Here is a 144,179-nt window from a genome sequence, read left to right as displayed (position 1 = left end):
GAATAGCAGCCTCCCATAAGATGGTAATAAACATGGCAAAGCACCAAGTGGTGTGTTCATTTTTTGTTTCTGATTTATTGTTCATAGACAGTAGTTATGCATTAACTGGTTTTATTTTTATACTAGAATTCTGTGCCCTTTGTGCAAGATGTAGAAGTTAATTGGCAGCTAACTCACTTTGATGACAACTTTGGTGTGCTTGAGGGACATGTTTTCTTAGATTGCCACATTTTTGATAGATTTTACCATGACTGGTTTACTTATAGATCGTTATTACGCTCCAGCAGGATTCACTGCCTCTGCTCTGTGCAGATGATGGGGTAGAAACTCATGCTCTCTTACTTCTTAGCAACAATGATAATAACTATGTATATGCAGCGTGTGTTTTCACAGCACAGCAAAGAAAGAGGAAACCCAAGAGAGCCCACACAGCCATCGGAGCATTTACTTTGAAACTAGAACAAAGTAGTATAATTTCAAAGACGCTGTTAAAGGCATCTTGCCTTACAGAGAGGCACTGAAGAACACATCAATTAGACATGAACTTTTGTTAGAACTACGAGCAGGCTTCTCTCTAACAGAGGTCAATAATGTTGTTTTCAGGCTGCTTTCTGCCTGAAAGCAGTTACAACAGCTTTGCTAAATCCCAAGGAACTGTATTCCCAGTGGTTGCACGGAGCCTGATTCTGAGAGCACTCAAATAGTTTTCATTTCCAATTCCAATGCTGACTCGAGACTTGAGACTTGGAAGAATACTTATACTTCTCAGGGGCTCTGTTTTCTAAACTTTAAAAAAAAGAACTGTATGATTAGGTGACAGTTGGGCTCCCAATTAAATTCCTCTTTGATAACTGTGAAGTCTCAGGCAGTGTGTGTGATAAGGAGGTGGGTGTTAGAAAAGCATGTTGTTTCAAGGTGTTAATGGTAGAGGGCAGCAATTGGGTCTTTCTCAGACGTGCGTAAAGCACTGACTATGCAGAGCTTACTAACTTGACCAGGGGAGCTGGTAGAGGTGGCAGAAGAGCTCCCTGCTCTAAGCTTCCCAAGTGCAGAAGGGAACCCTGGGCAGGTGGTCTTTTCATTTACAGAAGTTCCTTATTCAACTCACTACCAAGGAATGAACTATCATTATAATAAAAAGCATTTTTACTATTAAAGCTTGCTCTGTAAAGCTTAATTAAGAACAGTTATCTTGGCTGAAAAAATTAACTAAACGTCGAATCACCCATCTATCTACCTGCTTTCTTAAGAAAGGACGAAAGACATGGTTTAATCTTGCTTACTGACTAGGGATCATTATTATGAACATCCACAACTGTGGTGGGTGGTGATGCAGTTGCGTCACTAGTCAGCTTGCCCCTGCACCAGGCATTCCTATTCTAGGATCCATCAGAGCAGAGACCCAAGGATCCCCTACATCCCCTCTCCAATTTGTTCACAAGTTCTAGTGTACATATGCTTATATGCATATGATGAGAAAGGATTCCACATTTCCCTTAGACTTTTCAAGAGGTCTGCATCCAAGTTATTAGGCAGCACTGAACTATGCTAAGTGGGCCAGATAGTGATGTTTATGTGACTAAAAATGTGTTAAACCAATGCCATCACCTTCATCTGCTAGCAAGGTGCTAGGCACAAAATGCAAGGAAAATAGATGGTGTTTTAAAAACATACAGACTTGGAAATATGCTAGAGTTATCTTCCTTAGTGACTTAAAGAAGTTGTCTGATAAACAGACCTGATTTTCATGCTGGTTAATTGATGAGCAAAAATCCACATGTTAACTTTCCATGATCTTATTTCTTTTCTATACCCTCCTGAATTTCCCATGCTGCATATTTGCTTCCTTGGGTCTCATTAGTCACCTTGAAGTTTGCCTTATTATCCATCATTTCAAGCAACCTAAACTGTGTATATACTTCCTTGGGCAGAGGCACAGCATAATATCTGGACCTGACATTTGAGGCTTCATTTTTTAAAAATTCAATTACATTGTAACTGGAAAGAATAACGGCAATTAGCAATGTAAAATGTAAAAGTAATTAATAACCATAAGCATGCGTCAGACCCATGAAAGGCCAGTCCCCACCCCCAGTCACTCTCGCCACTTGCCAGCCCCTCAATCTCAGTTATTACATGCCACTAAAATCCAAAACTACAGCATGGCACTCACCTACAGTACGATTTATTACACCAAACCCAAGCTCTGCTGAGCCCTTATGGTTTATCATTAATAAGGTACTGTGAGGTCACCATCAAGTCTCAACGAGATACAAGGTTCCAGAGTGTCAGCAATGAAACAAACATCTTGGCTGACGGAAAAAATGGAATTCTCTTCCAAAGCTGAGCCCAGTCCATTTGGCAAAATTAAACAAACAAACAAAAAATGTACATTGACAGTTTTGTGTGTCGAGTATCATGTTTTATAATTTAAAAAAATCCAAGTGAAAAATTATGTGGTCATGAATGAAAACCGTTTAGACAATTAGCTACCTGTTTTCCAGTGAATTTCAGAGTTCATTCTCATTATTATGGGGAATGAATGTGATCACAAATTAATGGAATCCTTCTACCTGATATTAGGAGGTCCTGGACAAAATTGGAGACCAGATGTTTACCAGGAGGTAAGGGAGGACCCATATAGCTGGGAGGATGCCAATTATATCCTTTTTTTTTTTTTTTTTTGCGGTACGCGGGCCTCTCACTGTTGTGGCCTCTCCCGTTGCGGAGCGCAGGCTCCAGACGCGCAGGCTCAGCGGCCATGGCTCACGGGCCCAGCCGCCCCGCGGCATGTGGGATCTTCCCGGACCAGGGCACAAACCCGTGTCCCCTGCATCGGCAGGCGGACTCTCAACCACTGCGCCACCAGGGAAGCCCAATTATATCCATTTTTTGAACAAAGGATTAGTCTTGTGAGGGGTCAATTTAAGTGATGCCCCAATAAGGTACTGCTAAATTTCAAGAAATACATCTAGCTGAAAATTACTCTGAATTTATTTAGCACTTATTATGGGTCCAGTATTGTTTTTAATAACAGAGAAAAATGTTTTATCCATAGATCTTGTTGTCCATACCATCTGGAAAAATTAAACAAACAGAATATTTCGGGAACAGTTAATCACTGGACTGCATCACATGTTAAGTATCTGAGGAGGACAGGTGTGCTCAGCACAGGGTTTCTGGAGGAGATGAGGCTTGAACTCCAGCTGGAGGTTCACCATTAGCGGAGAAGGGAGGCAAGTGGTCCAGTCCAGGGAGCAAAGAACAGGAATAGCCATAAAGAAATTGAGGAAGGGAAGGAGAGAGAACTGTAAAAGCAAAATGCCAGCGATTGAAAGGATGCATTTCTGAGTTATTGAAGTCATGAACTATGATTAATATATGTGTCTGTGACCAACTGCTCATTACAAAGTGAAGCTAAATATACATGATGAATGAATTAAAGAATTAATGATTGAATGAAAAGCGAGCTGAACTTTCTTTCATCTTGATCTGTCTACCACCTCACCCTTTCCTTAGATGACCACTGCTGCATGAGTAAGACTTCAGGATCCATGGCGTGATATCAAGAACCATATCCCAGAGTCCAGCAGATCTGACATAAAATTCTAGTTCTTCTGACTGCCAAGTGGGTGACCTTGGGTAGTTCATTTTAAAACCCTAAGCCTCATTTTTTTCTCATCTGTAAAATAGGATATTATTCATCTTACCATTTTATTGTGGAACCTGAATAAAAAACAATTGGTGGGGCTTCCCTGGTGGTGAAATGGTTCAGAATCCGCCTGCCAATGCAGGGGACACAGGTTCAAGCCCTGGTCCGGGGAGATCCCACATGCCACAGAACAACTAAGCCCGCACACCACAGCTACTAAGGCTGCACTCTAGAGCCTGTGAGCCACAACTACTGAGCCCGCATGTCACAACTACTGAAGCCCGTGCACCGCAATGAAGAGTAGCGCCCACTCACTGCAACTAGAGAAAGCCCGCGCGCAGCAACGAAGACCCAATGCAGCCAAAAATAAATAATAAAATTAAAAATAATTGGTGAAGTACTTACTCTAGGGCTTGAGACATTATAATTTGATATTAAACTCAGACATACTAGGAAAGAGGAACGCTGCTGGGAAAAAATGTCTATCCACAAGTGAGTTTTATTAATAAATGTAAATTATTTTAATGACATAGATCCTTGTTTATGGGAATAATTGATATTGGATTCTGGTGGTCCTCACTGGGATATGCTGGGAGACACATTCTGAATTCTCTCTAAGCTCCTGAGATACCAGTACTTGTGTTAGGTTTTCATCATCATGTCTAAACATATAGAGCCAAGGGGAGCACAATCTAAGCACTGTGTCTTTAATATTCTATCTTCTTCCTACACGTCTTTTTAGCAAACCTGGAATGCAGTGCTGCTTTCCAGAATTGTTGGCTTTATCACCGGAAATAATACACAGCACGGAAGCTATTTGAGTTAGAGTCAAACATCTACTTGCATTAGGGAAGAAGAACTTTGCTGAAAAGTTTGGAATGTTTCACTTGGTGGAAACTAGGAATGGTCTAGATACACAGGCAAACACATGGGCTGTGAGAGTTCCTTAAGACTGTTACTTTCTGCTGGAGTTAATTGTGCACAAGTTCCCATCCTTCACTGGCTTCTTAACTCCCGAAGGTAAGGTTCTATTTCTTACTATCTGAGTGACATTACTTCGTTGAAATATTGGCTTGTATAAAGCAAGGCACTCTTCCTCTCTCCCTCCCTTTCTGCCTTCCAGCTTCCCCACCTTCCTTCCTTCCCTTTCCAATATTTACTGAGTCATACTACATCATATTACTGTTGGTTGTTGAAATGTTTGGGTTTTACTCTCCTTCTTGGATGAAAAGAATGAGGGCTTCTGGGTCTGTACAGCAATCTGCTATGGGATTATTTCTGGATACACTTGTCATTATTCTGTGTGTGATGTTAGGTATTTGGGGAGATAGCAGGAACCCGGTTATAGAGTCTTGATGTCTACGTAAAAAATTCTAGCTTTATAATGAGTTAACGGAGATATCCCTGAGATCGTTATGCAGATGAACAAAGGTCCTTTGTCAGGGCAGAGCAGAACCAACGAAGAAGCAGAGGAAGGAGAGAGCCTTCTGAAAGCTGAGAAACGTGCCTGTCCCCTCATGCCCACTGTCCTCTTCTTCAAAATACGCAGACCAGTCCTCAGACAGAGCTTCTTGGGTGCTGTGTTAGTCAGGGCTCCTGAGAAACAGAACCAACAGGAGAGAGAGAGAGAAGATGGATGGTAGGTAGATAGATAGATGATAGTTAATAGATACGTAGATGGATAAATAAATAGATGATAGGTAGATAATATTTCGTAGAAGAAAGTGGCTTACATGATTATGGAGGCTGATAAGTTCTAAGACCTGCAGTCAGCTTGCTGGAAACCTGGAAAGAGCCGATGTTTCAGTTTGAGTCCAAAGGCAGGAAAGAACTGATGTCCCATTCAAGGCAGTAGTCAGGAGCGTTTCCTCTCACTCGTGGGAGGGTCAGCTTTTCTGTTCTATTCGGGGCTTGTTTCAACTGACGTGATGAGACCCACCCACATTAGAGAGGGCAATCTGCTCTACCTACTCTTCAGATTCACATATTTATCTCATCTAGAAACCCCCTCACAGCCGTACCCAGGACGACGCTTAACCAGATGTCTGGACACCCCATGGTCTAGTCAGGTTGACACAAAAAGTGAACTCTCACAGGTATAAAGAGGTGTGGACATCAGACAGTAGCGGATGATGTAAGTACTCTGAGTGGGGGAGAAGAAATTCTACTCCTTCAGTGCCTGCTTTGTGTCAATACCTCCAGAGGTGTTTGCCTTAGGTCAACCATGTGTTCCGAGAAAAGCCCAGGGAGGAACTGATGTTTGTGAAATATGTCTCTGCTACAAGCCAACAATACGCTTTTTATTTCCACCTATTCCTGCACATAAGCCTGACTATGGGACTTTAGCTAAACACTCAATAGTCTCATTTTGTATCTTATTAATCTTTTGCCGACCACTACAGGCCTATTGTGAGTCTCAGGTGGAAATGTAAAACCTGTCTCAGCAGTGGCTCATTAAAGCCCAGAGAGAAATGTCCAGAAAATGCTTTTTAATGTCTGGTTTGGGGTTGTCATCTCTCAGGGTCCGCATGTTACCCTGCTGAAGGGTTTTCTTCTTCCGCTACGTGGACCTGGCTCATGTCGGAGCCAGAGGTGATAAAAGAAGGCTGTACATCTACATCTGAGCATACTGGTACCATCTCGATTTCTTTGCCAAGTGCTTTTATTCACTATTGGCGAAATAAGAGATGAAAAAAATAGCTTTCTGAAACCATTCAAATCTTTCCCATTGACAGAAACACAGGAGGCAGAAACACAGATGGTAGGAAGGCAAAATGTGGTTGAACAAGCCAGAGATTTGATCCTCATCTTGCTGCATAGTAGATTCAACTGATTTTTGAATTTGCCAAATTAACCTTGTGAGTGATACAGATACTACATTCTTCCAGTGTGAAGTCCTTTCTCCTCAAAAGGTGTGTTTTCTTAAAGATGTTCCTTTGCTTCATCTATCACTAGACCTCGTTTGACACTGAGATGTGATGCTAGGGCGGCACAGGTATGGGCCCTCCTACAAACACTTGGCATGGCTGGGCAACCAAAGGTTCATGCCAAGAATGGGTGGGGAGGTACCCATACGTAAGAGGGCTTTTATCCCAACTTAGCTTAATGAAATGAAATAGGATGTCAATACTTTGAAACCTAGATTGACACATGGATGTGAAAACAAAACACAACCCTTGAAGTAGCACCCAATCTGGGTGATCTTAGGGAAGAGTTTCTCAAAGTCGAAGATGATCACATTGTTCTACACAAGCTTGGCTGTACAGATGAGCTGTGCTGAGGTCCACAGACCATACCTACGGAGATGAAAAGACTGGAAGCACAGAGGTGTGAAAACACTGTTCAGGCAGAATGAAACAGCGAAGACAAAATGATTTTAGCTACCCCTACCTAGCCCTAGAGCCTTTAAAAAAAAATCTGTGTATTAACTAGTGGGAAGCAGCCACATAGCATAGGGAGATCAGCTCGGTGCTTTGTGACCACCTAGAGGGGTGGGATAGGGAGGGTGGGAGGGAGACGCCAGAGGGAGGGGATATGGGGATATATGTATACGTATAGTTGATTCACTGTGTGATACAGCAGAAACCAACACACCATTGTAAAGCAATTATACTCCAATAAAGATGTTAAAAAAAAAAAAACTATTTTTTTAAAATTGTGTATTGCCTGTTTCCATGCTATTCACTCCTTCCCCACTCTCTGAAATGAAAGTCCCACAGGTGCAGGAACACTGTCTCTCTTATTCATATTTATATTTTCAGAATCTAGAATAGTACACAGAATGAGGTAGGTTTCTGGGAAACATATTTGGATTAATTCACCAAAAACATACAAAAACTGAGAAATATTCATTAGCCCCTGAAATCAGGAATAAACAAAGTGCAAGGTTTCAGATTGAGAAAGAAAACGGTCAATTAAGGGAACTGCCTGGTGGTCCAGCAGTTAGGACTCCGTGCTGTCACTGCTGAGAGGGCATGGGTTCAATCCCTGGTGGGGGAACTGAGATCCCCACAAGCCACGCAGCACAGCCAAAAAAAAAGAAAGAAAGAAAAGGGTCAACTGAGATAAATGAATAGGGTTACTTAGTGTTATGTCATCTGTACCCGCAGGCTCCAAGTGGCAGGGTTGGAAGTCAAGATCTAGCTGTGACGCAGTGACAGCGAAATGAATGGATAACTTATGGAAATTAATCAGATGCTTATAAATGTAGCGGCATGTGGTGGTCCTCACTCACAGGGAATTTTTAACGTTCATGCCATGTGAATTGAAGAGTGATGCTTTTTTCTGCGTTGGTATCCAACAGTACTGGGAGCAGAGGAAAAATGGAAAAAAGTCTCTTCAACTGAGGAAAACAGCTCACTGCTTCCTCCCTGCATAAGGTAAAATGTGAATCTAGCAAAGCAACCCTCCCTGGTGCCGCTAGGCTTGATTTTAGAATGTGGTCTCAAATAATATAAGCTAAAGTGAGTAAAATGGAGATAAGAAATTGAAATTCTGAGAGAACATGAGTGAGTGAGGGGAAAGTATGGGGATCTGGGGTTACAGGTAAAAGTGGATAGGATTTTCTCCTAAAGGAGACAGGACATCTTGTCTCTGACCCCTGGGGGCAAGAGGTAAAGACAGTTATAAATAAATAACACTTTTTATCTTGGTGGGAGAGAGGAAGAATTTAGAGACATTATTCATGGCCTCTCCAATATTCTTCAAGAACTAAAAGGTAGGGGCTTCCTTGGTGGCGCAGTGGTTGAGAATCTGCCTGCCAATGCAGGGGATATGGGTTCGAACCCCGGTCTGGGAAGATCCCACATGCCGCGGAGCAACTGGGCCTGTGAGCCACAACTACTGAGCCTGCGCGTCTGGAGCCTGTGCTCCGCAACAAGAGAGGCCACGATAATGAGAGGCCCGCGCACCGCGATGAAGAGTGGCCCCCGCTTGCCTCAACTAGACAAAGCCCTCGCACAGAAACGAAGACCCAACACAGCCAAAAATAAATAAATTTACAAAAAAAAAAAAAAAAGAACTAAAAGGCAAACTTGTCTGCTGAGGATAAAAGTATGTACTTGGGGGCTTCCCTGGTGGCGCAGTGGTTGAGAGTCCGCCTGCCGATAAAGGGGACACGGGTTCGTGCCCTGGTCCGGGAGGATCCCACATGCCGCAGAGCGGCTGGGCCCGTGAGCCATGGCCGCTGAGCCTGCGCATCCGGAGCCTGTGCTCCGCAACGGGAGAGGCCACAACAGTGAGAGGCCCGCGTACCACAAAAAAAATAAATAAATAAATAAATAAATAAATAAAAGTATGTACTTGGATAACAGGTTTAAGAGACTATCAAAGTTTTAAAATAGTAATTGAGAAGAATCAGAGCAATCCTACCTAGGAAGAAAACCCCAAATGATTGCTGAACGATGCTGAGACTCTTACAACAGTGGATGGACATGTTTTTACTGTGTCACCCACAGGCATGAGGATGGTGTCCTCTTCAAAATCCCCAGTCACCCAGGTATGCAACTGGAGAGATCACAGCGTCCACCCAGGCCTAGTCCACCTAGAGAGGTGGCAGGTAGCAAGGTAACTGACAGTTCTAGTGAGAGAGGAGTTCGGATGCATCACCTCACTCAGCTGGTGGCACCACTAGTCCCCTGGTCACTGTCACTTCACACCTGGAGGGCAGAATCATCTTTCAAATACTTTAGGCACCTTGCCAACAACAGAAGAAAATCCAATCTATTTTCCATGGACACTGTGTGATGTGTCCTTCAGGAAATGGCCCCAACCTGCCTCCTCAGCCTTACACCTTTAATGCCTCTTTGTCAAATCCGTCTCTGTGCTTGGTGGATTCTTTTTCGAATGGGGACCGATTTCTGCCTTATACATTACAATATAGTGACTTCTACCCGAACCTGCTAGAACATTTCAATTCTCTGTGGTTTTGCACAATCTGTTCCTTCTTCTTAAATTCCTTCCCCTCCACCCCCCCACCTGGGGATTCAGAGTCATGGTTCCCAACAATCATCATATATCACTCTGACTGTCAAGCTCTCATTTCATAATTTCAATGAGTTTGATATATGCAAAGTGAATCACTCTTTTCTTTATACAAATTTTATAACCTGTCCACCATATTTCCAAACTTACTTTATTGTAATTATGCATTTAAAAAATGTTTCTCCTACTTGGTTATGATCACATTAATAACAATGACTCCCCGGTACGTTTTTTTTTTACCCTCAGAACTTAGATATTATACGAAGCACAGGAGTTACTCAATAAATACACATGGGCCTGAAGACATGGTGGCTGTAGAGTTAGGTATCAGGGATAATACAGATTTGAATAGGAAAGGGGCACCAAGAAGGCAATTCTCAGAGAAGGAAAGATGCAAAGAGACTTAGGTTTGGAAGATAATGACAGACCTGCCTTCAGAAACTGCTTCAGAGTAAGACATAATATGGTTGCAAAGGTCAGATGAACTAAATTATAGAAAACTTTTAAAACTATATGATGGCGATTAGATGAGATATTGTAGACAATTAGAATTTGAATGATTAAAAGGCCTTCATTCTCTTTTATGAAAAACAGTTTAGGAGATGAAATTACTAAAAAGTATGAATATTATGCTAAGATATTTACCAGTCCATCCTTTTCTACAGCCATATGTAAAAGTAGTTTCTTTATTCACTTAGCTGAGTTGAGGGATTAAATTATTTAAAACATCAAAAAACAAAACTATTCTAAAATGAAAGGTGTCATACTTAAAATTAAATTGCAGATGACAGAAGCCATACACAAAAGAGTACAATTCCCTACAATTCCATTACTTGAAGCACAAAAACATGAAAACACACTGATTTATTTTGTCAGCAATCAGGATAGTGGTTATACTATTGGATGTGGTAGAGACTAGGATGGACCAGGAAGAGAGCTTCTGTGCTGCTGGATTATTCTCTCTCTCTCCCTCTCTCTCCTTTTTTTATTTTTTTTTTACAATTTAAGTGCTAGCTACGCAGATGTGTTCAGATTATGAAAGTGTATCAAACTGTACCTTTTCCTGAATGTATATCACTTTAATAAAAACATTTTAAAAGTGTAAGTGAGGCTGAGAGTACAAAAATATATATAATACACAGAAAAGGTTACTGTGTCTAATGTTAAAAGACCTCCAGCCAATTCATTCAAAAAAGACAAATAACTAAAGAGAAAAATGGGCAAAGAATAATAACAAGAAACTCCTAGAAAGCATACAAATGACTAATAAACATTTTTTAAAGATCTGCATTTAATTATTGATCTGGAAGGTGCAAATTCAAACAACTAGCTACCATTTTTCATCTAGCAGGTTAGCAAACATTAAGAAGATGGATAATACCATTATGGCAGCCTTTACAGAGTACATACCGTGTGATGACACTCTTCTATATGCTTTATTTATTTTTTTCTTATAATCCTCACTTAACTTGTGGTCTCATTTTTAATCTCCATTTTATAGGAAATATTAGTACTTTTCTCACATAGTAAGTGCTGAAGTTAGGCTTCAAAGCAGGCAGTCTGACCTCAAAACCCATTAATTTAACTACCATTTTATGTTGTTTCTCTATTGGAATTCTGCATGTTAGTAATGAACATCTCTCCTCCTTGATATTCTCACTTATTCACAAACTGGACACAACAGTAATGTGGGAAGTTTTAAAATTATATATTAGTTCTCTTATGGTGGTTATTAAAATTGCTATTTTAATACTTTTCCCTGTTAGGGAACTGAGCACAAGTACCCTAAAACAACTTTAAAGACAATTGCTTCCTGGTCCTTTTAAAAAAATTAAGGAGGAGGAGCGCGGGGGCCGGCGGCAGCTGGGTCGGGCGGCCTGGGCAGCGAGCGGGTAGCGCGGGGTCAGCCTATGTGACTGGGCGGCGCCGGCGCGGCCTCCGTCAGGGGAGGATTCAAGATGACCAACAAGGAACCTCTTCCTAAAAAGCTTCGACTGAGTGAAACAGACTTCAAAGTGATGGCACGAGATGAATTAATTCTCAGGTGGAAACAATATGAAGCATATGTACAAGCTTTGGAGGGCAAGTACACAGATCTTAACTCTAATGATGTTAACTGGCTTAAGGGAATCTGAAGAAAAACTAAAGCAACAACAGCAAGAGTCTGCACGCAGGGAAAACATTCTTGTAATGCGACTAGCAACCAAGGAGCAAGAGATGCAGGAGTGGACTACTCAAATCCAGTACCTCAAGCAAGTCCAGCAGCCTAGCGTTGCCCAACTGAGATCAACAATGGTAGACCCAGCGATCAACTTGTTTTTCCTAAAAATGAAAGGTGAACTGGAACAGACTAAAGACAAACTGGAACAAGCCCAAAATGAACTGAGTGCCTGGAAGTTTACGCCTGATAGGTAAACAAATCATACTCCCCAGTCAAGACTTCCCTGACAGTCCCACTACGAGAAAGCTGTGGTGGGACAGCCAAGTACTCGTTTCCACACCAAGACTCAGACTTTTTGAGCCAAAAAGCCACATTCTTATACTATCCAGCTTGTAATGGTTAATGTAAAACTTACCAGATGAACCTTGTGTTTCAGCTTTTTTCTCTTCCCCCTCCCCTTGCTTCAGAGGCCTGATGGCGTCGGACTATTCCGAAGAAGTGGCCACCTCCGAAAAATTCCCCTTCTGGGACATGTAGACACTTGAGAAATGTTTCTGTTTGAAGAAAATAGAGGGAGAAACAGAAGTCTTAAGTCTGTGGCACACTGTGTCTTCAGACAGTTTGGAGGAATGAAAACCTAGAGATTTAAAATCATGGACTGAACATGTAAAATTCCAGTAAATGTAAAGATGGAATATGCATCGCTCTTAACCTTGAGCATAGTGACTTAGAGACACTGTATATCAGTTTTGCCAATAAGACTGTGGACTTCGTGATTGTTGTTGAACTTCTGGGTCAAACTCAAATGAGGTGAATTTTGCCTTTAAAGGGTTTATTTGCTAAGAACCAACTTAATAGTCATGAGAGAATCAAATAATAGATGTCAGTACAAGTAGTTCATATATTTAACCATTCAGTTTGGGGCTCCATATTACTTGATTGAGCCTTAAATCAATGTGGTTTTACTCAATGGTTTGTTCTTTGAATGATTGCTAATACTGTAGATAATCTTATTGAGGACTGTACAAATAATGAAGGTGTGGTATCAAACTTCAGGTCTAAACTGTTTGAAGCATTATAAACATTCATTTCACAACTAGATTGTATAAGGATATTAGCTGTGATGAGACTCACTGCATTATTTTTTTCAGTAGTGAAATTTATTAAATTCCCATTCCATTCAACAGGCACATGGTCAAAGAGCATTGTCGTTGGTGTTAATGGGGGAATGTGTTCCTTCATTGTATTTGGGCCTTTTGTATTGCACTCTTGATATTAAATTAAATGTGCCTTGAAAAAAAAATTAAAATTATGCATTATAATATTTATATAACAATATATTTAAATAAATATGTAAATACAAATATAATATTATATTTGACATATAATGTTGTTTAAATTTAATGTGTGCAAGATGTTGATTTGATACATTTATATATTATAATATGATTGCTATTGTAGTGATAGTTAGCATTGAAGTCATTTAGTTGAACAACTGAGGTGGAACAAATATTGGGCTTATGTTTCAAGAACAGAGTATTTATAAATACTGAGAGAGTAGGAATGCTATAACTAAACAAATATTGGGAAATAGAATAATTTCTTCATCTCTTGTAACCTAAGGTCAATGAAAAATAGGTTGTTAAGAGAACAAGAAACATAAAAACTAAGTATTACAAATTTTTTCATTGCTAAATAGATACTACTTTTCAAAAAACCTAATGGTTAATTACATAAAGTTAAAGTTACCTTTATGAAACCACCAGAAGAAAATACACAACCCTTCAAAATTATCAGAACTCATATGTAAAACATAGCAAGGAAGGTCACCATATAAAGATCTAAAAAGCACAGAAAAATATCATGAAAAATCTAAAGCCAAACCTATCTGTCATATACATGCATGTGTAGATTGGCTAAAACCACCAACTGAAAGAATCAGTATCAGCTGGACCACACATCAAAACCTCATATACTCTATATGAGACACTGGAATATTACTCAGCCATAAAAAGAAATGAAATTGAGTTATTTGTAGTGAGGTGGATGGACCTAGAATCTGTCATACAGAGTGAAGTAAGTCAGAAAGAGAAAAACAAATACCATATGCTAACACATATATATGGAATCTAAAAAAAAAAAAAAAAATGGTTCTGAAGAACCTAGGGGCAGGACAGGAATAAAGATGCAGACGTAGAGAATGGACTTGAGGACACGGAGAAGGGGAAGAGTAAGCTGGGACAAAGTGAGAGAGTGGCGTGGACACATATACACTACCAAATGTAAAATAGATAGCTAGTGGGAAGCAGCCACATAGCACAGGGAGATCAGCTTGGTGCTTTGTGACCACCTAGAGGGGTGGGATAGGGAGGGTGGGAGGGAGATGCAAGAGGGAGGAGATATGAGGATATAGGTATATGTATAGCTGATTGATTCACTCTGTTATAAAGCAGAAACTAACACACCATTGTAAAGCAATTATACTCCAATAAAGATTAAAAAAAATTAAAAAATTAAGATTAAAAGATTTAAAAAAGAAAGACATGCTTAAATCACTCAGAAAGGCTATCAAAGTTTTAAATTATAGTGAGTTGGTAAAATGTCCTTCACCTACACAGGCAGAAACTACAGATAATGATGTGATTTAAGGAAGCAGAGATTAATCATAAGAAGCTGCCTCTTGTTTCTGAACCACATTGAGAACTTAATTCAAGAATACAGATGAAGCAGAATACTGTGGCTATTTTGGTAAAATTACATTGGGGACATGGTTTGGACTCAAGGTTCATTCTTCAATTCCTGAATTGAATTGATTCACTCAAGGAAAACATTTGTAGGAGCCCTGGCCCTGGCCCTGGTCTTGGCTCTCCTGAAACTTGTAGACCTTTTGTAAAAATTCACTATGGCTGTTGAGAATTAGAAAGTGAGCCTGATTTTTTTTCTTTTTCATTTTGAAAGAGTTGTTTTCTTCTGCCTAGATGACTGAAAATGTCTTTATTCATTCATGAAGTTCAATAATTTAATGAGGATATGTTGTGATGGTAGCTGCTCTGTATGAATTCTTCTGTAAAAGGCACATGCTGTATTTGTTAAAATCAAGTTCAGCTGCAATTATCAGCAAACCCCCAAATAACAGTAAGTTAACAAGATAATAGTTTATTCTCCACTCAGATTCAAGATATCTGGAGGAAGCCACTGTGTTACTATTCCAGGCACCATAAGGAGAAATGCTGGGAAATGAGCAAACTGTGTTCCTTTGATAATACTTCTTAAAATTCGAACCTACTTTTCTTGCTTACATCCTGTTGGCCAAAACTTAGTTATATGATCACAACAGAGCAGCAAAGGCAGTGGGGAAATGCTGTTTTTATTCCAAGTAAGCTTTTCCCAAATCCTCTGTTTGCACTGATATGGTTTGATAAGACTTGAATTGTCTTTGAGTCTTTCCCACCTCATGTGAGAGTCATTTGCCTACCTCTCTGGGCTGCCATTTGAGGATGAGATAGTATAGTTACTATCTTTTCTGTATCCTGAGGGCACAGATGGATTTGGGGAAAAGGGGACTGCAGAGAGAACACAACTAGGGAGATGTATAACCTATCTTGGAAGCTGTGGACTTGCAATCTTTTCTGAGATCATTTAGTCTACTCAGGAATTGATCCTATTCCCATTGAGTAATACCCTTGGGTCTCAGTCCAAAGAAGGCCCTTAGTTTCCATCAGAGAGAACCAGTCATGCTATTCATCATTCTTTTCACTCACTGGTAACATTGTAACAGTTGTTTCCACTCTGCCACTAAGAAGTCATAAGAGGCAGAATATACTAGACTGTGGAGAAGACCCATTTTTGATATTTCAAACGAAAATCTAGGGTAACTTCCCCAAGGCTCTCAGGAAATGTGTACAGAAAAACTGAGCAAATTTGCTGAGGACCATGAAAAAGACTTGAATAAAATAAAGATATAGCCCTAAGTTAAATGGCAAGAATTAATATTATAAAATTTGTAAAAAGATCTCTAAGTATTAATTTGCAGATCTAATGCAAACCAATCTTATCCTGGCATAATTTCCTTAAGAAATGAAAACATAAGTCAAATTATATGAATGATTTATACGGAATAATAAATGTCTAAGAATTGCAAATAAGTTTTTAGTTTAAGTAAAGAGTGATGAGAATAGATTTTCTCTATCAGAGAGTAAAATATATTTTAAAGCTGTAATAACTAAAATATGTGGTATCAGGCCAAGAAAAAGCAGATGCATTAGTGCCATATGTTGGAAAATTCAGAGGAAAGATTATCTATAAAATCATAGTATATGATCAAGTAAGTCTTTCAAATCCAAGGAAAAGGGCATTTTAAAAAAAAAGTCTAAACACGTAGAAAAGAGCTAAATAAAATCCCTAAACCGTATATGACACCAAAAAGCATAAAATGCACTGAATATTGAAACTTAGAAAATGTGTTCAAATAGTAAGAATATTTTACTAAATATTCATTAGTGAAAAATATGATTGTGCCTACTTACAAAACACACCAGTAAAAGTAAAACTTAGGAGATCTGAGTAAGATCAGTGAATTGTATTAATGTCAATATCCTGGTCATAATAATATACTAGTTTTGCAAAATGTCACTTTTGGGGGAAACTAGGCAAAAAGTACAAAGGATCTCTCTGTATTCTTTTTTTTTTTTTTTTTTGCGGGGTGCGGGGCTCTCACTGTTGTGGCCTCTCCCGTTGCGGAGCACAGGCTCCGGACGCGCAGGCTCAGCAGCCATGGCTCACGGGCCCAGCCGCTCCGCGGCACGTGGGATCTTCCCGGACCGGGGCACAAACCCGTGTCCCCTGCATCGGCAGGCGGACTCTCAACCACTGCACCACCAGGGAAGCCCTCTCTGTATTCTTTTTTTACACCTGAATGTTAATCTATAATTATCTCAATAAAATTTTCAAATAAAAGCCTATAAATCTGAAACAGACCCTGCAAGTAGGCAATGACATAGAAGAAGTTCAGGCTCCAGACCCAACAAACCCTGGACCCTTCCTTCCAACCTACATTGTTAATGTTTGTATTTGTTCATCACAGACTTTGAGTGTCACAGTAAGGAGTATGCGCAGAATTGGGATTAGAATGGAGCAAAAGCTGTAATATTGATGCCCGTTAAACCATGATCTTGGGTCACTGTATCTTTAGTTCCAATGATGATCTATCCGATGTCATAAGATCAATGCAATTAACTAATGATCTACAAATCAAATAGCATTTTTCTTGTTAAACGGGAATGAATATGAATTTAAATTTCAATCTTTACATGGAAAGTATACTGGTAAATGAGAAAAGCATACTACAAAAGAGTACTAGGAGCAAGACACCATTTGGGGGGAATCACACATTTAGACAAATGTACCTGTATATAAAAGAAAGTGCTCGTGTGACTGTTACGGTCTTTGTGTGAATCTTTTATGCTTTCTCTGAGTGCGTGCATAAGATTCTGCTTCCTGAACACAATGAAGACCTGTAACAGAGAGTGTTCATCACAGAATGTTTTCTGCACCAGCCCTTGCAGCTTGATTTCTCTATCAACTTCACTGACCCTTCAAAGAAATACACTGTGATTGTAATACCTGCCATCTTCAGGCTCCTCAAGGTCACGTTATTCAAAACTTGACCTCTGGCCTCCACTCATTATTTTCTGATTGCAATTTATTTAATAACTATCCCCTATCTGCCCTCATTTAATTTCTGATTGCAATTCGTTTGTAAAAACTCACAACAGGCAAAGGTATGGCCTCAGTAGTGAGGTGGATGGACCTAGAGTCTGTCATACAGAGTGAAGTAAGTCAGAAAGAGAAAGACAAATACCGTATGCTAACACATATATATGGAATCTAAGAAAAAAAAATGTCATGAAGAACCTAGGGGTAAGACGGGAAAAAAGACACAGACCTACTAGAGAATGGACTTGAGGATATGCGGAGGGGGAATGGTAAGCTGGGACAAAGTGAGAAAGTGGCATGTACATATATACACTACCAAACGTAAAATAGCTAGCTAGTAGGAAGCAGCCGCATAGCACAGGGAGATCAGCTTGGTTCTTTGTGACCACCTAGAGGGGTGGGATAGGGAGGGGGGGAGGGAGGGAGATGCAAGAGGGAAGAGATATGGAAACATATGTATATGTATATGTATAACTGATTCACTGTTATAAAGCAGAAACTAACACACCATTGTAAAGCAATTATAATCCAATAAAGATGTTAAAAAAAAAAGGTATGGCCTCAGACGAACAGGTTTCCTTTTAAAGAATTTAAGAACCAAGTCAATGTGATTTTCCTTCCCTTATAACCTGTAACAGGAGAAGGAGGAAGGCCCATTACCCTGCTCAATGAAATGCTGTGGACTCAGCATGTGCTTTAGTTTGTTTTAAATGTTTATAAATGTTTATTATTCCTTCCTTTCCTTCCTTATTACTTATTAGCATCTCCTCTCTTATGGCTTCTGTTTACTCCAAAGGAAATATACCCAACATCTTTGGGGGTGAGTGAAGTGTACCAACTCTATCTTTTAGCATGATGCTGACACATGCTCAGCTAGAAAATTATCCCCATTTCAACTGCTTGTCTTAACAGATCAGTGTGAATGTAAATGAAGGAAATGAGTGAATAGAGATTTATATTTTTACTGAAGGGGAAAAAATGTGCTAAATAAACTGTATCCAGTGTCCTACTTAACCAGTCTCAGATGCTGTGCCTGGGTTTACAGAGAGAAAGCCATGCTCTCTGTCGGAGGAAGACATAAATATATCCCTTCCCACTGTCTCATCTTTATTTTTCATCCCAAACAGATATGTGGGCTTGGAATGTTTTTCTCACCCCATTCAGATATTTGACATTTCTCAAGGCTAAGCCTCCAATACTGGTCCTTTGTTCACAAATACTCCTGCCTGATGACCATTCTGCAATCAACAGCCTGGCTTCCCCAGCCTTACAGACCTGATGATCTCTAGTTGTAGCTTCCTATTGTTATCTCAGTGCAGAGCAGACCACACCTGCAAGTCATCTTTGCAGAAATCACAACCTTGAGCCTCTCAGAGATTTGGTTGCATTGCTAATCAACTAGAAGCCCACTGAAGACATCTGTGTCATCTTAATCATTCTATGTGCCAAAAAGGAACAGAAAAAAATTGTTGATGTGGCCACTTAGAAGTCACAGTCAAATTCAGGAGTCCCAAAATTGCAGAGTCTATGGGTAATGCAAAAACTAGTAATCACATGGTTAACCTGAATTTAATGTTATAAATACTAACTGGCGGGCTTCCCTGGTGGCGCAGTGGTTGAGAGTCCGCCTGCGGATGCAGGAGACACGGGTTTGTGCCCGGGTCCGGGAAGATCCCACATGCCGCGGAGCGGCTGGGCCCGTGAGCCATGGCCGCTGAGCCTGCGCGTCCGGAGCCTGTGCTCCGCAACGGGAGAGGCCACAACAGTGAGAGGCCCGCGTACCGCAAAAAAAAAAAAAAAAAAAACACACTAACTGGCAATAAGTTTGGAAGCAATTACACATACTGAAGAATTAAAATCAATCCGTTTCACTGAATTTACTTTGGATCATATGGCAGACAGCTAAGTGCCTTGTGGCAGATTTATTTTTCCCTGTTAATATAATCAGTGGATCAGTTTCCACCAATCTCAATGCCTGGCACAGTGGCTGACAGGTCCCATGCGTGTGAACACCAGGAAATACATTTCAAGGAGAATGAATGGAAGAAAGTTATAACTATACTCAGTATAGTTATAACGGTAGATTGACAGTAGATTCAATCCATTCTTCAGTTAATAATTCAATGTAATTTACAGACACACTCTCCCCATCTAACTTCATCATGCAATAGTTACTTAGACAATGAGGTACAAGATTTTTTTAAAGTCCAAAATTCTGTGATATTCATAATAGCATTGCTGATTTTTGAGGGGAGAACAGAATCACATCCAGTAATAGCTCTTGTCTCTAGAATAAAATGTTTTTAGCTAGTCTCTTTGGGCCCCTTAAATCCTCAGAACTATAATTTTGTGATACTTTTGTCACTGGCGGTATTAAGGGCAGAATCACTTATGAGATTCATCTGTGACTCAGTGGCCCTTGTGATTGATATCACATATGCAATGAAAGTTTATGGAAATGTCATATAATTACGATGATAGTGAAAAGATGCAGCTGCTTTTTATGGAGTATTTACTCTATGCTAGTTGCATGTAGACATTATTTTAAGTATCATCATCAAGTGAGGAAAATAAAGGGACCCTGGAGATCTAAGGCACTACATTCAGATATGGGCTTCATTAATTGCCCCTAAAGTAAGCTGTGCTTTAAAGCTCATAGTCATAATAGTATCTGCAATTGTGAAAGTGGGCTTCAGAGACAGAACTGAGTTGAAATCAAGACTCCCATTATTTACTAACTTTTCAGTCTTTTCTACACTTCAGTTTCCTTAACTGCAAAACAAGGAAGGCAATGGTGTGTGCCTCACAGAATTGTTGCATAGATGACGTAAGCATCCTGATTCTGACAGTGCCTGATTCAAACAAATGTTAGCTGATACTGTTAACTGTATCATTTGTTATCATTATTATGCGTTCAATCATATATTCATTCTTTAAATGTCTTATTATTGCCTAGGATTTAATGCTCCTGTAATGGACACTAGAAATGGTCAGTTCTACTTTTTCAGGTGGCAATGGTGCCATTTCAGTAATGCCAGGATAATTTAGTCCTCCTCAAAAATACGCCCTTCATTTGAAATACCTGAGAGCTTTAAAGGTCATCATTAACTATTTCTGCACTTCCAATATGGTAGGCACTAGCCACACATGGCTGTTTAAAATTAAGACAATGAAATAAAATAAATGAGATCAAAATAAAAATTAAGTTCCTTGATCATACTAGCCACATTTCATCTGGAACATTTGCATCATCACAGAAAGTTGTATTGGACAGAAACAGATACCTTTAATTGTTTCCTGCTAAAGTTCAGGTAACCAAGCAATCATTCATTATTTATACCTGTGAGTCAAAGTATGCTTAGAACATTTTCTACAACCACGTTTTGATATGGAGAATAGGGGAAGGGAACATGAAGGCACTGGGGAAAAATCTTCAGGACTTTTCCATTTTAAACATATTCAATTTCTGTGCTATGTGCACACCTGTAGCTTATAAAATTGTCTATAGATTTGACACCTCTGAAAGAAGACCCTCAGTATTTCTAGATCCTACCATTTAATTAGCACTCTACTGTTTGGCATTACCCAAGGATACTGGTGTGAGCTAACCTCACTCAAGAGGAAAAGATATCAGCCTGAGAACAAACACTCTTGAGTCAAGATGAGAAATCAATCTCAGAGAGCTTGGTATGAGTGAGATTGTCTGAAATGCTCCTCTGCCCTCCTGTTGATCTCTCCCTCCCATATATCAGCACAGACCTTGGAAGACTCCAGATATTATGCTCTAGTAAGTTTAGAGCCTGCTGTCAAAAAAGGACCCAAATACCACTGCATGTGCATATACACAAAGCTACAAAAACAAACACAAAAATCAAACACTCACACCCAAAGAAGCCAGCAACTCTATTTGAACAGATCTTACTTTCCCAATGAAAGCAAAACTCATCACTTCCCAAGTTAGAACAGCTGAGACCCATCAACCAACGGAAAATAATTTGTTCATAGTAGAAGCTGTCACCGGCTATTACCACGTGCAACGTGAAGCAGACCTCGGCTCCCAGACTGGGGCAGGCCCACTCCCATTTCACTTGACAGCTGTGGACACTGGAATAATATAAAACATAACCTAATCAACAGACTGTGAAAAATCTGAAAGCTAAAGACAGATGTTCAACTGCCGTCACCACCTTTCATATTTAATTATATTTGTGTGGGGAAAACAAGTGATAAGTCCACTCCTCTAAGGAGGCCTACTTTACTATTAACTTAATGACAGGGTGGGTATGGAGTTCTCCATCAAACAATGGTCCTCAAATGGCCTCAATCTAGGCCCTGGTGGCAGATGATCCTCTGTCGAATCAGCCTGAGTTTCATACAACAACCTGCAGCCTTCCCCTTATTTTTCGCTCTCTCCTTCCACTTCATTGTTCTTCCCCAGACTAGCCTGCCAACATCACATCTACACGTAGGAGTGACTGAATGTAGTTAGCATACACCAATCACTGCCAAGCAGGCTAAAGGTAACAACATTTTTTTTCCATCTAACTTGAAAACAACCAAACAGATTTTCCCTTTGCTATTTTGAATGTACAAAGATCTCAAAGAATCGCAGAAAGTAAAAGAAAAGAAAAAGGTGATAGAGCATCTGCTCCAGTGTCTAGTATCAGGAAATGACTTTGTTATAAGTTAATGGCGGGGAGGGGGCACAAACTGACCTGCCTACAGAGAAAAGGCACACAAGTCAACTGAGGCGAAAAGGGGCCAATGTTCGCTTCTCTGTTAAGGGCCCTGCAGGGAATTCAGAGGATTGTGGAAAACTGAAGAATTCCTGCTTAGTCTTTAGTACAGACCCTTCATTCCATTCAGGAATGCGGTCCAAGTATAGATGGATAGATTATTTATGTTTTGTTTGCAAGAAAAGCTGGAAATATTGGGTTTTATTTAACATCTGATGTTTAAATATTGACAATTATTTATATTTTTCAACATTGCATGGGCCTATGGTGTGGAGGTCAAACAAAACTTTTACATTATAGATCTACAACTTTGCAAGCTTTGACTTAAAAGAGTTCAAAGTTACTAAATTTTACAAAACACTGTTCTCATGAGAGGTAATGAAAAACCTGTTTCTAGATGGTAACAACGGTCAGTGAAATGATCATTGGGATAAAATTGGGAAAACTAGTGCTCTGCCCCAGCTCTTTTGTTTATAAGTTGAGTGACTTTGGGCAAATCATATAAAGAGAGACTCAGTTTCCTCCTACTTACATTGAGGTCTCACTTGCCATGTCTATTTCCTATTTTTTGAATATCAAATATGAATATATTTTTAAATTGAGAAGGGTGCTATTACAAGAGAATATTATCTATTGTTAATTTTCCAGTGAGTAATCAACAAATAGTACCACTGCTTATTATTTTTGCTTCTCCCTCTACCCTTCTGGAGGAAGGAGTGGCTTTTGAGTACTAATACATGATATTCAAATCATACTGCAAGATTTGAAGTAAAAATACATGCTCTGACATTAATTTAGGTAATTCCCTTCAATTCTATGGAGATCTGTTTTCCTGTTTGTAAAATATAATGATACTTGCCGTACTTATTTAGAGGTATATTATAAGTCTAAAACAAGTTAAAAGGTATTAAGAATTGAACACAATAAAAGTATAAGGTAGGGGATGAGGGGAAGATGGCGGAAGAGAAGACGCGGAGATCACCTTCCTCCCCACAGATACACCAGAAATACATCTACACGTGGAACAGCTCCTACAGAACACCTACTGAACGCTGGCAGAAGACCTCAGACCTCCCAAAAGGCAGGAAACTCCCCATGTACCTGGGTAGGGCAAAAGAAAAAAGAAAAAAAAAACAGACAAAAGAATAGGGACGGGACCTGCAACAGTGGCAGGGAGCTGTGAAGGAGGAAAGGTTTCTACACACTAGAAGCCCCTTCGCGGGCGGAGACTGCGGGTGGTGGAGGGGGGGAGCTTCGCAGCCGCGGAGGAGAGCACAGCAACAGGGGTGCGGCGGCCAAAGCGGAGAGATTCCCGCACAGAGGATCGGTGCCGACCGGCACTCAACAGCCCGAGAGGCTTGTCTGCTCACCCGCCGCGGCCGGCGGGGCTGGGAGCTGAGGCTCGGGCTTCGGTCGGAGCGCAGGGAGAGGCCCGGGGTTGGCGGCGTGAACACAGCCTGCAGGGGGTTAGTGCGCGACGGCTGGCCGGGAGGGAGTCCGAGGAAAAGTCTGGACCTGCCGAAGAGGCAAGAGACTTTTTCTTACCTCTTTGTTTCCTGGTGCGCGAGGAGAGGGGATTAAGAGCGCTGCTCAAAGGAGCTCCAGAAACGGGCGCGAGCCGCGGCTAACAGCGCGGACCCCAGAGACGGGCATGAGACACTAAGGCTGCTGCTGCCGCCACCAAGAAGCCTGTGTGCGAGCACCCCACTTCTGGGGAGCCTGTGCAGCCCGCCACTGCCAGGTTCTCGGGATTCAGGGACAACTTCCCCGGGAGAACGCACGGCGCTCCTCAGGCTGGTGCAACGTCACGCCGGCCTCTGCCGCCGCAGGCCCGCCCCTCACGCCGTGCCCCTCCCTCCCCCACCCCCACCCCGGCCTGAGTGAGCCAGAGCCCGCGAATCAGCGGCTCCTTTAACCCCGTCCTGTTTGAGCAAAGAACAGACGCCCTCCAGCGACTTACACGCAGAGGCAGGGCCAAATCCAAAGCTGAGACCCTGGGAGCCGTGAGAACAAAGAAGAGAAAGGGAAATCTCTCCCAGCAGCCTCAGAAGCAGCGGATTAAAGCTCCACAATCAACTTGATATTCCCTGCACCTGTGGAATACCTGAATAGACAACGAATCACCCCAAATTGAGGAGGTGGACTTTGACAGCAAGATTTATGATTTTTTTCCCCTTTGCCTCTTTTTGTGAGTGTGTATGTATATGCTTCTGTGTGAGATTTTGTCTGTATAGCTTTGCTTCCACCATTTGTCCTAGGGTTCTATCCGTCCGTTTTTTTTTTTTCTTAATAATTAATTTTAATAACTTTATTTCACTTTATCTTCTTTCTTTCTTCCTTCCTTCCCTCCTTCCTTCCTTCCTTCCTCCCACCATCCGTCCCTCCCTCCCTATCTTTCTTTCCTTTCTTTCTTCCTTCCATCCTTCCCTTCTTTCTTTCTTTCTTTCTTTCTTCCTACTTCTACTAATTCTTTCTCTCTACTTTTTCTCCCTTTTATTCTGAGCCGTGTGGATGAAAGGCTCTTGGTGCTGCAGCCAGGAGTCAGTGCTGTGCCTCTGAGGTGGGAGAGCCAACTTCAGGACACTGGTCCACAAGAGACCTCCCAGCTCCACATAATATCAAACGGCGAAAATCTCTCAGAGATCTCCATCTCAACACCAGCACCCAGCTTCACTCAACGACCACCAAGCTACAGTGCTGGACAACCTATGCAAACAACTAGCAAAACAGGAACACGACCCCACCCATTAGCAGAGAGGCTGCCTAACATCATAATAAGTCCACAGACACCCCAAAACACAACACCAGACATGGACCTGCCCACCAGAAAGACAAGATCCAGCCTCATCCACCAGAACACAGGCACTAGTCCCCACCACCAGGAAGCCTACACAACCCACTGAACCAACCTTAGCCACTGGGGACAGACACCAAAAACAACGGGAACTACGAACCTGCAGCCTGCAAAAAGGAGACCCCAAACACAGTAAGATAAGCAAAATGAGAAGACAGAAAAACACACAGCAGATAAAGGAGCAAGATAAAAACCCATCAGACCTAACAAATGAATAGGAAATAGGTAGTCTACCTGAAAAAGAATTCAGAATAATGATAGTAAAGATGATACAAAATCTTGGAAATAGAATAGACAAAATGCAAGAAACATTTAATAAGGACCTAGAAGAACTAAAGATGAAACAAACAATGATGAACAACACAATAAATGAAATGAAAAATACTCTAGATGGGATCAATAGCAGAATAACTGAGGCAGAAGAACGGATAAGTGACCTGGAAGATAAAATAGTGGAAATAACTACTGCAGAGCAGAATAAAGAAAAAAGAATGAAAAGAACTGAGGACAGTCTCAGAGACCTCTGGGACAACATTAAATGCACCAACATTCGAATTATAGGGGTTCCAGAAGAAGAAGAGAAAAAGAAAGGGACTGAGAAAATATTTGAAGATATTATAGTTGAAAACTTCCCTAATATGGGAAAGGAAATAGTTAAGCAAGTCCAGGAAGCACAGAGTGTCCCATACAGGATAAATCCAAGGAGAAATATGCCAAGAAACATATTAATCAAACTGTCAAAAATTAAATACAAAGAAAGCATATTAAAAGCAGCAAGGGAAAAACACAAATAACACACAAGGGAATCCCCATAAGGTTAACAACTGATCTTCAGCAGAAACTCTGCAAGCCAGAAGGGAGTGGCAGGACATACTGAAAGTGATGAAGGAGAAAAATCTGCAACCAAGATTACTCTACCCAGCAAGGATCTCATTCAGATTTGATGGAGAAATTAAAACCTTTACAGACGAGCAAAAGCTGAGAGAGTTCAGCACCAGCAAACCAGCTTTACAACAAATGCTAAAGGAACTTCTCTAGGCAAGAAACACAAGAGAAGGAAAAGACGTATAATAACGAACCCAAAACAATTTAGAAAATGGGAATAGAAACATACATATCAATAATTACCTTAAATGTAAATGGACTAAATGCTCCCACCAAAAGACACAGATTGGCTGAATGAATACAAAAACAAGACCCATATATATGCTATCTACAAGAGACCCATTTCAGACCTAGAGACACATACAGACTGAAAGTAAGGGGATGGAAAAAGATATTCCATGCAAATGGAAATCAAAAGAAAGCTGGAGTAGCAATTCTCATATCAGACAAAATAGACTTTAAAACAAAGACTATTAAAAGAGACAAAGAAGGACACTACATAATAATCAAGGGATCGATCCAAGAAGAAGATATAACAATTGTAAATATTTATGGACCCAACATAGGAGCACCTCAATACATAAGGCAAATACTAACAGCCATAAAAGGGGAAATCGACAGTAACACATTCATAATAGGGGACTTTAACACCCCACTTTCACCAATGGACAGATCATCCAAAATGAAAATAAATAAGGAAACACAAGCTTTACATGATACATTAAACAAGATGGACTTAATTGATATTTATAGGACACTCCATCCAAAAACTACAGAATACACATTTTTCTCAAGTGCTCATGGAACATTCTCCAGGATAGATCATATATTGGGTCACAAATCAAGCCTTGGTAAATTTAAGAAAATTGAAATTGTATCAAGTATCTTTTCCGACCACAACGCCATGAGACTAGATATCAATTACAGGAAAAGATCTGTAATTTTTTTGGTAAAAAAAAATACATACACATGGAGGCTAAACAATACACTACTTAATAACGAAGTGATCACTGAAGAAATCAAAGAGGAAATAAAAAAATACCTAGAAACAAATGACAATGGAGACATGATTACCCAAAACCTATGGGATGCAGCTAATCCTTGATACCAAAACCAGACAAGGACGTCACAAAGAAATAAAACTACAGGCCAATATCACTGATGAACATAGATGCAAAAATCCTCAACAAAATACTAGCAAACAGAATCCAACAGCACATTAAAAGGATCATACACCATGATCAAGTGGAGTTTATCCCAGGAATGCAAGGATTTTTCAATATACGCAAATCAATCAATGTGATAAACCATATTAACAAATTGAAGGGGGAAAAACCATATGATCATCTCAATAGATGCAGAGAAAGCTTTTGACAAAATTCAACACCCATTTATGATAAAAACCCTGCAGAAACTAGGCATAGAGGGAACTTTCCTCAACATAATAAAGGCCATATATGACAAACCCACAGCCAACATCGTCCTCAATGGTGAAAAACTGAAAGCATTTCCACTAAGATCAGGAACAAGGCAAGGTTGCCCACTCTCACCACTCTTATTCAACATAGTTTTGGAAGTTTTAGCTACAGCAGTCAGAGAAGAAAAGGAAATAAAAGGAATCCAAATCGGAAAAGAAGAAGTAAAGCTGTCACTGTTTGCAGATGACATGATACTATACATAGAGAATCCTAAAGATGCCACCAGAAAACTACTAGAGCTAGTCACTGAATTTGGTAAAGTTGCAGGATACAAAATTAATGCACAGAAATCTCTTGCATTCCTATACACTAAGGATGAAAAATCTGAAAGTGAAATCAAGAAAACACTCACATTTACCATTGCAACAAAAAGAATAAAATATCTAGGAATAAACCTACCTAAGGAGACAAAAGACCTGTATGCAGAAAATTATAAGACACTTATGAAAGAAATTAAAGATTATACAAATAGATGGAGAGATATACCATGTTCTTGGATTGGAAGACTTAACATTGTGAAAATGACTCTACTACCCAAAGCAATCTACAGATTCAATGCAATCCCTATCAAACTACCACTGGCATTTTTCACAGAACTACAACAAAAAATTTCACAGTTTGTATGGAAACACAAAAGACCCTGAATAGCCAAAGCAATCTTGAGAACGAAAAACGGAGCTGGAGGAATCAGGCTCCCTGACTTCAGACTATACTACAAAGCTACAGTAATCAAGAGAGTATGGTACTGGCACAAAAACAGATAGATCAATGGAACAGGATAGAAAGCCCAGAGATAAACCCACGCACATATGGTCACCTTATCTTTGATAAAGGAGGCAGGAATGCACAGTGGAGAAAGGACAGCCTCTTCAATAAGTGGTGCTGGGAAAACTGGACAGGTACATGTAAAAGTATGAGATTAGATCACTCCCTAACACCATAAACAAAAATAAGCTCAAAATGGATTAAAGACCTAAGTGTAAGGCCAGAAACTATCAAACTCTTAGAGGAAAACATAGGCAGAACACTCTATGACATAAATCACAGCAAGATCCTTTTTGACCCACCTCCTAGAGAAATGGAAATAAAAACAAAAATAAACAAATGGGACCTAATGAAACTTCAAAGCTTTTGCACAGCAAAGGAAACCATAAACAAGACCAAAAGACAACACTCAGAATGGGAGAAAATATTTGCAAATGAAGCAACTGACAAAGGATTAATTTCCAAAATTTACAAGCAGCTCATGCAGCTCAATAACAAAAAAGCAAACAACCCAATCCAAAAATGGGCAGAAGACCTAAATAGACATTTCTCCAAAGAAGATATACAGACTGCCAACAAGCACATGAAAGAATGCTCAACATCATTAATCATTAGAGAGATGCAAATCAAAACTACAATGAGATATCATCTCACACCAGTCAGAATGGCCATCATCAAAAAATCTAGAAACAATAAATGCTGGATAGGGTGTGGAGAAAAGGGAACACTCTTGCACTGCTGGTGGGAATGTGAATTGGTACAGCCACTATGGAGAACAGTATGGAGGTTCCTTAAAAAACTACAAATAGAACTACCATATGACCCAGCAATCCCACTACTGGGCATATACCCTGAGAAAACCATAATTCAAAAAGAGTCATGTACCAAAATGTTCATTGCAGCTCTATTTACAATAGCCCGGAGATGGAAACAACCTAAGTGCCCATCATCAGATGAATGGATAAAGAAGATGTGGCACATATATACAATGGAATATTACTCAGCCATAAAAAGAAACGAAATTGAACTATTTGTAATGAGGTGGATAGACCTAGAGTCTGTCATACAGAGTGAAGTAAGTCAGAAAGAGAAAGACAAATACCATATGCTAACACATATATATGGAATTTAAGAAAAAAAAAATGTCATGAAGAACCTAGGGGTAAGACAGGAATAAAGACACAGACCTAATAGAGAACGGACTTGAGGATATGGGGAGGGGGAAGGGTGAGCTGTGACAAAGCAAGAGAGAGGCTTGGACATATATACACTACTAAACGTAAGGTAGATAGCTAGTGGGAAGCAGCTGCATAGCACAGGGAGATCAGCTCGGTGCTTTGTGACCGCCTGGAGGGGTGGGATAGGGAGGGTGGGAGGGAGGGAGACGCAAGAGGGAAGAGATATGGGAACATATGTATATGTATAACTGATTCACTTTGTTATAAAGCAGAAACTAACACACCATTGTAAAGCAATTATACCCCAATAAAGATGTTAAAAAAAAAAGTATAAGGTAGCATTTTTAACTTTGATAATTATTACTACTAATTTTTTCAAAGGTGCTTCTTGTCTATGAAAAAGGAAAATACTATCGTCATGTTATCAATATTAATACCAAAATATTACCCATAATACAATTTATTACATACCTATTACACAGAATTTGCCCTGAATAAAATATCCCTAAAAGCTATGTGAGATAGACACACTTGCTAGCTTTGCTAAAATCTAACCCCCCCTTTTTTTTTAACTAAGAGTGATCTAATTTTATTTGGACAGCAACATTACCAGCCCAAGGCTCAATATTCTCTTTCCCATAGTCCCTTGCAGCATGTAGCCATGTAACAGTTCACACTGTGACAGAGCAGCAAAGTCCATGGATGGTTATAGGAAGCAAAGACTTTGCTTTATCTATGAAAGGAGACAGAGAGACTGAAACTTTCATCTTTCTTATTTCTACCCCAGATACAGGCACCATGCCTGAAGCTCCAGAGGAGGTGACCAGGGCAGGAAAAAGCCAAGGGAATCACAGACTGGTTATCAATGCATTATCAAAGAGGGAAACCAATCCAGGCAGTTGACAAAGTCTGTATTTTCTGTGTGTGTGTGAGTTTGAGATCTATAACCCCCAACTCGGTTACATCTCTGTAAATTGGCTTTCTGGTACTCGCAGCCAAACACATTTGCAATTTATAAAAGAGGTAACTAGCAAACTCAGATGAAAACCAGTCCTTTTGATTCCAAACTTGATGCAGCTAAGCCGTATGCTACAAGGCATGAGAGTCCTTGGTTTTAAAATGAAGTGAGAAGCCATTAATCTTTCTGGAAACCAATTCTTCCATCTATAAAATAGGGATTGTAATAAATACTTCATTCATTTTTGCAAGGGCCAACAGAAAGGGTTATATAAAAGTAGTCTATAAAACCTGAAAAGAGTAACAGAAATTAGGTCTATATTATTATTAATGCAGATTTAAAACTTCACAGATTCTGCTGATCATAAAATATGATTTTAGAACATTGAGTGGCACATTTCATAAATATTCCACCCAGGGAAAGTGACTGATTGCTGATTATATTTCATCGTGCTGTCAAAGAAGCCAGAGATGACTCAACAGCTCTCCATACTGTCGGGTTCTCCTTGGAAGTTTTTCCAATGGAAGCTGCTTTCTTTTGCAAATCCAAAGACCAGTTAAAATATTACAGTATTGCCTCTTTAGCTTTCCTGTGCAGAGAATTTAGGGAGATTTGTGGGTTCTTAAGTTTTACTCACTTATGACAGAAGCTACAGTTTGGCAGCAGAAGATACATGGGCAGCAGACTGAAGAGAGCCACACAATTAGAGGAGAAGCTCTAAGCTGGATGCTAATCCTAAAATCCTTGAGGGAGAAACACCAGTTTAAGCCACACTTTGAGATAATTTGAACAAACTGTTCTTGACATTTTGGTGAACAATTCAGTATTAAGCATACCCTCACTCCCTTGCACCTTCCCCTGACGTAGAGATTGCTATGGGATACGTACAAAAGTTTTGCAGTGCTCTGTTAGAACAGTAATAATCAAAGGGAGTGCTAGGCATGAGAGTGATATGAAACTCACAGATCATAAAGATGCCTCCAAATTATTATTATAATCTACATCTAAAATCATTTCGGTTTCATAGCTCCCTCTGGTAAAAAGACTCATGTTAGGTAGTTTCTGGACGTGGTTGCTGTTGAAAGAAACACAAAACATATTCCCTAAGACCCTCTTATGGGTAAGACTGACATAATCATAAAAAATAAAAATGCTATTAAATAGACTATAAATTTCAAAATGATACAGGAATGCAATAACCAGCCAGAGAGTTGAAGGAAATAATAAAAGCAAATAAAACCTAAATAGAACCCTGCCCCCCTTTTCTCAACAGAGATAATGCCAAAGACAAAATGTACTGATCCACAAGCTTCTGCCTTACTCAATTAAAGATTTAGTGTTTTAGAGAAGGCCGGATAAAATGCTACATGGGCAGCCAAATTACAGTGCCCGTAAATCATTAGAATTTAAATAAAAGCATTCTAAAATAGATATATAATTTGTTTGTATATGAAATAAATATACTTTGTTAGAACTAGAAGAAAATCTATGTTTATAACATATGCAAACTCTTCCCATAAATCTAAATCAGGGATGATTTCTGGCTCTGAAGCTATGTGGTAATGTGCAAAGCATTGCAAAATGAGATTTTGGTGAAACAAGTAATAAAATCAATTAAGAAAGTTTAGTCTTCACTGTAAAACCTAACTAAGCAAATAAAAAAGTTCGTTATAAAACCTTCAAAGATGAGCTGATCATTGCATTTGTGGCATTATTATTAACAGCATTTATTTCACTGTAGGGACTTCTCCATGCCACTTAGAAGTAAATCTTGGCCAGAATTTATGACCAGTTACACAAGCTGAGCTATAATGTAAAGAGTGACACTTGCAATATCTTTTCCAAAAAAACAGGGCAAAATATGCCGCAGTGTTAATCATGTGACATTCACCAGCCATGCCCCCCATTGAATAAAAAGCTCCCAGGGTCAATGGTACCCAAAATACCAGCCATGGTGGTGCTGAGATTCCATGTTCAATTAAATCTTTCTGCGACAGATACTACATACCCAAGGTTCCAGACCCATCCTCTTCTGCCCATGCTCAAGACACATTTACTTTGTTCAGACAACAAGGTACTCAGCTCCAGAGAAGGAATCATGCAATCAAGGTTTCTTTTCTTTCTTTTTTTTTTTTTTGTGGTACGCGGGCCTCTCACTGTTGTGGCCTCTCCCGTTGCAATGCACAGGCTCCAGACGCGCAGGCTCAGCGGCCATGGCTCACGGGCCCAGCCACTCTGCGGCATGTGGGATCTTCCCGGACCGGGGCACGAACCGGTGTCTCCTGCATCGGCAGGCAGACTCTCAACCACTGCGCCACCAGGGAAGCCCTCAAGTTTTCTTTTCACCATTTTTTTTTTTTTTTTTTGCTTTTGGGATTCTCTCACAGTTATGGGTGGCTGCATAGTCTATTTCTAAGCAATGAGACATAAAGTAAAATCTTTGGGGTGAGGGGTGGGGTCTGTTCCTAGGAAAATTTTTCCATACAAATAAGTTTGCTACCACATCTGCCTTTAGCTTAGAGCTGCAAAATAGATCATTCATGGGACAGAAATGATATTTGTAGATAACTGAGCAAAAAGGTGGGAAGCTCCTGAGTCCTTTGTGTCATTTATGAGCTTCTGAACCAACCCTGGAAATGCTACCCCCAGACCACTTAAAAATGAGCTATTAAATGTTGACATTGTTTATGCTTCTATTCTTTTACTTGTCATTAAGTTAATCTTTTTAATTATTAATGCAATGTCTTTCTCTGTCCTCCTCAGAACTGTCATGGGCTTGGGCTGGCGATCAAGCCATCAGACCTGAGCTTGATAAGGAACTTGAGCATTTATTCATGCTCACTCTGCATTATCTCATAGACTCTTCACCAAACCCTAGGAGATAGGTACCACAATTCTGTACCTTAAAGCACAGAAGTGTTGAAATACTTGCCTGAAGTCATCACAAAACTAGAAAATGGGAAGGCTGAGTTTTGAATCTGAGGAAGTGTTCAGAGTTCTGGCTCCAAAGTTTTTCCTCCTTTCCCTCCTAAGTTCCATTGACACTTCTGTTTTTCAGGATCAGTTCTCAGCAATCTGTTGCAAAGGAAAAGGAACTCTGCATAGCAGAATACCTAGAAAAGGGCTTCCAGTGATCAATGAAGTGCAAAATGCTTTTCTTCTGGTATAATTCTGCATGACATTGAAGTTGTTGGGACTCTAGCCCTAAAATCATATTGCTAGCTCTACATACGTTATCACCTCAGAAATAAAATGATCAGGCAAAAGCAGACTTCTATTTGGGCTGGTGAAATATATGAGATTAAAAAATTATTTTAATGAATGGATCAAGAAAATGTGATATTTTATATATATATATATATATATATATATATGTATTATTAAGCCTTGACAAAGGACACTGTCATTTGTGGACTACATGAATGAAACTAGAGGACGTTATGCTAAATGAAATCAAACGGAGAAAGACAAATACTGTATGTATCACTTATATGTGGAATCTTAAACAAAAATTGAACTCATAGAAACGTAGAGTAGAAAAGTGGTTGCCAGGGATTGGGTTGGGGGTGGATGAAATAGAGAGAGGTTGGTAAAAGGGTGCAAACTTTCAGTTGTATGATGAATAAGGTCAGAAGATCTACTGTATAATACGGTGACTATAGCTGATAACACTGTATCGTATAATTGAAATTTGCTAAAAGAGTGTAAATGTCCACACACACACACACACACACACACACACACACACACAGATAAATATGTGAGAAAAACAAAAACCCATCATCCAACCACTCCAACATAAATGCTATTAAATATCTGTGCTGTTTTCACAATGTACTTGCAATAGATCAAATCATTACAATGTATACTTTAAATATTTTACAATTTTATTTGCCAATTTTACTTCAATAAAGCTGAAGAAAATTATTCATGCTGCTCTTTCAGATTTTTTCTATTGTTAAATGTTACATATAAATAAATATATGTATTTTAAACAGAAACATATTCTATTTCATAATCTTTTTCCCTAAAAATATATAATGAACATCATTCTATCATTCTATATTTGAAAAAGCAAAATTAGTATGTTATTCTAAAAGTACAAAAATGTTTTTACTCTTTAAGTCTTATAAATTCAAATCGTTACTGTGCGTTTCTAGTATTGGCTAATTTCAGCTTTTACATATTCAGATTCTGATAACTACAGTTACATTTAATTCATTTCAAGGGAACAAAAATGTACTTTTTCTTTTCTTCCACTGAGTTGCATTACCCTAGATTATTTTTCCAGATTGAATTTAAGATAAACCTGTCTAAGAAAACAACAACCCTCTAGACTCTGTTGACCATTTTTATCATAACCCTCATTGCCACAGAGAACTTATTTAATTTATGGTATGACCCTGGACCCTGAAACTGTTTCTTTATCCATAACTTGGGATAAAAATACCCTCCCTGTTTTCTTTTCACAAGTAATCTACGATTCAGTCTTTTATTGGTCATAAAAAATCTTTAAAATATGCAGTGTTAAAAAATGTCAGGTGTTATTATCCATTGTTAATCAGTTTTTTAAATGCCTTTCATGTGTTCTACTAAATATTGTCATTCATACTTTCTCAATTTTTTTTTCAGTAAAAAAGTACCAGATCTAAATGTAACTGTATTAATTAAAACTTGATTCTTTTGTTTGTTTAGTAGAATTTATCCTTATTATATCTGTCTGGGCTTGTGCCCTGTGTCTGCTCTCTTCCTTCTACTTCATATCCTTTGGGCTTAACAAAAGAAAGGATAGAAATACTGAAAAAGAGGACATGGTATAAATAAACAAAAAACAAAGCTCTTGTATCGACAGGAATAAATTTGAGTCTTTTATCTTTCAGTTCAGGATAGCGCCCCCAGCTGAGGGAACTGTATGTTTGAATGGTACTTTTAAAATCTATTATTTCCTGGCATCAGATCTTTCTGTTACTGAGAGAAAGGGAAACCATTGGTGCCCCAAATTATTATGGCAGCAATAACTACACTAGGTCCTAGAGTCACACATGTTTTAAAACACGTCAGCAGGACTAGGACTTCTACCACCTGACTTTCTAAAACACACAATGGCATTTGTAGGAGGAGGGGGAAAATTGAAGTTCTGGAAGGCTGTAACTGTAGCAGTGGCATGGTAAAAAAGTAAAAAATTACCTGTTCTTACCTCTCCTGTTAAGATTAGAATGCATTAAATATTTCTATTACACTCTCCACCAAAAAGTGGGTAGTGGGAGGTGTACGTCATAAATAACACCACTTCACAAATCCCCTCAGATCTGCATACAGTTTTAGAAGTTCTTGCTGCCCAGGTCTGTACTCCCACCTAGGATAAATCACTACAAAGTGCCATGTCCCCAACAGGGGGTTGTTAATTAGTTTTAAAAGCTCCTGCAGTTCCTCTGGTGCTTCAAGGAAGTACACAAGCCCAGCATTCTACAAAAATACCCTTTTTTTTATGGTCAGCACAGGCTGAGATTTTATGAGCTTCTCATGGCTGTATGAAAGTTGAGCAATATGCAGAGGTGCAAAGGGAAGGCTGTTAAAATTGACTGGGATAAATGCTTTGTTTATCTTGCAGCTGCAATGCAGCAGAACTCTACCTAAATAGAAGGGAAAGGAGGCAAACACAGTGTGCATTCGGCTGCGAGGACTGGGGTAAGATGGCAAAGCTCTGCAACTCCACACTCATTCCACTGTGGACATGGCCTGGCTTTGGTGCTGCCCTTTGTATTTCCAGAGAGGAAAATTTTGTCATAGTTGACTAGGACAGAAAGTCTGAGAATTTTAGCATTGTAGAACTGGCATGAAGCTTAAAGGGTATCCTCTCCTTCCCTACCATATGACACATATGGAAAATGAGATCCACAGAGCCAACCTCAAAAACAGTCATGACTGCACCCCTTGCTGCATAGTAGAGCCAGCAGAGACCCTAGAAGTGATATTTTACCAAGGTCGAAACATATGGGATTTGATTCCCTGTTTAACAAATATTTGTTAATCATCTGTTAGGGACAAGGGACTGTGTCCTGAACACTGGAAGCTCTGACTAGCCTCACCTCTTAAAGAACGTATACATCAACTTTTAATCTTGCTGTGATAAAATGCTGTTCCTTGTGAGGCCATATAATCTTTCTTCCACATCCCAGTAAGACAACACCCAACATTCCCCAGCGAGTAGGACATTAATATTATAATAGTTAATGTACAGTGAGGGTTTTCTCCATGCCCAGTACTGGAGTAAGAACTGTACCAGGGATATCACTGAATCCTCCCCCTACCTGCCCCCCCAAAAAACTTGAAATAGATACAAGGATTACCTCTCCCATTTTACAGAGTGCCCTGAGACATAGAGTTTAATTGCCTGGTCAGGTAGGTGGTACAAGAATATATTGAACCCCTATTTTCTGACCCTACATTAAAACTCCTTGTATTCACACAATACCGTCTCCCATAATAAGTTACTTGTGTATCAACTAAAGAAGTTTCTTGATCTGGAGTCACTAAATCTGTAGCAGTGGCCATGATTTGGTCAGGGAAAACAGTTCTGATATCTGAAAGAATAGTAGAATTCTAGACTCTTTAGATTAAAAAAAAAAAAGAGAGAGATACAAGTAAATATATAGACATTAAACAACTAAAACATACACAGCTAAATGCCAAAACACCAGCTAAGATTCACATTTGAGCCAACATGTGAAATAAAAGACTACTTGATATATACTCCCATCTACTCTTACTTGATTGACAGCCATCCCAACTCCAGCCTTCTTTCTCTTTGGTCAATTCTCTTAAAGACTCCCATTCCTTTTAGGATCATCCGGCCTCCATGAAGCCTCAAAACGAACCTTTTTTTTCATATTTATGGTTATGGAATTTATCTCCTTAGGGGATATCAGACAACTTAGAGAACTCAGTGCTTTCAGATGACATAAAAAAATTATCCCCTGGGCTTCCCTGGTGGCGCAGTGGTTGAGAGTCTGCCTGCTAATGCAGGGGACACGGGTTTGAGCCCTGGTCTGGGAGGATCCCACATGCCGCGGAGCAACTAGGCCAGTGAGCCACAACTACTGAGCCTGCGCGTCTGGAGCCTGTGCTCCGCAACAAGAGAGGTCGCGACAGTGAGAGGGCCGCACACCACGATGAAGAGTGGCCCCCGCTCGCCGCAACTAGAGAAAGCCCGCGCACAAAAACGAAGACCCAACACAGCCAAAATTAATTAATTAATTAATAAACTCCTACCCCCAACATAAAAAAAAACTTATCCCCATTTTTCTCCAATTATTTAAAACAGTTTTCCCTTTGTATCTTCTTCCTATAGAGATGTGGGTAGCCATTTCCCCATCGTAGTTTCCTAATCTGCCTGGATATTACAACTGATTTATCAGTCTTACCTGGCAGTTATGTATTGTCCTTTTAAGATAATAGAACCAAGATGTTCAGAGCAACCAAATGAAATTAAAAAAAAATAAATAAAATAAACGAGGACTTTCATTTTTTTACTTCAAGTACACAATATATTTAAAATCTCTTTTTAAAACTTCAGATGATTATTAGGATGGTTAAGTCACATCAAAGGGAGGGAAGGTGGGGTCTCTTAGGGCCTGGCTAGGGCGATGCTGAGCAGAGTCAGCAGATGGGCCTCAGGTGAGCTGATCCCCAGGAACTGAGGAATAGCCACAAATGAAGAGAAATAAGTTGGATATTTAGTAAAAGTGGCTGGCAAAATGGACTGTTTGCATAATCAAGTAATACCACGTGACACAGATGCATGTCACACAGACACATAAATTCCTGAAATTAAGTGTTATTTTAAACAATAAAAATATAAAATTCTAAAATCATACATAGTTAAACATTTCACTGACCACTGTGGTTACTTGAGGGTGGCAGACCCTTCAAGCTGAAAAAAAAAAAGAATTAAAAACTCAGGAACTCAACTCAGGAATATATTTTAAATATATGATACATAAAGAAATAATGGCATTAATAAGTAATGTGCCCTTGAAAATAAATAAAGCACTAACACAATGACAGACAAATGGACTCTGAACATGAACAAATGTTTTAAAAAGAGGAAATATAAATATAATCTAGCTAATAAACGTGTGAGAGAATGTTTAACTTCTTTAGAAAATAAGAAAGAAATGCGTATTAAAATGAATGGGTACTCTGCTATCAAATTGTTTCAAGGTTGCTGATGGTACAGTGAGGCAGCCTTTTTCAAATACTTCTATTAGGAGAATAAAATAACACAGTGCTTCTTGTAAATAAATTTGATTCTGTGTTTCAAGATCGTTAAACATTTTCTACTGTTTTACCAAATGATTCTATTTCTCAGTATTTATTTTAAAGAAGAAAAACCTTTAAATGTGCAAAAAGATGCTCACGATATTTATAAGAGCAAAAAAGAAAATGGAAACACTCGACATGTCCAATTTAAGAGTGTGGTCACTCTCTTTCAGAATGCTTATATAAAGGAAAGGTAGCAGCTCATGTTCCCAAAGAATGACTAACAATGAGAAATAAAATGTCATTTTAATAGTCAATTATCAAGAAAAAAAGCAGGAAAAAGATTAAAAATATACTACCAATGATTTGTGGTCAAGGAATGAAGACAATTTTTTTTTCTTTTTCTCTTCTTTTCTTTTTAAAGGAGTTAATGCAGTACTTTGGAGATTTTACTTATTATGCTACAAACATTTTTTTAATGCAAAGGAAATACAGCAAATGTACAGACTTGACACATGTAAAGCAATCTGTTCTGTTGAGACAAGTTGCTTATTTGGACTTGACTAAAATGTTGAATCTAGTTATCTATAGACAGTAATACATACCTATAACCTGTAGTAATTAGATTGTGAATTTCCATCCGGGACAAGGACAGTGCACCGTTCAGATAATTGGGAAAAAGAAGGATGTGCAGGAACCAAGGCCAGATGACTGAATCGTGGCCCCTGCCTGAGACTGCGCAGCCAAACCAGGGTCACCACCGGGCCCACAGCTCAAAAGGCAGATTTGCACGCAGGAAAAAATCCACTTGCTCCTCCAGAGTGTCTTTTTTTTTTTTTTATCTGCTGAAAATACCCTCCGGCTAAAACTACCAAAGTGAATGGCGCCCCCTGGAGTTGCAGTGCACAGCCAGCAAAACTACAACACAGTCTTGAGTCCTGTTACAGGACAGAGTGACTACTGTCTAAGATCAGAGGGCACCTGGAGGATGGGTCTAGAGGAGACTGGTGGGGACAGGCAGTGAGGAATGAGAAGAGGAAGCTACACCCCATCCCCTGACCTGCACTTCCCCGCTCCTCTAAGTAATGTGGGGAAATCCACTCTTAAAAGAGCAGGAATAAGGATCACGTCTGACCAGCCTGTGGAGGGACCTGTGGTGAGAGAGGGTGTGATGGGGCGTGAGGGAAACAGGAGGACGCAGCACACAGCTCAGAAATGTGCAATTAGAAGGAAACACCACCTCAGTCTATAAGATTAGGAAGAAAATTCCTCTCTTGTGGGCTTTTGTTAGATCAAATGTTCATGAATTTACATATGTTGGCTTGGCAAGTGATAAATGCTTAAAAATGATAACAATCATATAAATACCAGTTTCATCCCACTAACATTTTAGCAAATCGTAGAGAAACTCTTACTGGCAATTTTAAGTATCTCTGATGTTGTGTCAGAAGGAACCAGGCAGCCGAGACTCCCTCAACATTGAAAACAGGTCTTGTGCCAACAGTGCCAGTTACAGAGGAAATCTCAGACTCTCTGGACCTCTGTTTCCTCACTTGTAAAGTATACTGCCCTTCCCAGTGAGATCAGATCTATAAAGTGACTCTACACGTTGAAAAGGATAGTGTGTATGTGTGCACTCATGGTATATGTGTTGTGTGTGTGTCTGTGTGTGTTCACTTGCTCGTTTGTGTTTTATGTTCCTTCTTAATTCCTCTGTTTCTTTGCTTTCATTAGCAGTAAACACCTCAGAAAAATGTAAAAGGAGCTTACACACTTTGTTTTGAAACAAAAAAGGTACCTGGGAAACTGCTCTGTTCCTCTTTTCGGGAGGAAGAGGAACCCTGGCAACACAGCAGAAGGTGGCAGCTAAGTCCCTGAGTTCTTGGGGGTCAGGGCAAGCAAAGAGGAAGCCGGCTAAAAAATGGTCCACAGTTTGAAATCTGGAGATCCCATTCCTTGAACGGTGTCCAGCTGCCCCGTGGGAGTATTTCCTGGTGGCTCCTGGGGAGCTTTCTCTGAACTTGGTAAATACAGCCTTGGAGCTGATTGAGGACATTTCCAAGTTAAATATTTCAGCTTTAACCAAGAGAGAGAGGAGAATCCATTTCTGAGCTCATGATTGTGCATGATTTCTGTATGAACCCATGAGTTCCCTCCTGCTAGTTAAGACTGTAGCTTTTCTGCCATCTCGCCATATCTAACACCAAGTGAGTGTAAATAGAAGAATTCATCACTCATCTGCCTCTTACTTTAATAAAAATGCCAGAGTTGGGCTTCCCTTGTGGCGCAGTGGTTGAGAGTCCGCCTGCCGATGCAGGGGACACGGGTTCGTGCCCTGGTCCGGGAAGATCCCACATGCCGCAGAGCGGCTGGGCCCGTGAGCCATGGCCGCTGAGCCTGCGCTCTGCAACGGGAGAGGCCCGCGTACCGCAAAAAAAAAAAAAAAAAAAAAATGCCAGAGTTTTAAAATTAGAGCGAAAGCATGCACAGGTGCTAGTTTTATAAATAAAAAGTTAGAAGAAAGTCAATGTTAGCAACTTATTTTCTGGGGGACCTTTGGGGTGTTTGCACTTCTCTCCCGTACTCTATTTCATGGATTCAGAAATCAAAGGGTACCAGATGAGAAAGTTTCTTTGGTCTGGATGTTCACCTGTTAGCACAGATCTCATCTAAAAAAAGTATTTGCACAGATTCTTTCTCTTCTTCCTATGCTTATTTTTGATGTAAATGACTTGCTAACATTGAGCTTCATTCACTCTAAAGTATGTAAGCCTTGTCTTTTTTCTTCTGTTTTCAACAGAAAAAAGTGTTCAAAAAAGTGTTTCGAAAGTTATGAAAAATTATTTCTAATAAGACTAAAGTCACAGCGTGCAGGTGATTTGGGGCACAGGCATTCACACTCCATCGTTCCATAACTAACAATACACATAAAGGCAAATGTTATTGCACATTTTCCATATATATGAAGGAAGCATTTTCCAATTCCAAAATTTGGTATAATAATATCATTCAGGTATGACTTTTCCTTCCTTTTCAGAGTTTTCTTTAACTCTGCTTTTCCGAGATATCCCCAAGAAACATACAGAAGCACCCGTCTCTTAACGGTCGTCACAGGTAGCATTATTTGTCTGTAGCTTGGAGGAAAGACTGTGTCAGCATGGCTCTTGGGTGCCCCCCATGAGTTAAATGGTAGTGCTGTCAGGAAAACTGGGGGAGGCAGTAACTGCAGGCTCTGCAGATGCTAAGACCACCCAAACTGGTCAACACTTGGTCTTCTCCTCTAATTTAGCCCCCATCTCCCACTACGCTCTCCCCACACACATACTGATCCATGTGACCTGCAAAAGTCTCTGATGATGTAGCGCTTTATCTCAACTTTTAGGGACCAGCTCCGGTTCCCTATAGTCCACTCATCAAGCCTGCATTCTTTGGACTAATGTTCAACACCCTTCATGACTTTCCCTCTTCCAGCCTACATCATTTCCAATTACTCTTCAATATGAACCCTCATCATGAGCTATATAGAGTTTCCACTGATTTCAAATGAGAGACAGTCCCCTACTTTAGATTCCAGAAAGCCAGGCACAAAGTAGCCGTTCACCAGAGGAGAAAGATGCCAAGGTGCAGGTACTGAATTAGATTATACATGATCTAAAGAGAGCCTTTAAGTTTTAAAGGCTTTAACACTAACCTAAAATATAATTTCACACTTGATGCACCACAATTGTGAATGCCATGGTGTGGACCTGTGCACGTTTTAGCTAAGTTTGAGGAGCACTGCCACCTTTTGCTTTCAACTGTTGAATGATTGAAACAACAATTTACTAAGTACCTGCAGTGTCTCAGACTCTCAGCTAAATATCTGTTTGTGTTTTTAATACTCACAGTGAGTCAGTGAGGCAAGGCAATAATTACTCTCATTTTAGAGATACGAAAGCAGAATACCAACGAGGCTAAGGACAAACAGCCAGTAAGCGAACAAGGATTCAAACTTAGATTTGTTTGGCTTTTTTGTCGAGGTAGGCTTCCTGGAGGAAGCGGTTTTATTTTCAGTTTAAATGAAGATCTGTGGATCACTTAGACTTCTGAATATTTGGTTAATTTACTACCCTTGTCATCTAAAAATTGCATAAAACTCAGTTAATTTCAATACTCCAGCACAAATTCACCCCCTTTCTCCTTCTTACTGCACTGGTAAACTTCATGAAGTCAGGGAATAAAAGTATGCTGCTAATTATTTTATCTTCCATGTCTAGCACAGTACCTGGCACATGGATGGTGATCAGTGCCTCTTAAATGAATAAATTAAAAGCAGGCTCTAGGCTCAGCTTTGTACCAATGTTTCTGGGAGTCCTAGAGAAGTGCACGAGCCAACTCATCCGGGGACAGTAAGGAAATGATCACTCAAGCGAGACTCTTCTAGATACTGAGGCACCCAGACGAGAACCATGTGCCGAGTCTAGATTAAGATAAGTCTGGAGGAGGCAGATTTAGCTCTCTGTCCTCAAAAAGCTCAAAATCTGATCTGATTCCATCTTCCAATGCATTTCGTATGGGCTACACCAAGCCACCGATGATGTCAATAAAACATACAGTTTTCTTGCAGAAATGTTACTCCACTATCCTTCATGCAATAACGCAGCCCTTTGTAGCCAGCTTTATAATGAGGCTATGAATTAAAGTGATGCATGGCTTTTCTGAGGTACAATATGCATCGCAACAGTCTGTATTAACAATTTAAAACCATATAATGTGCTTTATAAACTAATACAGTAGCTGCCTCTAAATGATTTATCAAATATGAATAATGCATGCAGAAATAACTTACAGGAACAGGGCCAGCCTCCTCCCCTCCTGTGCTAGCTGACTTTCTCCATAGATGATGTTGAGAACACATGGGAGCTGAGCTACTGACTTCTGGCCACAAGTCTCCTGCTCTGTCAGGAAACCTGCCTGAGCTCTCCCCAGAGCCTCCCTGCCTATTCTCCTATTCCCGATGCTGCAGCCACCCTCTCTGCCTCTTCCCACTTCTGCCTCTCTCCCTACCCCTTTAGGTTCCCCTCTAGCCAACCCCTCCGCCCCATTTTGGGCTCTCCCTCATTCCCTCATCTTTCCTACTTCATTCAAGAGAGGTGAGGGGCTATCCTAGAAAGCTTCCATGTAAAAGCAGTGATATATAAAAGATAGAGCGGTCAGTAGATTAAGTAGTCAGAGGGGGAACTCCTAGGGCTCATAGCCCAGAAAGAGAACAGTTACACATGGTTTCCAGGCATCTAGGAAATATTCACATAAGAGTTTAAACTATCCAAACCCCTACATACTAACTAGATTTCACGCCCAGTACTTTGTCTTCTGAACACGGCACTGGTGAAACCTAAATGTCAGTACCTGAAGACTCAAAGCATGTTGGATCTCTGTCTGGGTTTTTTTCTGGGGGGGTGGAGACTTGATTTTAGCAATAAATATACATGTATATAAATCCCAAAGCACACAGGAGAACATTGTTCAAGAGAACATTGCTCCTACCTGACAATGAGAACCAGCTAGCTCTTTAGAAACCCACCAGACAGCCTAAACAAACTAAGGAAACTTTAGTTCACATAGTCACAAACACTTGCTGGGAGAAAAAAAGACTCATGGCTGCTACAATCCCTAGCAGAGAAGTACAAGGTGAACACACTCAGCATGGGCTGGGCTATTGAGGCAAAAGTCGACTTTCTACAAATGTATGTAATGTATGTGGAGGCCAGCAAAATGATTAGGATTCTAGAGAGCCCTAGCCACAGACTGTCCTGAACCTTCACAAAAACTCATTCCCATAACAAATGCAAAGGGGTAATGTGCAGAGGCCACATGCAGGGTAGAAAGCTGAGAAAAATCCTTTTTTTCTGCAAGTACACTGCAGCTTTCCTCTGAAAGTTAGAATGGAGTAGCCAAGAGGAGAGAGATCTCTATAGGCACAGAAAGCAGGGGGCAGTGATGGGAAAGGATAACAAAGAGAATTCCCAGCAACTCTGAAGCCTAGCGGTATAGTCTGTAAATTAGAGAGAGAGATCTCAGCATTTAGAAAGCTGGAAGCTTATCTCTAAAACATAAAGAGATCTCTGGAATATCTGTAGTGTTGTTATTCCAAAGCTTTTTTAACAGAAAAATTCTGATTTGGCCCTCAAATTTTTGAAATTAGGGGTAAATTAAATGAATTAAACATACAATAATGCCCAGACTCAGGTCATCAAAAAATTAAACTTGGTCGGATCCCTTCTCCTATTATTATCATAACAGAAGAAGCAGCATGCCTTTTTTTTTTTTTGTAATTAGACATTGTTTATCTCAGTGTTTACTTTTTTTTTTTTTTTTTTTACATAAAATGTCTGGCATTCAATCAAAAATTTCAAGTCATATGATGGAGCAAGGGAATGTACCTCCTGGTCAAGAGAGAAAACACTCAAGAGATGACTCAGATGGAATTAATAGACAAGGACATTAACATAATTTGGATGGAGTTTCCACTTCTGGCCATGGTGGAGTGACTTTTATACCCCATTAGCTTTCCTGTCATAACAACTGTAAAATTGGATAAAATATAGTACTTAGCTGGTTTTTAGGCAATAGAAAACAGGTAACACAATACTTAAAACCTAAGAGAAGGGGAACTTGTAAGTGAAGCTCCTTGATCACCAGCTTGGGGAAAGTTTCCCTACTTGGGCAAACATTGATGCAACTCTAGTAGAAAAAGACTTCCTATTGAAATTAAGAAGAAATCAGAATCTGAAGCTGCTGAAATGGGTTGAGTCTATGGAATGGACAATTGGGAAAGTGGAAGCTATGAATAGAAGGGGCCCAGAATTCACCAGAGGTGTCCCCATGATTCTGTGGTTGAGAGATAGGTTTTATGTGTTCAGGAAGAGACCAGACAAGACTTACTGGAGAGTAGCTGCAATGAGGTTGGGAGAGATACTAGAGGTTGAACACTACTGGGGGAAAAGTGATGCTGAGGGGCACTGAAGCACTGGCTGGGCCAGGGTAGAGACCTCATTAATAAACTTCTTAATGGACCTAACTGCCAGCTAAAATAATAGAAAGGCCACTCCTTATGAGTAAAGATCACGCCTTAGTGTAAGATCTAACCTATACTCACCTTAAAGAAGACTAAACCAAGCCTTAACAAGAACTCCAGGGGAGATAGAATTTGAAGGTTGTGTCTTACCAGATTTGAGGGACTTGGGAAGTACTGTCAGCATTCCACAGATCTGCATCAGCAAATCAAAAACAAGCCTGCATATTGAAGGTACCCAACCTTTCATGGCACTGCCTGCTGAAAAAGAAATACATATTTTGCAGTCATGTTTCTATATACCAACAATAAACATTCTAAAAAGGAAATTAATAAATTAATTTCATTTATCATATCACCCTATAGAATAAAATACCTAGGAATAAATTTAACCAAGTAGGTGAAACACTTGTATGCTGAAAATTATAAAATATTGAAGAACGAGATTAAGACTGAAAAAACTGAAAGACATCCCATCTTCATAATTGGAGAACTCAATATTGTTAAGATTTCAATACTACCCAAGGTGATCAACAGATTCAATGCAAAAAACATCAAAATTCCAATGGTCCTTTTTTTTTTTTTTGGCAGATTTGAACAATCTAATCCTCAAGATCATATGGAATTAAAAGCAGACTTGAATAGCCAAATCAATATTGAAACAGTAACAGAACTGGCTAGCTCACACTTTCTGATTTTAAAACTTACTAGCAAGCTGCACTAATAAAAAAACAGTGTGGTTTTGACATAAAGATGAAAATAGAGACCAATGGAATAGAATTGACAGTTCGTAAGTAAACCTATATATCTGTTACCAATTGATTTTCAACAAGGGTGCCACGACAAACCAGTCAGGAAGGAATACACTGATTCAACAGATGGTCCTGGGATAACTGAATATCCATATATTGAAAAATGAAGTTGGACCTTAATCTCAAAACATATACACAAATTACTTCTAAATAGATCATAACCCAAATATAAGAACTAAAACCATGAAACTAATAGAAGATAATATAGAGGTGAGTCTTCATGACTTCAGATTTGGCAATGAGTTCTTACATATGACACAAAAAAACACATATAAGAGAAAAAGTAAATAAAAAGACTTCATCAAAATTAAAAACTTTTATGCTTTAAAAGGAATTATCAAAAAAGTGAAAAGGCAACCTACAGAATGAATAACTTACAAAAATATTTGCAAATCGCATATCTGATAAGGGTCTATTATCTAGAATATATAAAGAAATCTTACAAGTCAACAACAAAAAGACAAACAACCTGGTAAAAAATCAGCAGAAGACTTGCATTGACATTTCTCCAAAGAAATATTCAAAGGTCCAGGAAACACATGAAAAGATGCTCAATATCATTAGTAATTAGGAAGATGCAAACCAAAACCACAGTGAGGTACCACTTCACACCCACAAGGAAGGATGGCTATAGCAACAAGGAAAAACAACAACAAAAAAGGGAAAATAACAAATGTTGGCAAGAATGTAGAGAAATTGGAAAACTTGTACTTTGTGGGTGGGAATTCAATGAGAATTAACTGCTGTGGAAAAGAGTTTGGAGGTTCCTCAAGAAGTTAAATATACATGACTCTTTTTGAATTATGGTTTACTCCGGGTATATGTCCAGTAGTGGGATTGCTGGGTCAAATGGTAGTTCTATTTGTAGTTTTTTAAGGAACCTCCATACTGTTCTCCATAGTGGCTGTACCAATTCACATTCCCACCAGCAGTGCAAGAGTGTTCCCTTTTCTCCACACCCTCTCCAGCATTTATTGTTTCTAGATTTTTTGATGATGGCCCTTCTGACCACTGTGAGATGATATCTCATGTACCAAAATGTTCACTGCAGCTCTATTTACAATAGCCCGGATATGGAAACAACCTAAGTGCCCATCATCGGATGAATGGATAAAGACGATGTGGCACATATATACAATGGAATATTACTCAGCCATAAAAAGAAACGAAATTGAACTATTTGTAATGAGGTGGATAGACCTAGAGTCTGTCATACAGAGTGAAGTAAGTCAGAAAGAGAAAGACAAATACCGTATGCTAACACATATATATGGAATTTAAGAAAAAAAAATGTCATGAAGAACCTAGGGGTAAGACAGGAATAAAGACACAGACCTACTGGAGAATGGACTTGAGGATATGGGGAGCAGGAAGGGTAAGCTGTGACAAAGCAAGAGAGAGGCTTGGACATATATACACTACCAAATGTAAGGTAGATAGCTAGTGGGAAGCAGCCGCATAGCACAGGGAGATCAGCTCGGTGCTTTGTGACCGCCTGGAGGGGTGGGATAGGGAGGGTGGGAGGGAGGGAGACGCAAGAGGGAAGAGATATGGGAACATATGTATATGTATAACTGATTCACTTTGTTATAAAGCAGAAACTAACACACCATTGTAAAGCAATTATACTCCAATAAAGATGTAAATAAATAATTTAAAAAAAAAGAAGTTAAATATAGAATTATCATATAATCCCACAATTCTACTCCTAGGTACATATCCAAAAGAATTTAAAACAGATCCTTAAACGAGTTCATGTACACGCATGCTTGTAGCAGCACTATTCACAATAACCAAAAGGTGGAAATAGCCCGAATGACCATCAATGGATTATTGGATAAATAAATGGTGCCATGTGCCTACAATGTAATATTATTCAACCATAAAAGGAATGAAGTACCAATACGCGCTACAGCATGGAGGTACCTCTAAATCGTTATGCTAACTGAAAGAAGCCAAACAAAAGAACCTAAATATTGTATGATTTCATTTATATGAACTATTCAGAATAGACAAATTCAGAGAGACAGAACACAGATTGGTGGTTGCCAGAGGCTGGGAGAGGGAAGGATGGAGAGAAACTGCTTAATGAGTAAGAGATTTTACTTTGGAGTGATGGAAATGTTTTGAAACTAGATAGAAGTGGTGGCTGAACACCACTGTGAATATACTAAATGTCTCTGAATTGCTCACTTTAAAGTGGTCAAATTCTATATTATGTGAATTTCACATCAATATTTAGTAAAACTAAATAAAGCAAAAGTGGATAGAACTAAAGGGAAATATAAATAAATTCTATACTGGAAATATAAGTAAATGTGCAATTTTAATAATTCATAGAAAACTTAGATAAAAAATCTTTAAGGTTAGAGAATATGGGAATAAACAGCAACAACAAATGATTATCAACTAACTCATCTGAATTGACATTTAGTGAACATTGCACTCCCGTACTGAAGAATACACATTAATTTCTAAGGAACATGTCACGTTAATTAAAATAAGCCGTGTGCTCAACCATAGAACATTTTCAATGAATATTATATAATTAAAATACGCAGAACATATTTTCTGACCACAATAATATTCAATTAGAAATCAATAACAATAAGATCATGAAGAAAAATCTCCAAATTGTGGGAAATCAAACAACACAATTTCAAATAATTTATGGGTAAAACATACCTCAAAAGGGAAAATAGAGACTATTTTAAACTAAGTGATAATAAAATGTAAACTATCAAAATGTATGAAATGAAACTATGTAATTATAATTAGTTTTATAGCTTTAAATGACTATATTAGAAAATAAAAAAGTGTAAAATTAGTTATCTAATATTCCAGTGTGTAAAGGTAACAAAAGAAGAATAAAGTATGTCCAAAATAAGATGAAAAATGAATAAAAATAAAAGCAAAAATGAACTGAGTAGAAAATGGACAAGCAATACAGAAATCAGCAAGTCTGAAGTTACTTCTACGAAAAAATTAATAATATTGATAAAACCCCAAGAAGACTAATTAAGAAACACAAGACAAAATCCAAATTATCAGTATTAAAAATACACAGAGGAAACATAACTATAGATCCTACAAACACATGATAATAAGGAGCTCTTATAAATGACTTTATGGCAATAATTTTGATAATGAGTTTCTTCAAAACAAGTGATACATGAAGAAATTAAAAACCTGAATAGCCTTATAGCCATTAATGTAATTAAATCATAATCAGAAATATTTCCATATAGAAATCTCCAGGCCTGGATGACTTCACTGTGAATTTTATTAAACATTTAAAGAATAATATCAATTCTACAGAAGTTCTTTCAGGAAACAGATGAAAAAGGAACAATTCCCAATCAGTCTTATGGGTCAGCGTAATTCTAATACAGAAAATAGATTCTAAAAAATAATTACTGATCAATAATTTATATGATACAGATGCAACATTCCTAACTAAATATTAGCCAAGTAAATCTTGGGGTATTTAATGAGGATGATATATTATAGCCAAGTGGGGATTATGTCAAGAGAGCAAAGCAGATTTAACATAAAAAATAAAGCAATGTGATTCATTATATTTACAGAATAAAGGAAAAAATCATATGTTCATTCTAATAGACAAAATAGACAAAATCCAACACCCATTCATAATTTTTTTAAAAACCCAGCAAAATGAGAATCTACAGAAAAGTGGAAAACTTCCTCAATATTGATATAATACATGTATAAAAAACAGACTTAACACCACATTTAACGATACCAAATTTTTGGACACTTTTAAGTGGAACAATGAGGAAAATTATTCATTATCATAACTTCTATTAAAGGTACTTTAAGTTCTACGCATTAAGACAAGAGAAGGAAGTGAAATGTACACCTGATAAAAATTAAAAGTATTTGATATTAATTATATCAAATATTGTTTGATATCAATATTAATTATCTTCTTCAAAGATGACATGATTTTGTATGTAGAAAACATGAAATCTACAGAAAAGATACTAAGAAATGAATAAGGAAATCTAGTAAGGTCACGGAATACAAGGTTGTGATATCATATAAATATGTTTGGTTTCCGTCCCTGGTTCCTGACACAAAGCTCCTATTTCCCTTGGAATTCCCTGGGTGATAGAAGTGTCTTTTGTTCGAATATGGCTACTCTTGGCAGGTCCCTAGATGGTTTCAGGATGGGGCTGGTCACCAGAGAAATCAAGCTTTCATCAGAAGCCTGGAACTTTTAGTTCCACTCCTCCAACCCTCTGAAAGAAGACAGGGGTTGGGGATTGAGTTAATAATCAGTCATTCCTACATGATGAAGCCTCCATGAAAAACTCTAAATGATGGAGTTTGGAGAGCTTCTGAGTTGGCTAACAGTCTACACGCTGGGAGGGTGACACCCTAACTCCTTGGGGACAGAAGTTCTTGTGCTTAGGATCTTTTCGGACCTCATTCTATGTACCTATTCACCTGGCTATTCATTAATATGCTTTATAATAAACCAGTAGTAGTAAATAAAGTGTTTTCCAGATATTTTGTGAGCTGTTTTAGCAAATTATTGAACCTGAAAGAGGAGAGGGGTTTGGGGAACTCCCTGACCTTCTACCCAAGTTGGACAGAGTGTGGGTAACTTAGGGATCCAATACTTGTGACTGGTATCTGAAGTTAGGGCATCTTGTTGGATTGAGCCTTAAATGCATGGAGTCTGATGCTAACTTTGGGTACCTAATGTCAGAACTGAATTGGATTGTAGGAAACCCAGCTGTTGTCCAGAGAGCCAGAGAATTGGTTGGTATGAGAAAGAAAAGAAAACAAAACAAAACCCTACACATTTGGTATCAAAAGTTCTATGAGTAAAAACAGCTTAGAGGTCAATGCACAAAAACAAGTTATATTTCTATATATTATCAACAAACAATGGAAACATTATATTTAGTCAACTATTTATAAAATTATCAAAAACCATCAAAACTCTAGGGAAAAAAAACTAATGAAAGATGTGCAAGACCACTAAATTGAAAACTATTAAACACTGGTGAGAGAAATTAAAAATGTAAATAAATGGGGAGATATATCTTGTTTATGGATTGGAAGATTAAAGTTGTAAGATGTCAGTTCTCATCAAATGTCTTTACATACAACCCACCAGGCTTTTGTTGTTGTTGAAGAAATTGACAAACTGATTATAAAGTTTACATGCAAATGCATAATATGTAAAATGGGCAAAATTATCTTGGAAAAAAAATTGAAAGACTTATACTACCTTATTTCAAGATTAATATAAATCCCTGGTAATAAAGTGTGGCACTGGTCTACAATCACAAAACAGAGAGTTCACAATCATAAATACTCAGTCAGTTGACTTTTGACCAACACCAAAACAATTAAATAAGAAAAGAAAAGCTTGAAATAAAAAGGAGTGTTGAAAAAACGTGAATTCCATTTGTAAAGAATAAAATTTGACTCCTACTTCCCTCCAAACACAAAAATGCATTCAGGATGACTCGTAGATTGAAACATCTTAAACATAGCTGCTAGAACAATAAAACTTATAAAAGAAAAATCCCAAAGAATGTCTTCATGGCATCGGAATAAGAAAGATTTCTTAAACTGAAAACAAACTCCCAAAGAACAAAGCATAAAAGAAAAAAAAAAAAAAAGATAAATAGAATTTTATTGAAATTAAAATATCTTCTCATCAAAAGACAGTGTTAAAAATGTAGACCCTATATACAGAATATATAGAGAACTCCTATAAATCAACAACAACAAAAAAGATAACCCAATGTAAACAAAAAAAACACAAGAGATTTGAATAGATATTTCACAAATGAAGACATACAAATGGCCAAGAAACACATGAATAGGAAATTCATCATCTGGTAATCAAATTACAACCACAGTAAGACACGATTTCATACCCAGTAGGGTAGCTAAAATAAAACAAGATGGGCAATATCAAATGTTGACAAGCATGTGGAACAGCTGGAGCTATACTACCTTGTTGCTGGGGGTATAAAATGGTACAACCATGCTGAGGACTATTTAGCAGTTTTTTATAAAGTTAAACATACAGTTACCCTAAATCTATGCACTAGTTGGTATTTTCTCAAAATATACTACAGCATATGTACAGCCCTCCCACACACGTATTTCTAATAAAAAGTCTTCATTAGCAGCCTTATTCATAATGGCCCCAAACTGGACATAACGCAATGCCTATCAATAGGTGTATAAACTACTTGTGGTATATTCATAGGATAGACTACTAGTCAGTGATGAAAAGAAATGCAGCAACAACATGACTCATGATTACAGCAACATGAGTAAATTAGAAAATATTGTGTGAGGAAAGGAATCCAGGCACATTCAGTATGATCCAATTTATATAAAGCCTAAGAACAGGCAGGACTGCTATGTGGTAATCAAAATAAAAATTTTCTCAGGGATGTGGGCGTGAAGAGGTTTGACCGGAAGGGAAGCACAAAGGCACTATCTGATTTGATGGAAATGTTTGAAATGTTTTGAGTGGTAGTTACATGCACGTATAAAACTGTCAAAAATAACAGAAATGAACATTTAAGTTCTGTGCATTTGATTACACGTAAATCATACCCTCGATACAGTATTACTTTATCAAAAAAAGGAAAAGAAAGTCACCATAACAATAAAGATGGTAGTCTGTCACCACTTATCTTGAGGGTTCTGGAAAAATTTCCCATAAGGTAGGGATGGGGAGGGTGGAGAATACAGGGCTTTCTTTAACAAAAGTAATATCAGTTAAGATTTCAAATGATTGCTGTGGGCCATACTGTGGTAACAGTAAACAGATTACTACATTGAACATTCACTAAGACCTTATCTACTTCACACAGAAGAAACAGGTGGAAACTTAGACAACTTGGTAATGTCATAAGCTGTAAACAGTGAATCCAGGAATTGAACCTTGGTCTAACTTCAGAGTCCCTGCCTTTAACCACTGCTCTGGTCTTCCCTAAACTTCTTGTTCCTAACACTGGAAAAATAGGCTTAAGCCCAACAGAAAAAATGGGCAAAAGCAAACCACAGGGATGTAAGTTAAAATACCTGAAATTTCTCTAAAGAATCATTCACACTAAGTTGAAATGAGAAAAATGCAAATTCAACAATAATGAGATACCAGGCAACACTCATAAGAACAGCAACACTTGGAAAGGTGCATGATGCCAGCTGTTGCTGCAAATGTGGCGAGACAAGAACTTTGGGTCGTTAACCATATCGATGTCCTCAGACATTCTGGAAATTATTCAGAAGGTACTTCCTGTAAGTAACTAGGCATATAGCTTATGACTGATCATTTCCATTCCCGAGCACCTAGCTCCGAGAAGTTCTATAAGGGGATTTGTACAAAGTGGTTGATTGTAGTGTATGTGTGTGTGTGTGTGTGTGTGTGTGTGTGTGTGTGTATGTTATTGTAAGAAAAAGTTGAGGGACACTCAGTAGGAGAATAGATTAGTAATATATTATGGATCCAATGAAATATATTAGAAGCAATGGACTACACATAATATATAATATAAATAGATTCCAAAATATACTTTTAAAAAATAAAGTAAGAAATAAAATGAGATTAAGGTACAATAACATGTATGAAAGTCAAAGCTATACATGGCAAACAACACTATCCAGTATGCATATTTATGGACATACTCACACACTTTAGAGTGGAAATCTATTAATGAGGAAGAGGGATACAAACAGTGATTAGGAGCAGAATAAAAAGTTTTAAAATAACAATCAGAGCCTTTCTTTCATGAATGATAACAATGCTAGGTAACAAAAATATGATAAACTATGTTCAAGCTCCTTAAATTCAAAAAGAGATCACTTTGAGGTTGAAGAAAAGTTACTGATCTCACTCTGACAAACAATTGTTGGATCCAGTTCTGTGCAAATACACATAAGGCAGCTCTAGAGAGTGAATCACATACCTCAAAACAGTGAGTTCCAAAGTGTGTGTGTATGTGTTTGTGTGTGTGCGCACTCACATGCATGTGCTACAGATGTGCATTTCTAGAGAAATCCATGCTATGAGGCAAAGTGGAGAGGAACCTGGAAATCTTTGTTGCTGAAACAGACCTGCAGCCCACCCAATCCCTGGGGATCATTAGTATCAGGTTACCCACATCTCCACAGAGACAAAGATGTGATTTAGATCACACGTTGCTGAAGTACATCCAGTGATGTACTATGGAAACACCTATGTAGAGAAGGGGGTTAAGTGTGGGTCAAACTCCCTTCCTTACTAAAAATGTTGACGTGTAAAGCTCAGTCTCTACAGCAACACTGTTCTCACTGGCCAAGGACAGACAACGCTAGGAGAAGGAGTTGTTTCTGCCCTCTGACCCTTTTTCCTTGCTGGCTGATGAATTAACTGCAAACAGCATTGCCTTAGTTTTCTACAACAAAATAAGCCAAACCATCTCACGCACAGGGCCCAGAATAACTTCATTCAGTTTAGACATCACACCTCTCTCTGAGCACTGACTGGCCTGAGGGTTGGTTTTATTGGAGATTCCTATGATGATTTGTGCTTTCTAATGGATAACATCTCACATATGAGGCTACTATCAATTTAATGACAAAGTCATTCAAATAAACGAAGGAAGGAAGGAAGGAACAAAAGATTGAACGAAGGACAGAACACAATATTTCATGTCCAATTTTATGACACACATCAGACACAACAGATCTTTTCTACTTACAGGACACCTGAAAATGGCAGAAACCAGAAAGCACAGAACAAAAGCAGCATTAGCAGGTTAGAGCCATCTGCAAAATAGGGTGGTTAAGAACACAGTACCTTAGTCAAGTTTTGAAAGAGGAAAGTGCTAAACCACTGCCTAAAAAAGTCCAAATGGAGGCAATAAGGGCTTCGCATAGTAGGAGTACTAACTGCTTTGAAGTGGCTTTGGAGAGTTTGTCTCTTATATGTTATCATTGTAGTTCATACTGACTCATTCTCTGTAGTTGAATTATCTTTAAAAAAATTATTGTGCATTTTTATGGCAATAGCCAATCATGCATATCATTAGTGTGCATAGCAAGGAGTTTAAGACAAGACTGATAGCTTTTCAATTATTGATGTAAATGAATTGCCAAGCGCAGCTAGTTTAAGAAATGCAATAAAGATCAAAAGTCAAATCTCTGGCTCTGTGCACACACACACACAACCTCACTAAACAACCTCATTATTTCATCTTAGCAATAAGTGAAGAAGGCAATTAAGTTACTTAAGATTTCAGACACCTCTGAAAATTTATCTCACAAAATGAAATTTAAAAAAACCCAGAACATTTTCACTGGCGTTTAAAGGAGGGGTTTAAATGCCAGAATTTCAAATGTATAGGGTGCTTCAGAGGTCATCACATCCAACCTTGTCCTGCCAGTGCCTCGAGGTCAGTGTCACCACCTCAGATCGATATTGGCTCTGTCTAGAGGTTGGTGGCAAGTGTTGCCCACAGAAGGGAAGCCACTTTATGTGGAAAGCAAGCTCACCAAATTAACAAACCAATTATTTGTCCACATATAATGTGGTTTCACCACAGATTTTCTGGGTTTCCCTGAGCAAATTATTCTCTCTAAGCATCATTATTTTTCATCTCTGAAATGGAAATGATAGTAGTATTAGCTTATGGGATTGTATTAGACACTTAAATGATAGCACATAGTGCAAAGTATCAACCAGTTGTGTTTTTTTTAACATTGTTACTGGAGTATAATTGCTTTACAATAGTGCATTAGTTTCTGCTTTATAACAAAGTGAATCAGCTTTACATATACATATATCCCCATATCTCCTCCCTCTTGCGTCTCCCTCCCACCCTCCCTATCCCACCCCTCTAGGGGGTCACAAAGCAGGAGCTGATCTCCCTGTGCTATGCGGCTCAACCAGTTCTTTAGGTTTATGTAGTTGCTGTGCTTCTGCTGGTAAAATTCATCTTTATTTCAGGGCTGTGGGCACAAACTGGGCCCCAACACTAGCATCACCCCAAAGTGCCACAGTGAATCCCTGCTCTCCACACTCAGTGCAGCCCTCTGTACGACTCAGCAACTCTCACTTCGCTTTAATCAATTTTGTTTTCCATCGCTTTCAGTACCATTCCAAAGTTTAAATCCTCAAGCTGCCATCTCGTCCCATCCATTTTACATCCAGTAGATTCTATTAGTTCCTAAATCATGAAGAAACTTAGGAGGTCAGATATCACCTATACCAATTTCTTGTGTACCCATTAACAACAAATACATTTATATCCTTTGCATCTTTGCCCTCTTGCTTCCAGTCTCAGAGGACCCCTTTTCAGGATCAACCAATGATCTTATACATGCTCTTTATGCCACCTCTTCCCCAAATCCAAAATCATCTTGAGCCAATATATTCATTCTGAGCTCTCAACCCAAATAACTAAATATCATTTGGGAATCTCCACCTGGATGTTGCATAGGAAACCCATATTTAGCATGTTTCAAATGGAATACCAATTTCTATCTCCAACCAAAACTCCTATGTTCATGTATGGGAATGTATCTGGTTACTCAAGCCATATACCTCTATGTCATCCTTGAGATCTCCTTTTCCATATAACTGGCATCCAATTGCAAAGCTATTTTAGTTTAAAATTTTAAACTATTTCTTGAATCTATTCACTTATCTCCAACCTAACAGAAAATTATCCTAATTCAATCCATCTCTACCATGAGAACAACTGCAATAAATTAATGGCTGGTCTTCTTGACTCCCATCTTGCTACTTTAAAATCTAATCTCCATGCCACACTAAGTGTTACATTTCTAAAGCACTTATCCAACAGCATTCCAAGGGTAAGCCTTTTATGATCTGGCCCTGCTTACCCCTTAAACTACATTTCTCTGCATTATCCTCTCACGCACTCTGCCGCTGTCAGACTAAGCTTTATGCAGTTCCACTCTGCTGACTTTAGTGGTTTTGCACCATTTGTCTTCTGCTGTCTTTGGCTGGCTCCTATTACTATCCTCAATATATCAGCCTCCTGGAATCTTTCTACCACTCCAGACAGCGTTGGATGCCCCTCTTCTGTGCTTTCATATTACTCTCAATTACAGTTTTCTCTTTTTTCTTTCCCATTGAGGTGTGAGTTTTCTAAGGGTAGGAGGAACCAATGGGAAATTGAAGATGAAGTCATAAATTATTTTTTTTTAGAAAGGGTGGGTCTAAACATCTATCAGTATAAACTGCAGGCATATTTGTGTGTGTTGGACCATGGGTCTGGATACAGTCACCCAGCATATCATAGAAGGGGAAAATGGGCTGTGGACAGGACCCTGGAGAAAGCTACCAAGGTCCCTTATATGTCACCAAGGCCGTGAAAAAGCAGAAAGTGCAGTTTTCAGGTACACATAAGATTTCAGGGTGAAAAGAAAGCCACGGAGAATAATGGAGAAGAGGTGTAAGGCAAAGGGATCTTAACGTGCTGAAGTGAGCTCACATTTGTAGAGCTACAGCTAATCCATAAAGAGAATTATCTGCCTGCAGTTGGTAAGGATGACAAAGTATGAGAAGCAAAATCAAGGGCATTGAAGTTTAGTGTGGTATTTAAACTGTGTAAATACAGAAGCGTCTTATTAGGATGAATCTGTCAGGAGAAAGAAGTGAATGTAAGAAGCAAAACAAACCAAAATTGCCCATCAAGACAAAGAAAATAAGGTGCAATTAATGATTCACAAAATATACAAAGGATTAATTTGGCCCTTTAACAAATCCTTTATATCAGATAAAATTGGACTGAAAAATCACAGTGTATAAAGCATGAGTGTTAAAGGACCTTTTGTTCTGAGCTGCACCTCACACCAGAGCCTTGAGATTCCTTGATTCATTAATACCAATGGGTTTATTTTTACACAGGTTAAATCACCTGTTGTTAGAATGTGGTTCTGGGTCATTACACAGTGAATTTTAATAAATTAAACCTGCTGTCCTTTTCAAAAACAACACATGGGTCAACAACTATGATTAAGTTGTCTATATTAATAAGTGGTTATTTCTAGGATAATTACAGTTTCTTCTAAGTAATTTATATAAATGGGAAATGTCTTTAAATAGTTCTAAGTTATTTATATCCTCACCTTTGATATGTCCTGTGTGATCATACATCTGTGTATGGATACCCAGTGGTTCTAACTTTAATATTTAACTCAATACCCTGTCCCTTTTTTCCAGTAAGGGAGCAGTATGGCATAGTGGTTAAAGGCACAGCCAAACAAACTGCCTGGGTTAGAATCCCAGCTCTGAATCTTGCTCTTTGAACTCAGGCCTGTTGTTAATCTCTGTTGTGACTCAGTTGCTCATTTGTAACTTGGAAATAATAATAGTACTTATCCATTAGAATTATTCTAAACATTAAATAGGTTAATATATTTATAAAGTGTTATACAGGGAAAATACTTTGTAAGTTCTTAGAACAGAGTCTGGTACGGGATAAGCACTTAATAATTTAACTATTACAATTTCAGTCATTCTAGTCTCTGTTTTACATTGAGTAATATTGCTTGCTTGTTCTCTTGTTATGGCTATTTCCTTCATAATAAGAAGGTAATTAGGTAATAAGGGGGAAAGTAAAACAGAAAATACAAGAATAAAATAACAAAGGCAGAAACTATAACATAAATGTAGTTTATATAACATATTATTATAGTACTAGCACTTAACGTCATTTTCTTCAAACTCAGGTAAAACATAGCTTTCAAACTTGGATATGTTCCATTTCAAATTCTGAATTGCCGAAGGAGACAGATTATCCTTTTTACCTGATGGCTTGGTGGGAAGGCAAAACTTTTTTTTTTTTTTTTTTTTTTTTTTGAGGAAAATAGGAAAAGCCAATTTTCCAAGCTCTGAGGAAAAGTGTCTGGTTGCATTGAGATAGGGAGATATTCACTGAGCCTGAGTCATATCCTTTGGGTCTCTGTGAAATATCATGTTTTCTAGAATTCCACCATGTAGAAGCTAGTGATGAGGCTGGATGTGATTCACCTTGTCTCCTTGTGAATCACACCCAGCCTTATCGTTAGCTTCTAGATAGTAGACGTGGAGTTCCTAAGTTGATGCTCGCTTAAGGTGTATTTGAGTGCCTGTAAGTTACCAGAAAGCTGCTAGATGCTGGGAATACAAAGATGAACAACAATGTGAATGTCTTTGACCTCAATTTTTTTTTCCAATTACTGGGGGAAGGTCACAGAGCTGGTTACAGAGCTGGGATGTGTGAAAATATAATTCCAACAGCAGAACCATGGGAGAGGACTGCTGGGTGAAAACGGTTTGTACAAAATGCTTTTAAAGCACATGAAGTGAATGATTAAATTCATCACAGGAGGGGGAATATTGAGAACTGGGTATTTGTATAAGACTTAACCAATTGAATGATGTTTTAAATTGGTCTTTGAAATAATATTCATTTTCCCAGGCTGAGGAGAATGATATTCTAAAATACATCACTCAGAAGCTTCAAAAACCATTAGGGTACATGAGGACATTCAGAAAGTGAAATCTGGAGTCCAGTGGAGACCAGGCTGAAGGTACCCAAGGACCTGGTTGTAAAGGTGAAGAGTTCACGAGACAAAGAGAGTCTACTTTGTCCTGTAATCACAAAGGAGATACATATGATTAAGAATCAGAATCATATGACACATTTTCATTTTAGAAAAACTACCTGAGAGGAAGCGAGGCGATTGATCAGGAAACTCTAAGAGAAAAGAACTTGAACCAGAGCACTGTCAGATGGAATGGGAAAAAGGAGAACTGATTGGAGAGGTGTATACATTGTAAAAGTAAGAGGACTCAGTGGCCAATTAGCTGGAGAAATGTGGTATAAGAAAGAGACTGGGATGACCTCATGATTTCTAGTGGAATGATTACATTATGTCTTTAGAGATCAAAACAGCAGATTTGTGAGAAAAGATGAAGATGTTGGTTTTGACCACAGTGACTGTGAAGGGTCTACAGGACATTGTAGAGCAGACAGATGCTTATGAGTTGTGGAAATAAGATTCTGGAGCACAGGGAGAATTCTGGTTTCATGGTAGAGATTCAGAACATAGGTGTCTAAGTGTTACATACGTGAAGTCAGATGAAAATAAAAAAGCGAGGGAAAAGAATGAGAGCTTATGAATGTAAAATTCAAGGTGTAAAAATGAGATCTAAATAGAAAATAAGATGGAAATGGAGTGGCCGGAGAGAGAGGAGGGGTTGATGACTCACAAGCTAAGTGAGGCATTTTAAGATGACAGAGCCTTGTTGGGGTATCACATTTTCTGGAGAAGTCAGGTAAGAAAGTTTGAAAAGAAGCCGGTAGACTTAACATTTCAGATATCAGTTTCACTGGATGAATGGGTGGTGGGATTGAGGTATAAATTGGAGCTTAAAAAATAAAGACAAGGGGTTTAAATTCAAGATTTGTATAGCACAAGGAAAAAGAGAGGTATTTTATTTAGAACAAAGAGATAAACTCAAATATGTGAAGGTGTGCTATAAATTATAAACACGCTATACAGGGCAACCTTACTGAAGCCAACTCACCCTCTGCTGATTGGAACTGACCAAAGATGCTAAAAAAACATGTCTTCTGTTTAACTTCATGTGTGTCTTTTAGGGCTATGCATAAGGTCTAGGAAAATCAACAGGGTTCTAATTTTCCATGTTTACCTCCATTTCTAATACCTCTGTAAAGGTCTCCTGAGGGATACAAGCTTCTTAATAGCCGGATCATCCAGTCCTGGGGTTTATGACCCCAGCATTGTTCTCTACTGGTTAACACCACCCCCCCACCCCCCCAGCCATGGAAGTCTCTAGCTTCTTTTGTTTCCCACACAGGCTCATACTGAATGAAGTATGCATTTCTTGTTTAAATTCTAAAGTTTGTTTCTTATTGAAAACAAAGAGAACAGAAAACAAGCAATACTAAGTGCTGACAAGTCCCTGGAGGCACGTGGTTCTCTTGTTCTTTAAAAGCTCTCCATAGCCTTTGTGGAATTAACCAAAGTTCATTCCAGAGACAAAGAAAAAACACAGTTCTGCAGTGACAATTCCATTCACCTTTAAAGAAAAAAACCAAGAAAACAAGAATAGCTTAAGAGTCTAAATGTTTGGTTTCAGGCTATATTTTAATTTTTGTTCCCCTCCAATCAATCTAGAAAATCTATTTTAACTTTTAAAATATAAGACTATGCGATATCAGAGAAAGAAACTCTAACCTAAAACACCAGAGTCTAACCATTGAAAAACAGGATGTTTTCGGATGATGGGATTGTTGTGCCTGTGATTTTAAGGAAAAATAAAATCAATTTCATTGAAATTACCTGTTTATAAAACCCTGTTTGGATCCTATACAAACTGATTTCTTATAAAATGACATCCTTTTCCTGTGAAGAAAGGCTGGGAAGTGATTTTATGCCATTTAGAAACAAACATATGTTTTCAACTAAAGTTTATGCAGGCATTCTGTCTCGAAACTGACCAGGGCATTGTCAATACCTCCCTGAGGTTTCTGGAGATTATTTCCACTACTGATTCTCATCCTCTTCAGACAAGCTGAGCACCAGTTTTGTGAAGTACCTGTAACAGTTTTGTGAAGTACCTATAACACTATCCTCAGCATTAAGTCTGCATATGGCTCCAGAGTTTTGTTCACATCTTGCTAGGTTATAACTTTCTCTCTCATTCCCTTTAGTCTGTATGACAGACACACTGAACATGTATGTAAAATATAACATGTTGACCCAGAATTCCTCAACTGCTTATTCTCCCAGAGGAACTTCAGAGTTTAACTGTCGAGTAACAACCACAACAAAAACAGGAAAAAACACATTTGTAATATTCATAGTTCTTGTTCAAAAAAAAGTGAAATACTTGCCTATTTATTCACCACCCCCTTTTCTGTGTGTGTGTGTGTGTGTGTGTGTGTGTGTGTGTGTTTGTAGTTTTCTTCATTTAGGACCCAAATCTTTCTAGGAATGCTTATTTCTAGTTGTTATAATGTTTTGTCCATGCTTGAGCAATGGCATTTCACCTTCTAATTGACTATTGGAGTTACACAGAAAGCTGCTGATTTTTTACATAGAAATTAACACTTTATGATTTACAGAAAAATTGTGAAAATAGGGCAGAGAGTGTCCATATATCCTGCATCCAGTTTCCCCTATTGGAACACCTTAAATTAGTATCGTACATTTTTTACAGAATGAGTATTGATGTTATTATTATCTAAAGTCCTCATTTTTGTGTTCCAGAATCCTACCTAGATGCCATATTACATTTTATTATCATCTCCTTAAGCTCCTCTTGACTATGACTGTTTCTCAAACTTTCCTTGCTTTTGATGACCTTGACAGTTTAGAAAAGCACAGGTCAGCATTTTGTAGAATGTTCTTCAATTGAGATTTCTGTGATGTTTTACTCACGATTAGCCTCAGTTTATACAATCTGAGGAGAAAGATCACAGAGGTAAAGTGCCGTTCTCTTCACATTATACCAGGAGCACATACTGTTAATACGCCTTAACAAAGTTCAGTGATGCTAACCTGACCACCTAGCTGAACTAGTGTTTGTCAGATTTCTCCACTGTAAAGTTGCTCTTTGTCCCTCCTTTCCATACTGTACTCCTTGGAAGGGAGTCACTATGCTGAGTCCACTCTTGAAGAGTGAGGAGTTATAGTCTACCTCCTTAGGGGCAGAACATCTACACAAATAATTTGGAACTGTTCAGTGTAAGTGATGTGTCTCATCTCCCTATTTCTTTATTTACTCAATTACTTATTTATATCAGAATGAACATGAGGATATTTATTTTATACTTTGAATTATCAACCAATACTATCTTTTTTAAGTACCCCATATTTTCCAGGATTGGCCATTAAGAGCTCTTTCTGATGGCTCCTATGTCCCTTTAGTGCACTCCTATCATTGTGCTGTTTTCTGGCACTGGAAGGTGGTAGGGTGATAGACAGATAGACAGATGATAGATAGATAGATAGATAGATAGATGGATAGACAGATAGATGATAGATAGATAGATGATAGATAGATAGATGGATAGATAGATAGTAGACAAAGATAGGAGTATCTATCTGTATCTATCAACCATCTATACCTCTATGTCTATCTATCTATCTATTATCTATTATCTATCTAATCTACTATCTATCATCTGTCTATCTTGTCTCAGTCTTAGAATCAGCCATTTTTCCACGAAGTCCTGATTCTTTGTATTAGAGAATGGCATTAGAAACCAAGATCTGAGCGCTTGTTGTGCTATGGCTACTGGGGTGTAGTTGAGTCTAGATACTCTTAGCTAAGAGAACAGAAACATATACTTGTATATACTAATGTTTGTATATACACAGATCTATAAATACTCCAGTATGTTAACCATCTGCTAAACTAAGTTCATGCTGATGTCTCCAACTCTAATCCATTACCATGTGGATTATTGTAGCCTCTATCCCTTGTTTATTTGTAATCTCCAATTCCAACTCTGAGAAACCTTGGTTCTACCTCGCCATCTATTTACTTAATTGTTCAGATCCAGTACACACGTATAGCAGTATTGGAAGTATTAGCCGGTACCCCTACGGGAAACAACTTTTAACTAAAATGCAGTGCTTATTTGCAGTTCCTTTTGGCTTTAGACTCACCTATTCATATCTGAAGTTACTTAGGCCACTGCTTATTCCCCCTACCCTCTTCAGGGAGGTTCTTTCATAAATGTGTAATATAGATAGATAATTTTGTCACATTCAACTTTCCATTTTAGGATCCTCTGACTGCATAAATATATTTTCTTTTCAATTTGCATGCATTAAGTTTCATTCTTTCTACTGTAAAGTTTTATAGGTTGTGAAATACATAGTAACATATAATTAATGTTATAGTATCACACAGAATAGTGTCATTGCCCTAAAATAATCTCCTGTGCTTCATCGATTCAACCTTCTCTCCTAAACCCTAAAGTCTTAAAATCACTGACATCTACCAGCATTATAGTTTTGCTATTTCCAGAATGTCATACGTAGCCTTTTACGACTTCACTTAGCAATATGCATTTAAGATCCATCCATGTTTTTCGTGGCTCGATAGCTCATTTCTTTTTTATGACAGGATAATATTTCACTGACTAGACATACCTCAGGTGAGGTATGTCTGCAATCACCTCTGCAATCGCTCGTTGCAGAGCACCTTGGTTGCTTCCAGCTTGCAGCAGGTGGAATTTATGAATAAACGGCAATAAACATTTTTATGCAGGTTTTTGTGAGGACATAAGTCTTCAACTCATACGGGTAAATGCCAAATACCAGGATTCTTGGATCACATGTTGAGCTTATGTTTACCTTTGTAAGAATCTGCCAAACTGTCTTCCTAAGAGGCTTTCTTATTCTGTTTACATTCCCACCAGGAACCTATAAGTGTTACTATTGTGCTGCACCCTTGCCAACAATTTCTATCGTCAGGGTTTTTTTGTTGCTTATGTGCGGGTGTTTTCTGTGTGTGTTTGTTCTTTAGTCATTCTAATAAGTATGTAGTGGGATCTCATTGTTATTTCAATTTAAACTCCATAATGAGACATTATATTGGGTATATTTTCATATACTTACTTATATGCTATTTAAATATCTTTTTTTGGTAAAGTATCTGTCTGGATTTTTTTTTTAAGTATTTAATTAATTTATTTATTTAATTTATTTGGCTGCATCAGGTCTTACTTGTGGCACACGGGCTCAGTACTTATGGCGCGCGGGCTTAGTTGCATGTGGGATCTTATTTCCCCAACCAGGGATTGAACCCATGTCCCCTGCATTGGAAGGCAGATTCTTAACCACTGGACCACCAGAGAAGTCCCTGCATGGATGTTTGACTCATTGTTAACTGAGTTGTTTGTTTTCTTGTAGCTTTAAGAATTCTTTGTGTATTTTGGATACAAGTCCTTTATCAGAATGTGTTTTGGAAATATTTTCTCCCAGTTTGTGGCTTGTCTTTCATTTTCTTAGCAGTGTATTTTGTAAAACATAAGTTTTTTTTTAAAATTTAAATAAAGTCAAACATCAATTTTTAAAATGAACTATGCTCTTGATGTCACATCTAAAATCACTGTTAAATCCAAATTTATGTACATTTCTCATTTCTCTTATAAATTTTATAGTTTTGCACTTTACATTTAGGTCTATGATCCATTTTTAATTAAATTCTGAAAAAGGTATGATGTCTGAGAGGTTGTTTGTTTTGTTTTATTGTTCTTTCCATATGGACATCTAATCATTCCAGCACCATTTGTTCAAAAGCCAATACTTTCTTCATGGAATTTCTTTTGATTCTATTTCAAAGATCAGTCACTGTATTTATTTAGGTATATTTCTAAGTTATCTATAGTGTTCCATTGATCTGTGTATCTATTCTTTCCCCAATATCACACTCTCTTGATTATTATTTCTTTACAGTAAGTATTGAAATCTGGTAGTGTGAGTCTTGCAACTTTTTTGTCCCTTTTTAGTACCGTATTGGCTCTTCTGGGTCTTTTAAGTTTAGTTAACTGATACTTACAGAATAGCTTGCTGGAATTTTGATTGTGATTACATTAAATCTATAGATCAGGTTGGGAAGAATTGACATTCTAACAATACTAAGTCTTTGAATCCATGAACATGGAATATCTCTCCATTTATTTAAATTTTATTTAATGTATTTCATCATAGCATTGCAGCATATAATCCTGTATATATTTTGTTAGATTTATACCTAAGCATTTTTTTTCTTCTCTTTTGCTAGTTGCCAGAAGATTTTATCATAAATAAATGGATGTCAGATTTTGTCATCCCCTCCCACCTCCCCAGCCCCTGCATCTATTGATATGATCACGTGATTTTTTTTCTTTAGCTTGTTGATATTATAGATTACATTGATTGACTTTCAACAAAATCAAAAGTTGTTTTGATATATATGATATAAACTCTATATAATGATAAAACTCTAGCCAGGCCAAGCAAGAAAAAAAATGGAAAAGACATAAATTACCAATATCAGAAATGAAAGAAGAGACATCAATACTCATACCATGGACTTTAAAAGGATAATAACAGAATACTTTGAACAACTCGATGCCTACAAATTCAATAACCTAGATGAAATGAGCCAATTCCTTGAATGACGCAAACTATCAAAACTCACACAAGCAAAGATAGATAGTCTAAATAGGCATATACCTATTAAATGAATTGGATCAAATATAAATAACCTTCTTCTCCATTAAAACACCAGGCCCATATAGTTTCACTGGTGAATTCTACAATCACTTAAAGAAGATGTGATACCAGTTCTCCACAATCTTTTCAAGAATATAGTAACAGAGAGAACATTAAAATTCATTCTATAAGGCCAGCATTACCCTAAAACTAAAAGTAGATAAAGACATTACAAGAAAGGAAAACTGTAGACCAATATCTCTCATGAATATACATGCAAATACTCTCAACAAAACATTAGCAAGTCATATCCAAAAGTGTATAGAGAGAATTACACACCATGACCAGGTAGAATTTATTCTAGGTATTCAGGACTGGTTCAACACTTGAAAATAGGATGCCATCTAACTTTTCTTTCTTTTTTTTTTTTAATTATATAAGACATGTCACTCTTTTGCTTTGAGGCACTGAAGATTTTTCCTCTATCATTGAAGGCTAATGATTTTACAAGGATATATAGCATAGCAAAATAGAGCAGTATTTTCAAGAAACTTATAGTAAGAAGGATAAACCTTGGCTACTAGAGCTAAGGATAGGTCACTAAGAGTAATGGGTCCTTAATGTGTGCCATGTTGTTAAGTAAATAGGCCCAGAATAACACCTAGCTTTTCATTTACTTACAAAAGATAAGGTTTTTAATCAGAGAGAGTCAGTATAGGCGGATGTTGAAGAGTTATTATTTTGAGATCAGTGGTGGTATTTTTACTTTCTGGGTTCCATTGGATTGGTTCTCAGATGTTTATTTAGTAAAAAAAAAAAAAAAAAAAAAGATGCTTTGCTGGTTCAGACATGTTTGGTACCCACTTTTACAATAGATAGTTGACTCATCTTAATTTTGAATAATATGGGATATACCTTTAGATAATGTCCTCCCTCCAATGACAGTTGACAACTGAGATAATAAACAGTTGTTTGAAAACATCGGAGCTTTTCTTACTTTGTGAGCAGCTCTATGGTCATTATCAGTCAGTAGATAGAGTTAGTGCTAAATTGTCCAGATCAATGGAACGTAAGAAGTAGTCATCCGTATTTTGGAGCAGAGAATTTGAGTTTGATATAAGATTCTGAAGAAATAGGATAGAATTTCATAAATCATAACTTGAAACATAATTTTCCAGTTAAACTGTTGACTTTTTCTCAAGTGAAAGCAACTAAGTTGTTTGGATATGCTTATCCATAGGGGTCTTAAAGAAAGCCGAACATAAATCTACTATAGTAAAGAATTTGGCTACAGCTTGATCCAAAGTGTATTGTTTAGTTTAGGTATTACTGAGAAGCAAGGTATAACTATTTGTTAATTCCTTTGCATATCTATGACAAATCTATAGCCTTAAAAATTAGTTTTTTTTTTTTATTAGCTTAGCATATTACAAGCACTAGTACAAAGGTACAGAGATATTTTTTCTAGTATCTTTCTCAATTTTTTTTTTTCTGGTTACTGCTGACCGGAGACTTTCCTTGGCTTTAGTTTTAAAATATTGGAAAGCTTAGGTAACAAGTTACAAGTATTAAATTGGACTCTTATGGGCTCTACTCCAAATATTCTGCCTAAGACTTGGAGTTTTTGCTTATAGGGATTCTGAGACCATAGCTAATTCTTTGGTTATTTCTTGAATTATACATAGTATAAGTCTACTGACTTCCAGATCAGCTATAATTCGATTGTATGTTGGAGAATTTTCTGGAACTTCTAAAAATAGTTCTTCTTCAGTACATTTTATCTGGTAGTTCCATTTACAAATACTACTCTACCTATTAAATGTGCAGGTTTTTATCAAACAGAAGAGGAACTGTTCTCCTGTAATAGTTCTAAAGTAAAATTTTCATGTTGAGACATGGAGAAGCACTTAGGATAGCTAGAATTCTCCCTATTTGAGTGAATTTAGTAATCAAAGGGATACGATGTTCTGTTAGTGGGGTTAACGATAGATACAGTGACATGTAAAATAAGAAAACTATTGATATATAGCTGTAACCTAATCAAAACTATCCATACGTCTTTTTTTTTTTTAATGGAACACTTTCATAATTTTGAATAGATACAAGAAGGAAAAACATTCAAGGTTAAAACAAAAGTTACATGGAAGTAAAGAAAGCAAAATAAATAAACACATTATTGCAAGGGTATTGATGTGTAGTGCACCTCCAAATCAATAGGTCTAATTATATTTGATGAAGACCTATATACATATAGGCCTTAGAATAACAAAATAAATTCATAAAGTGAAAAAATTATATATTTATCTTTGTATCAATTGTATTAAATTCATTGTTTTCATTCATTCAGTTTTACTTATGTTTCAAAATATGCTAGTTACAATCTGAAAATTAAACCAAGAAAACAATTCCATTAACAACATCATAAAAATAAAGTATTTAGGAATAAATTTAATAAAGGAAGTATAAGCTTTGGCTACCAAACCATAAAACATTGCTGAGAGAAATTGTCACAGATCTAAATAAACGGAGAGACTTTCCATGTTCATGAATTGAAGAACTTAATATGAAAATAGCAATTCTCTCCAAATTGATGTATAGATTTTATGAAATCCCTATATAAATCTTAGTAAGATTTTCTGCTGTAATTGATAAGCTTATCTTAAGCTTTATATGGAAATGCAAAGGACCCAGAGTAGCCAAAAACTCTTTAAAAAGAAAAATTTGGGGAGACTTATGCTGCCTGATTACCAAGTATATTGTAAAGCCACAGTAATTAAGTAGTGTAGTATTGGCATACGGATGGCCATATCGATCTTCATATCGATTAATGGAGTTGAATTGATAGTCTACAAATAAACTGTTAAATTTACGGTTAATCAATTTTTAACAGAGGCCAAGACAATTCAGTGAGAAAGAATAATCTTTTCAGTAAGCAGTGTTGGGATAATTGGATATCCACATGCAAAACCAAACAAACACACACACAAAAACTTAAATTCCTTATCTCATGCCACATACAATTATCCACTCAAAACAAATAATATATCTAAATGTAAGAACTAAAACTATAAAATTTTAAGAAGAAAGATTTTTCCTCTATCATTGAAGGCTAATGATTTTACAAGGATATATAGCATAGCAATAGTATTGAGGCACTAATCTATTTTAGGTCTTTATAGATTTGCCCATTCTGGACATATTGTATAAATAGAGTCATACAATATGTGATCTTTTGTGACTTGCTTCTTTCATTTAGCATGATATTTCAAGGTTCATCAAAGTCATAGCATGTATCAGTGCTTCACTGCTTTTTATGGGAAATAACATTCCATTTTATGGATATGCCACATTTTATCTTTCAATTGTCAGTTGATACATATTTGAGCTGTTTCCACTCTTTAGCTATTATGAATTATGCTGCTATGAACATTCACGTGCAAGTTTCTGTGTGCACTTACCTTTTCAATTCTCTTGGCTATACACCCAAGAGTGAAATTTCTGGTTTAATTTTGTTTAATTGTTTAATTTTTTGAGGAACTGACAAACTGTTTACCAAAGTGAATACACCAGTTTGCTTTCCCATTAACATTGTTTGAAGATTCTAATATCTCAATATCTTTGCCAACACTTGTTACTGGCCTGTCTCTGATTGTAGCTGTCTTTGTGAGTGTGAAATGTTATCTTACTGTGGTTTTGATTTGCATTTCCCTATGACTAATGATGTTGAGAAACTTTTCATGTGCTTATTAACCACTTGTATATATTATTTGGAGAAATGTCTGTTCAAATGCTTTATCTGATTTTTTGAGTCATTTAAAAAAATTTTTTGAGCTGAAAGAATTTTTTGTTTATTCTAGATACAAGTCTCTTAACAGATATATAGTTTATAAATCTATTTTTCATATTTTGTTGGTTGTCTTTTTTTCTTTTTTTTGCGGTACGCGGCCCTGTTACTGTCATGGCCTCTCCCGTTGCGGAGCACAGGCTCCAGACGCACAGGCTCAGCGGCCACGGGTCACGGGCCCAGCCGCTCTGCGGCATGTGGGGTCCTCCCAGACCGGGGCACGAACCCGTGTCCCCTGCATCGGCAGGCGGACTCTCAACCACTGCGCCACTAGGGAAGCCTGGTTGTCTTTTTCTTGATTGTATCCTTTGAAGCACAAAATTTTTTAGTTTTGAAGCAGCTCAATTTATTTTTTCTTATTATAATTATGATTTTAGTGTTATAGCTAAAGAAACTTTGCCTAACCTAAGGTTATGAAAATTGCACCCATTTTCTTCTAAATGTATTGTTTTATATTTACATTTAGGTCCTTGATTCTTTTTAAGGTAATCGTTGTATATGGTGTAGGATAGGGGTCCAAACCCATTTTTTTGCATGTGAATATCCAGTTGTCTCAGCACTATTTGTTGAAAAGACTGTTCTTTCCCCCATTTAATTATCATGATTCCCTTGTTGAAAAGTCAGTTTTTGATGATATGTGTATGGATTTATTTCTGGACCCTTCAAGTCTACTTCATTTATTTATATATCTATTCCTACTTATTTCAGTATTTTTTAACTTGTTTCATTGCATTTATTTTACTTTCTTAAAATTTATTCTGTTGAATTCTTTTAGTTTTTAAGTATAATGATTAGCTAATTCATTTTCAAATATTCATACAATACTAAAATGCATTTAAGGCTATGAGTTTGCTTCTAATTTCCACTTTGCTGGAATCTGAATAAGTTAAACATTTTTAAAATACAAAAACAATACAAACATCTAACAATTTTTACTTTGGTCTTTGTTTTAACCCATGGACTATTTAGAATACTGCTTTACTGTATTCACACATATTTTATTTATTTGGCTTTCATTTTATTGATTATTGTTTTTCTCTTTTTAATTCCAGTAATAGATATGTTCTATATAATCTTATTCCATGGGAATCTGTTGCAAATATATCCTACTTATAAAAGACTACCCTAGGAATAGTTTTCTGACTGCTGCTTTGAAAGCTTTCTGAGGAACACTTACCCGGAAACAGATTGTAAACCGTCTTTAGTTACTAGAGATTCTGTAGTGTCTTAGGAAAATTATTCACAGTTCCAGCACCAAGGAATATTTTCCTGGGCATGTAACTGATATTCCCTATGGCTTGGGGCCCTGAGGTTCACCTACAGCTTCACTACAAGAAGTAAACATGGATCCAGAGTTCAAGCTTTCTACGGTACATGGATCTGATGTGGATATTCCTTTGGCATTTAATCTCCAGGCCCTAATGGTGATATCAGAACGCCTAGGGCAAAGCAGCCTCATCTCTCACTCACCAGTAAGTGCTTTCTTTCCATTTTTCTCTTTCTTTTATTAAATGCAAATATGGTTTTTAATGTGTATTGTGTGTTTATACATTTTATATAGCATTACTATGCGTTTAAAACAAGAAGTGGAGGGGGCTTCCCTGGTGGTGCAGTGGTTGAGAATCTGCCTGCCAATGCAGGGGACACGGGTTTGAGCCCTGGTCTGGGAAGATCCCACGTGCCACAGAGCAACTGGGCCCGTGAGCCACAACTGCTGAGCCTGCGCGTCTTGAGCCTGTGCTCCGCAGCAAGAGAGGCCACGACAGTGAGTGGCCCGCGCACCGCAATGAAGAAGTGGCCCCCGCTCGCCGCAACTAGAGAAAGCCCTTGCGCAGAAACGAAGACCCAACACAGCCAAAAACAAACAAACAAACACATAAATAAATAAATTAATTAATTAAAAAAAAAAAAAAAAAAAACAAGAAGTGGAGATTTAAGCCTATGCCCAAATTGCCCTTTTAACTCAGAAGCTTAGTGGATTGTTTTTTAAATGCATTTTGCATATTGATCTACTAGGCTTTTATGCCTTCTGCATGAAAATTGGTCTATAGTTTTGTCTTCCTCATAGAGTTTAACAAATTTATTTATTTTTTCCTTAGAGAAAGAATATAATCTGAAATCACTTAACAAATCTCCAGTGTGATAATTAAAGTTGGTATAAATATCCAGGGTAGATGTAGGTTGAACACGCACAGTAGTGCTTGAGGCATTTCCCCAATCACAGCCCAGAACGTACTCAATTTTATCTACCATCACATTAAATAATTATTTCTAATTATGTGAGACTTTAATTTATAACATTATTTCCTTTCTCTTATCACTGCAACTATACACTTCACTACATCTACTGGGGTTAACAAAAATTCTCTTTGCAATCTAATCCTCTTTGTCAGCTAAAAGGAAGAGAAAATAAATGCAGGTATGGTACGTGCTGAAAGTTGGAATCAGAGGAATATACTATTTAAATAATGATTAAATATTTAGTCTAAATATATAGTCTATCTCCACAGATAGATTTTGTATATGATATGTAAACTAGACAATAATTATTGCTTTTAACTGAACAGGAACTAGGTACAAATTGGTTCATAACTGGATCTTAAGGTCACATAGCCTATTTGATCCATATTTGGCATTACTCCATTCATTCCATTATACCTACTGCACTGCCAATACTAATGACTAATTCCTAAACTTCACAGAGCAATTAATCTCTCTCACTAACTGTGACATCACTGAATGTGGGATTTGTTCACCCTTTAATTCAATGAATCTCTCTAGTGACTAGATGTCTGCTCTTCCTTTCACCCCTGGGATCCTGAAGATATCCTGCTTACCAGTCTTATGGTATGTGTGGTATATTAAATTACTGTTCAGCATATATTCTCTATCTTCCTTTGACCTATTTGGGAAGAATATATTTCTGTGCTCCTCTGATATTGTGTGTAGACATGTGGCAAATAGTATGTAAATGGACATAATGTAAACAGAGGCCTGAAATGGTCTTGCACAAATGTGCCTCTTTTCTTCAGCCTCTGCAATTGCCAAGACAAGAATATAGCATACATAGGCCATTAAATCCCGGACCAGGGATCGAACCCATATCCCCTGCACTGGCAGGCGGATTCCTAACCACTGCATCACCAGGGAAGTCCCAGTAGCAATAACTCTTATCAAACTAGGAATAAAAGGGAACTTTAAAATAATTTGGTGAAAAATATGTAAAAAATCCTAAGGCAAACAAGACATGTACTGTTGAAATATGGAACAAATTATTTCTGAGTTTGGGAATAATGCAAAAAATTCTATTTTCATCACTTGTATTCAGCATTGAACTGGATGTCCTAGCTGGTAGGATAAGGAAAAGGAAAATAAACAAAATTAATAATGATTAAAGAAATATAACTGACATTACTTCAGATCTCATTACTATGTATCTGAAAGTGCAAGAGTCTACAAACAAATAATAAAAATTAAGAATTGAATTTAGAAAGATTACTGTGTAGAAGATCAATATAAAAATCAATCATATTTTCATATTCCAACAAAAAATTTAAATTAATAAAAAACATAAAGCATCAAAATCATGCTAGATCTTGGAATACCCCAAAAGCAGATACAAATAAAAGAAATAAGTGCAAAGTTTATAAACTAGAAAATTTAACAATTTAAATATGTCAGTTCTCCTGATATTAATCTATAGATGCAATCTAATTTCAATTAAAATTACAGTGCTTTATTTTCTTGAAAATTGTTAAACTGTTTGGAAAAATTCAGGTTAAGAACAGCCAAAGCATATTATAGGGATAAGAACAAATCTAGAGGATTTAAACCACAGGACATCAATAACAATTATAAAGCTATGGTAACTAAGGAATTTTGAAATTGGCACAAGGACAGACAAACTGCACAAAACAACAGGGTAGAGTCAAGATAAGTATCCACATCTAGAAAGGCAGGTGATTTACAAGAAAATTGACACTGTAATGAGTGGGGAAATGGTGGTCTTTGAATATATGTTGCTGGTTCAAATGTATATCTGTATGGGGAAACAGAACATTTCTATTTGTTTTATTTTCCTACCTTAAACCACATACAAAAATTAAATTTAGTTGTAAAGCTAAAACAAGCAATCTTCTAGAAGAACACCAAAAAGAGTACCTTATAAACTTAGAGTATGTAAACATTTCTCAAACAGGACATACAAGGTATGAAACATTAAATAAAAAGCTAATAAATTATACTCCATTGAAAGTAAGAACTTTTGTTTATCAAATATATCACCAAAAGAGTGAAAGGGCAAGCCTCAGACTAGGAGAATATTTGTAATACATAAATCATTCATACCCAGAATACTTCTTAAAATTCCACGAATCAGTAAGAAAATAAAAATAAAACAGATTAAAAGTGGGGATAAGGGGCTTCCCTGGTGGCGCAGTGGTTAAGAGTCTGCCTGCCGATGCAGGGGACATGGGTTCGTGCCCCGATCCGGGAAGATCCCACATGCCGCGGAGCGGCTAGGCCCGTGAGCCATGGCTGCTGAGCCTGCGTGTCCGGAGCCTGTGCTCTGCGACAGGAGAGGCCACAACAGTGAGGCCCACGTACCGCCAAAAAAAGAAAAAAAAAAAAAAGTGGGGATAAGACTTGAACATACATTTCATCAAAGACAGTACTCAACCAGTATAAAGTAATCAACATTATTAATAATCAAGGAACTAAGCATTAAGTCCACAGTGAAGCACCCCTATCAGAGTAGTCAAAATTAAAAATATAGGCATTGCTATAGGCTGGTGAGAATGTGGAGCAACTGGAACTTTGTTACATTACTATTGAATGTGTAAATTTTTCAACCATTTTGGACAACTGGTCATATCTGTTAAAGCTAAATAGAGCCGAGCCTATGACTCAGCAATTCTACTCCTAGGTATTTGCTAAATGGGTATATGCCCACCAAAACACAAACACAAGAATGTCCCTAGCAGCTCTATTCATAATAGCCCAAATCCAAGAATAAACAAATCTTGGACAAATAAAGTGTTGCATAACTATACTGTAGAATACATTATAATAATTTGAAAAGATAACAAGGATAAACTGAAGATATACACAAAAACTTCCAATTCCATCTGTAATGGAGTAACAGGCATCAGATTTAATCTCCTACCTTAATCAACCAGGAAAGTCAAAAAAAAATAGATTAAAAAAAAAAGAGAGAGACTTTTTAAATTCTGGAAAACAAAGTATGCAAGACTGAGTTTCTTGGGAGAAGGGAAACAAAAAAGATGACCTCTGTGATTGACCCAGCTTAGTGACTGGAAAAGACTGTCAGGCCACAGGTGTAAATGGAGAAAATGCAAAAGAATCTAGAAGTCTGTTGATTTAAGAATACAGAAATAAGATTCAGGTAAGCTAAGCTGATTAGACTGCAGTGAAAAATCCTGGAGAGGCAGCAGCTAAAAAAAAAGAAAAGTTGTGTGAGCTGCAGAGTTATTCTCTTGAGCCTTTGACCGAATACCAATCTGTGGGTTATTAAGAGAAAACTGCATGAGAAGGGAAAGAACCACTAGAAAGCAGTCAACTGCACAATTTCTAGAGGTCACACAGGCTTAGGGATAGTTTTCAAACCAGTTAAAGTGGAAACACCCCATAATACGCACAGCTTAGGGTTTTGAAAAGGTCATTGCCTCATTAGTAAGAATAAATTATCCTTAACCTAAAAATGTCTCTGGATTTGTCCCAATCAAGCCCAAAAGAAAACTCGAAAAATCAATATTATTCCAAGTAATTTAACTACTACATGTCAGAGCCAAGTTCAACACTATTTAAAGAAATATTTAAAAAGCTACTGCCAACATGATAAAGTTAATGATGTCTGACATGCAATGGAAAATTACCAAGCACATAAAGCAGGAAAATATGAACCATAAGGAGGAAGACGATCATTACAAACGGGGAACGAGAGGATAGATAAATCAGAATCGACAGACAAGCATGTTTAGGTCAATATCTTGTAATAACCTATAATGGAAAAGAATCTGAAAAAGTATATATATATATATATATATATATACACACACATATATATATATATATACACACACACACACACACACACACATACATATATAAAATAAAAAAAGAAGTAGAGATTCCCTGCCCAGTCTCCCTCCTTTCTCCTTTTTCTAAATTTATTTTTTTATTGAAGTATACTTGATTGACAGTTTTGTTAGTTTCAGGTGTACAGCAAAGTGATTCAGCTATACATGCATATCTATCTATCTGTCTATCTGTCTATCTATCTATTTATTCTTTTTCAGATTCTTCTCCCTTATAAGTTATTACAAGATACTGAGTTGAGTTCCCTGAGCTATACAGTAGGTCCTTGTTGGTAATCTATTTTATATACAGTATGCAAAGGACTTCAGAGCCATAGGAAACAGAGGAGTTGTGGGGAAGGAAAGAACCTGTTTCCTTTAATCACCACTAGGAGAAATCTGCTTGGTGACAAGCAAGCCTGCTTTGGATTACTAAATGAGCAAAAATAAAAACAAAACAAAAAACCTATGTTAAGTCCTTAAATGTAAAGTTTTATTTCTTACCTAAATCACTGTTAACCTAATACAGAATTACCTATATAATTAGTGAAAAAAAATTAACTTTAGAATGGGTTCATTTTTCAACCATTGGAACACCCAAATTTATGAAAATCACAGCATGATTGCATAGATAATTAGTTCTGTTACTATATTAATCAGTGCTAAATTTCTAACTATTTAGGTACAGAAATACCTATTCTATTGAATATTCCTTTAAGGCAAGAACAAGAAAAAACACATTGATATAATCTAGCATGATCCTTAATTTTTATTTTTAAAGGTCTTGGTTATACTAAGCTATATGTAAATATAATCTTGTCGTTTCAACTCCAAGGTTAGAAAAAAATTTTGTATTAAAGAGAAACATATATATATATATATTTATAAACAAAAGTATTATTTTTTATATAAAAGAAGTATAAATAGAACCAAATTTTATAGGTGATAATACTCTGAAGTGTTGTATATATCATAATAAGAATTAACCTATTTAGTTTTATAAATTATTGCTAAAATAGCCCTAACATTTCAGGGGCTTAATTTTGTTTTATGGTATCAAGGTAGTTTAATAATGTTACTTACACTTTAATTTAAACCCAAGAATTAGCTTGCTCAATCACATAACGTAGACTAAATGTAGTAGTGAATTACCAAATAGTTACAATGCAATATTTCTTAAAAAATTATGTATGTATTTTTGGACTTTGCAAATGGTTTACAAAAGTTATTATGATTACAAAATTCTATTTTAAACTTCTAAACCTTACAGTAACCCAATCCATGTATTTATTAGTGCCAGTCTCAATACTAGTGTGCCTATCTGTTTATTCATACTGACATAATAGAAATAAGGAACAAGCGTCTGTCTCCAGATGATACACATTTCTTTAGAAAAATTGGGGAACTGAAAGAAGAGGAAGGCTGGATTACAGTTTCATACTTTCTCTATTGAATTCTTTTATTTTCATAACCTTATTTTTTTTGGAGCATCCAGATTACTTTTCTACCCAAGGCCTTAAGACCAGTTCCTATTTTTTAACCAATAAAGAGTTTTGCTTATTTTTGCTTTTGTTCTCTGAAAGGATTCTGTGACCTATATGAATCTCTAAGTCTTATTAAAAAGAGTGAAAGTGAATGAAATTGTCCTTCAGTGTCACACAAAGTAGATTTGAGAAACATCTAAGACTACATTTAAAGTACTGTTTGTGAATAATGCTTTCTTGTTGATTATTGCTCTTGCTAATTTATTTCATGGTAAATTAAATATCTTAATCATTTAAAAAAGAATGTTTAAAAACTAGCTATTATAAAGTCCTCCATATATTCAAGAAGTTAGAGGAAAATAGGAGCATGATGAGGAAAGAAACGGAAGATAATAAAAAAGAATAGAAGTTCTAGAAATAAAATATACCATGTCTGAAATAAAAATAATTGAAAAGAATTAATAGAAGATTAAAGCCCTGCCGAAAATAAGGATACATGTACTTGAAGACACAGAAATAAATATTCCAAAATGAAGCAGAGAGAGAAAAAAGACTGAATAATAATTTAAAAAATGACTTATGGGACAACATCAAACAGTGTAGCACACATGCTATTGGATTGCAGAAAAAGGGAAGTCAGGTGAAGGGAAAAAAGTTTTGAAGAAATAGTGGCAGAAATTTTTCAAAATTTTCTGTAAACTAAATCTATAGACCAGGAATCTCAATGAACACCAAGGAGAATAATTACAACAATAAAAACAAACAAACAAAAGACACTACACCAGGACACATCATAACTAAATTTGTGGAAACCAGTGGTAAAGAGAAAATCTAAAGAGCAGCCAGAGAAAGAGATGTATTACTTAGAGAAGATTAAACATACAAATGACACCAGACTTCTTGTCATAACCCCTGTAAGCCATAAGACAGTGGAGTAAAGCCTTCAAAGGATTTAGCCACCACCACCACAGCAAAAAACAAACTAAAAAAAAAAAACCAAAAAAAACAACTTTCAACAATCATTGATAAACATGTAGAACCATAATATGTAAAGAACTCCCACATCTCACCAATAAAAAGACAGACAACCCAGTATTTAAAATGTGCAAAGGATTTGAACAGACACTTCTTCAAAGAAGATATAAAGATTCCTTTGTCACAAAGGTGGAGCACGGCTCCCCACATGTAATTGTAGGCTACTCTTTGTGACTTATTTATAAAGAGGATAATATGGAAAGGAGGGAAGGAGTAATTTTACAGTGGGAAAATTTGGCAAACACTACCTTACCTGGATCAAGGTAATCATTATCAGTGATAAATCATATTCTAGAATATACCTTTTGATATAGTATGTTGAGAATGGCAATTTATCTCTGTTATCCTTCTCCTAAAAATCCATAACCACAGTCCTACCATGAGAAAAACACAAACTGAGGAATATTCTATGAAACACCTGATCCTTACCCCTCAAAACTGTCAAAGTTATCAAAAACAAAGCAAGTCTGATAACTGTCAGAGCCCAAGGAAGCCTAAGGAGACATGAAAAGTAAATGTAATGTGGTATTCAACACTGGACCCTGAAATAGAAAGAGAACATTAGGGAAAAAGTAGTGAAATTGGAAAAAAGTATGAATTTAGTGAATAATAATGTATCATAACTGGTTCATTAGTTCACAGTTGTGACAATATACAATAGTAATGTAAAATATTAATAGAAGAAATGGTATATAATATATAGGAATTCTGCAACTTTTCTGTAAGTATAGTTCTGTAAACTATTGAAAAGTTTAATTAAATTTTAAAAAGATAAGAGAATATGATAAACAATTTTCTAACAAAGGTATCTATTAGTTAAAATGGACTAATTCCTTGAAAGACACAAACTACATAATTTCACTCAAGAAGAGATACATAAACTAAATAGAGTGATATCTGCTAAGTAAATTGAATTCAAAGTTTAAAACTTTCAAGCAAAACAGCATTTTAGATTCATTTGGCTTCACTGGTGCATTCTACCAAACACTTAAGGAAAAATATAACCTATTTTTAAAAAAAAAACAAAAATAGAAAAGGAGAAAATACTTCTCAATTCATTTTATGAGGTCAGTGTTACTGTGATATCAAATTAGACAAAGGCATTAAAAGAACAGAAAACTACAGACCAATATCTATCATGAACATAGATACAGATATTCTTTACAGCACTGTAGTAAACAATGCAGCAAAATATATATAAAATGGACATCACAACCGAGATGGATTCACATCATGAATGCAAGGTTGGTTTAAAAAATCAGTACATACAATCCACCATATTAAGGTAAGTAAAAAGATCATATAACGATATGAATGTATGTGGAAAAGTGTTTGCTAGATCTCAACACCCATTCATAATAAAAGCTCTCAGTAACTAGGAGTAGGAAAGAACTTCCTCAACCTGATAAAGAACCTACTTGTGGATACTTATGGATGAAAATTTGTTTTTCCTCTTAAGATTGGACACAAGGCAAAGATGTCTGCTCTCATCACCTGTTGTCTGATATTGACTGGAGGTCCTAAACACCTAAAGCAAGGCAAGAAAAAGAATACCTGCTCTAATATTTTATCTCTTCTGTTTTCCTCTCCCCTTTCATCTCCAGGTAAGAAATAAGGAGAAACAGGCAGACAGAGACAGAGTAAGAGAGGGGGTGGGTACAGGGGGAGGGAGGTTGGTTTTATCTTTTCTCTGAAGCTTCAGTGCCAGCTAATTACACCCAGGCTCAACCGTAGCACCATTTTTCTTCAAACAAAGACATTTCCCTTTACTTGATTAATTAAAATGCCAGTGAGAACAATACTTTTACTTTTCACAGAGAATGGAAATATATTTAGGAATCTAGTTTAATCTCTCCTTCCCAAAGGCTGTATAGATACAAGGAGAAGAACAGCTGATCATTATAAAGTTTGGGTTAACTATTGTTTAGCATCTTCACGGAAAAAAAAAGTACAGCTACCTATTAAAGACACCTCCTGGTAAACTTCATGCCATGAATCCTTTTTAGATATTCACTTTTTCAGTATTTTCTAACTGCTAATCATGACCCATTAATGCAGCGGTCCCCAACTGTTTTGGCACCAGGGACTGGTTTCGTGGAAGACAATTTTTCCACGGACCAGAGTGGGATGGTTTCAGGATGATTCAAGCACATTACATTTATTGTGCAGCTTTATTTCTATTATTACATTGTAATATATAATGAAATAATTACACAACTCACCAAAATGCAGAATCAGTGGGAGCCCTGAGCTTGTTTTCCTGCAACTAGATGGTCCCATCTGGGGGTGATGGGAGACAGTGACACCCGAAGTGTGTTGCTTATGTCCAGTCTGCTCCATAAGATGCAGCTTAATTGTCACTTGCCACTCACTGATAGGGTTTTGCTATGAGTCTGCAAGCAACTGATTTATTATGGTCTCTGTGCAGTCAAACCTCTCTGCTAATGATAATCTGTATCAGCAGCCGCTCCCCAGCACTCGCATCACCGCCTCAGCTCCACCTCAGATCATCAGGCGTTAGATTCTCATAAGGAGCGTGCAACCTAGATCCCTCACGTGTGCAGTTCACAGTAGGGTTTGCACTCCTATGAGAATCTAATGCCTCTGCTGATCTGACAGGAGGTGGAACTCAGACGGTAATGGGAGCAATAGGGAGCGGCTGTAAATACAGATGAAGCTTCACTCAATAGCCCCCTGTTCACCTCCTGCTGTGCAGCCTGGCCCCTAACAGGCCATGGTCCGGTACCAGTGCATAGCCTGGGGGTTGGGGACCCCTGTATTAATGGCTCAAGGCTGTGACATCATTTTTTAAAAATAAAGCAGAGAAGAATATATTAGAAATGATAATTTCAGTGAGTCTCTCACATATAGTGATATTAATAACTGTTTTCTGCAAATTTTGGCTTGGTCACATATATATACATTTACATATGGGAGTTTCTGATTACAATATTTAATTTATTTTTATTTCAATTGACAATAAAATGTTCAAAATAAACTACATTAGTTGGTTGCTGATTATTTATTTGAAAAGAATATAGATTTCTCCCTAACAATGGCTAAATGTGTGCTTTAGGGTAAGTTTGTGGGTGTCTGTGTGGTAGAATATATATAACATAAAATTTCCCATTTTAACCATTTAAATGTACAATTAAGTGGCGTTAATTACATTCACAGTTTTGGGCAACTACATATCAATATTTCCAAAACCACTCAAAATAGACACTCTGTAATCATTAATCAATAACTCCCCATTCTTCCCTCCACTTGGTCCTTGATAACCTGTAATCTTCTTTCTGTCTTCATAAATTTATTTATTTTAGGTAGTATTTTATATAAGTGGAATAATAAGATTTTTTTTTCCTTTTATATCTGGTTTATTTCACTTAGCACAATTTTTTTAAGGCTCATCCATGTTGCAGCATGTATCAGAACTTCATTTTTATGGCTGAATAATATTCTATTATGTGCCATATTTGTTAATTTATCTTTTATCTTTGGATGGACACCTGGATTATTTCTAACTTTTGGCTATTGTGAAAAATGTTTTTACAATCATTGGCATACAAGTTTTTGCATCCTTGTGTTCAGTTATTTTGGGAATATGCCTAGAAGTGGAATAAGTGGGTCAAATGGTAACCCTATGTTTAGCTTTTTGAGGAACTGACCTTTTTCCACAGTGGATATATCAGTTTACTTTCTTACCAATAATGTACGAGAATTCTGGTTTCTCCATATCTTCTTCAACACTTGTTCATTTTATTATTATATTATTGCTATTATTACTGCCACCTAGTGGGTATAAAGTGGTACTTCTAAGTGGTTTTGATTTGCATTTTCCTAATGCTAATCAAATGTTTTTTTTTAATGTGTTTACTGGCCATTTGTATACCTTCTTTTTTTTTAATTAAAAAAAAATTTTAATTGAAGTACAGTTGATTTACATAGCCACTGTTTTTTATTTATTTATTTATTGGCCTCACCCTGCAGCATGCAGGATCTTAGTTCCCCAACCAGGGACTGAACCCATGCCCCCTATATTGGGAGTGCGGAGTCTTATCCCCTGGACCACCAGGGAAGTCCCATTTGTATACCTTCTTTAAAGAAATATCTACTCAAGTCTTTTGTCCATTGTTAATTTTTTTTTTAATTTTTGTTTTTCAGTTTTAGGAGTTCTTTATATAATCTGGATATTAAACCCTTATCAAATATATGATTGATTTCCTCCCATCCTTTTTCATTTTGTTGTCTTCATTTTATCCATTGTGTTTATATTTTATTAGTAAAGTTCTCTGATGAAGAAACATTTTAAAAAATTTGATGAAAAACTTGTTTCTTTTGTTGCCTATGCTTTAGGTGTCATATTTAAGAAACCAAGACCAAATCTAAGATCATGAAGATTTCCTCCTCTATGTTTTCTTCTATAAGTTTTATAATGAAGCTCTTAATATTGTCTTTGACTCATTTTGAGTTACTTTTTCTATGTGTTGTAAGGTAAGGATCCAATTATATTTTTTTGCATGTGAATATCCATTTTTTCCAGCATCATTTGTTGGCGAGACTATTCTTGTCCTATTGAATGGTCTCAGCACCCTTATTGAAAATTGTGACCATATATATGAGGGCTAATATTTATAGTAAAAAAAAAATAACACAATCAGTTATAACATCTGTTATATTTTATCTGAGAATCTGGATGCAAAGCTGGAGGGAAACATGCCATCCTAAGTATTTAGCACTGATAAAAGTCTAGGAGTAGGGGGCATTTAGAGTAAGGACAATCAATTGCATAATAATTCAGTAAACCCACAAGATGAGCTCTGGCAAGCCCCCTACCCTTTCCCGAAAATGTAAAGAGTAGTGCATTTTAAACAACCACCTGAAAGAAAACCAAGCCTAGATTATAAATGTGGCTGTGGATTGTAGAGATCGAAAAAGTACAATTAGGAAGGCAACGACAACTTCTTTAAAAAGTAAAAACATTCACAGAGAAAGTAAGTTTTAGTTCCACCTCTTTGTAAAACTTTCTCCTGGAAAACTTACGGAAATGTCATTGCATAAAATATTGGTTTCACAAATACATTAGAATATGGGTCAGGTTGATAAATTATACTGGAAATGGCATAACTACAAAATGTTATGTCTTACAGAGCTGCATCAAATGACTATTTGTAGAAAATTAAGCCCCATGCACTTAAAACTGGATTCATTTCTTTTTAATTTTATTGAACAGGATTTACCATTAAAGTGGACACTGAGAGACCTTGATATTTTTACATATCCTGCCACGATTTTCTTTGACACCTTGGAAAGTAATTTAAACTCAATAAAATGAAGATAATTGCACTTACCTCACAGAGATGTAGAGGGCATTAATGAGATCACGTCTACAAAGTGATTCAAAGTCTTTAGTTGGTAATATAAATAGCAAGCATAACTACATTTTTCCAGATGTCTAATAATGATAACTGTAAATATGATGAACTGAAAAGTTAAAAGGCTGCCAGTAAAAGTAAAATGTTTTCATTTTAATTGCTAGTCATTTAAATCTTCCCTCTTGCATGTTTGGATTATAGAAAATGCACAGAAGTGTCAATTATGAGTTCCATTTTAATAAGGACATGTCCCCCAAGTTTAGATTCAAGAGTACTTAACTTCTAGCCAGATAAGGAAAAACTGAACTACCTCTTCTTTGCAATTATGTCTAATAAATCACCGTAGATAAAATAAATCACAGCATAAATTTTAATGAAACCTATACATTACTTCTTCAAAATGTTTCTTAATATGAAATACAAGATCATGACTTCAGTTCCAAATCCCATTACTCAATTGTCATACCTTCGGTGTGTCTTTATTCCTGAGCTGATAAAGCCAAATACTAATATCCTCCATTCAGTTCCTATCCTGTTAAATATTTCTCAGGGCAGAAATACTTGTAATAAGTCCCAAACTATTTTTAAGTTCAGAGCCTACACTATAATCCTACTGCTGTCAACCATTTGTGAATTAAAGTACTTATCTTTAAAACTGAATTGCATTTTACATTAAATGAGCCAGAAAAAGCAATGTTGATTCTAACGGGAACAGGCATGATAATCTCCTGGAAAAGATGCTTTTCAAAGCACTGATTCTTGGCAGCTTGGTGGTTCACTGTCTACTCTACTTGGCCATGGGATAAGCATTGCAGACAGGGACTTTGAAATGAGACCAGACATTAGGTCTGGATTCAATAAATACCAGAGGAAAAGAGGTCACTCTGTACAGCAACCAGCAGGGTAATTGCATCCTAAAGGACAGCAGAATTTCTTGTCACGTCCCATGAGAGTGGTTTGGGTTGCATTGATCTGACTGGTTATTGTTGGATCTCATCCAACAGGTTGTCAGAATCCAATAGTCGATCATGCTCCACACACACAAATAAGAAAAGCAAAAGCTGAGACAGAAAAATTCCAGTGACTTCTTGGAATAAGAAAACAAATTTTATTTCCTTTTAACCTTCCTCTGTAATCCATCAAAATTAATGAGTTCATTGCTGGATATAGAAGTCAAAACAAATGCATTCAGCTTCTGCACATGGCCCCTCGAGCTGAGGTGTCACCGCTGCCATTTCCCATGAGAAACTTTAGTCTGAAGTGCAGGGGGTGAGACCTCTGAATGTGGCCCCCTGTGAGCAAGTGGAACTAGACTGAGCACAGAGGAAAAGGTAAAAAGTTTGGAGAATCCTGAAGTCGTAAACCTCAGGTCCAGATGTAAACCTGGGTGGAAAGTGTAACCTGGGTCTCAGACACTAGTCGAAACCCCGACGCTGAACTCTGGAGCAGAGAAAGCAAGTGCCCAGCACCCCGCATGACTCAGACCTGACGCCCAGCCCTCAGGAGACTGCACCTGAATGTGAAGCCCCTGAGAGGGGGCCGACCCTCAGGCGTCTGTGGGACCCGAGGAGAGGAGCCCTCACAGAATGCCCAGGCCTTAGGTGACCCAGTGATAGGACGGCTGCCCGAGCCATGTGGCTGACAGGGTCTTGGTGCTCTGGCCTGGTGTCAGGCCTGAGCCTCTGAGATGGGAGAGCCAAGGTCAGGACACTGGACGACCAGTGACCTCCCGGCCCCATGTAATATAAATTGGCGAGAGCTCTCCCAGAGATCTCCACCTCAACGCTGAGACCCAGCTCCACCCAATGGTCAGCAAGCTGCAGTGCTGGATGCCCCATGGCAAACAACTAGCAAGACAGGAACACAAACCCACCCATTAGTAGAGAGCCTGCCTAAAATCATACTAAGTTCACAGACACCCAAAAACACACTACCGGATGCAGCCCTGTCCACCAGAAAGACAAGATCCAGCCCCACCCACCAGAACACAGGCACCGTCCCCTCCACCAGGAAGGCTACACAAGCCACTGAACCAACCTTATGCACTGGAGGCAGACACCAAAAACAATGGGAACTAAGAACCTGCAGCCTGTGAAAAGGAGAACGCAAACACAGTAAGTGAAGCAAAATGAGAAGACAGAGAAATACACAGCAGATGAAGGAACAAGGTAAAAACCCACCAGACCAAACAAATGAAGAGGAAATAGACAGTTTACCTGAAAATAATTCATAGCAATGATAGTAAAGATGATCAAAATCTTGGAAACAGAATGGAGATAATACAAGAAACGTTTAATAAGGACTTAGAAATAAAGAGCAAACAAACAATGATGAACAACACAATAAATGAAATTAAAAATTCTCTAGAAGGAATCAATTGCAGAATAACTGAGGCAGAAGAATGGAGAGTGACCTGGAAGACAAAATAGTGGAAATAACTACCACAGAGCAGAATAAAGACAAAAGAATGAAAGAACTGAGGACAGTCTCAGAGACCTCTGGGACAATATTAAATGCACTAACATTCGAATTATAGGAGTCCAGGAAGTAGAGAAAAAGAAAGGGACTGAGAAAATATTTGAAGAGATTATAGTTGAAAACTTCCCTAACAAGGAAAAGGAAATAGTCAATCAAGTCCAGGAAGCACAGAGTCCCATACAGGATAAATCCAAGGAGAAACACAACACACATATTGATCAAACTATCAAAAATTAATTACGAGGAAAAAATATTAAAAGCAGCAAGGGAAAAGCAACAAATAACATACAAGGAAATCCCACAAGGTTAACAGCTGATTTCTCAGCAGAAACTCTGCAAGCTAGAAGGGAGTGGCAGGACATATTGAAAGTGATGAAAGGGAAAAACCTGCAAACAAGATTACACTACCCAGCAAGGATCTCATTCAGATTCAACAGAGAAATTAAAACCTTTACAGACAAGCAAAAGCTAAGAAAATTCAGCACCACGAAACCAGCTTTACATCAAATGCCAAAGGAACTTCTCTAGGCAGGAAACACAAGAGAAGGAAAAGACCTACAAAAAGAAACCCCAACAATTGATAAAATAGTAATAGGAACGTACATATCGATAATTACCACAAATGTAAATGGATTAAAGGCTCCAACCGAAAGACATAGACTGGCTGAATGGATGCAAAAACAAGACCCGTACATATGCTGTCTACAAGAGACCCACTTAAGACCTAGGGACACATACAGACTGAAAGTGAGGAGATGGAAAAAGATATTCCATGCAAATGGAAATCAAAAGAAACCTGTTGTAGCAATTCTCATATCAGACAAAATAGACTTTAAAATAGACTATTACGAGAGACAAAGAGGGACACTACAGAATGATCAAGGGATCAATCCAAGAAGAAGATATAACAATTGTAAATGTTTATGCAACCAACATAGGAGCACCTCAAAACATAAGGCAAATGCTAACAGCCATAAAAAGGGAACTCAACCGTAACAAAATAATAGTAGGGGACTTTAACACCCCAGTTTCACCAATGGACAGATCATCCAAAATGAAAATAAATAAGAAAACACAAGCTTTAAATGACACATTAAACAAGATGGACTTAATGATCTTTATAGGACATTCCATCCAAAAACAACAGAATACACATTCTTCTCAAGTGCTCATGGAACATTCTCCAGGATAGATCATATCTTGGATCACAAATCAAGCCTTGGTAAATTTAAGAAAATTGAAATCGTATCAAGTATCTTTTCTGATCACAATGCTATGAGACTAGGTATCAATTACAGGAAAAATACTGTAAGAAATACAAACACATGGAGGTTAAATAATATGCTACTAAATAACCAAGAGATCACTGAAGAAATCAAAGAGGGAATTAAAAAAAATACTTAACAAATGGCAATGAAAACAAGACGACCCAAAACCTATGGTATGCCGCAAAAGCAGTTCTAAGAGGGAACTTTATAACAATACAATCCTACCTCAGAAACAAGAAACATCTCAAAAAAACAACCTAACTTGACACCTAAAGCAATTAGAGAAAGAAGAACAAAAACCCCGCAAAGTTAGCAGAAGGAAAGATATCATAAAAATAAGATCAGAAATAAATGAAAAAGAAATGAAGGAAACAACAAAAATCAATAAAACTAAAAGCTGGTTCTTTGAGAAGATAAAAAAAAATTGATAAACCATTAGCCAGACTCATCAAGAAATAAAGGGAGAGACTGAAATCAACAGAATTAGAAATGAAAGGGAGAAGTAACTAACAACTGACCCTGCAGAAATACAAAGAATCATAAGGGATTACTACAAGCAACTATATGCCAGTAAAATGGACAACCTGAAGAAATGGACAGGGATTCCATGGTGGCGCAGTGGTTGAGAGTCCGCTTGCCGATGCAGGGGACACGGGGTCGTGCCCCGGTCTGGGAAGATCCCACATGCCGCAGAGCGGCTAGGCCCATGAGCCATGTCCTCTGAGCCTGCGCGTCCGGAGCCTGTGCTCCGCAACGGGAGAGGCCGCAGCAGTGAAAGGCCCGCGTACTGCAAAAAATAAATAAATAAATAAATAAAAATAAATAAAAATCTAACATTTATTTAAAAAAAGAAAAAAATGGACAAATTCTTAGAAAAGCACAAACTTCCAAGACTAAACTAGGAGAAAATAGAAAATATAAACAGACCAATCACAAACACTGAAATTGAAACTGTGATTAAAAATCTTCCAACAAACAAAAGCCCAGGACCAGATGGCTTCACAGGCGAATTCTATCAAACACTAGAGAAGAGCTAACACCCATTCTTCTCAAAATCTTCCAAAACATAGAAGAGGGAGGAACACTCCCAAACTCATTCTACGAGGCCACCTTCACCTTGATACCAAAACCAGACAAAGATGTCACAAAGAAAGAAAACTACAGACCAATATCACTGATGAACATAGATGCAAAACTCCTCAACAAAATACTAGCAAACAGAATCCAACAACACATTAAAAGGATCATACACCATGATCAAGTGGGGTTTATCCCAGAAGGTAAGGATTCTTCAATATACGTAAATCAAACAATGTGATACAGTAGATTAACATACTGAAGGATAAAAACCATATGATAATCTCAATAGATGCACAAAAAGCTTTTGACAAAATCCAATACCCATTTATGATAAAAATTCTCCAGAAAGTAGGCATAGAGGGCACTTAGCTCAACATAATAAAGGCCATATATTACAATCCCACAGCCAACTTCGTTTGCAATGGTGAAAAACTGAACCCATTTCCACTAAGATCAGGAACAAGACAAGGTTGCCCACTCTCACCAGAATTATTCAACATTGTTTTGGAAGTTTTAGCCACAGCAATCAGTGAAGAAAAATAAGTAAAAGGAATACAAATCAGAAAAGAAGAAGTAAAACTGTCAACTGTTTGCAGATGACATGATACTATATAGAGAGAATCTTAAAGATGCTACCAGAAAACTACTAGAGCTAATCAATGAATCTGGTAAAGTTGCAGGATACAAAATTAATGTACATAAATCTCTTGCATTCCTATACACTAATGATGAAAAATCTGAAAGAGAAATTAAGGAAACAATCCCATTTACCATTACAACAAAAAGAATAAAATACCTAGAAATAAACCTACCTAAGGAGACAAAAGACCTGTATGCAGAAAACTATAAAACACTGATGAAAGAAATTAAAGATGATACAAACAGATGGAGAGACATACCATGTTCTTGGATTGGAAGAATCAACATTGGGAAAATGACTCTACTATCCAAAGCAATCTACAGATTCAAAGCAATCTCTATCAAACTACCAATGGCATTTTTCACAGAAGTAGAACAAAAAATTTCACAATTTGTATGGAAACACAATAGACCCCGAATAGCCAAAGCAATCTAGGGAAATAAAAATGGAGGTAGAGGAAACAGGCTCCTGGACTTCAGACTATACTATAAAGCTACAGTAATCAAGACAGCATGGTACTGGCACAAAACCAGAAATACAAATCAATGGAACAGGATAGAAAACCCAGAGTTAAACCCATGCACATATGATCACCTTATCTTTGATAAAGCAGGCAAGAATATACAATGGAGAAAAGACAGTCTCTTCAATAAGTGGTACTGGGAAAACTGGACAGCTACGTGTAAAAGAATGAAAGTAGTACATTCCCTAACACCATATACAAAAATAAACCCAAAATGGATGAAAGACCTAAATGTAAGGCCTGACACTATAAAACTCTTAGAGGAAAACATAAGAAGAACACTGTTTGACACAAATCACAGCAAGATCCTTTTTGACCCACCTCCTAGAGAAATGGAAGTAAAAACAAAAATAAACAAATAAATGGAACCTAATGAAACTTAAAAGGTTTTACACAGCAAAATAAACCATAAACAAGACGAAAAGACAACCCTGAGAATGGGAGAAAATATTTGCAAATGAAGCAATGGACAAAGGATTAATCTCCAAACTATACAAGCAGCTCATGCAGCTCAATATCAAAAAAAACAAGCAACCCAATCCAAAAATGGGCAAAAGATCTAAACAGACATTTCTCCAAAGAAGACATATACATTGCCAACAAACACATGAAAGGATGTTCAACATCACTAATTATTAGAGAATTGCAAATCAAAACTACAATGAAGTATCACCTCACACCAGTCAGAATGGCCATCATCAGAAAATCTACAAACAGTAAATGCTGGAGAGGGTGTGGAGCACAGGGAACCCTCTTGCATTGTTGGTGGGAATGTAAATTGATACAGCCACTATGGAGAACAGTATGAAGGTTCCTTAAAAAACTAAAAATAGAAGTACCATATGACCCAGCAATCCCACTACTGGGCATATACCCTGAGAAAACCATAATTCAAAAAGAGTCATGCACCACAATGCCCATTGCTGCTCTATTTACAATAGCCAGGACATGGAAGCAACCTAAGTGTCCATCGACAGATGAATGGATAAATAAGATATGGCCCATATATACCATGGAATATTACTCAGCCATAAAAAGAAACGAAATTGAGTTATTTGTAGTGAGGTGGATGGACTTAGCGTCTGTCATGCAGAGTGAAGTAAGTCAAAAAGAGAAAAACAAATACTGTATGCTAACACATATATATGGAATCTAAAAAAAAAAAAAAATGGTTATGAAGAACCTAGGGGCAGGACAGGAATAAAGACCCAGAAGTAGATGATGGACTTAAGGACACCTGGAGGGGGAAGGGTAAGCTGGGATGAAGTGAAAGTGTGCCATGGACTTATATATACTACCAAATGTAAAACAGCTAGCTAGTGGGAAGCAGCTTCATAGCACAGGGAGATCATCTTCGTGCTCTGTGACCACCTAGAGGGGTGGGATAAGGAGGTTGGGAGGGAAATTCAAGACGGAGGAGCTATGGGGATATATGTATATGTATAGCTGATTCACTTTGTTATAAAGCAGAAACTAACACACCATTGTAAAGCAATTATACTCCAATAAAGATGTTAAAAAATTATTACAAAAAATAATAAAATAAAATAAAATTAAGAAAACAAGTCCATTTGTAATAACATACAAAAACTTGGCATACCTAGAAATAAATGTAATAACTAAAAGAAGAGTAAGAGAGATGCAGTAAAAACTACAAAGCATGTTGAAAAAAAAAAAGACCTAAGTAAATGAAGATGTATCTGTGTTTATTGATTAGAAGAAAAGATATTTAGGATGGCAATACTTCTTGTGTCAAACCACAGATCCCATGCAATTCTTATCAAAATCTCAGGTGAACTTTATTTTTCCAGAAATTGACAGGCTGATTCTAAAATTTTATGGAAATTCAAGGGACCCAGAAAATTTCATCTTGTAAAAGGGGAATAAAGTTGGAAGATTCATAGTACATGATTTTAAAACTTACTACAGATCTATAGTAATCAAGACCGTGTGATAGTGGCTTAAAAATAGATTTATAGATAAAGTTAATAGAATTAAGAGCTCATAAATAAACCCATACATTTGTGGTCAATTGAATTTTGGCAAAAATAACAATGCTATTCAATTGGAAAATAAATTAAACTTTTTAGCAACTGGTGCTAGCATAGCAGGATATTTACTTGCAAAAGAATAAAGTTGGAATCCTGTTTCACAAAGTATAAAAAAGCTAACAAAATGGCTTGAAGAAAAAAATGTAAGTACTAAAACAATAAAACTTTTAGAAGAAAACAGGTGAAAAATTTTGTGACCTTCAATTTGGCAATGGTTTCTCAGTTATGACATCTAAAGTACAGAAATCAAAGAAGACAGATAGACTAGATTTCACCAAAATTAAAAAACTTTGTATTTCAAAGAACACTATCAAGAAAATAGAAGCTTAACCAAAAGAATGAAAGAAGGTATTTGCTAATCATGTGTCTGATAAACTCTAGTATACAGAAAAAAAGAAATTATAGATGGACTTCCGGGAAGATGGCGGAAGAGTAAGACGCGGCGATCACCTTCCTCTCCACAGATACACCAGAAATACATCTACGTGTGGAACAAAACCTACGGAGCACCTACTGAACGCTGGCATTAGACCTCAGACCTCCCAAAAGGCAAGGAACCCCCCACGTACCTGGTTAGGGCAAAAGAAAAAAACTAAACAGAGACAAAAGGATAGGGACGGGTCCTGCACCAGCAGGAGAGAGCTGTGAAGGAGGAAAAGTGTCCACACACTAGGAAGCCCCCTCGCGGGTGGAGACTTCGGGAGGCGGAGTGGGGGAGCTTGGGAGCCGCGGAGGAGAGCACAGCAACAGGGGTGCGGAGGGCAAAGCGGACAGATTCCAGCGCAGAGGATCGGGCCGACTGGCACTCACCAGCCGAGAGGCTTGTCTGCTCGCCCGCTGGGGCGGGCGGAACTGGGAGCTGAGGCTCCGGCTTTTGTCGGAGCGCCGGGAGAGGACTGAGGTTGGCGGCGTGAACACAGCCTGCAGGGCGTTGGTGCGCCGCGGCTGGCCGGGAGAGAGTCCGGGGAGGGGTCTGGACCTGCCGAAGAGGCAAGAGACTTTTACGTCCCTCTTTGTTTCCTGGTGCACGAGGAGAGGGGATTAAGAACGCTGCTTGAGAGAGCTCCAGGGACGGGCGCGAGCCGCGGCTAAGAGTGCGGAGCCCAGAGACGGACATGGGACGCTAAGGCCGCTGCTGCCGCCGCCAGGAGGCCTGTGTGCGAACACAGGTCACTAGCCACATGCCCTTCCGGGGAGCCTGTGCAGCCCGCCACTGCCAGGGTCCCGGGATCCAGGGACGGCTCCCCCAGGAGAACGCACGGCACGCCTCAGGCTGCAACGTCACGCCGGCCTATGCCGCTGCAGGCCCGCCCCGCACTCCGTGACCCTCCCTACCCCCCGGCCTGGGTGAGCGAGAGCCTCCGAATCGGCAGCTCCTTTAACCCCGTCCTGTCTGAGCAAAGAACAGACGCCCTCCGGCGACCTACACGCACAGGCGGGGCCAAATCCAAAGCTGAGCCCCTGGGAACTGTGAGAACAAAGAAGAGAAAGGGAAATCTCTCCCAGCAGCCTCAGAAGCAGCGGATTAAAGCTCCACAATCAACTCGATATACCCTGCATCTGTGGAATACCTGAATAGACAACGCATCATCCCAAATTAAAGAGCCCTGTGGATGAAAGGCTCTTGGTGCTGCAGCCAGGACTCAGTGCTGTGCCTCTGAGGTGGGAGAGCCAACTTCAGGACACTGGTCCACAAGAGGCCTCCCAGCTGCACATAATATCAAACAGCAAAAATCTCCGAGAGATCTCCATCTCAACGCCAGCACCCAGCTTCACTCAACGACCAGCAAGCTACAGTGCTGGACATCCTATGCCAAACAACTAGCAAGACAGGAACACAACCCCACCCATTAGCAGAGAGGCTGCCCAAAATCATAATAAGTCTACAGACACCCCAAAACACACCACCAGACGTGGACCTGCCCACCAGAAAGACAAGATCCAGCCTCATCCACCAGAACACAGGCACTAGTACCCTCCACCAGGAAGCCTACACAACCCACTGAACCAACCTTAGCCACTGGGGACAGACACAAAAAACAACAGGAACTACGAACCTTCAGCCTGCAAAAAAGGAGACCCCAAACACAGTAAGATAAGCAAAATGAAAAGACAGAAAAACACACAGCAGATGAAGGAGCAAGATAAAAACCCACCAGACCTAACAAATGAAGAGGAAATAGGCAGTCTACCTGAAAAAGAATTCAGAATAATGATAGTAAGGTTGATCCGAAATCTTGGAGATAGAATGGACAATAGAATGGACAAATTGCAAGAATCAGTTAACAAGGACCTAGAAGAACTAAAGATGAAACAAGCAACGATGAACAACACAATAAATTAAATTAAAAGTACTCTAGATGGGATCAATAGCAGAATAACTGAGGCAGAAGAACGGATAAGTGACCTGGAAGATAAAATAGTGGAAATAACTACTGCAGAGCAGAATAAAGAAAAAAGAATGAAAAGAACTGAGGACAGTCTCAGAGACCTCTGGGACAACATTAAACGCACCAACATTCGAATTATAGGGGTTCCAGAAGAAGAAGAGAACAAGAAAGGGACTGAGAAAATATTTGAAGAGATTATAGTTGAAAACTTCCCTAATGGGAAAGGAAATAGTTAATCAAGTCCAGGAAGCACAGAGAGTCCCATACAGGATAAATCCAAGGAGAAATACGCCAAGAAACATATTAATCAAACTGTCAAAAATTAAATACAAAGAAAACATATTAAAAGCAGCAAGGGAAAAACAACAAATAACACACAAGGGAATCCCCATAAGGTTAACAGCTGATCTTTCAGCAGAAACTCTGCAAGCCAGAAGGGAGTGGCAGGACATATTGAAAGTGTTGAAGGAGAAAAACCTGCAACCAAGATTACTCTACCCAGCAAGGATCTCATTCAGATTTGATGGAGAAATTAAAACCTTTACAGACAAGCAAAAGCTGAGAGAGTTCAGCACCACCAAACCAGCTCTACAACAACTGCTAAAGGAACTTCTCTAGGCAAGAAACACAAAAGAAGGAAAGGACCTACAATAATGAACCCAAAACAATTAAGAAAATGGGAATAGGAACACACATATCGATAATTACCTTAAATGTAAATGGACTAAATGCTCCCACCAAAAGACACAGATTGGCTGAATGGATACAAAAACAAGACCCATATATTTGCTGTCTACAAGAGACCCACTTCAGACCTAGAGACACATACAGACTGAAAGTAAGGGGATGGAAAAAGGTATTTCATGCAAATGGAAACCAAAAGAAAGCTGGAGTAGCAATTCTCATATCAGACAAAATAGACTTTAAAACAAAGACTATTAGAAGAGACAAAGAAGGACACTACATAATGATCAAGGGATCGATCCAAGAGGAAGATATAACAATTGTAAATATTTATGCACCCAACATAGGTGCACCTCAATACATAAGGCAAATACTGACAACCATAAAAGGGGAAATCGACAGTAACACATTCATAGTAGGGGACTTTAACACCCCACTTTCACCCATGGACAGATCATCCAAAATGAAAACAAATAAGGAAACACAAGCTTTAAATGATACATTAAACGAGATGGAGTTAATTGATATTTATAGGACGTTCCATCCAAAAACAACAGAATACACATTTTTCTCAAGTGCTCATGGAACATTCTCCAGGATAGATCATATCTTGGGTCACAAATCAAGCCTTGGTAAATTTAAGAAAATTGAAATTGTATCAAGTATCTTTTCTGACCACAACGCCATGAGACTAGATATCAATTACAGGAAAAGATCTGTAAAAAATACAAACACATGGAGGCTAAACAATACACTACTTAATAATGAAGTGATCACTGAAGAAATCAAAGAGGAAATCAAAAAATACCTAGAAACAAATGACAATGGAGATACAACGACCCAAAACCTGTGGGATGCAGCAAAAGCAGTTCTAAGGGGGAAGTTTATAGCAATACAAGCCCACCTTAAGAAGCAGGAAACATCTCGAATAAACAACCTAACCTTGCACCTCAAGCAATTAGAGAAAGAAGAACAAAAAAACCCGAAAGCTAGCAGAAGGAAAGAAATCATAAAAATCAGATCAGAAATAAATGAAAAAGAAATGAAGGAAACAATAGCAAAGATCAATAAAACTAAAAGCTGGTTCTTTGAGAAGATAAACAAAATAGATAAACCACTAGCCAGACTGATCAAGAAAAAAAGGGAGAAGACTCAAATCAATAGAATTAGAAATGAAAAAGGAGAGGTAATAACTGACACTGCAGAAATAAAAGAGATCATGAGAGATTACTACAAGCAACTCTATGCCAATAAAATGGACAACCTGGAAGAAATGGACAAATTCTTAGAAATGCACAACCTGCCAAGACTGAATCAGGAAGAAATAGAAAATATGAACAGACCAATCACAAGCAATGACATTGAAACTGTGATTAAAAATCTTCCAACAAAGAAAAGCCCAGGACCAGATGGCTTCACAGGCGAATTCTATCAAACATTTAGAGAAGAGCTAACACCTATCCTTCTCAAACTCTTCCAAAATATAGCAGAGGGAGGAACACTCCCAAACTCCTTCTACGAGGCCACCATCACCTTGATACCAAAACCAGACAAGGATGTGACAAAGAAAGAAAACTACAGGCCAATATCACTGATGAACATAGATGCAAAAATCCTCAACAAAATACTAGCAAACAGAATCCAACAGCACATTAAAAGGATCATACACCATGATCAAGTGGGGTTTATTCCAGGAATGCAAGGATTCTTCAATATACGCAAATCTATCAATGTGATAAACCATATTAACAAACTGAAGGAGAAAAACCATATGATCATCTCAATAGATGCAGAGAAAGCTTTTGACAAAATTCAACACCCATTTATGATAAAAACCCTGCAGAAAGTAGGCATAGAGGGAACTTTCCTCAACATAATAAAGGCCATATATGACAAGCCCACAGCAAACATCATCCGCAATGGCGAAAAACTGAAAGCATTTCCACTAAGATCAGGAACAAGACAAGGTTGCCCACTCTCACCACTCTTATTCAACATAGTTTTGGAAGTTTTAGCCACAGCAATCAGAGAAGAAAAGGAAATAAAAGGAATCCAAATCGGAAAAGAAGAAGTAAAGCTGTCACTGTTTGCAGATGACATGATCCTATACATAGAGAACCCTAAAGATGCTATCAGAAAACTACTAGAGCTCATCAATGAATTTGGTAAAGTGGCAGGATACAAAATTAATGCACAGAAATCTCTGGCATTCCTATATACTAATGTTGAAAAATCTGAAAGTGAAATTAAGAAAACACTCCCATTTACCATTGCAACAAAAAGAATAAAATATCTAGGAATAAACCTACCTAAGGAGACAAAAGATCTGTATGCAGAAAATTATAAGACACTGATGAAAGAAATTAAAGATGATACAAATAGATGGAGAGATATACCATGTTCTTGGATTGGAAGAATCAACATTGTGAAAATGACTCTACTACCCAAAGCAATCTATAGATTCAATGCAATCCCTATCAAACTACCACTGGCATTTTTCACAGAACTAGAACAAAAAATTTTGCAATTTGTATGGAAACACAAAAGACCCCGAATAGCCAAAGCAATCTTGAGAACGAAAGAAGGAACTGGAGGAATCAGGCTCCCTGACTTCAGACTATACTACAAAGCTACAGTTATCAAGACGGTATGGTACTGGCACAAAAACAGAAAGATAGATCAATGGAACAGGATAGAAAGCCCAGAGATAAACCCACGCACATATGGTCACCTTATCTTTGACAAAGGAGGCAGAAATGTACCGTGGAGAAAGGACAGCCACTTCAATAAGTGTTGCTGGGAAAACTGGACAGCTACATGTAAAAGTATGAGATTAGATCACTCCCTAACACCATACACAAAAATAAGCTCAAAATGGATTAAAGACCTAAATGTAAGGCCAGAAACTATCAAACTCTTAGAAGAAAACATAGGCAGAACACTCTATGACATAAATCACAGCAAGGTCCTTTTTGACCCACCTCCTAGAGAAATGGAAATAAAAACAAAAGTAAACAAATGGGACCTAATGAAACTTAAAAGCTTTTGCGCAGCAAAGGAAACCATAAAGAAGACCAAAAGACAACCCTCAGAATGGGAGAAAATATTTGCAAATGAAGCAACTGACAAAGGATTAATCTCCAAAATTTATAAGCAGCTCATGCAGCTTAATAACAGAAAAACAAACAACCCAATCCAAAACTGGGCAGAAGACCTAAATAGACATTTCTCCAAAGAAGATATACAGAGTGCCAACAAACACATGAAAGAATGCTCAACATCACTAATCATTAGAGAAATGCAAATCAAAACTACAATGAGATATCATCTCACACCAGTCAGAATGGCCATTATCAAAAAATCTAGAAATAATAAATGCTGGAGAGGGTGTGGAGAAAAGGGAACCCTCTTACACTGTTGGTGGGAATGTAAATTGATACAGCCACTGTGGAGAACAGTATGGAGGTTCCTTAAAAAGCTACAAATAGAACTACCATATGACCCAGCAATCCCACTACTGGGCATATACCCTGAGAAAACCATAATTCAAAAAGAGTCATGTACCAAAATGTTCATTGCAGCTCTATTTACAATAGCCCAGAGATGGAAACAACCTAAGTGTCCATCATCGGATGAATGGATAAAGAAGATGTGGCACATATATACAATGGAATATCACTCAGCCATAAAAAGAGACGAAATTGAGCTATTTGTAATGAGGTGGATAGACCTAGAGTCTGTCATACAGAGTGAAGTAAGTCAGAAAGAGAGAGACAAATACCGTATGCTAACACATATATATGGAATTTAAAAAAAAAAAAAATGTCATGAAAAACCTAGGGGTGAAACAGGAATAAAGACACAGACTTACTAGAGAATGGAGTTGAGGCTATGGGGAGGGGGAAGGGTAAACGGTGACAAAGCGATAAAGAGGCATGGACATATATACACTACCAAACGTAAGGTAGATAGCTAGTGGGAAGCAGCCGCATAGCACAGGGAGATCAGCTCGGTGCTTTGTGACCGCCTGGAGGGGTGGGATAGGGAGGGTGGGAGGGAGGGAGACACAAGCGGGAAGAGATATGGGAATATATGTATATATATAACTGATTCATTTTGTTGTGAAGCTGAAACTAACATACCATTGTAAAGCAATTATACTCCAATAAAGATGTTAAAAAAAAAAAAAAAGAAATTATATTACCTCATGGTAGGCACAAACCAAAAAAATCTATAATATATACACACCCAAAAAGAAGAGCAAGGAATCTAAACACAGCACTAAAGATAATCATCAAATCACAAGGGAAGAGAGCAAAAGAAGAAAGAAACAAAAAACAAAACAATCTTGAGAGAAAAGAACAAAGCTGCAGTTATCGCACTCCCTGATTTCAACCTATAATACAAAACTACAGTAATTAAAGCAGTATGATACTGCCATAAAAACAGACAAATATATCAATGGAAAAGAATAGAGAGTCCAGAAGTGAACCCACACTTATATGGTCAATGACAAAGAGGCAAAAATACACAATGGGGAAAAGACAGCCTTTTCAATAAATGGTGTTGGAAAAAACTGGACAAATACATGTGAAATAATCAACCTGGACTACTTTGTTACACCATATAGAAAAATAAACTCAAAGTGGGTTAAAGACTTAGATATAAGGCCTGAAATAATAACTCCTTGAAGAAAACATAGGTAGTACTATCTTTGACATTGGTCTTTGAAATACTTTTTGGATATGTCTCCTCAGGCAAAGGAAACAAAATAAAAATAAACAAATGGAACTACATCAAACTAAAAATCTTTTGCACAGTGAAGGAAACTAGCAATGAAACAAAAAGGCCACCTACTGAATGGGGAAGATATTTACAAACAATATATCTGATAAGGGGTTAATATCTAAAATATACAAAGCACTCATACAACTTAACTTAAAACATTATAATCTGATTAAAAAAATGGGCACAGGACCTGATTAGATATTTTTCCAAAGAAGACATACAGATGGCCAATAGACACATGAAAAGATGCTCAACATCACTAATCATCAGAGAAATGAAAATCAAGTCCACAATGAGATGTCACATCACATATGTCAGAATGGCTATTATCCAAAAGACAACAAATAACAAATATTGGTGAGGATATGTAGAAAAGGGATTACTTGTACCCTGTTGGTAGAAATGTTAATTGGTGCAGCCACTATGGAAACAGTATGGAGATTTCTCAAAAAAATAAAAATAAAATTATGGTACAATCCAGCAATTCCACTTCTGGGTATTCTTCCAAAGATAACAAAAACAGTAATTCAAAAAAGGTATATGTACCCTTTTTTTCATTATTCACCAAGGGAGCAACTGAAGTTACCATCAATAGATAGATGGATAAAGAAGATGTGTTGTATATATATATATACAAAAGCATACTACTCAGCCACAAAAAAAGAATGAAATCTTGCCATTGTGATAACATGGATGGACCTAGAAAGTATTATGCTAAGTAAAATAAGTCAGGAATCTAAAAACAAAACAAAATGACAAAAAAACAGAAACAGAGTCATAAGTACAGAAAACAAACAGGTAGTTGATAAGAGGGGAGGGGAGTGGTGGGAATGAGTGAAATAGATAAGGGAAATTAAGAGGTACAAACTTCCAGTTACAAAATAAATGAACTAATATATAGGAATACAGTTAATGTAATATCTGTGTGTAGGCTGATGGGAACTAGACTTATCATGATGTGCATTTTGTATAGAAATATAAAATCACTACGTTGTACACCAGGAACTAACATAGTGTTGTAGATCAATAATACTTCAAAAAAACTCAACAACCAACCAAACATACAAACAACAAATCTGATCTCTGAAAAAAAGATCATATTTGTAGTTATGAGAGGAGGGGGCAGCGGTAAGGGGAATTGGATGAAGGTGATCAAAAGTGACAAAGTTTTATTCATACGATAAATAAATACTAGGGATGCATGTATAATATGATGAATATAATTAATAGTGCTATGTCATATATGAAAGTTTTTAAGAGAGTAAATCCTAAGAGTTATCATCCCAAGGAGAAAATATTTAATTTTTTTAAATTTTGTATCTATATGAGATGATGGATATTCGTAAACTTATTGTGGCAATCATTTTATGATGTATGTAAATCAAATAATTATGCTGTACACCTTAAACTTCTATGGCACTGTATGTCAATCATATCTCAATAAAACTGGAAGGAAAAAAATAGCCACATATCAGTGGATTGGCGCATTTCAAACCTGTGTTGTTCAAGGATCAAGTGTAGTTTACATCACTTTGCTCAGAGCCTTCTAATGACTTCTCATTCTACTCAAGATACTTCGGTTAGTATAAATTCTAGTGTTTTTCTTTTTTTCAGCTTGAATTATTTCTGATATGAAATGTCTTATTTCTTTGGTCACTATTAAGAGTATTTCCTTTTCACTGGTTTTCAACAGTTGGATTTGGATCTCTCTTGGTATATGTGCTCTTTTGTTTTTTATGTTTATCCTCTTAAGGTTCTTTGAGTTACTTAGGTCTTTGTATTTATCGCTCATCTAATCTGGAAAATGTTCAATCATTATTTCATCAAATATGTTTTCTGTCCAAATTTTTTTCCATTTATTTTTTTTTTTTTACTCTTTTGCATGTGTGTTAAACATCTTTGTATTGTCCCATAGGTCACTGAGGCACAATTTATTTTTATTAGCTTTTCTTTTCTTTGGGATTTAGCTTTGATAGTTTCTATTTCCTTCTCCAAATAAACTGATTTTTTTCCTAGTGTTCAACCTGCTGTTAAACCTATCCAATCAATTTTTTTTCACTGAAGGGTTTATATTTTTTAGTTGCAAATTTTCAATTTGGTCCTATTTGGGAGCTTCAATTTCTTTATTGAGATTCCATATTTGTTACCTCATTATGTCAAAGAATATTCCAAAAAATAGTGATCAACAATAACAATTTAGAAAATACATTAGAAAAATATGCTGAACTCACACTGGCAAATATTAAACAAACCATAAAATTTCTATTACAAAGTATTTTTTATTTGACCTTATTCATTAAAAGGACAATTTATTGATTTGGACATGATTGTGTGATTCATTTCATATTTAATCAATTTATTATTAGCAGGTCTGATTTAGAAATGATCACCAGGAAATAACTACTGGGGTGACTCTTGACACTGAACTAAAGTACACGGCTAAAGGTTGTGTGAAAACTGTGAATGTATTCTGTGGTTTCTGGGATTAGATATATCAGGGTAATACAGGAAAGATAATATTGCTTGAATTGTGCTAGAAACTATTCTGTTTAAATTCTTCAAATCATCAGACGTAAAATGATAAGAGCAGAATACAGTTCTCAGAGATCTGTGTTCAAAAGTAAACTTCTATACTTAAGAAAAAAAAATATGTACATACACATATACATTTATAAAAATATATGTATTTTTATTTATTGTTAACATTTTATTAAACAAATAAAATTATGTTTCATTATTTTATTTTCCATTTTTTTGTTATTTTTTATATATATTCAATACTATTCTGAATCTTACATCTCAGCTATAAAGAAAATTTACAGTTTCCCCAAATTTGACTGCCTCAGAATGTAAATAACATATCCAATAAAACATTATGAGACTAAGTAATCTTTCCTAAACTATCAATTATTAAAGGAAATTAATTTATATCACTAGAGGAAGGATTGAATTGACTTTGCATTCTCATGTCAGAAGTTATAATTACAAAATCATTTTCAAATAAAGGAACATTAAAGAAAATGCAGCCAAAATAAAATAGTAGGAAAAATAAAGAATTATGTTAAAAATTTTATAAATAAAACATTATATTGTTTTCCTGGATCTTATTATGATTATGGTATTTATTGTAATTTCTTTTCTCATTATGAATAAATGTTTACTAATTTTATATTTTTTCCCTATGAAGTGTTTGTCAAAATTGTATATGCTTGAGGCCAGAACAGAGTGAGAGAGAACTCACACAATTATGCACACTTCTATGTGGGAATGAACATAAAAATATAATTCATAACCCCCAAATATAAGAATATTTAGCAAACAAATGCCAAATATTTTTTTCTCTTTACCTTTTACTCTTCCCCCTTTCTTCTTCCTCTCCATTATCCTTCTGTGTCCAATATCCTCCAGCTTTTCTGCAGTCAGCTACCGATACATTAATGACTTTAGTTTTAGAATTTTTAAACTTAAGCTACACTTTTAATGAGGGTGAAGACATCAATCAAAGAGGACCTAGTAGTGATCTTAGTATATGAGAAAACATGGCCAACTAGAGCTCTCAACCCACATACATCTCCAATTAGTTGTGCTACTTTGGACACGTTATTTGAACTCGCAGGTTTCACTTTCCTCCTTTATAAAATGGAGTCGAAAAGCTGTGTGGGTGTTTGTTAATTTCAAATAAAGTAGTGCAAAGGTAAGCACAAGGAAAATATAAAAGTTTCAAATTTTTATTGCTTACTTTGTGTCTTAATAAAAGCTTCCTATGAAAAAAATGTATATACCAGAAGAAACTGTAAAAAAAGACAGATACAAAAACAATATTTTTAAGGCACATACTGAAAGAAAGAGGATACCTCCCAAGTAAAAACTGTCAGATAAGAAGAGAAACTTTCACAGAGTAAAGCGAATTAAATAAACACAGTTGTCTTCGTAATTCGGCGAGCATCTCGTGAAGGAGGCAGAGAGGAAGCTCAGTCCTCTGGCGTCCCAGTGAGCACGTGGTCGAGTCTCCCCCTGCAGGAGCTGCTGCTAACACGGAGGCCTGGGGTACATGACCAAATACCAGGTCATAGGGAACACGAAATTTAGTGAGAGGGTAAGGATCTTCTGTCAGCTTTGGCATCCATTTTCCAGTCACTTGACACTTCCCCAAAGACGTCGGCGGAGCATCTGCTCTGTTGACAGCATGAGCTGCTTGACATTTCTTCTGAGGAATGAACGATTAGGGTTCTTGGAAAGCAGGATGGAGCCCGGCAGGCAGCCGCACAGCTTCCGTCCACCTCCGCAAACCGCCTCCCAAACGTCATGGATGCGATTACATTCAAATTTTTCTCTTAATAAGTAAGTGAAGGACTAAACCACAGCCTGCTTCTGATAACAGATCTGCTCTGGGCACAGTTCCGAGGTTTCCACACTGACGGCAGGAAAGGATGAATGAAAGGTTTTCTTTCGAAAGCATGTGTGTCTGGTGCAGGCCTTGGGGTGGACCCGGACCACACAGAGTTGATCGCCTGTTTGTATGACATTTTCTCATTACTAAGACAGGTTTTGAGTTACTATGCTGCTTATTTCTTGAAGAAAGAGTATATAATGGTATCAATTGCCTATAGTAAAAACTTAAAAACTTGCAAGACATATAAGGAAAAATAAATCAGCCTCCACATTTCCAGGATACACTGTAATGTTAGCCACTGTCACCAGGTTCTTATGTATCCTTTAAGCAGCATTTATAGATTTACAGCATTTTTTTTCTTAATGACTGCTTGGTATTCCATTGCATGAAGGTATTTTCTAAAATTCCTATATTGTGTGGTATTTACATCATACCAATACTGTTTTGATAAAACTACTGCAATGAACAGCCTCACACATTCAGGGAAGGGCAACCAAATTTGGTTAAGAGCCTGGAGTGTAGAGTCAAACTATCTGGAATCAAATTTGAGCTCTTCTTCTTCTTTTTTTTTTTTTTTTTTACTAGCTTTGATCTTGGGCAACTCACTTAACCTATATTTGGTTTAGTTTCCTCATGAGTAAAATGGTATAATAAAGTAGTACTGGCTTCATAGAGTTTCGTGAGGATAAAATTAGCTGATGAGTACATACATAAGTGGAATAACTAGGCCAGTATTGATACACCTTTTAAAAGGTATCACATACTTCTATTCCCACCCACAGAATATGAAAGAGCCAGTTTTCATTCTTCCTCAGTAGCAGAATATTCTAACATACAAATAACTTTTGCAATTGATAGCATGAAAATTACATTTCACTGTTGTTTTAAATTTTATTTCTTAATTACAAAAAAAAGGGTATTTATATGTTCTGCACCATTTTAACTGATTTCTTGGTGAACTCTCTATTACTATTTCCTTTCCCTATTTTACCATTTTGTTGTTCATCATTTTTCTATTAACTCACGGAGATGCTCTATATCTTAAATATGACAACTATACTTCTATCCGTGTGGTTTTTATCTGTTGACATTTATTTTGATATTTATATTAGGCCAAGACTTTAAAAAATTATCTATTTTAATAATACCAAATATCAGTAAATATTAGTAAATTAAAATATCAGTATTTTAATTTATGACTTCTGGTTTCTTTTATGTGCCTTAGAAGACCTTTCATCCTCCTTTAGTAGAATGGAACAGAGAACCCAAGGGGAAAATCACCATACTTGGGTATTCAATTTGTTTTAGAAGTGATTCTGTAGATCAGTGTAGATGTGATTCTGTAGATCAGTGATTCTGTAGATCAGTGGGAAAAAGGGAGATTGGATATCCATATGAAAAACAAAAGTTATTTGGCCTCTTTGTCACATAACAGCAAGTCCCCTACATATGAATGAGTTCCATTCCGAGAGTGCATTCGTTAAGTCCAATTTTTTCATAAGTCCAACAAAGTTAGCCTAGGTACCCAACTAACACAATTGGCTATAAAATACTGTAACATAATAGGTTTATAATACTTTTCACACAAATAATACATAAAAAACATACCAAAAAATAGAGAAAACATTTTTAATCTTATAGTCCAGTACCTTGAAAAGTACAGTAGTACAGTACAACAGCTGGCATACAGGGGCTGGCATCAAGTGAACAGGCAAGAAGAGTTACTGACTGGAGGAGGGAGAGGAGGTGGGAGATGGTAGAGCTGAAGGATCGTCAGTAATAGGAGATGGAGGGCAAGCTGCAATTTCACTCACGCCTGACACTGATGGCGCAGCTTCTGGTTCCTTGCTGGATTCAATTCTATCTACCCTCTTGAAAAAATGATCCAGTGATTTCTGGGTAGTAGCTTTTTTTTTCTTTTCATGGATGACACAGTAGCACTGGATTGCATTCTGAATGGCTGCTGCAACCTTCGTGTACAATTCTACATTTGGGTCCTGTGCCTCAAAAACTAACAGTGCCTCCTCAAATAAAGAAAATCCCCTTGCCATTTCCTGCATCGTGAATCTCTTTGGTTCTTCAGTTACTTCTTCCTCTTGTCTCTCTTTGTCCTTTCTTGGTGCTTGGCGCTTCTTAGCAGTACCAGCTATATCACTGTTTCTTTTACACTTGCTTCTGGACATCCAGAAATAAAGATACGGTACTACTGTACTCTATACAGTACTGTACAGTAAAGTACACAAAAGCATAACCACTTGTAGAGGTGTATTCATGTGACAGTGTACACCAGACACGTGAACTAACTTACGTGATTGATGTGTGAATGCATGTTTGCATCTTTGAAAGTTCGCAGCTTGAAAGTTCGTGTGTAGGAGACTTACTGTACACACAAAATCAAATTCTGGGAGATTGTATACCTATATGTGAAAGACACAACTTTCAGAAAATCATGGAGAAGAATATATTCATGACCTTGGGGTAGGAAAATAGAATAAAAGAAACTGATACGATGAACCATAAAGGAAAGTTTGATAAAATTTGACTACCAAAAGTAAAAATTTACCTCCATCAAAAGCTACAATTAAAAGGAAAACCCACAGAGTAGAAGACGCTTACAACTCATGTAATCAACAAAGGCTTTATTTCCAGAATATATAAAAAGTGTCTTCAAATCAATAAGAAAAAATACATTATTGAAATGTAGGTAACACAGTTTAAACAGAAACTCCATGAAAGAACATATCCAAATGGTTAATGTGAAAATGTGTGATGACTCATTAGTAAGCAGGGAAATGCAAATTCAATAAAAATAAAATGTCACTGCCTATCTACTATAAAAGACTGATAATGCCAAATGCAGAGAGAACTTAGAACACATTGCAAGTGTAAGTGCAGAAGCATTACTACTTCAGCAAAGAGTTTAGCATCATCATGTGAAAGAGGATTGTAACTTGGGCAGGGTGTGCAGTTGAAGTGGTGGAAGGTAGTAACATTATGTACATATTTTGAGGAGAGATGATAGATTTGCTGTTGGAATGTACGTGGTGAGGAAGAAAAAGATAGAGTGAAGCATCATTTCAAGGACTGGTCTGAACAAATGGATGAATGAGGTTGTCATCAATCAGTGTAGGAAAGACTGTAGAAGGGCTATTATTTTTCATGGAGGAGGGGATGGTTCAGTAATTCAGTTTCCTGCCATGTTAATTTGAAATACCAGTTATGAATCCAAGTGGCAGTGTCAAATAGGTAGTTGCAGATACAAATCTGGAGTTTAGGGATAAGAACCAAGCTAGGAAACTATACTTGGATTCATCAGTAAAGGGAAAGTATTCAAAATTATGTAACTGGAAGTAATTACCAAAGCAGTGAATATAGAGAATGAAGAAAGTCAGTAAGAAGACTGACCACTGAAGTTTAAATGTTTGTGGAGGTGAGGAAGAACCAGCCAAGGGTATAGAGGATTGGTAGTGAGAAAGAAGGGCAAGCAGGAGATGGTGATAACCTGGAAATCAATCAGAAAAAAATAGTTTTAGGAGGAGACAGTAATCAGCTGTTAAATTCTGTTGATAGGCAAGGCAAGGCGAGAACCAAGAATTGAGGCCATTGGTGATCTTGAAAAGACAATTTTTGGATGCCTGGTGGAGACGAAATCCTAAATGAAATGGGTTCAAAGTAGGGGAGAAACCAGTGGTAGAATATAGACAACACTTTTGAAGAGTTTTGCTGTAAGGGAAAGGAAAGAAAAGGCAATAACAAGAGAGGGAAGTAGAGTAGAGAGAATAGGATATGTGTATGCTGATGAGGGAGATACAGTAGAAAGATAAATTATAATGGCATAAAAAAGAGCAGATATGGAAGCAATATCCTGGAATGGGCAAAATTCATGAAATCTCATGTGCAAGTTGACAAACTTCTGTTAGGAGTAGAAGTAATTCATTTATTATAAAACACCAGAGAAGAAAGATCATTGGAGCACGGCTGCAGACAGGTGGTCAGATGTATTAATAGAAGCTCCTGAAATGTTTTCTAATCACTTTTACTTTCTCAGTAAAATAGGAAAGAAAGACATCGGCTCTACATAGAGAAAGGGGAGGTCTACAGGGATTTTTTAGGAGAGAGAAAATGATATGCTGTTATCTTCCAGAAGAGTGGGAGAGTGAATGGGCAAGGGAATTGTAATAAGAATGGCAGGAAGCAGTAAAATACTAATTTGCACAGATTTTTATGTAAATATGCAACAATATGACTTTTTAAATCACAAAACAGTATTTTTTTCTTTTATATACTAAAATCATTTATTGTGTTCTGAGAATACTAGATGGACCAGATGTATGTGGTCATTGTTTTTAGGGAGCTTACAATACTCTTCCTCCTCTGAGGTCCTCTTGGGAAGCTAAAACATTATTTCCATTCACAGTAAAGTACTGAGAAAACAGGTTTTCGTTCATTCTTTAGATATGCATTCAGAACATACAAACACAAAAACTATACGAAGAAATTTAATTTCTGACGTATTTCATTTTAAAGGACATAATTATTCTCATATTATTTCAAAGTAAATTATCTGTGAATTGCTTATTTCTTATCTGTCTTCTGGATTTTAGGGGCAAAGAGGGCAAAAACGTTTTCAACACCATTCAATCTTCAGGTCCTGGAATGGTGCTAGCACATGGTAAGAGCAAAGTGACTATTTGTTGAACATATAAATTAATGGAAGGAACACAGTATATCAGAATATGCTACTTGAAGAAATACCCGAAGAGACAAAAGAATCCCACATATTTTCCATTTCTATATTCTACACTATTTTGTTGAAGTGGAGACTTAATAAATATTGGATAAATGTGATTAACCTATTCAAAATATTTTGACTATAAGACGTATGTAGCCCTAGAATATCACAGGAGTAGAGTATAATGGAACTTACAGAGAATTTTGCTAGATATTGTTTAAAAAGATTAAGAAAAGTTCTCAGCTCACTGAATTTCCATCTTCAGCAAATAAAGAAAATGTCATTAATTATTAATGAAAGCCTTTTCACTTATTAATCTGTGAATTGTATGTGTAAGATGAATTCGTTGTTAATAACAAAATGTGAATATGAAAGATAACATGCCTAACTATCAAGTTTGCCGAACAAAGTAAAGTTCTTACCTCTCCTGGGAATGAATTTCATTAGGAAAAATACATTGAGTATTGTTAAAAGTGGAGAACAATTGGGCATGGATGAGGAAGTTATGACAGTGATGCATATTCCTCTATAAATACTGAGATTTATCCCGTGCATCATTCAATACATATTTTTTAAAAATAGAGTTAAAGGACCTCATATCAGTGATCTAGGAACATAATGTGAGAAACATGATAAATTAAATGATTGATCATGTTTTAATGCTTCACACATTCACCGATACTGAAAAAAAAATGGTTCATTTATTTAGGCTCATTAATTATGAACTTAGGATCATTTAGGGATAAAAAAAAATAAAACTTCCAAGTTAATATTTTGTTGTCAGTTTCTGAATAAGTTTCTTAAGAAAACTGGTGAACTGGTTAGCTATGGAATCCATTATTTCAAGTTTCTCATTTTGACTTCAATGTGAAAGTTTACTTATTTATTTATTAAATACAAGCTGTGGTGTAATTTATTTATCTATTAAATACAAACTAGTGTATTATGTTTTAATTATGAAAACATCTGTAAAATATGTATGCTTTTTATTGAATTAAACAATTAAAGAGATATATTTTGTACTACCAAAAGTCAAATTTCAATAAGACTACACTGGGTTGCTTAATGGCTTTTTAAATTTTGTAAACATGACTAATTCTCTTTTATTGATGACTTAAACACTTAAAATCATGCAAATATAATTTACTTTGCCTTGGCACTAACCCAGACAGCACCTGCAGTAAGCATGCGGTTCTCTATAAATGACACTTCTCCTCAACAGGTGAAAAGACAACTAGTAAGTCTAGTAAAATTCTTTTCCTCTAAAAATAGTGATGATCTCAATAAGTTATTGCTACTCATTGACTATGGTCAGAGTCCTACAAGTTTCAGGAATGAAATTTCTGTCGGCAGCCTTACACCTCCCTACTTGCAAGGAATGTGCAAGTTAGGGGACCCTGGTCTTCTCTCTTGGTCTGTTTCCTATAAGTGGGACTCCTTGAGGATGGACTATGTTTCTAAGACCTCTGGCTTTCTTTTCAGACAGAATGCTTGAAATTACTCAGCTATATATTTAGCATGTCCACCATTACACTCAGCACTCCGAAATGGATATTGCCTCTGTCATCATTTTTTTTTTTTTTTAATGTATCAGTTTTCGGGCGTTTTTTTAAAAAATCAAAACCACTTTACTGAATCATCACGCCTTGCATGTGCATTGTAAACAATAAACCCAAACATCAGTTAAGGGCAACACTACATTACTAATTGTATCGTAACCAAGATAAACCATTCTTCATCTGAAAAAACTTTCCCATCTTCATCATATATTTTTTTTCAATGACTAGAACATTAAGTCTTTCATTGTGGACCTGTATACTTATATATATTTATTTTATGTACATTTGGTAGATTTTGTGTGTGTGCGTGTGGCATCATTTATTGAATCATTTTAATGATTTTTGAATGTCTGACCTGGCATTGGTACGTCACCTCTGTTTGTTTGAATGAGTTCCTGACTTTAATCTTGGCTTGAAGGCTACAGGGTTATTAGCAAAGTGTTGCTCCTATATCATACAATCCCTACTGCTTTCCCACTACATCATCACTTCATTGATTAGGCAGAGTTCATTGTACTGCTCCAACATGAGCAAAGATTCTTTTCAAGAGAACTTGACCTTTCTATAACTTTTTTTTTTTTTTTTTTTTCGGTACGTGGGCCTCTCACTGCTGTGGCCTCTCCCATTGCGGAGCACAGGTTCCGGACGCGCAGGCTCAGCGGCCATGGCTCACGGGCCCAGCCGCGGATCGGCATGTGGGATCCTCCCGGACCGGGGCACGAACCTGTGTCCCCTGCATCGGCAGGCGGACTCTCAACCACTGCGCCACCAGGGAGGCCCTCTATAACTTCTTGCTATTGATAATTACCTGAATTGAACTTATTTCTAAGAACTGCACCACCATTCTCACATTCATGAAAAAGAGCCAGCTTTCTCTTTGTTCTATACACAGTCAAAAGCTATGAAACAGATGTGTCTTCTCTGGTCAGCACTTAACCAGTAAGGCGACTGGCTACCTGAATCCAGTTCCTCTCTCAAACTCACCAGTATGATAACTTACTTCAACTCTATATGGGGATAGTAAAAGGGAGGGGAAAGAATTGCTACAATAATGGGGCTTTAACACCATGTAAAAAAACATCAGTTTGAGAGGAAGTGTTTTCCCCAAATATTCCATGTCTTTCCACATCCTAACTCACTGGGTTTAGCCACTAAGCTTATGGTCAACCAAGAATGTGATTATTCTTCTACCATGAAGGAGATCAACATTGCTGCCTTACTGTCACGAGGCCACTTCCCCAACGATAACAACTGCTCTTCTCGATCATCTTCTGGGAATACCATGACATAATACAGATTTGGCTACCCAGAAGTCTAAGATATATTACAACAGTGCATTTACCAATTCCATTCTAGTTCCATACTGTACCTAAGGCTAGGGTTTTCCAATGTTCCATCCCAAATTATTTCAAGCCACTTGGTCCAGAACAGTTTTTTAGAGATTCTGTAATGGGGTCAAATGACCACATCAAGACTGATGTAAATTTCAATAAATACATGGACCAATTTGAATACAATTCACTTGCCATGATCAGATTTTTAAGGATAAAATTATCTATAAAGCCAAAGAAAATAAACATATGCAATTTTTGAGTCAATCTAAACAAAAAAATGTTAAAATAAATCAAAATCCCCTATTAGCATATCTTATATTAGCATACTTCTTCCTGGAAACAAGAAGTCACATATTCCTATGTTCCTTAAAAAAAAAAAAAAAGAAAAAAAAAAAAAAAAGAGGGAGGAGGAATAGGGAGAAGAAAAAGAGAGGAAAAAAAAGGAAGAAAAGCATGTTCCATGTCAAAATTCTCCAGAAGTGTAAATGCAATCATACCAATTAAGGACAAGCATCAAATTAATGTCTAAGGGCTTTTTAGTGGCTCATATTCTGGCATGAACAAGGTACCAGAATGTGGAGTACAGAGGCTCCTTGTCATTTGTCTTGCTGTGTTTCAGAGCATCTAAGTGCCTACTCTTCTATAATCAAGTTTCCTTTCCTTCTACAGTCCAAAACTTTTCTACCAATGCTGCTTTCTCCTGACAGTAGGGTGTTTATATTGCTGACAGGCAATCCTACTGGCAAAATACATTGATTTATAATTTGGACAACTCCAGTTATTTGATCTCCAGATAGTGCTTGATCTCATTCAGTCATATTTGGGTGTCTTCAATTTCTTGATATCCCTAAACATGTATCAACCTAATTCTGTCTGTTCTTCCAACTTGGGAGGTGCCCTCACAATAGTCCTCGGAGTCCCTCTTGATGTATAAATGTCTTCATTGTTTAGATTGTTGGGAAAACAGCTGTGCTTAATTTTCTCTGTTGAATGGCCTTTTACTTTTTTTTTTTATAATATATGTCTCAGACCCTGCCGGAATCCTCTGTTGAAAGAAATGTGCTGCCTTTCATTTCTGGTTCTGTCAGAACATTTCTCTTTTTGTTCTCCTGAGCAGGGAAATCGTTTCTAAGAGTATGACTTCTCTGAACCCCAAATCTAGCCCAGATCTGGATTCTACTTATTGACATCCCCCTGGTTCATATCATCCATCCTCTATCTTGCCTTATTTTATAAAATTTCCACAACATATTCTTTGAGAAAACTACTGGGGTCCAGGGCAGGCCACTCCAAAATGCACCTCAATTTTATATTGATAATTTGGAGTTAAAGTTACCTAAGAAATGGCCGATGCAAGAGGAACCCTTTGACTCCCGGTCTCTGTCTTCTTGAAAGCAGGAAATAAATCTCCCATATGAAAGGTGTCCTCCCTGTACAGGGAGGTATAAAAATATCCTTATCATCAGAGATAGGGAATTCAGAGTCCAGAAATCTGTATACATAAACCTTGTTACTTTGTTAATTTACTACCCAAGCCCAAACTTTGCTGAAGTCCCTTATTAATTAAGCACCCAAACCTATTGCTTTATCTTGTCAACTCCTCACAAATTTATTGTTTCTTTGTGTAAAAAGATATAAAATCTGCCTGCTTTGGGTCACTCTCTGAGCATCATTTTATGATCTCCTGTACATATGAAATGAAATTGGGTTTTCTCTTGTTAATCTGTCTTGTGTCACTTTTATTATTAGTCCAGCCACAAGAACTCAAGAGGGATAGAGGGGGGAAATTGCCTCCTCCCGACAGAATGGGTAATACTGGTGACTCTGTTTATAATAATCAATTTACCTTGAAACTCACTCAACAATAATTTAATTTGAGCATCTTACACGGATACTCCTAGTCTTCTATTATACCTGTTCCAATAGTATATAAGCTGTTATTATAATTTATCACAATCTTCAAGGATACAGTTTTCCATTTGTTTTTAGTGTGTACTGTATCTGTAGCTTTGAGATGGCATTTCTCAATAGTTTCCTGGGTCCTAGCTCCAACCAAAGGAATTATTTCAGTCTGATCTCTGTGATCTTAACTATATTCTTCTGTGAGCTTTCTCAAGCCCTGATCACTTTTTCTGGCTTGCTTATCAATAAAAATATTTACCTCTTGTCTAGCCAAAACCTTAAAAGTAGGTAAATCTTGGTATATTGTGTCCTAAGTACATTTTTTTACCCTTTCATTTGAACCGTGGCCTCTGAAACCTTGAATTTCTTTGAGGAATATGCCTTTTCTCTTTTTGCTTGGCTCTCCTAGATCATCCTCAGTCGTTTTCAAAGATAGACTTTTCTTCAGATACCATCTCCTATTCATCTAAACCATGCTTCAGTTTCTCTACCATTTTCCTATGCTCCAACACTGTTTTCATACCAGGCTAATTTTCAAGATTAATTCACCCAGGCATAAGCTTTCTTGAATACTAATAATTGAAGAGGTGGTTCAAGCATTTGTGATCAGCTCTCCTCTAGCTGTATCTGTGTGAAGGTTATATATTCCAGCCTGGCAGGAGCCTTCATTTCTACGTGTATGTTCGGCAATACCATCTATCATATTTCAGTACATAGGGCTACTATTTGGATTTCCAATATTCACAAGCTAATTATCAAATGATGGGTATAACTTTAAGGTATGTTAATAATAATAACGAAGGACATATAATTTTCTAGCTGGCCTTGCATCAGCCCTGGTGAAAAATAGTAGTTACAACCTCACAGCTTTATTAAAAAAAAAAATCTTAGTAACCTACAAACCTGTCTGAGAAACAACATAGAGGTCATTAACTGCACAGAAGTTACTCTAAACTGGGTATTAACAAGCTTTAAAGAAAACTATGAAGATAAGATGCCGTGTACCGGTTTCCTCAAAATGTCTCCACATGTAACTTCACAATTCTTAAGTTTCACTGCTTGACGAATGAGTTGTGAGGATATGAGGATACTACACAACCAAACCCACAGGTCTCGCCACTGAAGCGACAGGACCCATGACTGTGAACCTTAGGATGGAGTAGAGCAATTGTGAACCTCCAACAGACAGGAGAAAGAAAGGAGGAGGACCATACACACTCAGTCTCCTCTTCCCAACCTCACTATCAAGGTAAGCTCTCCTTCCTCCTGGGGGTGAGTTATGGAGGGGCCAGAGACCGGCCTGAAGTAGTATCCCAGTGGGCATCCTGCTCTACAGATGGACATTTCGGATGGGGGCATGTCATGGGGGAACTTTCCACTTCAGAAACTAGTAAGCACACTTATACATGTTCTTCAAGGAAAGGCTTTTGACTGATGGAGAACAAACAGTTTCACGTTAAGCCCCATTGTGTACTCAAGCTCTCTGTATCAGAGAACTCTTTTGGACCTTCACTCATAGAAATATAAGACAAGGAAATCCAAATGTAACAGGAGGATCTGTGGCCATCTAATCCTGCTGTCCTGTTAGCTTAACCCAGAGCGATGTCTTCTTTTCTGTGTGAATTTTCTTCTGAATTTTCTTGATCCATTAAAAGACAGACTCATGCTTTCTACCTGCTGGAGTCAATCGCAGACCTCCGCTGCTCCTAAAGCTGCATGTGGTGTGAATGTAGACAAAGCAACTTTAATCTGATTTGTGCTGTCCATTGTTGGGTGATATCTCTATTTGCAAGCAAGCAAGAGAGCAACTACTCAGAGGAGATGGACTTTTTTCCCTAGATAAAGGTATAGTATGGGATTTATATAATAGTAGCAACTTTATTTTGACTAGTAGGTATTTTTGCTTGGTTCCTGAGATCCCAGCAGCCTTTACTGAATTTCCAGCAATAAAAGGTAGTGACTGAAAGAAAAATATAATAGAAATTGATCTCTAATGGTGGTAGAATAATAGCTTATCACATTGAAAGAACAGCATAGTCTAAATTAACATATATAAGAATTGGGTTGATATTGCTACTAACCCCTTATAAAAAAGAAAAGCTGGCACAGTTGTTTTCATCTAAAAAATTATTAAGGGACCAATACATTCACACGGCCAGTGTGGTCGTCTTCACTGGGTATACAGCTTAGTTTCAATGCCTTGAGAGTTACTACCAGTCGGTTTTGGTTTCTGAGATTTTCTAGAATGTGTGCCTTAACATAGTGCCTGATGCAGGGTTTATCATTTCAGTAGCCACATCAGGAATTTATTCTATACCACATTTGGAAAGGTAACACGTATGCTCTCTGAGGTAGCCTTGTGCTGTTGAGTTATCTTCCTAGATAATATATCCCACACACATATTTTTTGGAGCTGGACTAAACTTGAAGGTATTATAGTAGCTTCCCTAAATATTTCTAACCTGAGATGATAATAATTATAATAGTAGTAATAAGTCTATCACTTTAGGTATTACCATAGACACAGAATTTATCTATTAGTTACCAGTTAAAATTAAACTGATTTACACTCTATATTTAAAAGATATTAATATACTCTTCCATATATTTCTGTTAAAAACCTGAGAAATGGGGCTTCTCTGGTGGCGCAGTGGTTGAGAGTCTGCTGCTGATGCAGGGGACACGGCTTCGTGCCCCGGTCCGGGAAGATCCCACAGGCCGCCGAGCGGCTGGGCCCGTGAGCCATGGCCGCTGAGCCTGCGTGTCCGGAGCCTGTGCTCCGCAACGGGAGAGGCCACATCGGTGAGAGGTCCGCGTACCGCAAAACAAAAACAAAAACAAAAACCTGAGAAATGGATAAGGTAATATGTCTGTTTAAGAGATAATAAATCTGCCTTATGAAGAAATAAGCAACAAGTTTATGAACATTCAATAAATAGGTGGCTAACTTGAAGCCAGGTTTATCTCTCTCCTGAATCTGCATCCTTAACCATTTCATGAAACCTTCTCTAAGGAGTAGAATACTTTAGCATACAAGCTGACAAGTGCTTCTTTATAGGACCCAGGTAGCCTAGTTCATACAGCCCTTAAGCAGAAATAGTAGTAGTGCTGAGCAGAAAAATAAGTCTGAGCCAAGGAACCTGTGTGATGCCCACCTGAGCCTCCCCATGACAACAAATATGTCCCAACAGGTTTGAAGCCTCAACAGACAGGAGATCAAGACCACCTCCCTCCTGTACAACACTCTTTTTTGTCTGTACACCCTATAGCTGCATCACGATATATCCCAAAGCCTTGATAAATCAGTTTAGTCCTGGCAGTGAAGGCAAAACAAATCTTACAAGCTGCTGGAGAGCTAAAGAACATTCACTAAATATCTACAGCAAAAGCAAAACCTGGATAAAGGTTTGAGGAAAATAATGAGGATGTTACAAGGAGTGCAAACACCACTACAAAGGAACTAGCATAACTGAGAAATTTTCATCCTTGGGAAATTCCAAGCAGTCTTTGACTACCAGAGCGCTCATTCACCAGTGTATTATTTCCTAGGGCAGACTTACAATCTGTGAGGTGAACAGCGAGAAGGGGTAACCACCAAGGTGAGACTACTCATTGGACAGAATGTCAAGCTCAGGAGCAATGAAAATACTGCATGTCCTTTGTCTGACCATTATTTGACACCAGTGCAGTTATTTCATGGGGCTGACATCTAGTCATTTAGAGAAAAACTCTTTGAACTTTTAGTTTTGGAAAATAGACCTCATACAAGACAACACATAATAGGATGATAGAGTACTTTTTTTCTGGTCCAGTCAAATACTTGGCATCAAGTAGTGGGGGAAAAAGTAGAAAAAATAAATTCCTAGCCAAGCTTTTTCTGTAATCATCTAAAATTATCTAGATTAGACTTGAATCTATCTACTGTACCTCATTAAGCACCCTGTTCCACTGCCTGCCCTTTCTATCTGAAAATGTTCTCTCATTTTCAAATCGAATTTCTCTCCCATTAACTTACTGCTTAGGTATATTTTAATGGCTTTCCTTTCAATGTAAGCCCATTTGTTTTGGCCGTGAAATTATCTCATTTCATTGTATAAAGCCCAGCTTCATTTCTAATTTTCAGTAACTGTGTCCATTTCTAGGTGAAAAATGTAAGCCCAAACAAAAGCCCTCTTAAAACTGGCCTGTCGTTTTCAATTCTTTCGCTTGTAGACAGTGGTTGTTAATTTTCCTTACAATAATGCATGTCTGTTCTCACCCCCTCCAATGTACTGTTATAACTAATGCAGTGAAGCATCTGCACCTTGCTGTATGAGGTCATCCTCGGATAGGAAGCTGACAGCTTCACACAGTAATAGATAGTACAGGTGTTGTAGCCCTCAGGTAACCCATCACCCGTTTGCTTTCTGAATAAAAGCTATTCAGAACCACAGTCCTATCCTTAATTTTCCATTAACTAGAAGTTCACTGGCTGAAAGCTTTGTCATGTAGAAACTCTGAAAAAAGTATATTTTATTTTAATCCTCAATATATATTCCCCTACACACTCACACTTAAAACATGCACACATTGGATATACATTAGCATGCATGCACACTCACACATATACACTCCAAAAAAATCACATATATTATATAATACACTACACACACACACACACACACACACACACACACACACACACACACACAGTCTTTTAAAACCTTGTTTCAAAATGAGTTGCCAATACCCTTCAGTCTGATTTGTGTCAATTTGCCAACGGGGGAGAATGAATGGAAGATGACATTCCAAGTAGAGAAATGAGCTTATAGAAAGACACCATGTGCAGAAAAGACCTTGAAATTTTGCAAAACATGGCAAGGTAAGTACATCTGGTAAAGAAAAAAAAAAACACAAAAATGAGTTTGTAGCTGAAACTTGGAGTAAAACTGCGAAGAGCCTTATGTGCCAATCCTCAGACCCTGGGCATGATCCAAACACACGGTGTGTGAATCAAGCATCTGAACTTAATCCAAGTGATACGAAGGGCATGAAAATCATTTGAAAGAAAATAAAACTTATCAACCACTTTTATACATCCGCACAAAATTATTAGTTAAAATGCATTTATATGTCTTCCTTTAGTGATCCATAAAACACAGAAGCAAATAATAATACTAATAAACACCTATTAGGAGCAGAACAGGCAGTAGGGTGATTATCAGTGTAGGAATGAGGAAACCCAGATTCGAGGCATCTAAATGAATTTTCAAGTTCACACAATTCCACTGTATTGATGCTTTCTAACTGAGTAGTTTGAACGCTACTACACCAATCTGGAGAAGGATGCTAAGAAGAATTTGCAAAGAGGTAGATTGGCTTATAAAAATGGGTCTTAGTGAGTGTAGGTGCACTAAGTGATTTCCAAGTTCCCGTAGGAAGACCAGGCACCAGAGCAAAGAAGCATAGAAATGTGAAAGATTAATATTATATCTAGATTCAGGGAAAGATTTTGACAGAAATGTTTGCTAGGGGATTATTTATAATGAGAAAAAATGGAAATAATGTATGTGTTACTGAATGTGAAGGCTAAATAAATAATGTGTGTTACATATTTCAATAACATGTGGGCATCAGGAACAATTTTTAATTAAACGGAAAATGATTCACTGGATAATGTTAAGAATAACAAAATACACACACATACAAACATCAAAAAAAATCAAAAAGACCCAAAAACTATACACACAGCCATATTCATTTTCAATTACAATTTATCCATTTATCCAGCTCTGTGTCATCTATTGATTCTCCAACTAACCATGTTTTCAATCTGTCTATCTACCAGGCTTATAAAGGAGACTGGAAGGAAACACATTAATTAGATATTAGGGCTTTTTTTTTTCCTTTTAAAATTATTTTTCTCCATATTCTTCCCTGTGTGGTAGAGAAACTTGGTGAGGGAACTCACGTGCCACTACTTCCTAAGGTAGATAATTTTGCCTCCTCTTTAAAATGCACACAATTAGTTACTTATTGGCTTGTATTCAAATGGCAAGTGAGGAATCAGGGCACAAGAAACTACAACACAATTATAAGTCAATAAGCATTTGCCATAAGTGCCTACTATGTGCTGAGCAAGGGAGATTCCCTGTCTTCATGGAGTCAGGTGGTGTCTATAGATGATTTAAAAAAACCCATAGCAATGCAAATGGGATACATGTGATAAACAAGGAAACGCAAGGTATCTGGAAACTACATATTCAGAACATAGAATCTGGTTTAGGAAAATGTCAAAAGGCTTACAGAAGAAGAGCTATTGAGACTGAGATCCTAAAGGAATTTTAGCAATATATGTCCAGAAAGAAAGATCAGGACGTATGAAGGCACTGGCATGTGAGAATTCTGCCACATTTGAGAAACTGAATGGTATTCAGATCAATTGCACTATAAGGTGTATGTTTTGGGGGGAAAGAATGAAAAGACAAGGCTTTAGAAGTAGGCAGTGGCAAGTCGTAAGTGCTGCTACAAGTATAAAAAGAAACGTAGGGTCTATTAAGAGGGCAGAAAGATTCCGGTGGAGCTAGCTGAGGGGTAGAGGTAATCAGGTCAGCCTTGTAGTGGGTTTATTCTGGCTGCACTGTAGAGTGCTGACTGTTGTAAATACGATTAGATAGAGGAATATCTGTTAGGAGGCTGTTTCAGTAGTCTCCGAAAGACATGATGGGGGACTTGATTCTTTCAGTAAAAGCAGAAATGAAGGAATGAGGATAACCCATAGACTTTAGATGCAATGATATGGATAGAATGGTGAGGCCCCAAGTATAACTGGATTGCTTTCTTGAGAGAGTTTGGATGATATATAAGTAGCAGAAGGTGTAAAACAATAGCTTTTTCACATGAAAAACTTAAAGTATCATTTAAAAAGATCATGCCATATAGATTAGAGCACACCTAAAACATTTATAGAAGCACTAGCCTTGGGACTCTGGAGAGTTTTTGTTTGTGTGTGCCTATATGTGTGTGTCGTGGGGAGTGTAATTTGAGACTTCGGGGACAAAATTAGAGAGTGAGGAAGAGCAGACGTCCTTGGAGAGGTGTGGGAAACACAGGTTTGAGTGTTCCCAGAGATAACGGGCGCTGGGTGGGGGCTGCTTGGAGGTCTGTGTCTCCACCTGTGCTGGGGAGAAGAATGTCATAGGAAATGAACTTGGAAGTACATGGAAAAAATATAATTATGGCATAGATGCAATTCATACCCGCTTCTCAATGACATTTGGGTACAACTGTATTTTTCAAGTTTTCTACAATAAGCAGATATCGTAAGACCCTTGACATTTACAAGGGATAAATCCCAAGATCTTTGCAAATTTCTAGCTCTGCAAATACACAGGAGTTTGTATAGTCTCTTGACTTTCTCAAAAATTGTATTTTCTTCAAGAGAAGTAAGTCTCTAGTGCATTTCCTTACGTGATCAGCAAGTCTTACTGCTTCTAACCCTAACTATAGCACATATGTGGATTCTATCCTCACTTTTCAAACTTCACTATGACCACTCTAGTTTAAAACACATCATCTTTTCCTTGGAGAACTGCAAGAGCCACTAAAACTGTTATCCACGTTTCCATTCTTGAACTATACATAGACCAGAATATTTATAAAATGTATATCATATCTCACTCCTCTGATTAATATCTTTCAACATCTTTCCATAATTTTTAGAAACTAAAATCCACACTCATATTGCTATGACTTAAAAAGTTCTTTATAATCTAAACTTCCTAAATGTAGAAATTTTTCTTGCACTACCCTTTTCCATCTTTAATATGCTGCAGCCACTCTGACCTCTGGGAGCACAAACTGACAATAACCAGCATATAACCTTACTGTGGAAAAGATTAAAGTTCATCCTTAGAGATACTGAAAACAATTTTAGATCACAGACGCTCAGCAGTGTTCATGGTTTTAGTCAACATGAGGTAAGGTATGCTGCTTTAACATATAACCACAAATCTTTTGGGCTTCACACAAAAATGATAACTTTTATTTATAAAAATTTGCCCTAGGTCTAGGAAACTCTCAGTGGCAGCTGTCTTCCACCCAGCCTGCTGCACTCTTGGGACTTGGTCATCACAATGGGAGGACTCCTTCATAAAAGCTGCAGTAGCAGAATAATGAAATTAAAAACTTCTCAGAGTAGTTTTACTGCCTCTGCTTGAAAGTGATGTGTTTTACCAGCCAGGACCAGTCACATGGCCTCATCTCACTATAAGGAGGTTGCGAAGTGCAGTTCCTGTAACTTGAGGCAGGAAAGGAGGATTGAATACTGATGATCACTGGTAAATCCTGCTACAGTTTTTCTCCCAGTTCTAATACATTAAGTTTAATCTTCATGCTAATACAAATCCCCTTGCCAAGGAAGACCACCTCAATCGTATCCAACAAGAGCTCTAAAGTTTAGGTGTTGTGCAATAACGGTCTCTCCATCAGATCTGGACGTGGCTCCTCTTGGACTGGAAACCTATGAACTCAAATGACATTCATCTCCTCCTTCCCATACACGCTTTGTATATAATGGTAAAACAAGGCTAGGATAATTGTAATAAACATTCGTGTTCTGAGAAAAGAAAACTGAGAGTTACTGGTCATTAGAAACTCTGAATAGCAGTTACTGGTCATTAGAAACTCTGAAATCCCACTGAGCATAGTGTGAACCACCTATCTTGAAGGTAGAGAATATTCCTTATCTTCTCTCCCAGGAGAAATTCCCTTTTCCATTGTTCTCAGAGGCCTCCTAGCTCCATCTTCTGAAAGCTTTTTTTCCCTCTGTCTCTCATTATCTTCCATGTCCTTATCTGAAGTGGACTTTGGGGAAAAGGCCCTTCTTAACGATTGTAACAGTTTATCAATCCACTATCTGCCTGAAGAAGTGTGAGGGCCCAAGGATCATTTTGACAATGAACATTAACATTTATTGGATGCTTTCTATGTGATAGAAATCACACTAAGCAACTGCATGCATTTAATCCTCACAATGACCTCTAGAAATGGCATTATAATTACTCTTGTTTAAATTGCCCAGTGTTCCATAGCTAGTCCATAATGGAACTTGGATGCTAACCCTGCTCTGTTCTGATACCAATCTGCAATGTTTCCCTTATTTCTATTGTCTTTATACCTCAGAGTTAAAGGAATTATTTCAGGAATTATTAAGAGTTAATTCTTGGCGGTAGCTGGACATAATCAATACTTCTGACCAGTCAAAGTCTCAAGGAATAACAGGCTTTTTCAGTCTAGGCTCCAAGTGTCTTTAGTGATATGATACTCCACACACACACATACGTACATACACACATGGTAGGGCTCTTACATATTTGAATCCATCCAGATCCATGTATCAGGAACCATACATTTATTTACATGTTCTCAGGTCCAGTATTTTCTCTGATTTTATTTATTTATCTGTTCTCTTACTTTCTTTCTATCCAAATTGATCTACTGAGTCAATTTTGAATAGTGTAAGAAAAGGCTCCACTACAAATAAATCTGATCTTTACCACAAGGTATTTTAAATATTGATATTAATTTATTGGGCATTGACCTTTAATCTGATCTTTGTTTTAAGTACTTAAGGCTTTTGAGAAGTTTTAACAAAAGACAGGAAGGCCTTTAATTTATTCATTGTTACATGGCTAAATTCTTACCGATTTTTTACTTTCAAAGTTTTTATAATATTCATCACTTATATTTTGGGATCAAAAGCTGTCTGCTTCACCAATATTGCAAAACCTGGAATGCTTATAATTCCGTCATTCCTTTCCATAGCCAATTATTTCCTGAGCTCATCACTTTCTTAAAACATCATATAAAGTGTGGCCAATTTTATTCAAAACACACTAACGAAATTCTATTTTCCAACATTTTCCCTACGCTCTGAGTTCAAGAGGAAAAGTTCATCATTTATATGCTCTAATTCTTAAATTACTCCAGGCAAGAGTTTTATCACTCTATCATGTATGACAAATGCTCTGCCACTTTTTGATATAAATCACCATATTTTAAGGCACCTATAACAGCCATGTCACATAGTTTAGGTTTCTGTGATGACAGCACCCCACCTCCAGTGCTAATTCTCTGTATTAGGTAGGGAAGTGTCTTGGTGGTTCCCAAGATCATCCCTACACTAAATAATTCACTAAACGGACTCAAAGAACTCAGAAGTCATTGTACTCACGGTTATGGTTTATCACAGTGAAAAGATACAAGACAAAATCAGCAAAGATGCATCAGCCAGGTCTGGAGGAAACCAGGAGCAAAAGCTTCCAAGAGTTTTCTCCCAGTGGAGTCGCCCAAGACACACAATTCTTTCTGCTATAAACTGTACCAAACATATGTGAAGTGCTGTCTACCAGGAAGTTTTCTTGAGCCTAAGTCTCAGGTTTTTATTGGGGGTTGACCATGTAAAAACACACTGCCTTCACGACTGACTGCAATTACCAAAACTAGAGACTGCCAGGAAGAAAGCAGGTGCCTACCATAAATGCTATTGTTTGCACGAACTGTCTGGATAAACTGGTAGAATTTCCTTCAAAGCTCCAAACATACAAAACACACTTATCAGAACATTTTAAACGTTCAATTGCCTGTAGCCCACCAAGGGCCAGTTGAGAAAATCAGCTTGTCTGGGAATGTACAAGTTTTAAGCAACTAAAACCTGATGAATTTACTGTTTCCTGCACATGCATATTAGAATATACTGTGATAACCAAAACAACCCTCTAATTTCATTGACTTAATACAACAAAAGCATTTCACCACCACTCCCTATCCCATTTATGTCAACTTTGTTAAAAACCTGGAGGACTCTCCACGGCACCTGATTGCCACTCAATGACCCATGTTGCTTCAGTTCTTTGGTTCTGCCAAGTGAGCATAAAGCTTTGTCTGCCATTGCAGTGGCAGAGGAAGAAGATGCTAGAGAACCCCATAGGGATCTTCTTTGCATCAACCTGCAGCAGATGCTATTTTTGCTCTCATTTCATTGGTTTTCACAGGGCTCTACCTAACTTCAAGGGGCAGGGATTTTAGACTTGTATATGTCCAAGATGGAACAGAAAGCCAGTTGTCAATGAGAACTAGTGGTATCCATCATATTTTCAAATTATCAGTATTGTGGATGTTAAATCTGTGAATGACAAAGAACTCATACATTTAGTTTATAATCATGAAAATCATTTAAAAAATTACTGAGAAGTTAAAAAAAAAAAAAGAAAGCCAACCAAGTGAACTAATGGGAACCAAAAGTTTCCCTTGAAATGAAAAAGTTTGTCCTCTTGTTTACTCAGATGTCAGTATCAAATCTTTTGAAAAAGAATAGTACTTTCCCCCAAACTAGAGAGGTACCATCTCCTAATAAAAACAAGTAAATATTTTAATTACTTTGAGAGCCTGTAGAAAAATCTGAGACAGTCTTCTAAGAGGAAAGAAAATTTCTCTGCAGCCTGACGGTATAAACCCTCCTGAGGGGTAAAGGTGGAATTTCCACAAATTTTGAACAGGTTAGCTATTGAATGCTTTCTATGGGCCTGCCCTTTTGGTAAGAAATTTACATTTACATATATCAGAGAATCTTTTGAAGAATCTTTTGAAAGAAGCATTTTAACAACTCCATTTTACAGATAAAGAGTCTAGGATTAGACAGGTAAATCAGGTATATTAGGAAGAGTCAGAGTCAGAACGTAAACCCAGCTCTGTCTTGCTCTAAAACACATGCTTATAAACTACTAGGCAAATTTTTTGCTCGAAGGAAGAAGATGAGCTCAGAGACTTGAACAAGGCTGTGGTCACCAGGCATGGACAGATGAAGCAATTGAGAATATCATTCACTCTAAATAATTTTGCTGTCCTATTCATCTTCCAGCCATTACCATAAAAATGATGAACATGTGTCTGGAAATAAGGAAGTTTATTAACTATAATTTCTCTTATTTTTATGCTGACTTATTATCCAGCTTATCTTGATGTATAGAGAATTGTGGTTCAAGGTAGGGCAGAACACATAAGGATGCAGAAGACATAGAAAGGCAGGGGATAAAAGAGGACAGGGGGTACAGAAGGTCAGAGTCTTGGGGATACAGCAGGGCCAATGGTAAAACAGGGCAGGCAAAGAAGAAATAGATAAGATTATTGCCCTAAAAGATTTTATTGCTTAGTCAGAGAAATAGAATAGATGCATAAAAATGATAGCTAGCATCTTGAATTCACGTATTTTCTGCTAAAAGTCCAACTGATGATCAGAACAAGATATCACTCAAGGAAGAAGGTTATTATATATAGTCTGATTCACAGAAGACGTTGCAAAATGAGCCGATTAGGGAAGGAAATGTCCAAAATTATGAAGGCTCAGTATGGTAAATTTGGTAGAACATGGAATCCAGAATCAGATTTGAAATGAACTTTTCCCTCTTTATGTGACTTTAAGTTATTGCAATGTTTTTAGCCTCAATTGTTATCTGTAAAGTGGGGATAATAATACCTATATCTCAGGTTTGGTGGAGCATTAAATGAAGTAATGTATATAACGTGCCCTGCACCCTTCCTGAAACAATGTGTCTGTTCTTCCTCATCTTTGCTTCAAGCCTAGGATGATCACTGTTCCTCTGCCAATCAACCCCTTAATTAAAGAAACATTTACTGAATTCTTGCTAGATAGTATTCAGTCCTCTAGTTGTTTCAGACTGAGTGGTGAGCAAACCAGGTTTCTGCTTTCTTAGAGTTTATATTTTGTGGGAGTCATAAAAAGCAGAGTAACTAAATAATGCTTATTTAGTTACTCTGCTTATTTCACATGTTGATACATTTTATGAGGTATTAAAAGTGTGATGTGATAGTGAAGGGTAGAGGGGCGTACAACCTCTCTGATAAGGTGATACCTGAATGAGGGGAAATGAGATGACTTTTTCCAGGGGGAATAACATGTGTAAAGACACAAATTTGATGGCTGAGCTTCAGGTATTGGTGGAAGGAAAGAGTGGCCGGAGCTTAGTAAACATGGGGGAGAATGATAGGAGAGAGGCTGGCGCGAAGGCATGGTCCAAAAGACACAGGTTGTTTTAAACCTCAGTAAAGTGTCTGGGTTTATTCTCAGGAGCAGCTGTGACAACGACAGAGAGCCCATGCCAAGGAACCAAGGAGGAGGTGCTGTGGGAGAAACCCTGTGGGCAGATGATGACTCAGTGCCATGATTGGGAATTTAAACAGCCTCCTATGATCACTTCCGAGCTAGATTCAGCTCTTCCCCAGTAGCCCAGAACCTTTTTCTTGCTTGACCAAATGTGATCATTAGACAGTTCACAGTTTTCTCAGCACATTTTTTTTTTCCAAGCCACTGAAACATGTAGCCTGGTCCAGCCACGCTGGATTTTCATTCCAGTGAATAAACTCCCTTTCACTGCCTCTCTGACTGTCCCTTCTGCAATTTCCTGGACGTCTCTCCTATTTGGTTCCTAGTCATGCCTCTGTTACTGTTTTCATTATTTTAAAAATGGAGAGGATGTGTTTCTGCCGAAGTTGCCCAATCTTGTTTTCACTCTATTGGACTCCAAAGTGTGCTATCTGGATGCCGGCAGATGGATGAGGCAGAAAAGCCACTGATTTGATTTTCCCTTTCAATTTTCACATCTTTCACTGCTTGCCTGGTTTTGTTTTCTCTCCTAACAGTGCATCTAAATATATGCCTTTCCTTTCTCTCGAGGTAATCCTTTTTATTTCTTTTACCTGTAACATTTGCCTTTGATGATTTCTGGATATGCCTTTAGGATCAAAGATGTTCTATTCTATGCTTAGTTATCATGTCTGTGCTTTAACTTAGTTACTTCCTTTTGGACTGTGATTTCTATTTTGGGCTTATTTTTTTCAGCTTTCTCTTTTTAGAGATTTTTTTTACTTAGGGTGTCACAATAGGGTTTTCAAATAAACTTTTTGGCCTCCAGAACTTTTAATGTGTCAGATGGTATCTTATTGTTGGTATTTGGAAAGAAAAATACCACCTCAGAGAGGCTCAGTATTCCCACACAAGTTCTGTGTTTTTCCTCCTGTTTTAACACCCCGCCATTAGTTGGTATACACTCCCTAAATCAGGTCTCCACTGAAGCCAAAAAGCAGCTACCCAACCATTGGGCAGTAAATCTAAGAAGCCTGCTCAAGTAAGTGTCTTTAGGAAATTTAAAATAATTTCCTGCTACTGCTCCCTTACTTCCCAGAGATCAAAACAATCACAGGAATTCAAAATGCCGTGTCACGTGTCCACGATGGTGTTAGAGTGCACACAAATTGTATGTTTATGAAAGGACATCTTCCTAGCTAAATATTTGGAATCTCTCTATATTTATTGTATAATTGCCATCTTTATTATTTCCTCCTTCTGTTTTAATTTTTTAAGGACACCTAGTTTTCCTTGTTAGCTGACAGAGTTTACCCTCAGCTATATATATTGTGCTTTGTAACAATACTTATTCGTTTATGTTTGTCTAAATTATTTGCAGTTTTCATGCTTTAATATACTTTTCAATGACATATAGGGTTGACTTCTATGGACATGCACCATTCCTTTTTCATATAAGTTTTGTTCAATTTTGACCCCAGATTTCAAGTAAACATTTAAAGTTTGTCATGAAATATATCATACCTATATCTCTAGGTATTTCTACAATTTGCTGGTTGAAGAGTGGTATTGATAAAACTATAGACAGACATTAGTATGCATCGGCATCCTATTTCATTTTGTTTGAATGCATATATTTTCATCATTATAAAAACAATATAACCACAGTGTAAAATTATGAGAAATTTAAAAATGAAAACTTACTATCTTAATGTAATCATACTATCTTACTATAAACATGCTTGAACTTCATATTATATAGGTTCAGTTCTTGGGATGCTTATGATGCTTCTATACATCCAGAACTTGCTAGATCCTGGGAAGATAAAGAAGAAATGGAACAGCCTCTGAGCTCACAAAGGGTCCCAGTGGAGATGGAAGCCTCCTACAAAGCCAACAAAGAGACCATCTTATAATAATGTGTCAGAGTCTAGGATAGAACTGTTAGCAGGAACCTTAGGTGTACATAGAAAGGAAGTAGAGATAGAGTCTCAGAAAAGATAATTCCTGGGTGTTATCTTAAGGAATAAGTTGGGCTGCCTCAAAATAGGAAGGACAGGAAGATCATTCCAGGAAAAAGAAATACACAAATCAAAGCTCATACTACAGCTTTACTTGGAGTACTATAAATAATTCACTGTTGCAGGAATATAACCTAAGTGGTGAGAAATATTAGACATTAAATTTTTGGCCACTTCAATCTAGTCTGTGCATCACACTTTTGAAAATAGTTTTAATCAAAGGAAATGTAAATATAGAGCTGTATTTATTTTTATACACACATATGTATATGTATATATATATATTTATGCATATGCGTGCATATATACATATGGCTGGGTGTGTGGCATATTGCATTTAATATAAAGTCATATGGCTACATTGCATTTTATTTAACAATTATTGTTGCATATTACATATTGTTAAATTTAAAATAAATATTGTTCAATATTAAATATTATTAAATATTGCTAAATAAAAAAATAATATTATGGCTACTGCTCAAATTAATATCATTAATCTCAGGTTTTTGTTTTTATTTTGTGTAGCCTGGATTATTCCTTTAGAGTATGTTTCAAGGCTTAATCTAACGAAACATAAAAACACACCTTCATGTGTTTTATGTTATCATGGCTCTTTATATATATTAGAAATTACTTAATAAGATAGTTTTTGCACAATTTAACCTCTTATCCACAATGCAAGTTTGAATTCATACATTTCCCAACAGCCACTGCTAACACTGGTGATTTTTTTCCCCTTAAGTTTTGCTAATTTATTTGGCAGAATATATCTTAGTCTTTAGTATCAGTCCTTGTGATACAATGAGAATTATTCTCATGTCTTAATGATGTTATAAGGATTAAGTAATGAATGAAAATTGCCTAACACACTGGCACATGTAAGTGTTCGATAAATTATGGCTATCATGTTATTGTTATCACTCTGACTAATAAAGACTATCTTGATCTATTTTTTTTCTCTTCCTGGATCTAGTGGGGAATTAATAACTTAATCAATACTTAATGCTCATGTTAGAAAGCATTTTTATTTTATAGTAGTGATTGACTACCAGTACACAAAGCCCACAACTAAGATGAGGTGCAAATGTAATGCAACGATTTCAAATCTCCCCCAAAGTATCAGTCCATGTAGCCTCTTTAGCTTCATTACAATTTAGTCAAATTCCTAAGGTTCAAACCAAGGAAAAATAAATAATGTAACCAAATGGATCTGCCACATTCAGGGAGGGAAGATGACTCTTAGCTCTGTATCTTATATCAAAAATCTTCACTTGTACTAGAAAATATAAAAAAGTGGAAGTGAATCAAGTGTCTTAAATACAAGATCAGTTAAAGAAAAATGATGGAAGGAAAAATGTGGAAATAAATGTGTACTTTGTAGATATTACGAGATTGAGTTTTAAGCACCTGTGTATAATCTTTATGTTGGCCAAAAATGTTAGGCTGAGCTATAAAAACAGACAATTAAATAAAAACCATATTATAAAAAAAAGAACATATCAGTGTAAAGCATATCAAAGAACATATCACTGATAGTTACAGCAGTGGTACATTTTGTTTCCTTTCCTGAATAACCCGATCTCTCCTTTTTTTAATAGTCAGGTTTATTGAAATAAAATTTACATATAGTAAAATTCACCCTTTTTAGGTATTTATCTCAAAGCATTTGTCCACTCAACCTAAGCTGTCAAATTTATAGTCATAATGTTGTTCATAATGTTCCTGTATATTTTAATGTCTTTGGATCTGAGGTGAGGTTCCCTCTTTTATTCTTGGTATTGGTAATTTGTATCTTCTCTCTTTTTTTCTTAATTAGTCTGGCCAGAGTTTTATCAATTTTATTATTGATCTTTTCAGTTTTGGTTTTTTTGATTTTCTGTATTTATTTTATATTTTGAATTTTACTTAGTTTTTCTCTTTTTTATTTTGAATTTAATTTGCTCTTCTTTTTCTACTTTCTTAAGTTGAATCTCCAAAGATTGATTAGAAACATTTCTTTTTTCCCATTGTTACCAATTTTTTCTAAGCACCACTTAAACGGATCACATAAATATTGATATGTTGTATTTTTACTTTCATTTAATTCAAAATCTCTCCTAATCTCTTTTTTGTTTTCTTCTTTGACACAGGATTTATTCAGGGGTATATTTTTTAAGTTCAAAATATTTGATAATTTTCCAATTATTATCTATTGATTTCTAGTTTCATTCCATTGTGGTCTGAGGATATATGTTGTGCAGTTTCATTCTAGAATCTGTGTCACAGAATATGATCTATCTTGGTGAATAGTGTGTGTGCGCTTGAAAAAAAATGTATTCTTCTGTTTTTAGGTTTCTGCCCTCTGTCCTGTAAATGTTAAGTAGGTCAAGTTAGTTGACAGTGTTGTTCTTACTGATTTTTACTTTACTTATCCTATCAATTACTGAGATATCTCCAACTATAATTCTAGATTTTATACTAGTCATTTTTAAAATGCCATGTGTAGTGGCACTGATTCTTAATGTCTAATAAATTAGCAAACTTTTTATATTTGCTTAAAGCCACATAATTAGCCAAAATGTGTCTGCTAAATTCAATGTAATTTGGGTTTTAGTCACAATAAGAAGCATCAGATACTTTTCACTGAGCAACAAATAATAGCAGCTATTTATGTGTTCATGGATAATATAATCAAAGACATATTTTGGTATTTGGGGATCTATCCCTATTTTTAAAACTTTCTAAATATCACTAACCAAAAGGCAAGACACTAGAATTCTTCTGACATTAAGATCCTGGGCTATGACTTTTAGAAAATTCCCATTTTAAGGCTTAATTGCATCAGCTGTAAAAGAACAAAGGTCAGCTGAATGAGATTTTAAGACTGCTTTCTGCGACCTCATCTTCTTCATCAAAATCAGCATACTTATTTTATTTACAATTTGTTTTACTTTTAGAGCCTACCACTTTTTTTCTATGAGGTAACTTACCAAAATGAGCTTCACTTCGTCAATTACAAAATAAGATCATAACACAGCCCTACCTATATACCAGGAAATTGTAATAAATAAGAAGATAAACAGAAAATTTATTTTGCCCTGGTCAAGAATTGTATACAACCAAGTTGATATTATCATAATGATCATTATCTGCCAAAAACACTGACATGGTAGTGAAAGTTGCTACTTTCCTCTGAAATATACAAAATAACACTTCTGCCCCAGAAACTTAATTATACCTGTCCTATCATTTTGTATAAGTCTTTGAATGGTCTTATATTGTTTCTAACTCAACATTTCATGATCTTTCCTTCCCTAGGCAGCTAATTAAATCAGTGATGGAACTGTTCAATTCATACTAAGGCAATCAGGAATTTCTATTTCTTCTCAACTAGTTCCCTCAATAATTGCACAGTTTCTTTTTCTAGAATCTCAAAGAAGCAAGACTGAATGAACTTAATGGCTTACTTTCAGAGCCACAAACATAACTGACTTCTCAAGATTTTGGCCAACTGGCATCCATCTGAATGGAAGATGGTTTGACTGGTCAAAACTGAGCTAGAGGGACTTCCCTGGTGGCGCAGTGGCTAAGAAACCACCTGCCAATGCAGGGGACACGGGTTTGAGCCCTGGTCTGGGAATATCCCAGTTGCCGAGGAGCAACTAAGCCCACAAGCCACAACTACTGAGCCTGCGAGCCACAACTACTGAGCCTGCGAGCCACAACTACTGAAGCCCACGTGCCTAGAGCCCGTGCTCCGCAACAAGAGAAGCCACCGCAATGAGAAGCCCAGGCACCACAACGAAGAGTAGCCCCCGCTTGCTGCAACTAGAGAAAGCTGGCACATAGCAACGAGGACCCAACGCAGCCATAAATAAATAAATATTTTTTTTAAAAAATGAGCTAGACTGAGCCCTAATGTGGCTTTTGATTAATCTACTCGAATGCTTCTGAATTTGTGCCATCTACTTTAAAAAGAAATCAAAAGCATGATTTCTTATTTTTCATCCAGAGAGGATTAGTGGAGAGAAAATTAAGTTCCCTCATTTAAGTAAGTACCTCAGGGAACTATTCACCTATCAATGTATAGGAGAGTTTCAGCCTGTGGCTTACCCAATTTCATTAGCATTAATGGGAGTTTTTTTGTGAAATCCTGTGTGAATCATCGCTTTAGGAGTTCTGTAAGAGTATGTTGATTACTGTTATTTTGGTAATGGCTCTGTTCTGCAGTTCCAACTTTTAACTCATTAGGCTTGCAATAGATGCTAAATTTTGGAAGGAATCAGACTTGGACTTCTGAAGGTAATTAAATCAGAGCAGTATCACATAGAATCATTCACCATTGTGAATGTTAGATGCTGTTACGTGTTAGGTCCCAGGTGTTCTACTGGCTTGCTGTCTACAGTGTGCGAAGACTGAAATTTAAGTTTTTAGATTTCACCTAATTATGTTTTATTACTGTGTACTCATCTATGAATATTCTTACTAAAGCCCTCTATCTTTTCTTCGTTGATGGGCCATGAATTCTGCACCCATTCGGATGACCCTTCAAGCACCCTGCCTTCCCTTTTACTCAGCTTCATAATATTTAGTGACCTTTATATAGCATGAAAAGAGAACTTGTGTCCAAACCTGGGCAATTTTGAAAATGAAAAGGGGAATTGGTGGAGGATGGGGAGACTTGAGTGCACATGTGCAAACGCCCAGTGACGCGCAGGGAGACCCAAGCAAGCCGGCGCCCCTCGAGCCTGTGAGGTCTGCGTGCCTGAAAGGAAGATGTGCAGAGAAGCCCAGCCGGAGGGGTATCCCTAATACCTCTAGGGGTCCCACTTCTTTCACCTCCCAGAAACCTCCTCCAGACCTAGTGTGTTCCTGAGCCCCAGAGGCCTGGGATATGAGTGGTTTGGGAATTCAGAGGAAGAAGTGATGACTTCTGAGAAGAAAATTCAGATGAACTACCTGGCGAATGACAAAGAAAGCACAGAAATCTGATAGCGTTTCTCTTTCTTTGATGAAAGCCTGTTTTTCTGCGTAATGAGGGATATATGTTGTGCAAGAAGTAGCAGAGAATTCACAGAGGTGCCATCAAATCCGGACCGTGATGCCGGTGTGAGTGAACATTCAGGTGGTTGGAGCAGGATTCAGTTTCAGATGAATTCTCTGGAATTTGAAGTTGAGTCTCGATTCAGAAGATGATAGCTTTAGTGCGGAAGAATAACTCTCGAGAAAGATGGCGAGGTATATCAAGTTCCTGTACATCAGACATGGAAGAGTGATACAGACTCACTTGAAGAAGATCCTGAAATGTCTTTAATTGACTACTGGAAGTGTACTTTATGAAATGAAATCAACCCTCCCCTTCCACTGCCTTGCAACAGACGTTGGACCTTTTGTGAGACTTAGCTTCCTGAAGATAAGGGGAAAATGTCAGAGAAAGCCAGTCTAGAAAACTCAACACAAGGGGAAGATGGATTTGATGTTCCTGATTGGGAAAAACAAAAAACAAAACCCTACAGTGAATGATTTCAGAGTCATATGCTGAAGAAAATGATAAAATTCACCTGAGCCTCTCAGTCCCAAGAAGGTGACCACTGTTCTCAGTCATCAACCCTTACAGCACCACTTCTAACAGCCAGGAAGATGTCAGTGCGTTTGAGAGGGAAGAAACACAAGACAAAGAGGCGAGTATGGAATCTAGCTTTCCTCTTAATGTCATTGATCCTTGTGTGATTTGCCACAGTCCACCTAAAAATAGTTGCATCCTCCGTGGCAACACAGGACATCTTATGGAATGTTTCACATGTACAAAGAACCTTTAAAAAGTATGCAAGATGAGTAACTTCTAGAGATTTGCTGTACAAAATAGTTTATATATATGTATATACATATACATATGTAGTTAACAACATAGTATTGTGCACTCAAAATATGTTGAGGCTAGATCTCATGTTAAATCTTCTTACACACAAACAAGAACATAAGGAAATGGATTTGGTTAGTACCTTGATCATGGTGGTAACATTACAGGTGTATGCTTATGTCCAAACTCATCAAAATGTATACATTAAATATGTGCAATTCTTTTGTATATCAATTATACATCAAAAAGCTTTAAAAGAGAGAGAGAGAGAGAAGTAAGCCTTGCCCAGTATGAAGACAGCTAATTCAAATGATTCTGCTAATTTATTTCCCCGAGTTGACCTATCCATAAAAGTAGCATTATATATTTCTAACCATATAACCCTAAACGTTTAGACAACCATAACAAGTGCTTTTATTTTTTTACATATATCAAAGCAAGAAAGTATCTCAGTCCATGTATATTTTTTCTCTTAATAGTATAATTTACCTACTTTGGCGGGGATAGTGAATATTTGCTTTCATTTAGGAAAATGTAACTTCTGTTTATATTTGGATTTTAATACAATTTGAATTGGATATACAGCTCATCCTTTACCCCTACTCCTTATGTTTTAAATCTTATCTACTTTCTATTAAATGAGAAGTATCTGATATATATGTGTGTGTGTGTGTGTGTGTGTGTGTGTGTGTGTGTGTGTGTGTGTGTGTGTGTGTGTGTATACACATATATAGAACATTTAAATGTAACGTATTTAGTACTTTCCGTGTAAGGAGAAAAATTTTGTGTGAAATATTCAATATTGATATTTTAGATACCCCTTAATCTTGTGAGTCTTAGTCTCTCTGCTCTTTCAGAGCCTCTTAAAATACCCTTTCCGGATAAAAAAATAAATTGGTAGTTATATTTGGTGTTATGTAGTTAAATTGTACTTCTTTTTCTTTGGCTACTTTAGTATATAAAGAATTGGTGGTAAAGACGTTGTCAATTGAGAAGTCTTTGAGAATAATCATAATTTATCCACAAGACAAAACTTTTAAGGCTCCATAGTAGAATATGGAGTTGTCCTGGTGGGAGGGGGGCTCAACTCTGTATATCAGGCATTTTTTCACACTCAATTTCAGGATTTAGCGGAATCTATTGTTTCCTCTAAGTTGAAAGCAAATCTAACACACTCTGAAGTACCCTCTTGGATTCTGGATTCCATGGTTCCTGGCAGTTTCCTAGGTTTCAGACATTTGCTTAAGGCTAACTCTAGGAACCAGTGAATTCGGAAAGATGAATTCAGAAATGTGATAACAGAAGAAAATGTTCATTTTAAAACTAGCCAGAGCTCTATTTACAATAGCCCGGAGATGGAAACAATCTAAGTGTCCATCATCGGATGAATGGATAAAGACGATGTGGCACATATATACAATGGAATATTACTCAGCCATAAAAAGAAACGAAATTGAGCTATTTGTAATGAGGTGGATAGACCTAGAGTCTGTCATACAGAGTGAAGTAAGTCAGAAAGAGAAAAACAAATACTGTATGCTAACATATATATATGGAATTTAAGGGGAAAAAAAATGTCATGAAGAACCTAGGGGTAAGACAGGAATAAAGACACAGACCTACTAGAGAATGGACTTGAGGATATGGGGAGGGGGAAGGGTAAGCTGTGACAAAGTGAGAGAGTGGCATGGACATATATACACTACCAAACGTAAAATAGTTAGCTAGTGGGAAGCAGCCGCATAGCACAGGGAGATCAGCTCAGTGCTTTGTGACCACCTAGAGGGGTGGGATAGGGAGGGTGGGAGAGAGGGAGATGCAAGAGGGAAGAGATATGGGAACATATGTATATGTATAACTGATTCACTTTGTTATAAAGCAGAAACTAACTCACCATTGTAAAGCAATTATACTCCAATAAAGATGTAAAAAAAAAAAAGAAACATCTAAATATAAGCCAATAAAATCTCATCATACACTCCCCAAAAAACAAAAAAAAAAACTAGCCAGAAAGGTCATAGTTTTTTTCTGAATTATCCAAAAATTATGTATCACTTTTCTTCAAGAAAGACAGGGTCAGAACATAGGATTCTAAAGTATCTCTCAAACTGTGTACATTAACTTTTTGATTTATGTTTAAATGTGAGTCATATTTGAAGCAAAGTAGTATAGATTACCATTTTTATTTAGGTTCCAATGTTTCTCTCCTGTATATGACAGTTGTACGTACTTAGGTGAGGGCAATAAAATCAACTGAACTGTAAGTTTAGAATAGAACTGAGGGGTCATTTTGCACAGCAACTTGTATGCTAGTCACTGACAGAACATGGCTATTATAAATTTCAAAAACAAAAATACACACTCACACACACACGACTTACCATGTATGCATATGTAAGTAGGAAACAAATGGCTGAAGAGACCAGTCTTCAGCCAAAGGGTGATACTCAAATACAGTAGAGCTTTATTAGTTTGTAATTTATAATATATCAAATAGAACAAAGTAGAATTCACCCTTTCTGTGGAAAGTTGGTAGTAATAATGAGAATATAAACAATGTATATCCAGGGTATATGCATGTAATGATTACACTATTTATAAAATACTCATATCTATGTGAAAACGGAGTCTCATTCCACATGCCTATGGATTACTAATGTAGTCTTGATTACATTTTAGGTTTAGTATTCATATTTATTGATTTACAAATAAATACATGATTTATTAAGTGCTTGATTAAGAAAAAACTGAAAGGGGAACTATTAATGATTATGTAAGGATGACAAGCATAAAATGAGTCATCTTACCTCTAACCCCAACCTTCGGATATACCCCCTCACCCTGGTACACCCCTGGTCCTTAAATTCTGGAAAAGTTTCATTTATAACACCCCAGTTTTTTTGTTTTTTTGGTTTTTTTTGCGGTACACAGGCCTCTCACTGTTGTGGCCTCTCCTGTTGCGGAACACAGGCTCCGGATGTGCAGGCTCAGCGGCCATGGCTCACAGGCCCAGCCGCTCCACGGCACATGGGATCTTCCCGGACCGGGGCACGAACCCGTGTCCCCTGCATCGGCAGGCGGACTCTCAACCACTGCATCACCAGGGAAGCCCTCTAGTTTTTTAATACAACTTTCTACCCTCCAAGTTCTCCACTTAGTATTATTCCCAACTTATCTGTATCCTATTCTACTCCTGTGCACATCCTTCTCAATTTTGAATAGATTTCAAGTCGACCCACTCTCTGATATCCTCCTTTCACTTGGTCTATTGTCATTCTCTCGCACCCGCCTTACAGAACACTGATTTTGGACCACACCAATTGTCCTTCCTTAATCAAGAGCCAGGCTAGGTACACTGTTCAGAGAAGAATGAGTGCCTCACAAAGTACCGTTCCTTTAAACATATTTTCACTAACATGAAATAGGCCCTCAAGACCTTCTGGCAATCCTGTTCTCTCATCATCACTACACTGGTTATTTTAAGGCCGTCTCCCTTAAGCCTTCTACATTCTACCTCTTATTTCAGAGAAAATAGATGCCATTTAAATTGGAAATGTGTCAACGCCAGATCCACAAAGGTAAATGAACCTGGACTCTTATTTTTGTCTTTTACACTCACCACAGTGTAAGAGAGACCTTCCTCCTTTGTAAGATTAATTCATTCACTTCCGTTCTGGAATCTATAGCTTTCTACTTTCCAAGAGACCTTGCTACATTGATTGTTCCCCCTTTTAAAGAAAACAATTAGCTAACATGGGTTGAAAGTATACTGACACACATCTACAGATGAAAAGACTGAGACCGGGACAAATGTCCAAAGTCATGCTGCTTAAAAATGGAAGAGCTAGAATGGAGATTGACATGTGTGACACCATTGATAGAGGAATTATTTGCTACCATATATTGACTGCATCACATAATCATTTAAACAGCCTCAGCTCTCTCTCATCCAAATATAATCTTGGAATCAGTGTCTATTCTTCCTGTCTCTCATTTTCATATCTCCCATTTACTCATTCGTTCACAAGGATCAGGCTTTACCTTGCTAGGTTCCTCTGACAGCTCAATTTCGCTGTGATCATCTGTGAGCTCCTTGCTGTCAAAACCACTTCTCCGTTCTGAGTCTTACTTGATATCTGATGTTTTTAATCACTCAATGTTCTAAAGAATGTTCTTTCACTGGGCTCTGTGACATCACAGGTTTTAGCTTTCCTTCTACCTCTGGCTGCTCTTTCTTGGTTTCCTTCATATATTCCTATTTCCTTAAATGGTTCTCAATTATCGATTGTCAATAGGATTTAGTCCTTGGCCACATCATCTGTTATGATGACCTAGATGAGTACCTGTTTTGCAGAGCTTCCCAGAAATGCAAGGAAAGTCTGTTTGAGCTCTTATTCACCACCATCACCTCCACCCTCTCACACATACTTAAAGTTTTAGAGTTTTCTCTTTTAATATGGGCAGTGCAAATGTTTGAACTAATTGGCACTGTGGCTGAGGAAGTATTTTGGTGGCCACCCTTGAATATGAAGGGTGCTGTCTTTTTGGTTCCTCAATCTGCAGCTGGGATTTCTCACACCCACTTCTGATGCAGCCTGATAAGCCAATTTTCAATCCTATTTTACCTTTCATCATCTCCCTTCCGTGTTACTAGTGCTAAGGTGGAAACCATTGTCATGTGCAGCCCTTTTCTTCATTAGACATTGCAGATGTCAGATAACAGTTTGAGTTCTCGAAAATATCTGCCAATTTGTGGGTTGTGGGGCTGCAGTGATAGTTCTCAATTTTATAGAAACTACAAAGTGTGACTTATAAATAATAATCTTAGAAGTCTTGTGGTTTAAGACTGAGGTCTGTCAATCCTCTAACTTGCAGATCTGTTTGCATTCCTGACTCTTCTCCAGTTTGGATCTGCGAACATCAATAGCTGTGCAACAAAGGTACTCTCACTGGTAATTCAGCAATGAGTGGTGTTAACACACAGGGTTGACACCAGTTTACTTAGGGAACAGACTTGGCTTCATGGCCAGCATGGACCTGTTTACTGGCAAACGGAGAACAGCTGTGATCTCTAATAAGCAAGTGCTGGGATATAACATTAGCAAATTTTGCTGCCAAGTTCTTGAATTCATCTTAACCCAAAGGCAATTATGGTATTCAGTGAAGAAACAGTATAGGATACAGTGTACTTCTCTTTAATTAGATTTCTTTGCCCATTATTTGCCCACCCCTTATCTTTTATTTCCCAAGGTACTATTTTAGTCACTACAGAACAGAGATAGGTGACTAAGGAAGAAAGGAAAAGTTAGTTGAAATTCAAGAAGAAAGTACAGGCTAAGGCTGAAAGTCCTAGGGTACCAGGTAGTCTGACATGGACATCTGTGCATATCTATATTACTGTACAGAGAGCACTACTAATTTTTCAGTATCCCCTTTTAGAGAGAAAGATTTTCAGAAAAAAGGGGACATTTCTTTACTAGTCTAAATAAACCACAGTGTCCAGCATTGTGGCTAATCCAGGAGAGTCGATAAATGTTTATATTCTACATTTCACTAAATAAACCTTTGCAACCACCAAGAAAGCCTCAATGGAGTATTTGTCTTCTCAGGAAATAACAGCAACAATTTTGACCATATTCCACTAAAGGCTGTAGGTTTACTGTTACCTCTAGATGAATTTCAGATATGAAACTTTTCAAATAATGGTAATATCCTACTAAAATGTTAGACAGTTGGCTCCATTCATTACAAAAATGTTTGTGAAAGAACCAGGAAAAGTTTGCTGGCCATCTGTATGTCTTCTTTGGAGAAATGCCTGTTTAGGTCTTCTGCCCATTTTTGGATTGGGTTGTTTGTTTTTTTGATATTGAGCTGCATGAACTGCTTGTAAATTTTGGACATTAATCCTTTGTCAGTTGCTTCATTTGCAAATATTTTCTCCCATTCTGAGGGTTGTCTTTTTATCTTGTTTATGGTTTCCTTTAAATACAGGTCAGATCCATAATAGTACCTTTATATCACACACACCAAGGTATAAATTTTTGGACTAGTCTGATGCTGCCATGTACCCCTACATACCAGCTTCAACCCCACAGTTGAGAGTCAGATATAAGATAGGTCATGATAATTCATAGTATAACCTTCCCAGGGTTGTTCTTTCTTTCCATGCTCTCAAGAGTCTATATACATACACACACACACACACACACGTGTGGACACATATATAAGTATATATACACATACAAATATATATATGCACACACAAATGTATACATACATATAAATGTTTATCATATAAATATAAAGGACATTATGGGGGATGTAAAATAGTACTTTGAAAATGAATTTCAATTTGGAAATATGCATCAAGATTTCCCTTGAATATCCATACATTTTGATCCAAGAATTCTATGTCCAATAATTGATTCCATAGTTATTGAGAAACACAGTAAATACTGTATGCAATATAAAAAATGGACAAATATACTCAATGATTACCTACAGTTTATTTATTTATTTTTGGCTGCGTTGGATCATTGTTGCTGTTCGGGGGCTTTCTCTAGTTGCGGTGAGCGGGGGCTACTCTTCGTTGCGGTGTGAGGGCTTCTCATTGCGGTGGCTTCTCTTGTTGCAGAGCACAGGCTCTAGGTGTGTGGGTTTCAGTAGTTGTGGCTCGTGGGCTCTAGAGCGCAGGCTCAGTAGTTGTGGCTCACGGGCTTAGTTGCTTGCTCCACAGCATGTGAGATCTTCCTGGACCAGGGCTCGAACCCGTGTCCTCTGCATTGGCAGGCGGATTCTTAACCACTGCACCACCAGGGAAGCCCTCTACTATTTAATTAAATATAATATACTCATACTGTCAAATATTATTCAGCTCTTCCTAGAGATCACATTTCAAAAGAACATTAAAAATGCAATAAATAGTGCTTCCCTGGTGGCGCAGTGGTTGAGAGTCCGCCTGCCGATGCAGGGGACACGGGTTCGTGTCCCGATCCGGGAAGATCCCACATGCCGTGGAGCGGCTGGGCCCGTCAGCCATGGCCGCTGAGCCTGCGCGTCCGGAGCCTGTGCTCCGCAACCGGAGAGGCCGCAACAGTGAGAGGCCCGCATACCGCAAAAAAAAAAAAAAAATGCAATGAATACCCATAAGGTAATTTTAAGTGAAAAAAACAGCATAAAAACTGTTACACATATAATTGCAATGGGGATGCTTTTGGCATTATATATATTTTATTTTTCCTACCTTTTACACTTTTTCTGTACTAAAAGTTGTTTTATTTTTATGGTCATAAAAATTAAGGGGCTGTTAAAGGAAGATTTTCTAATAGTTAAAATCAGAAACAGCTAATAGAATGGGATCTAATAGGGTTAAATATAATGTCTATGTTTAGGAATAAATATCTGAGGAAACAAAAAATTAATAAATATTCATGATCTTAATGACTCAAGATCAGTTTTAGGCAACAGTTTGCAATGGCTCCTGACAAGACAAATGTAGTCTGTGAATTATTGTAATATTTCTATTAGGAAAATTGAAAGTAAAAACTCCTCTATACTTTGACTTGGTCTGGCCGTATTTGGAGTATTGTGTTGGGTCCAAGAACCACATTTAAAGAGGATCAGTGACCTGTAAGCTAGTGGGGCCAGAATTCCATGTGGAATTACAACCTCCTCCAGAGTAGTTGTGCTAGAAGGGGCATCTGTTTTGGATAAATATAAAGGTATATTTCTCAAGGCTAGAACAGTAACAAGTGGAATCGGTTTTCTTGTGACATCATTATCTTGCTTTCACAAAAACTAATGGGAGAGTATCTGATGGCCCCCTTGACAAGAAACCTGGTCCACAAATAACAGACTAGCTCCACCACCATGCTTCCAAATCTGCAGAATCCTGAGATCTGTAAGGCAAAACAAAATCTGCGTGTTTTCAGGATAAAGAAACTTCCTTCATTATGAGGATTCCTTCCCCATTAATAAAACATGAAAAATATCGAAGAAAAGGAGATGAGTCTGAATCACAGAACAGAACGACTTTTGTAATGTAGCATGTTATAAGACTCTTGAAGCAGATGTACATAGAAAGTTTGCCAAATTATTTTACAATAATATTATAAAATATTTTTCTCAATTAAAAAGCTTGTGGCTATCAACCTAAGAAAATCCTGTTGGAATGTATGTGTTCAAACCTGTCTTCAGAAACTACTTAATATGTTGATAATTACTTATGAGTCTATTTAATGTCTGGTTTTGAATTGCTTTTTCTGTGATTCACAAAAAAGTAGTACAAGTATGCCAGATGGCAATGCATAAGATGAGAATAATTTCATGCTTTTGCTTAACAAAGTAGTGTAACTTGGTTTACTGTGAGAAGGAAAAGTATTTTTAGGATGTCAGTCTTCACATTTAAACGTAAGTATGTAGGTATGTGTGTGTATGCATGTACATAAACGCAGAGTATAATCTATAAAGGAATTTTTCACATCTGAATCTTGTTTAGTTAGTGCATTTTGTATATTCATCAGTGCAACTTAATGAGCATGTACTCTGCAGTAAATTGTCTTTGTGATATGATTATTTCATTACAGAATAGGGGTGAGGAGATGAGTCTGACAAAAAAAAAAAAAATTTAAGTACATGCACTAAGACCCTTATTCAACAAATACAATATGACTATTAACCAAAGCCAAGACAGTAAACTCAGGAGGGCAAACCTATTATTCAAACATTTCTATTGGAACTACATGGACTGCACAGTTATAAGGCATATTTACTAATGGAGTGAAACCCCAG

At 37.3% G+C, this 144,179-nt stretch overlaps 2 pseudogenes; both read left to right on the top strand.

Moving 5' to 3' along the window:
- Positions 1-11,475: 11,475 nt before the first annotated feature.
- LOC113624003 (pre-mRNA-splicing regulator WTAP-like) lies at positions 11,476-12,305 on the top strand (annotated as a pseudogene).
- Positions 12,306-57,813: 45,508 nt separating this feature from the next.
- LOC113624193 (E3 ubiquitin-protein ligase Mdm2-like) lies at positions 57,814-135,740 on the top strand (annotated as a pseudogene).
- The last annotated feature ends 8,439 nt before the right edge of the window (positions 135,741-144,179 follow it).

The sequence above is a fragment of the Aethalodelphis obliquidens genome, unplaced genomic scaffold (assembly GCF_003676395.1).
Source record: "Aethalodelphis obliquidens isolate GAN/ISIS:26980383/991018 unplaced genomic scaffold, ASM367639v1 scaffold12, whole genome shotgun sequence".
In the NCBI taxonomy this organism is placed as follows: domain Eukaryota; kingdom Metazoa; phylum Chordata; class Mammalia; order Artiodactyla; family Delphinidae; genus Aethalodelphis; species Aethalodelphis obliquidens.
The sequence above is the reverse complement of the archived record's forward strand: the minus strand, read 5'-3'. Positions and strand labels throughout refer to the sequence as shown.